This window comes from Vicugna pacos, chromosome 11 (assembly GCF_048564905.1).
Source record: "Vicugna pacos chromosome 11, VicPac4, whole genome shotgun sequence".
NCBI classification, from domain to species: Eukaryota; Metazoa; Chordata; class Mammalia; order Artiodactyla; family Camelidae; genus Vicugna; species Vicugna pacos.
Window position 1 is genome coordinate 90,863,878 of NC_132997.1, and position 144,179 is coordinate 91,008,056.

Sequence of the window (144,179 nt, forward strand, 5' to 3'; positions counted from 1 at the left end):
ATCAAGAAGGCATTTCAGAAAAACAGAAAAGGTTTTATCTGACCGTTCAAGGTAAAGATAATATACTAACAATGAGTAGGATGGTGGCTATTTTTCCTAAAGGAATTCATTATTAAGAGCATTTTGAAACTGGTTAGACATGTTTCCAGTTTTACAACAATGTGTTGCCAAAAACTGTCACCTATAAAAACTCTCATAAAGTGCACTCTTGGGAACTAAAACCCCAAAGTGAGTTTCGGGAGGTTTTGAACCTATTTGTTAACAATAAAAATAATCACACTTGAAATTACTGAGCAGGTACAAGTTAGTGTCAGTGAGAAAGATGGACGTTTATTGCAAAGATTTCAACACACTTTTTTTTTTAAGATGAGTAGATAGAACTTAAAACTGAGTATTGTTTTTCAGAAAACACAGTCATCCGATTCACAGATCTTACTAAAGTGGCCTTTTCAGCTACAACAGCCATTAAAACCCAGCATTACAATAAACTTACCTTAGAATCAGACATTTAAGTTGTGTTTATCATAAAGTGTTCAAACTAGGAGTTTCAAAAATAATGAAGCATTTTTAACCATGTGGCTCTCACTGTATTTTTTTAGAAAGAGCAAAAGGTTGGTTTTTGTTTTTACCACAATACACACAAAATACATTTTAAAATGTTTTCACCTCCTCTTTTTTCTTTTCTGTTTTTTTGTCTTACATGGATTAGTATAGTGTAGTGTATAGACATTAAGTTAAAGATATACACGTATATACAAATGCCCAGGGGTGGTGCCCTGTTGAGTGCAGTCAGGTGACTGGTCTACACAGAGTTCTGTTTCAGGCTACTGCTTACATCCTTCCAACGAACTTCTCCCACTTCAAGAAAATATTCACTGTATTCTAGTTTTCATAACTTCTTTTGTCATTTTGAGGCCATCTTGAATTTTTTTGGTGAATGGTATGACAGGAATCAATTGACTTTTCTCCAGTTATATCTGCACCTTTCATTGAATAATTCATCATGGTCAGAATCATTTCAGAAAGCCACCTTTAACGTACTCAAAATTCTTGAAAGCATTTGAGTCTATTTTAAACGATCTTCCATTAACTTGTCTATTTTTATACCAGTGTAAAAACTGCACATTTTTGAAGTGCTTTTTGGTACAAGTTCCTCTTCTTCCTCCTCCCACCCCCTTTCAATGAACACTTTTCCATTTTTGTCTGCTTATACCTCCATACGAACTTTTAACTTATATTTAAAATATTCTTTGGCATTTGGATTGACTTTATGCTGAATTTAGATACTAACTCAAGAACCAGTATGTTTACAGTGGTCAAAATATTCCCATTGTTAACTGCTTATAAGCCCCTTTATTCCCTTTCACCCCACCCCCAAGGAAATCACACTCTTGAATGTTAACAATTCTTTTCTTTACAGTTTTACTACTTATGAATCCCCAAACAATACAGTTTTTCCTGGTTGTGAACTTTATATAAATGTCCCCAGGCTGACCGCTTCTGACTTGCTTCTTTAACTCAACACGACTTCCGAGATGCATCCATGTTGATGTACAAAGCTCTGCACTGCACTTCGGGCTCTACAGAATTCCTCTGTGCAGGTGTACTTTGTTTATTCACTTTACTGTAGATGAGCAGCTGGCTCTCCTGCTCTCCTTTTTGGTTATTACAAATAATGCTGTTGTGACCATTCCTGTACATGCTCCCCGGGTGTAGACATCTACACAGGAGTTTCTCTAAGCGTAAATCCTGGGCTATAAGATACACCTGTGCAACTTCACTAGCCGACACTGTTTTCCGAAGTGGTAGCACTGACTTCCACACCAAGAGTAGCAGATGAGAGTTGTGGTGCCATCATCTCTCCAACTGTTGGTATCTTCTGACTTTTTAATTGTTGCTAATTTGGTGGCTAGGAAATGGTATTTCTTTATGATTTCAATGAGCATTTCCTGATGACTAATAATGTTGGACATTTTTTCGTGTGTATGGACCACTTCTGATTCTTCTCTGTGATATGCCTACTTAGACTTTTTGCCCATTTGTTTTTTTGTTACTGATTTGCATTCAGGTGCTTTTTTTTAGCAGTTTATGTATATATTGTGGTTATCTGTGTCTTGTTCCAGTTGGGGCTTATTGTTCACCCTAGGGCATGTTTGGTAAACAAAAAAGTATTTACTATTAATGCAGCCAATTTTTTTTTTATCTTTTCACTAATGGTTTGCCCTTTCCATCTTGTTGACAAAATCCTACCCTTCCCCAAAGTCATAAAAATATTCTTCTATATTGTCTTCTAAGCTTTGTAGTTTTAAATTTAATCTAGTAAATCTCCAATCCACTTGAGACTGATTTTTGTGCCTGGTGCAAGGTAGAAGTCCAATTTTTTTTCCCCCTTGGGAAGAATTACTGAAGCCCCACTTACTAAATAATCCGTCCTCCCCCACTAACAGATCTGCAATGATTACTTCCTGTACACGAGTGGGTCAGTTTCCAAGCTGATCTTTTTATTCTTGTCCATTCACCTGTTTATAACCTCTGTGCCAATTCTGCCTTGTTTTAATCATGTATTCACAGTAAGTTTTATACTCTGGTAGTGCTAGTTCCCCTCGCACCTGATTCTTTTTTAGGAATGTCTTCTATATATCCTTGACCCTTCGCTCTCCCATTTATATGTGAGGATCAGCTTGTCAAGCACCACAATGAAAGCCATTGGGACTTTTTTGTTGGAACTGCCTGACTCTTAGGAAATTTGGAAGGAAGAGTTTGAGACCTAGATGATCTATGTATATATCACAGTCTCTCCATTTATTTGGGTCAACAAATGTGCTTTTTAAAATTATCGTTTTTCTCATTAAAAGGCTTATATACCTTTAAGATTTTTAGGTACTTTATAATTTTTTTGTCCCTACTGTAAATTCTGTTTCTTAATTACATTTAAAAAACTTAAAAGCCATTACTGCTTGTGGCTACTGTGACATGTAATTGGTATTTGCATATTGATTTGGTTCCAGCAACTTTGATTAACTCATAATTCTAATTTGCCTTGTAGATTCTTTGGATTTTCATAGACAATGTCATCACACAACGTGAATCCATTAATAGATGAGTCACATTAATTGATTTCCTAATATTAACCAATTTGCATTCCTGAGATAAATCCAATTTGGCCATCATTTGTTATACTTTAAATACTTTAGACTTGGCTTACAAAAAATGCTTTAAAATGCTTTCCTTATTGATGAGTGCAAAGGGATATATATGTCTATCAGATCAGATTTATTAACTGTGCTATTTAAATCTTTTATGCCCTTAGTGATCATAATGGTTATGTCTTCTGGATGACCTGCTAATTAATGAAGAAAGTGCACTGAAAATGCTTATTATATTAGTAGCTTAACCTATTTCTCCTTGTAGTTGTGGCCTTTTCTTTCTAAATCTTAAGGTATATTACTGGTCACTTAGGTGTGTAATTTAAAAGTTCAGAATTGTTATATCCTTCTGGCCAATTAAGTTCAATGTCATGTGTAGAGGGGAAGGAAAAGGGCTTAGTGTTAAAATGGGGAAACTGAGGTTCAGGAAAAAAACCTACCCAAGAACATACAACTAGCTGAGACTTACTTACACTTGTGCTCTCAGATTCTATGTACAATATTCTTTCTCCGATGCCATGTTCTTTGAAATTCAAAATGCTTTAGAATTCTGGATTACTGAGGAATAAGACAATAGAGGAGATAAACACACATAAAGAACCGGCTCTAGTAGAACATTTTCACTCAACTTTTTTAAAAAGTTGCTAAGGGGGAGGATTTAAATAGCTCTCTACTTGACTGGAAAAAAAAGCTGAAGAAGAAAAAATCAGTGATTCAAATGCAGAGAAAAAGAAAAGCTGAAGTTATCAAATCCTACTGTGTGTGGTAATCAAAGAGCGGACATTACAATACAGCTCAGGTTACAAAGAAGAGGAGGATGAGAACTGGCACCCTCAGAACACCTGTAAAGAGAGAGCAAGAGAAACTAAAATTGTGAAGTTAAGACTTTAAAAATCTAGGGGATACTACTAATTGCATATCAAGGAAAACAAAAAGTAATTTTTAAAAAGCACAGTATAATCAATGCAAAAAAGCCCCCAAATCATAAAGTTTTGATTAAAGGTCCATAATGTACCAGAAAACCTACGTATGTTCACATGTCTATATGCTATACATGTAAATAGAGTATGTCGCCACAGGTATAAGGCACACAGTTTCTCACTGGTACAGAGGTCAAGATGGACACTGACCCTGCAGGCTAATTAACTGTGACAGGACATGGACAGAGTGTGGTCATCATTTAGGAGGCATTATGAACGTCCTGTAAGCAAAACCGTACGTTCTGTATTGTAACAAAGTACCAGTAAACCAGGTATCAACATAACAAGGCCAAGGACATCTGTACAAGATTTATTTCATTAACCACAATGTTCGAGTGATGGTATATACCCGATACAGAAGGAGTGATTCAAATCCATCAAGGGTTAAAGATCAGAGCCAAAGTCAGTGGCTTTGAATTCCCAGTCAATAAGAGTTTCATCCACCATTTTGTTTTTCTTGGAGTAACAAGAGTTGATGTACAAAACACCCTGTTTGAAGCTCCACCATTCTCTCTAACAAACAAGCACCACCAGGGACTAGACTTCATTGCTTCACTTCATCCTTGCTCTGGCCATGCTGGTGGGTGGCAGAAGCCTCTTGCCTGCATTTGATCTCCATTTATTCATAAGCATTCCTGTCTCCAGCCATAGCTCCCCCCAACAGCACATCTCAATAATTTCTCCTGAATTGCATGGCTGTCATATTGACAAACAGGACTAATGAGAGCAATTAAGTTGCCATCTGTTTAACAAAACATACCCTTCTAAGAGAACATCCACAGTCTTATTGCATTAGTACAGTCACAACATTGACATGTAAGAATCAATACAAAATATTTATTTTCTTCAAACCACAGAATTCACCCCAGAGCCACATTATAAATTTCCCAGAATTGTAAGCCATTAACATTCTTCTAAACAATGCAGTCCAACCAGAAATGAACATAATGTCCAATCAGCAGGGGTACAATATATACTCGGGTCCTGTAAGAATGTACCTCTGATTAGCATTTCCTTTAATTCTCCCACAGCCACTCCACCAACATAAGCAGAAAAAGTGTATGTACTTGTACCACTCGGCTCTGGAAAGAGTTTCAAAACAGGGTCTTGGCCAGTGGAGATGGGAAAGTGTCCATGACTTAGTTAATAACCAGTGGGGCCAGAAGAGGAATCATTTCCTTTGAAAAGAACAAGAGTCCTTTCTTATATCCTGGTGGCCAGAAACTGGGGCAAATGTCAACAGGGTAATGAAAGTAATAGTAAAGCCACTTCTCCATGGACTCCTATGTTTATTTTAACTTCTGATAAACATGAACTACATCTTACGCAATCTTATTGAAAACAGTCATCACAACCAAAAAGGTCCTTTTAAACCTCTCCTAGGTGTCAGCCAAGGGATTCATATTCTGATTTTAAATTTTAAAGTCCCCTTAAGAGGCTTAAACCTGGATTAAAGTACATAATACTCTGAAGCTCAATGAGACACCATTTTAAAAAAAAAATCCAAACAATGACTGGATAGTCAATGGAGGGGTTTTGCTTTTTAGTTGTAAATATTTCTAGTATCTCAGATTAGTGTATATTCATAGAACAATGTTTAGTTATCTAATAATAGCTGCTTATTAGACAATTGAATTTTAGCTCAAGGGCAATGCCACTTGCATAATAATCATGGAAATAACGAGCTGCAATGAAACAGAAAAAACATGGAAGAAAATAGAGCCAGTCTCAATGAGAAGACAACAAAATCTGAAGGGTTACCCTGGGAGATTAAACAGGCTCACTAAATACCATGACACAAGTGCTCCCGCTCACTTCTTAACTCCAGAAACCAATCGTGTTTGCTAGACCACCATTACCTTTGCTAGGACATGTGCACAGACCATCACTCTGAAGTTCTCCTTTTGTGCTGAAAAACTTTCAAATCCCTTGTTCGGTCAGTACAGAATATTGCGAGGTGATGCGTGTGCAAACTCTTCCTGAGGAATTCTTTGTGTGCAAATTTGCAACCTGACAGAAAGCATGGCATAGAGCAAGGGGAGTGACAGCCGTGGTGCTGGAAAGGGGCATGCAGAGTTAGCCACCGTGGGCATCCAGCCTTCCGCAGGCTCGCTCACACATCGGCTCTCACCCCCGACCCCAAAGCAAGGGACGGGGACCATCTCAAACGTGTAAAAGGGACAGGGAGAAAAAAATAGTAACTTTTCCACAAAATTTAATAATGCACAGCTCATGCATCCAGGTTTGTGTTTCTTCTCACAAACTCTACCTAAGAACTAGTAGGTTGAGTCACACCACCAGATTTTGCTCTCTGCCCTACAGAAAACAAAGCAGTCGAGTTAGGGGGCAGCCGTGACAACAGAGGACATGAGATGACACTGTTACTGAAGCTTAAGGCCAACCTTTGAAATAAGTACAGTCTCTCAAAACAATGATCATCTACTGATGTTACATGTCATCATTCCAAGGGGAGCAAGCTGGCTTTCTCTGGAGGGTCTAGTTTCGGGCCGCACATACGTACTAGTCAGTTTGGCCAAACCAACTGCATGTGTTGACTCATGAGACCACCAACCTGCTTTACAATTTTCTGTCTTCAGTGACTTGGGCCCCACCAAAAGCCAGTGTTTAACCGGCGTGGAGAAACTATATACTGTGCTGGCAAGAAGAATACAAGGACACACGAGAAGAAAATACTTTCAGGCAAACAGTGCTTAGTCAATACAAAATGGAGGCAAATCTGATTCCCTCTCATGTTGCAAACTAAGAATTCTGCTAAGACTCCCAATTAAATACGCAAAGCCAGTAACAATGTAAAGAAACAGATTCTTCATACTGCAGTATACCTCAAGGGGCCAAGATGAGTAACATCCAGGTCACCTGCATTGGAAAAATGTGTATATTCTTTCTACAGTGCCTTCCAATCACGGCCTTCCATCACCAAGCCCTCACCCACAGCAAGCTGCAGCCACTGTGCAAAAATGTATAGAGAAATTCAGTTCTGCAAACTTTACTCTGCCCACTTTTTGTTAATACATACATAATAATAAAAAGAAGACAATATAAAATATTTCTTCATTAACTTAATAATGCAAAAAGCATCCAAAGATTTTAATGCCAATTCACATCATAATACAATGGTTTTATAGGGAAAGTTTCGTTGTTGGCTGAAGAATACACCCTCCCAGAAACAGCATTTCGGTATATGATTAGGATACTGGAGAATTCATCCACATTAAAAGAACCATTCCAATTTCATTCCTTCCAGAAATATCATTAAAACCGCTCAAGAGCTCAGTTGCAAGTGTTATTTATAAGCCTGCAGCAAGCATTCCATCAAGTAAAATCTGAACTTCACAATAAAATGGAATTCTTCCTTGATACTAGAATGTTACTGGTGTAGCAAATCAAACTGTACAGGGCATACAGAGAGCCTGTATATATTCTTACAGTAATTCAGCGTTTATCGAGACAGTCCGAACTGCTCACAGTTGAATGAGCCCAATTTAAAGTCCTCCTCAAAATCCATCAACTCTGGTTGATAAGCACTTAAAAAAATAACTCTGACAACTTTTACTTCTCTGAAGAGTAAGTGGACAAATAGAGGACTTATTTTAGGTGACTGACTTGCTCCTAATACCACACTTCTAACTCTCCCACCCAGCCCGCTCCCCCAAAAAGGACAAAGTGAACTGGCAAAGGCACCTCTACGAAAAACCTGCCATCAGAGTGTGACGGTATCCCTGACAGATCTTCTTGTGTTGTCCCAAGTTCTCTGAAGAGGCAAATATTAGTCCAGCACAGCCAAACGCTCAGGCATATGTTCGATTCAGATTTAAGCAAAACTGAGGAGGAAAATGTTTTTCCCTTGCCACAGCTTTCTACTTCTCTTTGCCTTTCAAAAACAATTCAGAATAAGCTTCAGAGTCTTTTATACGGAACTAAATAGCACTGTGGGTGTACGGAGACAGAAAACACAGCTTTGCCACAGCCGGAAGGGAGCCTTCAAACAGAAGTGCTGCTGCTTCTCTATTATGCTCAAATGTGATGTTTGAAAAGACGCAGACTGCAGACTTTTTTTTTTAAGTACTTATCTCACCCATTTAAAATGAAATGGATCAGGAATCCCACATCGTTGATTATATTTGGATTTAATAACCGTACCTGCTTCCTAGAGCATCGCAGGAACCAGCTTTTACCGATGGGTGATTCTCCACAGTATTAAAACGGGAGTTTTAGTGCTAAGGTACTGTCCCCTAAACTAGCATAATGCCAACACTACAGCAGCTGGTGAGATCATGTTGTGATGGAGGAAATGGAAACGTTCTACAAGGTTGGTCCCTAACATGCCACGGTGAGGCCAGAGGAAATCTGGCCAATGTGCAACATGTTTCTATTTTCCCACTTATTCAGCATCCTGTTATCAAAGTCACACCTGACATCTTGGCGGGTTAGTCTGTGATTTGATAAACGTTTTCAGGAAGCATTTGTGAGTTTGACAACATGGTCACAGAGTTGCAAAGTGCACAAAGCTCAAGGCACAGAGTAGAAAACAGTTGTGAACTGATCGGGGGAAGAAGTTATATTGAAAGCAGGGTTAGCATTTTTAACAAGACTGTCTAATGCTAAATAAAGACCAACTCTTTTAAAGGGGTTTGTTTTGGTTATGGGTGAAAAATACTGTACTGTAATGATCTGCTTGATTTTAAAGCAAAAGATATCTTGATGTGTGAAACCAATATGCCAAAGTGCCAAGTCCACAAATGAACAAAACAAGTGCTTTATAAGAAAAAAGAAAGATTCTTCTGCTCTTGTATTTTTGGAGGAAGCTGCTGATTTTGGCTGCCGTATCGCACTTAGCAATGGTCACTCTTCATGACGCCTGTTGCTCACGGAATCTGTAGATAAACTCATTAGAAGATTGTCCCATTTCAAAAGTATCCCCAAGTCTAGCAGCAACTGTTTTTTTCGTTTTTGTTTTTCTTTGTTAGTTTTTTGTTTTTTAAAATTACAAACCAAAGTAAGAAGTCCAATATCCTCTTCCGAGAACAGCTTTGTGACAGAGCTCCTGAGTGTCTGCAGGACCCCCGCTGTGCTCTGCAGCTCCAGTGTGTCCTCTTTTCAGGAAGGAAGGTACCTCCAACACAGTCACTATCTGTACCCTCTGGAACTTGCACATGCTGATGAGCTGTCTGAAAAAAACATCAGAGGAGGAAAAAGCACAAATGGCAGACAGCATCTGACAACGGTAGGAACCTGTTTATTTAACACATACATCTCACCCCTGTCCTAATCCCGTAAAAGGAGGTTGCGGAAAAAAATACCTCAAAACCATGTGGTTTTGAATGAAGTAAAAGGGGACGAGATCGTCAGGAATTGAGTCTGGGTCCTTACCTCATTCTAGGAAAGCCTGACGAGCTGGCAGCCTCTTGACAACTGCCCGAGAACCACCAACACCAACTGGACCTGAGAGCTGCCATGGCTTTTGCACAACAGCCCAACCTTGACCACACACAGGGCCCGAGAGCCCACCATCAAGCACACCGTGGGTATCATTATAGCCAGTGGCTGCCTTACATCACAAAGCCATCAAAGACGGCAAGGAACATCATTACTTACTATAAGCCAACTCATCCCCAGCTCTCTTCCGGGACTGGTCACCTCTGGGGATAAGAAGAGAAGAGGGAGTCAACAGAGCTGACTGACATCTTCACACATCAAAGCAGGAGAAATACACTAGCATAACCGATAATGGAAATGGAGCAGACATTTTGGTGCTAACAATCTATTCTAAAACAGACATTAAACGGTAGCTGAGTCATTTATAATCTGAATATTCTTAGATAAAAGGTGCTATCTTTTAAATATAGAAAGCCATTAAATGAAGGAAGGATTATCTATAAAGATGGTTTATACTGGGTTCTAGAAATTGGTTCAGACTAAAATGTCTTTGAAGAGAAATCTGGCTCTACTATCAATGTCCCTGGTGACCTGCATATAATAGGGCAAATTTCAAATATGAAAATAGAATAATTCAAAATCTTCCCTTAAAAGCCCTATTATGTGACCAAAAACTGCTTAAAGCTTCTGAAAAATCTCAGAATCTTAATGTACATGAGTATCCTTCTTGCAGATAAAAGAACATGAACCTTTACATACATTAACCAGTTCATCTCCAAACACCAACAGAAGTTCTGGTTCCACTTTAGAGATAAGAAAATTGAGCTCTGATTAACTCCTATGCTACCTGTAAATCCTATATTTTGTCTCTCTAGTTTCTTAGGCAATAATCCAGACAAATGACTAAAATGCTTAAGCAATGAGTGATAATAACCAATTCACTAGCTTTTTCTTCCTCGGCCTCTGAGCAGCATTTCCACAGTTGACCTCGTCCTTCCTAGGAAACAGTCCTAGCTCTGCCCAACAATCTATCCTTGGCCACTTTTCCTTCTCCGTGTATATTCTCCTTAGTCTAGGCAAGCGGTCATTCCTGTCTTGTGACCTGAAATACAATGCATATGTCAGTGGCTTCCAGATTTGTCTTCAGCTCTGACTTCCTCACTACACCGGACTTACAGGTCCAGCTGCCTCATCGCCACTGCTGCTCGGATGACTTCCAGATACTGCAAACTTACAGCAGCCGGAATGCACTCCACCCCTACGCCTTCCTCGGTCTTCCTCAATAAATCGCACCACCATCCACCCAATTACTCAGGCCAAAATCCTAGCTTATCCTTGATTGCTCTCTTTGGCTCACTCTGGAGCATTCTGACCCAAAACATAATCCAAAATCAACCACTCCTCAACTCCACAGCTACAATCCCAATCCAAGCCACTACCATCTCTCCCCTACACAACGGCGAGAGTCTCATTATCAGTCCAGGCAAGAGTCAGGCAATCTTATGTACAAGCATAAATAAGATTATTTCACGCCTCTGAAAAGCCCTTCAGTGGCTTTCCATTACAGGTAAAAACTCAATTCAAATTCATTTTCCCAGCCCGGTGAGATACGGCTCCTCCTACCTCTCAACCCTCATCTTCCACCTCTGCTCACTGCGTCAGTCACTCTGGCTTGCTTTCTGTCCCTGGGACCTGTCAGCACTTCTGCACTTACTCTTTTCTCTGCCTGCAGCACTCTTCCCCCAGTAGCCATGCGGCTGTCTCCTAGGTCTAGCTGGAGGCGCTACATCACCAAGTGAGCTGAACAGCCCCTCCACCAGGCCCTGCTCACTCACTCTCTATCCCTGCTTCATGCTGTTTTTAGCCCTTATTATTATTTGAAATAATTTGTTTACATGTTTGTTATTTATCTCCCAACAGCAGAGCATAAGCGCCATAAAAACAGGAACTCTGCCCGCCTTGTTCCCCCAGTACCTAGAGCAGTGTCTAGCACATAGTAGAAAATGGTGAGTAATTCATTAACAGCCTCTACAGAGGGCTTCAAATCCTAGCCCAAGTAATTATTTCATGCTTTCGTGTCATCTTCCAGATTACCGAAGTTTCCCACTTTCTCTAGTTACGCCCAAGAACGTAAACCAGGACAGAACCCTCTTGCGCTGAGTGAGAAGTCTTAACGACCGGCAGAAAAAGAACACACCAAACCGTCTCTGAAGGGTTTTTCTCTGGGCTGAGCATTTAGAGAAAAACAGACGCAACAGTCGGTATGGACTAGCTTTAGGTGGCCTAGGGAGCTCTGAGCAGACCTGCTCTCCTGCCACTTTTTAAGCATCTCTATTGTTAACGCTGGATCTAGCCAAAGCCAGGGGAGAGTCTTACACTAGCCATCATCACGGCAGCATTCACCAGCTATTCTGTAACCAGTAAGTTAATGCTGATCAAGAAAGAAGACAGGACGGCTCTTGTATCTGGGACCTCTATAGACAGCCTTCATTCCTACCTCCTCCCAAATATTTTTTAATGGAATATGCAAAAATAGAAAAACACAGATGTGGAAACCACAAGAGGCACAAAGAATGTAAATGTGATGTGTGCGAGAGGCTGCCAAAGATATTATTCAGCGCCACAAGCCTGGAAAGCTATAAGCTACCCTCAAAGCCAGACCCCTGCTACTAGACAGAAAAGCCCCAAGCCCAGGGTGACCCTCTCAGCTGAAAAACCAACAATACCCCTAACAAGGTTCTATTTTGTTCCAGAAATCCAGGTAACAATCACTCAGCAAGAACATTTTTATGTGCCTTTAAAAGCTATCTGGTACATGCTTCGAAGAGGCCTGCAGGCTGGTTTGAATGCAGACGCTCCATCTGAGGGCCTGCACGTTAGAAGCTCCCCAATGAGCTTACCTTCCGTAATGTGATCGCTGACAGCGACAGACACCAACCTGCCCTGCCCCCACAATAACCAATACAATAATGCAGGTAACACGTAAACATGTTTCTCTTAGCTTGTATGTTACTTCTAGCTTTGAAATAAGTCCACACTATATTTCCATGCAACTAAAGACGTTTCACATAAACTTCAGCTCAAATGAGAATCTGTCCATTAACTTCAAAAGAGGATATATTTGACAGCATTAACATGTTATTTCAAAACACTTGAAAGACTTTCTCTGTGCCATCCACGTTACAGCTATGTGCTGCCTATCCAGGACCCCCTACATCACAAAAATGGAACACAGCCTTACATGAAAAAACAGCCTGCAAAGCTGAACGGGAATCACGTGACTGGCTAGACACAAACCATAAAATGACTGCTCACAACAGGAGAGCCAGTAACAGATTTTTCTGTTAGATAGCTAATACTGTATTTTTGCATCATGGGACACCACTTCTTCCAAAACAATCTAGCCAAATAATGGTGGAAGGCAGCACCAAGTCTGGCAGGGCAGCTACGGAAGGTCCACGCGCAAGAGCTAGCAACACAGGCAGCCCTTCCCTCAGCTGCCAGGTGCACAGTGTGCGCACGCCCGTCTGACCACTCGGAGGCAACTCAGCAGTGAGGTGGAGTGAGTCTGGACTGTCACCTAAAGCAGGGCCTACTCTGTGCAAAGCACCCATCAGAATAACTTATGAGGGAGACTTTAATCCTCCCAGTAAATGTATAATAATACACTGTTAATTCTAGAAATGGCCCAATTCAGTTCATAAAATAGAACATCTTAATTTTATCACCTTTTGGAATACTGATATTTAAATTTCACATGAAAGAATTCCATTAAGAGAAACAAAAATTCCAATTTACACAAAAACCCAAGGCATTTCCTTGAATAGGACCAGCCTGGCCTTAGCAGAACAGCCCCAGGTTGGTTCTTCATGTTCAAAGGCAATGTTACAGGAGACTATTCATGGAGTCAGTGCCTCATCTCAGCCCAAGCAAATTTTACATTAAGAGCTGCTACACACCAAGCAGTCCTGCTCCCTGTTCCCTTATTCCAGTTCCAAAACTGGGACTAGGAAAACGTCTCCAGATATGTTTAATCAGTTCCACACAGTTCTGGACGGTGAATTCAAGGTGCTCAGAGACCTCTACAAGAGCACCTTCCTACACTGCTTCACAGAAGTAAGTTTTCAGAAGGCTGTTTATTTGTTAAAGGCTCAAGAAGCTTAGCTCTAAAATTACAAGCAAACATTCAAATAAAACATGAGTAAAAACATAAAAGACTTCAAAATTAAGGTAAGCCTAGGAAAAAACTTTAATGTACACTTGGGTTTTTTTTTGCATTTATTTGAAAAGATTTGAGAAAAAACTTTTATAATTCAAAATACGTAAGCCATGAAGAAAAAACTTGATAATGTTAGTTACACAGAATAAAGAACTTATGCATGACTTCAAATAAAACAAAAAACCACCAGAAGCAAAGTCAAAAGACAAACTGAGAAAAATAACTGTCTTATCTTGAGTAAACAATCTCTTCACTACAGAAAGAGCTCCTAGAAACCAAGAAAAAAAGACTAAAAATCAAAAAATCAGCGAAACACAGAAAACAGGCAGTTTACAGCAAAAGACATACACAATATGAAAACATGCTCAGCCTCACTCATAAGAAGAGAAACGGAAATCAAACCAACTCTTGAGTATTTTTCACCTGCCAGACTGGCAAAATCTCAAAAGTGGAACAACACACTCCACAGACAAGGCCACATAGAACAGGCACTTTGACACGCTGCTAGTGGAGGTGCAGAATGGCACAATCCCCCGTGGAGGGCATTTTGTTGGTATTAAGCAATTTTACCACTGCATCTCCTCTTGACCCAGCTTTCTCACTTAACGGGAATTACTCTCCAAACACACTGACAACAGGTACAAAATTACGCATGCAGCTTTCTCTGTAATAGAAAAGACTGGAAATAATTCTAGTCGCCATCTACAGAGAACTGGTTAAGTAAATTATAGTGCATTTACACAATGAAATGTGTAAGAAAGGAATAAAAATAAGAACATACATTGTGTTTCCTGTCTCTGTATATAAAATAAGCACTGAAGGGAATCATAACAAACTAATAAAAACAGTTACCTAATGGCTGGGAGCAGATGAGGAGACAGGTGGGAGTAAAACTTCTCAGTGTATATACACTTTTTGTATCATTTTTTAAAACTATACGAATATACTACTCTTTGAAAATGAATAAGTGAAATTATTACAGCATTAAATGGCCTCATTCTGTGTATGAAAATAATACTGCTGTCAGAAATACTACAATTGATGTCAGGAGACACCTGACCACTGGGCATCAGGGAGAAAAATCAGCTGTCTACATCCAGCATGTCCCAGTGGCCTTTCCTCCCCCTAACTTGCCACAGGAAAGGCAGGGTTACCAGGCCTGTCTACACAGCTTCCTGAGCCTTTCCAGCGTGAGCTGCCAGTGAGGGGGGTAAATGACCAGTGGATTACTCAGTGCCCCTGTACCACAGGAATACAGATGCCACCAGGACAAAAAGGGAATTAATACCAATCCGTGGGCCAACAAAGAACAAACCTGTGCTGAAACCAGAAACTTAGAAACAGTGATCTTGGTCAAGACTAGGATCCTGAGATGGAGCTTGGCCCCAGAACCTATGAAAGACGGTGCCCATCCTCCCCCCCACCCAGACAGGTGGTCTATTCTCAGTGCACTCTGTGGTCACAACTACGCCTCAGTGAGGAACTCGGGTGTCTTCCTTTCCACAGGTTTCTTCAATGTGAGGGATTCAAATAAGAGATGATATGTAAAAGAGCTAAGGATTATGAAAATATAAAGTACCACTGCTGTACCCTTCAATGATTTGGTGACGTAACAAGGTGTTTTCCCACAGGGAACCAAAGAATTTTTACAAAATTTTAGTTGAAAATATGCACTTGAAAGATTTTCTCTGATAAAGCCATGATACTGAATTGGAAATTTTAGAAAAATTAACTAAGCGTATGTATCAAAACCAAGGGAGGCAAATTTTTGCAGACACATGTAAGTGATACTCTACTTTTTAAGAAGAAACAAAGTTTAGGGAAAAGTGAAAATATGAAAAACAGAATCTAAAGCCTCCTTACCAGTTTAGCCGTAAAACTAGTCATCTGCTAGTTTAATCATCAAAGTACATTATAACTGATCATAAAACTTTTACGAAGTTTTTCCAAATGTTTGGAACTAGTCGGAAGAGCTCTTGGAGGCGGCCCAGCCTACCTGCCACCCCCACCCATGAGAAATCCCTTCCCCAAACTCTACTCAAGTGAAGAGCAGCTTCCGTGAAGTCAGAACCCAACTCAACACATCCACGGACAGGGAACTGACCCCTCTCCCAGCAGCACCGCCCCAACACCTGGACAGTTGTCCCCCATCCTAAGAACACCGGCAGCCCTCCAGCGCCAAGCCATCCTGGCCCAAACAAACAGACACATTTTGTCACAAAAGGAAGAAAAAACTTGCCTCGTAAAACCGTTCTGTATAAGTTCTCTTTGAAGTTTCTGATCTTGAGCAGCATATTCAGAAAGTTCAGATTCCACCGCCCGAGGGAGAATGTTTGGAATAAATTTAGAAAATAGAGTTGGAGCCATCTGAACCCACTCTGTGAGGGAAGGAAAAGTTCCATTAAGGAAATCATGTAGAGAAATTAAACAGAAAAGAGAGTTTTCTTCTCAAAGAACAAGAATATGTACTAAACCAAACAAAATGGGGAAAATATCAGTGCAATCCCTTCTGATACAGAGGTTAAATTTCCTTTCTAAACAGAAGTTACAGAAAGTGAGTATTTTTACATTTTACTGTTTTAACAAAATTTAATGAAAACCCCTAGAGAATTTTTGAATGAACCTTATCAAAATTTCTAAATATATAAGAAAACATGAATAAAATAACCAAAGAATTCTAAGTGGAAGGGGACCTGGAAGGAAGGGGTTTGGCGGAAATACTTAGCCTGAAAAAGTATTAAATAAAACAATATAGTGGTCAAGAATACAATAGCACATGTAGTAATAAGCAGACATAAAAAAAGAAGTACCACAAAAATGGGGAGGGGACAAGAGAGAACATGACAAAGATGAATTAGTATCTTTATTGTAAAGCATTTTAACAAATCAGGAAGTCCAAATAAATGGGTGAAAGACAGGAATGAATTTAAGAAAACAAAAATAAACAGAATAATAGCTTTATTAATATTCAGAAAAACTCAAGCTAAAACAAACATACACTCTTGCCCAGTACTCACTCAATGGACACTAACAATATGAAAAATGCCCACCTGTATGCCCTTTTGGACTCTTTTAATCTAGCCCTTCCAAATTTTCCCTTCTGGAAAACATCTTGGCTGTATATATCAAAAACCATAAAATGTCAGTGCTCCATTTAATCTAGCAAATTCACTTTAAAAACTGTAATCTAAATAAGTAATTCTAAATCTGAAGAAAAAAACCAAAACACGCTTAATGCTATGCAATGCTGAGTCATTACTAAATTTTAAAAATGTCCAATGAGAGCATACCTAAGTTAGAGATGGCAAAAAAAAAAAAACTCAGAAAACAAGCACCACAAATACCGCCAAGGCCAATCCACTCGCCACCCCTTGTACTAATTCATGTCAAAATGTTCTCAACAGCGCAGTGTCTCTCCTTCAAGTTCAGCTCAAAGATGGCTTTAGTCTCAATTCAGTGCCCTGGGGAGCCACTAACCCATCAGTCAGAGCTGGCAAGGAGTCAAACCAGTCTGCCATTTTATGGAACTCCAGGCATTCAAAGTGAAAATGAAGAACAAAGAAAGTATGTGTATTAAATGAAAAAAGGCAGGGTAGGGTGATGGGAACTATTCCTAGACTGAGCTTTGAAAGACTGGATGGAAACACATCTAAAACGATACTATTTATCAGACTCTGCAAGGACTAGGGCCCAGGAATCCATAGTTTAAAAAACTTTAGGTGATTCAGATGCATTCATCATATAAAAATAAGCATTTAAGGACTACTGCAATGAAAGAAACATTTACATTTAAAATTCAACTTTTAAAATATTTTAACCTTAATCTGTCTGGTGAATAAAACTGCTTTAACAAACCAGGAACACAATGGGTACTGGGAAGACAAATAAATGTCAAAATTTGTTTAACAGTATCTCAGAAAATATCTAGGGTAGCAAAAGGTTAGTCTGTGATAAAATTCACCTTTTCAAAAGGACAACTGTCAAACACAGAATTCTCCTCACAAGTAGTAGGAATCCTATTACCAGAGCTAAAACCTGGATAAAATAGCACTTAGATAAACATGTATCTGTAAGGTTTTCTACCCTTAGTGACTACTTTTATTCTGTAATTTTGTTACTTATGATAAAGCCAAAGCTGATAAAGCTGCCTATTTGGGAAGCAAAATTTAGAAATTTGTCATACTGCACTTGGATGCCTGCCAAAATAAAAGAAAAAAATCATTCATAACCTAGCACTGAAAGAAAAATTCAGGAACCACTTTCATCACATTTAGTAAAATGAAAGTCAAAATTCTGAGAAACTAGAAATACATCAGTTTATTGGACACACGCAATATTTCTGCCACCTTATGTAAATAATTACAGGAATCGTATGTTAAAAAATTATGAAGACCAGAGTAAGAGTCCAAACTTAAGCAACATTAAATCTGAATACTCTAGAAGTCACTAATTGTTTAAAGTAGACTTTGAAAGGAGTTATTTCTGACATCAGTCTACCCCCAGTATCAGTTTTACTTGGTTTCCATTTTAACAAGCTAAATTCTGACATACATTATAATACTAAGTAAATAAACAATCAAGACATCAATTAATTAAAATAAAATAACCACTGGATCTAAGTGGATAGCAGTAACCACAGTTATAGTGGCATGCTTACTACATTACAGGTACTGTGTTAAGCTCTTTAGATCACATTTTATTTCATTCAATCCTCAAATGATAAAAGAACTTCACAAAAAAGGTAATTACTGTCAAAAAAGCATCCCTTATGCTTCTAGATTGAAGAACCATTTTCTACCCTGAACTTCTGTAGTCTCTCTCCTCGCCATTTTTTAATTGGCTAGACAACTGTATGGGAAGTGTGAGGTTCTGGCTTGCAAACAGGAAGATATATACAAAAGCATGTTGGGATTCCTTTAAATTCACAGTGTTTTATTCTAAGATAGAGACATTAAGATAATCTACAAACCACACCTTTGAATATAGTGATCTCTGAGTTTTGGCTCTGCTAGTCTCTCTCCTCAAAATATCCTTATGCAATGACTGTAACGTTACCAACACTTCCAGATTCCTTGTGTAACAGGCCTAACAACAGAGTTGTGAATGTGTATGTCTGGGCAGATCTGCAGGACAGGGCATAAGTGGAGGAGAAACTCATAACAAAAAAGAGATTAATGACAGACATGAGATTCAACTTTCATCTCAAGTGTCACCTACAAATTATTTCTTGTATTTCCCAAACCTGTTGGTTTTCACTAGTATAGAAAGGTTTCCAAGGGAGGTCGTGATATCTACTCAATTTTTTTGCTGTAACAAATCCAAACACCGTTAGGCTCAGAAAACACAAAGGAACACGGTCCTCTCGCACAGGCTGGAACTACTATAAGCAAGCAAGCCCAAGCCCTGCGGGCGTGACGGCCATTTACCTGGTCTGAGAGTGTACAGGCCTTTCACAATATTTGCCATGGTTGAAGGTGTGACCTGAAATGGTGTTGACTGGGCTTCTAAAAGTAAAGCTGAAATAGAGAGAAAATGATTTAGAAAAATGTACCACTTACTGATTGTCAAGGTTTCTCTTTCTATCACCCTTTTCCCCAAAAACTGAAGGGTAAACAAGGGCAAGAAAAGAACAGCCCAAGAGGACAAACCAAGGGTCTAGACACTACAGTTTTTGGTGTTTGTTTGTTTGTTTTTTAAATCCAGCGCAGTAGAGTTCAATCTAACAAGTAAATATGTGCAGGTCTGTTGAGACACTAGCAGAAATGGTTCGACTCACGGAGGTTCTTAAAAGTAGTAAAGCTTCCTAAAACCAACAGTCTTCACGGTTCCTGTGAGTTACAAGTGCTTCCCATTAAGTTTGTGATTCACAAGATTTACATTTGGGGGTTGAAATGTTCCCTAACTCTCGTAATCATTTCAACATTAGGGTTCCCGTTCCTTCAAATCACCATGTATGATGCTCTTGGAATTCTTCTGAAAGACATGTTACTAGTAATTTTAGGAACCACAATCAGAGTCAGACACTCACTTTCCCAAATGCTGCATGTGTACTTTTTTCTTACTGAAGGTGAAGGTAACAGATCACACTGGCTCATCCTTCCCAAGTTCAGGACTCTGGTAACTGCGTGACCCTGACTAATCATGACAACAGTTCGTTTTCTTTCAGGTTATCTACGACCATACAAAAATCTTATTAAAATATTTTTAAATGGATAGGAATAATTCCTTTAAATAACATTAACACATACAGATGAATTCCATCATTTAGTGACTACAACAGGTACTACTGACTCAAAACAGCTCGTTTTTCATTTATTTTCCAAAGACCTTAGTCTAAGTCAGGCTTGTAAAATTACATAAGCTGTTTTCTTCTGTCCACGCCTTTCTTGAAATGAAAACGCCATCTCACTTGGCCAAAAATGATTTTGTAGTTTCAAGCATACAATGTGAGTTACATGTGAATTTATGATGAAGGCCAGGGAGCACTGTTCAAGATTATCCTTCTGATTTTATCATCAGTAGTTAGTTATAATTTTGAATGACAGATAAATTTTAAGGATGACAAATGTTAGGCATTGCAGAAAATCATATTTTAAAATGCGGTGTTCAAAAACTGAAATTATGAACTGTAGGTTCTCTTCTACTCAAGGTTCTAATTTCAAATGTACCCCAAACCCAGGCTCTGTCTCTATGGATCCATCTTCCACCTTTCTGGCCTTGTTCCCACTAACTCTTCATGTTCTATCACATTCATCATGTGGTCAAATACACACATTTGCAAACGGCCTCTATATTTTAACTATAACCACCTGTGTCAAATTTGATAGCTATAAAGAAATGATAAATTCACAGACTAAATTATACATAAAATGTATATAAATTTAGGACGAGTTACTTGAAAATAATCACATTCAATAATAAAAGGTTATTAGAGTTGAGAAGGTGTAACATTTCACTAAACTCCTCTGCACTTAAAACTCCATAGGAAAACAATCTTTAGAAGATTTTCTAGTTGAAATCCCCTTTTAAGGAAAAAGAAATGGGAATTTGAGAGAGCAGTAGCTTGAGAGAGGAAAGAAGATATTTACTGAGTATTTAATAGGTGCTAGGTACTTTACATATGTTTAATTCTCATAAGTTTTATTTAATTTAGAATTTACTTTCTCACAAGCTAAACTATCATCTCCCTTTTTTTTTTTAAACACAAACAAGGAAACTGAGAATTCTATGCTACCATTTCAGTAACATTAACACTGCACTCCTTCTAGAATTACCTGTAACAAAGTTAGGGGTGAACCCCTTAATAATATCTCCCCCAATGTCAGAGAAAAAAGAAAAGAGCAGCAAGCATCATGCCAGATACGAAGGCACTGTCCAGTGACCAGGCTGCTTGCTCCTAGCTCCCTGGGTCACATTTTCAGTTCCTCGGTGTCTCTCTCTATATAACTGGACTTTAACACTTGCTGTATGATTCAGAAGATGTCAGCATCAGGGTTGAGATGCCAATGCTCTTTGATTAAAAAAAAAAAATCACTGCTAGTGTTATCTTACCCCTCTATAAGTTGAATTACTTACGCATTAGGCTGTATATGTGCTTTTCTGCAACATGTTCCGTAAACAGCTTTATAAGATCATCTTTTAAGTCTCTGTTAAGCTTGGTTTCGATGTAAAACTTATTCTGAAAAAGAAAACAAAGTATTTTTCAGCGTATCAATTAGAAGGAGATGATTAGTCTAATGAATTGAAGCACTAAAAAAATTGTTTTGGCAAACAATTCAAAAAGGCATCAATTAAAACATAAAAACTCAACATCAAAAAAACAAAAGCCCTGTCACTATTAGTTATAGTCTTCCTAGCAGGGGGTTAAGAGCACATGAAGAAAAATGCTATGAATCATTTACCTCAAAAGGAACATGGGAAGGTACCCAACACTAACTAGTCAGGAATTAATGCACCACACTGTGTGACAGGCACTTAATATGTCCTTTTAAAATACTGCATCATCATCTAAAGGCAACACCAGGAAACACTAGTGAAAGGTAACCCACTTATCAAAGATCTAGGCTGACAGCAGGCAGTGGACATACATTGGTTGGCTCTCTAACAAATATTCCACTTCAGTGATTAGTGGACATCACTCAGCTTATGACATTCCTTAGGGATGGATGGTCTTTGGTTCAAAGACAGACACATAACCCAAGGTAGCCCAATCAGACTGAGAGAAACCTAGGCTTTAGTGAAAAGTATCTGACGGTCATCTTACAATGAGGAAAACAACCAAAACAGAAGTGTAAAGCAAAGAGACAAAAAACAACCTGAGGTCTTCATAACACTGCTGAACCACAGATTCGGCCAACCTCAGGGACTGCCTTCTTTCTAGAGTTTTACTACAAGAGATAATTCTTTATTTCCTACAATCACTTTGAATCAGGTTTCCTGTTTCTTGCATCCAAAAGCACCCTAATTAGAACAACTGGCTAGTCAAAAAGAATTTGTTCATGTTTAAATGTTAACTCAACGCACAGGAGTGGAAAATGCAAAGAGGAATGTCAGCAAGTTGCTCAGAAATTCTCTCAATGCTTAACATTTTTTTCTTTCTAAAAAATTACAAAAATAACATGCACATAATTACAAAATACAGCCATGCAAAAGAGTATGCCACAAAAAGAAATCTTCCACAGCACACCTTCTCTCCCATTCCCAAAGGTCCCATTCTGCACTGCAAAAACTTTTATGTATTCTTTCTAAAATGTTTTTTGCATTTTTTGGATATGCCTTTTTTTTCCTAATAAAGAAGAAAACACTTGCTGATGAAGAAATATAACATACTGCTTTATATCTTGCTTTTTTTCACCTAACGTATCTTGAGAAGATTTCTCTCTAAAATAACACACAGACATGTCGTTATGATTATTATTTCTTGGTGGGGAGGCAATGGGTTTTTTATATATTTTATTATTTTTTTTTTTAATGGAAGTGGGGATTGAACCCAGGATCTCATGCATGCTAGGCATGAGCTCTACCACTGAGCTATAACCTCCCCTCTCAGACATGTCATTATTTTTTAACTGCGTATTTTTCTACTGTAAATATCCTCCATAAATTATTTAAATAGAAGTCCCCTGCTGATAAAACATATTTCTCCCAATTGTTCTGTTTTACTTTTTTCAGTAAAGTGTATCTTGTGGAGAATAAACCATTTTATAGATTGGCATTACACATATGGCCATCTCTGCTACAAAACGTGCCACCCATCCCCTGATCTAATCAACAGAGAGGAACGGGCATATTGGTTTCTAAGGGCTCCTGTTTAACAGGAACACTAACATTAAGATCCTATAACTTAGAAACTAATACAACACTGTAAATCAACCATGCTTCAAAAAAAATCCTGTAACTTTATATATTTAGGGGGTGAAGGAGGAACTAATCAACAAAGTCAACAGGCTGCAAGTTATACTCATGGCATAATTCTCCAAATGAAAGAGATCATCAGAATGAAAGCAAATTTTATTGTTCTATTTTTTTATGAAGACTTAAGTTGGCATTTACTATACATCATGTTTTTAGATATGTCTTAACTCTCTACTTTCTGAAGATAAGAAATCTTTCTTACATATCTTTATTTTCCAAGCACAGAATCTTCCATATGGCACAAAAAAATTAATGCTAATTGGGTAACAGCTGATTATTAATGCTTAATTATCTATTCAGCAATGATATTTATGAAATTTTAGAACAGTAAAAGGCTAAAATATTTCTTCTCTGTCAACACTATCAAACATTGATGAACTAGATTAATTTCCTTTTTTACATAATAAACAGTAAAAGAAAAATAGAACATGCTTAACTTTCTGCCTGTGACTGCACTTAGACCAAAAACTGGAGTATCTTGAAAGAGGAAACAGCTCTAGCTTACCATATATATGAAAAGAGGCACAATGCTCTGCAATGCTCCCATATATTGTCCAAGAGCTATATTAAATCTTTCAATATAGAGATCTGGCGGGCTGGCCTGTGAAAAAGAACATAAATGTGATTATTCTGGGAAATGTGGTATAAAGATCTTCCAGCACAATCTAAAATGCAAATAGAAGTTAATCAAAATCCATACTGAAATTCACAATAAAAAAGAGGAGGCTTATACCCTGAAATTTAGTTAAAGCTTCTATCTTTACTCCAAAATCTGCTATGCAAAGCTGAGGTTTGGTTTAGCTGTCATTAAAAATTGTGTAACCTTACCATATTAGTTAAAAGGCTTGCTCTGTTAACAAGTAAAAAGGTGAATTCACAATTAAATGATATGATTTTTAAAATTATCGTTAAACTATAGACATTTACTATGGGAACCAAACTATATCTGGACCTGGAATAGGGAAAAAATTCAAGGAAGTGGTAAGGCTTAATATACTATGAAAATGGTTGTTGATAACATTATTGGCTAGAAAGCAGAACTCAGATGGTCCAAATACATCTACAGCTCTGGACAGCAGTTAAAATATAATACATGCTTGGCATTTAACTCATTGTTACCAAATACCATGTCATAAAGCCATCAAAAGAGAACACTTCCAATTTTACTGCATGTTGTGGAGTGTGTGTGTGTCCCACACAAAAACTGGTATGTTGAAGCCCTAACCAGTGCAACTATATTTAGAGTAAGAACGTAATTAAGGCTAAATGAGGTCATGAGAGTAGAGCCCTGATCCTATAGAATTAGTGTCCTTATAAGAAAAGACACGAAGGGGCTTCACTGTCACCTACTCCCTCTCACCCCCCCTACACCCCCCAACCCATGTACACTCAGAGGCAAGGCCATGTGAGCACACAGCAAGAGGATGGATGGCTTTCTACAAGCCAGGAAGACAGCCCACCAGGAACCAAATCAGCTGGCACCTTAATCGTGGACATCCCAGCCTCCAGAATGGTGAGAAACAAATTTCTGTTCTTTAAACTACTCAGTCTGTGGCATTTTGTTATGGCAGCCCAAGCAGATTAAGACACTGTGTTTTACAAAAATAAATCAACGTACTATTTCATTTTATTCTCTAAAGCTAAATTAATTAGGTACCAGTTTAATACTGAAGAAGCATACAAATGGGCAAGCAATTTGCCTAAAATTAGTGTGTTAGGAGATGACAGATCCGGGTCTTCCAGTATAAATTCACTCCTGGGCCAGGGAGTTAGGGGAACGGGCATGGCACAAAACAGCATGCAAACAAAACTGATTCCACACAAAGGGATGACAGTCTCATTACCTGACAACCGTATCCTACACAGAAAGTCTGGCTTTCAAACAAGGATATAAAGAAATGCCATATGAAAGGCTCCTAAATATTCAATTTAAACACTGAAATTATAAAACCATTTCAGCTAAGCTGTTTTATAAATGTCCAAATACTCCAATAATACTTTTAAATAAGACAATTCACTTCTTTCTGTTCTATTTAGAAGCTTAGCATATGTGTAGTGAACTGTCCTTACTTCTAATTCATCTTCCATTGCTGAGTTCTTACAGGTCTGGTACACACTAGGTGCTTTTTTTTACGTTTACTTTCCTTAGTCCTCCTACTGACTGTAAATTGAATGTTACTTCCATTTTACATTGAGGCAACTGGGGCTCAGAAATATTTAGTCACTTGACCATAGTCCCAAAGCTAATAAGCCAAGAACTAAGACTCAAATCTTGCTCAAACTGAGTCCTTCCGTCTATTTACATTTCGTTTTTAGCACCCTCAAACCTTTATGGAAAAAAGTTCAAACTTCCAATTTAGGGCACACTCTCTGCTTTCTCATCCTGCTCCTTCTCACGCAGAGCCCAGCGTGGCGATCGCATGGAACTACCAGCAGTTCCACGACAGCGTCCGTGCACTGTTCAGGCCTCCCTGACTGCGCTCCTACCTCACGCCCTTTGTCACGACCCCCTAACCAGACTCACCCTGGCTAACTTCTGTCCACCCTCTGAGGGTTGTGTCACTTCCTCAAAGCTATCAAAGCCCTTCAGCAAGACACCACCGCACTTATTCACTTCTCCACTAGGTGGTCTCTTTCAGCCGCCGGAGGGCAAGATCTGTCTTATCTTCACATTTCTAGTGCAGACCACAGAACCTGGAACATGGTAGGTATAGATGAATGCAAAAAAAAAAGGAAAGAAAAAAAATTTTTTTTTTTTGCATTTAGGACAGTCTTGCTTAAATCCAAACTAGTTTAAATCTAAGTCTAATCTAGCCTTGTTTAAATCTAAACTGCTATTTTACCATTAACAAGGTTATATATTAGGCAATTTAGTTAGCCCTTTGAATTTCAATTTCCGTAACTATAAAAAATTAGAAAAATACTAATTGTCCTACGCCTAAGATGTGCTGAGAATCAAAGAAAATAATGTGTAAGAGCTTTGAAAAATGCCAACTGTTACACATGCATATGCAAGCAGGAAGAGTAAGTAAACTCCTTTCTGAATTAACTACCCATTTGTCTAATACTTCAGAAAAACCTATTAACATTATCAAAGGCACTCTTTGTTAACTAAAGAAGTTGGGGAAAATGGTTCCACGTTATGGGCAAACTTTTCACTATAACTAATGAACAGAATCACATGTAATATCGTTCTCTAAACTGCTTCAAAGAACTCTGCAAATGATATTTCAGTATTCAAAGAAATAAATTTTAGAAGTATTATATGAAAAAAGAAAATCTGAAGAGTTTTTGCATTAAAATAATTTTCCCTTTTCAAAAAACGACATTTTATCTATCCAAAAGTTAAAAGTACGAACACGGATCAAAAGCCACACTTAATAGCAGACAGAATAAATAAAACTGAATTCCTTATTCTTTTCAAGAATTCTCAAAACCTCAAAGGTTATGAGTATTAAAAAGCACTTTTTGTACTGAATCAAATGTCAGAACATTTACTTGGCTTTTCTACTTCCATATTTCATACAGCACTTATTCAAAACCTCTTAAATGACAGGACTATAAATTATAAGTCTTCTAAAATAAACCCAATCTCTCTACTAGGAACCTAGAAATAACTGCTAGTAAAAACTAATCAAATTGTTCCTCCTTAAAACTTAAGTTCAATATACTTTGGGCCCCACTAGGGAAATTGCTACCTACTTGATTTACATAATTTCACCATGAATGTATTTGGCTTGGAGATTAAATGAAATTTTTTACCCTCAAAATAAGCAAGCTTCATTTTCTTCTCAAATAAAATATGACAAAGCAAGTCACCAGAAAAATAACCATTACTCCAAACTTGCTCCAACTTTTCATAATAGACTTAAATTCCCTGAAATGTGTAATATAACTGGTAGGAATGTTTTAATTTCTTTTTCTTTTCTTTAATGAGTAATGACTACATTCATCTGGTTTAAAATTCAAATGAATTCAAATGGGTTTACAGTAAAGAGTTTACCTTTCATTCCTTCCTTGTTGAACAAACCAACACTTAATTCCTTTTTATACTTCCAGGAGAATTTTATGTATATACAAAAAAATAAGTATCCCATTTATATTCCTTTTCACATAAATGCTAGTTTAAAATGAAGCTGATCTACACTTTTCCTAACAATGTTATCTTGGAGACTTTTATTCTACTAGTTCTCAAGGGTCTCAGGAACCCTTTATACTCAAAAATAACTGAAAATCCCAAAAAGATTTTATTTATAACATAGGTTGTAGCTATTAATATTTACCACATTAGAAATTAAAGCTGGGTTTTAAAAATATGTATTAATTCAAAGTTGACAATAATAAACTCATTGCATCTTAGCTTTTTAATGTTAAAATACAATTAAATAATTTATATTATAAACTATACAGTTGTACTTTATATGTGAATAACTATATTTTCCAAAAAAAAACTGGTAAGAAGAGTGGTATTGTTTATACATTTTTGTAAGTCTCTTTAGAGTCTGGCTTAATCAAAGACAGCTGGATTCTCACATCTGCTTGTACTGAATGAGTTGTGACTCTGTATTCTGTTATAATAAAACCCACTGTTCTACCTTCTACTTTGAATGGGTCTTTTACACACGCAATTTATAGCATTTGGGTCCTTTATATGTACATTTTATAGCATGACAAACTAGTTTTTTGCAAAATACTGACTCACTGAGTTATGTAGATCTTTCAAGTGTTGACACATTTCACTATGCAACATCAAAAAAAACAACAATTGTTAACATCACCTCTTATCCTATCAGAAGTCTTCTTAAGTATTGGGAAGTTATCAAGGTCAATGTGGTAGATATATGTTTTCCAAAATTCTAATTTTTACTTCAAAGTTCAAATTTTATCATTGGAAGCAAACACTAATTGTTCTCCTTGGATTGACACACCTCCTTCATTTTTCAGAAAAACATCTATTAAATATTAGTTAGTCTAAATAACCAGTCTGTCAGACAGATATTCCTTCAAATAAAAAATTGTGTTTTATAGGGAAAAAGAAAAAGGCTAGTTTAGCTCAAAACTCATGTAACCACACAAGTGCTATTTCTCAAAACAACTACTCTTACTTTGGTATACAGCTTCCCTTTTCTTCACAAAGAATTTTTTTTAAGTATACTCAAAGGCACAATTTCATAAAATTAATACTTTTCACTGCTCCACCTAGAACATTCTCATGTGAAGCGCTTCTGTTTCCTGCTGGGAGTGTGTGGAAGTGGGATGCGTGCTAAGGCAGCAGCAGCTTCACCCACTGCGGCTTGTGCATCATCAGAACAAGTATCAACTGAGTGAAAGGAAAAATAGGACCTTAGTAGCATTAGAAAAACAGATCTGATTTTACAGACTCCTGAAAAGACTTCAGGGACCCTTAGAGGTCCTCAAACCACTTTTTAAGAAATCTATTCTTTAAAGTACAATGTTTGAATGTGCTGTTTATTTAATCAGTCCCCATATTGACAGCTTGCTGCTAATCTTTTGTTACCACACAATGTTGCAAAGAATAACTTCACATAGATGCTACTTTACAGACAGTAGTTTTAAAGAAAAATTAAGTTAAAAAAGGTAGAACTAAATGATAATCTTACGTATCATTATATAAAAACAAAGTAATTGTGGCACTTACAGTTTTATAGAACCAATCAGCTAAGTATCACTTTAAATATATATATATATATATATATATATATATATATTTACTTATTAAGTATTTTCCTTAGTTAACTTTAACTTTGAAAGCTAGATAAGGAAGCTTGGTCAGTCACTCTAATTAGATGTATAGTAATTTTAGAATAACATGATTTGTTTAAATAATTTTACTAGCCAATATACAAATATATTATGGCCTAGTCAGTACTGCCCAACAGAACTTTCTGTGATGACGGTAATGTCCTAACATTTATTCCTATATTACCAAGTATGACTCTGGCATTTTGAATACCATACAAATGGACCGGAATGCTCTCTTAATATTATTTTCTGAATCAAACTAGAAATTCCTTTTTTAAAAAAATCTGCCTCTATCTAACTTTAGTAAAAACAAATAATGCATAATGTGCTTTTGGTCTAACTAGCTTACTCCATGACTTTCCAGATCAATACCATATTGCCAACAGACAGATCTATCGAGGCTTCAGAAGCAACACTAATTACACCAGAGGCTGACAGAGATGCTACATAAAAACGGAATTTCTTCCCAAACAGACATATACATACACCTGACATTATATTCTCACCCATTCCTGCTGTGCAGATAATGTTCCCATAGTAAAATATCCAAAAAACGTTAAGTTATATAAAAGGTAAATGAATCTCAGGAGCTATTAAGAGCTATAGCCTACATTTTAATGCTCCTAATATAAACTGCAAGAACGATTTTCTAATTAAAAGCAACAATAAAGAAGTCAGAGTGAGTCTAACAGTAGAAGACATTTCTCTCTTAGGTTTCTTAACTCTCAGAAAGTTAACAGCTACTATTACTATTATATGGAAACTTCTTCCTTGCTGACCTCTAAAATGACTTTCCTCACTTTCCAAATCCTATTTGGACCTGAATAGTAAACTGAATTCAAGTTTGGCCTCTGTGATCCTACGTTCCTTTAGCTTATCCACATAACAAGATAAATCTAGGTTCTAATCTTAGCTTTTTAACTGACTGACTAGATAACAAAGAACAGTTACAAACGGTTCAAGGATTACTTAACAGAGAAAACAGCCAGAGAAATCAGATGGACTAAGATGACTTCTCAACTTCTCATCCCTTTTTAACACTGAGCAAAAAGTATCACTTATCCCTCATAAATAGACTCTGTACACTGTGATAATAAACAATTGCAATAACAATTTACTATTCAAGCGATTTGACTCTCATCATCACAAATTCCATTTTCTGAGCTCAGGATGCTGGTTTAACAGGAATAAACAGGTAATTCTAGTAATCTCGGCTGTAAAGCAAGCATATGTTTTCTATTTTTAGCAACTAGTAAGTACTGTCACTGGATCTCTCTCTGGGGCCTGGCATTATGTTAAGCCCTAAAAGGACACATGAAAAGAAAACACAGACACAGCCTCCAAAGGATGACAGTAAACTTATTAGAATAATGATCTGAATGGAAGCCTGTAGCCTGTGTTAAGTTTTGGTTTGGATTTAAAAAAAGATCTCCTAATAACGTATTGAGAAAAATGTTCTGTAGAATGCACAAGTGAAGAAAGAACTACTTACTGGTTGACCGTAACATTTACTTTACTTGAAATCTGAAATCTTCCTCACTCTAGCAAGGAGTGAACAGCATTATTCGGGGAGAATGAAAAGTTTTTTAAATACACTTCATAGTTCAACAGATACAGAAATTATTGCCTTTAAAAACAATATAAAATTTCATGTGACCACATTTTACAACTAGTTGAGTTATGCTGCCACCCACCGGACGAAACACAAATAGCAAAGCAATCCTTGCTCTGATTTTAAACACAAAAGAATCTGGTTCACTAGGTTGGCAGTTTGGCAATAAAGCTTTTTATAGGTAATCTGGGTTCTGTAAAGAAAGAATCAAAGTTAAGTAAATTTGACGGATTATGATTTAGTTTCTATTAATTTCCACTGTTAACTGGTTTGAGAGTCAAATTATATTTAACTAAATCAAGATATATTTAGCTTAAAAGACACCATTACTCTAATTTCACTTAAATGAATGGTTTAAATGTAATTAGTTAACTTCCTTTTAATTAAAATAGTTGACAAATACTCATTTAACTATTCTAAATTCTGCCCTATTTGAGAATAAAAATTGCTGCGTTTTCCTTCTCTGCCTCTGTCTTTGTGTTCTCTCTTTGGGACCCTGAACTCAGGTTAGTACTAGCAGTTCTACGCCTAACACTTTAATATTATTGTCCTGGTCTGGGAACCAAAAACCTCTATTTAAACACCATTTCTTAGGGGTAACGTTCAGTGTAGGTTCCAAACCTCTGACAAAGAAATTGTTGGAAGAGTCACACTCGTTAGCGGGTTCCTGACTATAAAGCTACTAGAGCAAAACATCACAATATTTTCATTCAGTCAAAGTGAAAATATACTCTCAACTCAATAAAGCTTATTAAACATATTCAATGAACTTATCAACATTACATGGGGAGAAAATGCCTCCTAAGTGCTGTAGTGAATTTTGGATTCCAATGTACACAAAAACCGTCAAAATGTATAAGTGTCATTTGAAACAGTAAAAGAGTAAAGGATGTTATGTCCATAAAGTTCAATAATCCAAATGGCAGTAGGGCAAAACAGAATATTCTAAATATTGTCAATTCAAATACTTATCGTATCAGTCAAAAAACAACTTCCTAAATCTCAGTGACTGAACATAACAAAGCCTGGATAAATAAAATGTGGTATAACCATACAATGGAATGTTTTTCAGCCATAAAAAGGAATGAACCTTGAAAATATGCTAAGTTAATTAAGCTGGATACAAAAGGCCACATGTTGCCTAATTCCATTTCTATGAAGTGTCCAGAACAGGCAAATTCACACAGACAGAAAGTCAATCAGTTGTTGCCAGTAGCTGAGAGGAGGGGAGATTAGGGAGCGACTGCTAACGAGAACCGGGCTCTTTCTGGAATGACTATAATGTTCTGAAGTTAGTGGTGATGGTTGCACACCATTGTGACTATACTAAAAACCACTGAGTTGTGCACTTTAAAAAGGTGAATATTAGGGTATGTGAAAAGTATCTCAATAAAAAAAACAGATTCTTAAAAGGTGTTTTTAAAAAAAGGAAAAAACATATCTAGTAAAGCTTTCTCTCTCACTCATGTTACACGCCCATCTTGAGGGTCTGCTCCATTTTATACTCACTCAGGGACCAGGTGAAGGGAGCCTCTACCATCTAGAACACTTGCAGAGGAAAGGAAACATGTAAAATTGTACAGCCAGTCTTAAAGGCTTCAGATCTTCGGGTACACATGTCACCGAACACACCACACTTTCTCTCACAACTCACAGCATGTGGCCAAGGCTAACTTCAGTGGGACATATCCGGAAGGAAGAAAACTGGAGACACTTGGTCAGTAGCATTATGAGCGGCATATGCATCTAATGAGGACCAAGTTCAAGACTACAGCAGACCGAGAGAAACCAGTGCTCTGCAGTCAGGACTCTCACCCTCAAGAAGGTCCCAGTGTTGCAAAAGTGACTTCCTGCTTGGTAACGAAATCCGTGCCAAAGTGCTAAAGTAAGGACTCCAGCAGGGACACAAATAAAGCGCTAGAGCAGCAAAAAAGAGAAAATGATTAATTAAGCCTACAAGCTGGGCAAACCCTAACAGACAAGCAGAATGCCCTCCTTTACAGAAAGGGAAGGGAAGAAAGAAATAGTGGCAAAAGAAATCAAGTTTAAAAAAAAAAAACACAAAGATGAAAAAACACACCCCCCCCATTTAAATTTTAAAAGCAAAATACTGTTACACCATCTTGCTAAGTTCAGGTGTAAAGAGCCTTGAAATCCTTGTTAAGGAGTATGGTCTTTGCTCTTTAGGTAAATGGAGAGTCACCGCGTTAAGAAAATGAATGACGTGCGAAAGTCTGAAAAATAAGCAAAATAGATTGAGGGAAGGTGCAGGGCCAAGATACAAACTAGAAATTGTTTTCTATTGTTTCTGTTGTGTTCTATTGTTGTACAAATGAGGACCTAAACCAGGAAAGTGGCAGGGGATAAATCTGAGTCATTTTACAAGGGAGAAAATTAGCAAGATGTGTGACTCATTTTGTATCTCTATCCTATGCGACACTCCAGTATATTACAATGATAATTACGCCTTTCCCCTGACAGTACAAAGAATAAACCCATCTTACTTATCGCTGTACCCTGCGCACCTAGCATGATGCCTGGCATACGGACACTAAATGTTAGTTGGACTAAACATTCTAAAACCACCACCATTCTCCTTTCCTCTCCCAAGTCCCGGCTATCAACTTCTCACATTTTCACTGAAACTAAAATGACCTCTATCTTCTTACCCTCTCTTCCAACTAGTTACTGTCTTATCTATCCTGTTTCTTTGATCTTTGCAATGTGGCCCAGACACCTCTTTCTTCCTTTGCATTAACCAACAGGTCCATAATTTCTTATCCAAGATTCCTGGAGCGAGATGTGTCATAATTCAGAGCTTTGCAGACTTAGAAGGTATTATGGAACATATACCATATATTATGTAAAATACCCAGTAGGGATTAGGACTATCAACACATTGATATTTCTGGGAGGAAATATATGAATATTCCTACTAAGTTCCTCACATGTGTTTGAACCAAGTTACTACCAAATGAGTTTGCACAAACATAGAGGGGAAAAATTCCACTTTCAAAGCTTTATTTTGTATTTTGGAATTACAGGTAAGGGACTGTGGGCCTGTAATTCACCTAGTGTACTGTGATTACACGTCATTCTTTCCTATTCCAATTCATCTTATATTCTCTCATCCCATCCATCTTCCTGAAATGCAACTCCCTGGCATTTAAAGGCTTCTACAATTTGGCTCCAATCTGCCTTTTTCATCCTTACTGCCTCCCAATCTTCCTCAAATACCATACATTCTAAGAGCATAGGACACTGCTTGTTTCCCAAACCTCTCTGAAGTACTGCTCTTAACTTATGTTCTCTCAGCTCCCCAAACATCACCCATTCTTCATGACATATTTTTAATGCCTCCATCCTCTTCATTCCTCCATCTGGCTGTGATCATTTCACCTTTTGTCTGACACAGCACTTTTCTTATTCTTTGTACCATAGTTCCCTGAATATTTCTCATTGTTCCAAAGATCCACGAGTACAGATTGTGACCTAATAATTTGGGTTTCATTTGTTATTCTTTTTTCTAATTTCTTGAGATAAATGCTAAAGCCATTCATGTGTTAATTTCTCAGTATGATTGTAGAGTTGTCTGTTTCTCTTTTTGGGTCTGTTAATTTTTGTGGCTATGTTACTGGGTACATACAAATTTAGAATAATCTTCCTAGCAACTGAATGTTTTGCCGTAATAAAAAGCTCTCTTTATATTCAATAACACCTCTTGCTCTGAATCTACTTTTTATGATATCAATGTAGCTATATCATTTTTCTTTTTGGTTACTGTTTGTATGGTGTCTTTTTCCATCATTTCCTTGCAATCTGTCTGTCTCCTTATATTTTAGATGTGTCTCCTGTTTGCAGCATTTAATACAGCTGCAAAATTTCATTCAGTCCAATAATTATTCAACTCTTTTAATGCAGCATTTTGTCTTTAACATTTCATATAATAACTGATACACCAAAGTTTAAACTTATTATCTATTTCTTTTCTATTGGTCCCATCTGTTCTCTGTACCTTTCTCTATCCTTTCTTGACTTTTTTATTTTCAAAATATTCTATTTTCTCTTATTATCTTATCACATTTTCTTTTACTATTCCTTTAGTGATCACCCTAAGATTACAGACTGCATCCTTGGCTTATCATAGTCTAAAATAAACTAGTACTTTTACCTCTTCCTCAACAATGCAAGGGCCTTAGAACATTTTAAATCCATTTACTCCCTTCTACCACCTTACATGCAACTGCCATGTGTTGTGATTATTTCTATTATACCCGTTTAAGACATAATTGTTATTATTTAACACTTGCATATTTATCTTCTCTGTTGTCCTTCATTCCTACCTGATTCTCCAAGTTTTCATCTAGAGACATTTTCTTCTATCTGAAGAACATTCCAGTATTTCTTTAAAGTGAGGGACCACTGGTGATGAATTCCCCCAATTCTTATTTTAAAAATGTATTTCATCATTTCTCTTGATTTCATGATCACCTCATCTCCCAATACAACTAGTTATTTCTGATTGAGTGTCAGACACTGTTTATGAAAAATCATGGAAACCATTTGATGCCTAGGATAATGCTATCTTTCTCCAGAGAGAATTTACTTTTGCTTCTGGTAAGCAACCGAGGAGCTAGCAAATCTAGGCCATCTTAATGCAATCAGGAACAGGTGCCAGCTTCAACAAGCTAGTCCATAACTTATTAGTGTTAACTACTCCTGGGAAGTGATCCTTTAGGTTTGTGGGACCTAAACTCTAATCTTTATCAATCTACCCCCATAAGCCCATTAAAGCTCTATTAAATTTCTCAGCCTATTAGCTTCTTCTTCCAGAATAAACAGGTGCCCCCTAGTAGAGAAATGGCTCAAATGCTATTCTCCTCTCTCTGGATTTCTTTCTTTTCCCAGATCTTGGTCCTATAATTCTTTACTTTTATATTAGCCCACTGGTCCATCTTTTTAAATTGTCCTCAGCAGGAGGGTTGGTCCAAAGTTATCTAGTCTTATCAATCATATGTCCATGGCTGTACCAAACAAGAGTACCTCACATACTTGCACAGGAAAATGCTAGCTATGTTAGGTTCCCAACTAGGAATGCCTGCAACCAATCAACCAGCTCGGTTTTTTTATACTGACCAAGAAATCAACTGTGATTGACTGAGAAAAACAACAGGAAGTCTTTAAGGTTTTAGAACAAGAAAGTATGCCCATCAAATTAGCATTTTTGGAAGATCATTAAGCCAAAAGAACAGACTACAGAAAGGCAGACCAGTTAGGAGACTACTGCACTAGTGCAGGCATGAGCCAGTAATGACACGGGAAAGGATGACAGTGATGGGAATGAAGCCATGAGATTATCGTATTCTACCAACCCTGACTATCACCTGGAAATGAGGTAAGGGAGAAAAAAGGAATCAAAGGTGAATATGAAATCTCAAGTCTGAGAGTAAAGCTGATTTGGCAGAAGAGGAACTTAGATTCAGACATACATATGAAGTATTCATAAGAAGAAATTCAAGTTGAAATGTCTAAGTAAGTATTTGGAAAACCTGGTTTGAGCCCTCATCAAAAGTATAGTCATTGCTAAAAGTTTCAACAGAATTTTCCAAAACTAACCAGAATATCATTTACTAAACTAATAAACCAATTTTCTCTCTATGGTCATCTATTTCCATTCACTGGTGTATCAAAAAGTCAGAACTGAAAAACTGACATTTTGAGGTTTTGGAGACATGGGAAAAGGAAAATAAAATAGAGATGTTCATTATCACATTTAAAGCAGAGGAGTTAAGCATAAGGGGGTAGAATGGTTTTAAAAAACTAAGGCAAAATGTATGTCACAGTTCAAATAATCTAGTAGTAAGAAAGCAGAGAAATACAGGCAGTAAAACCCAATAGTATGCAGAATACCAAGTGGGTTTAGCTACTTAAGTGGTTTTATAAACTTAACAATAAAAAAATGTTTTGAAGTGAACTGAAGTGGTTAAAAAGGTCATTTTTTCCAAAATAAAATATGGTGTTTTTTTTTTAAGGTGAAGCAAGTTAGATTATGTTATTTTATAAAAAAAAATATTTAGGTTCAACAAATTAAAATCATCTTTTAAAATCTCTAGAAACAGTATTCTCTAGCTTTTAAGTCAGTAACTGGGGAGTATGAAATACTGTATCATATACTCTTGAGTCCCTCCAACATGACATGGCTTTTGATAGAGATAATTAAGTCACTCTGACACAGTTTACAGTTTACATAGAGGCCAGTTGCTATTTTAAGATGCCCTTGAAAGATAGAGGCTGATGCCCTAAAGGTCCGACTCATTGATTTATCAACCCCAACACTAAATTTCTGATTATCTGCCAAATGCAACTCATCCCACCTTTTGTTTTAGCTCATAATATTTCATTACTAAAATCAGAGCTGCAAACAAAACACTCCAGCCAAATAAAACTTTCCTGCCTCATAGGGCCTGGCTTATACTCTTGTTCTGTCCCGAATGAAAACTGCCCCTTAAAGTCTCTGTAAAGCAGAGATTACACCAGGATTATGCCACATACTTGTAACACTGAATAAATAAATAAACTGAGTTAACTTAACAATGAATAAATTAGTAAAATGCCAAAGCATCTGAGGAACATAAAGGTTAGTGGTCATATAAGGCTAATTATGCTTCTCTTCCCACTGGAACAGGTCAAGTTTGATGCTGAGCGTTCATTCAGTAAGCATTTGCAGAGCTGGAACTGTGCTAGGCACTAAGGGTAAAAAGACAGCAAGACAGAGTCTCTGCCCTCAAAGGAGGACAGACCTGTGAGGCGGCCAGACAGGGACACGGGAACGGAAACAGTACACACGCTCTCTGCTCTAATAGAGCTGTTATTGCCAAGATGCTATGAATACACAGAAGAACTTCCAACGGTCTGTTCTGCTTTGTTTTAAGGGGAGTATAAGGATTCCAGGAAGACCTTACACAGGTGGACACATACGAGTTTAAGCCTGAGAAAAGAATGAAGCATTTGCCAAGCAGGAAGCAGAAGAAAAAATATCTTAGAACTTGGCTTAAAGGAACCAGATATTTCTGCAAAGCCATGTCATTTAATGTTGAGAAAATTTACAAGATGATATGAGCATGTTTAATCAAGAGGCACACAGCTGCCAAGTGGCAGAGGTGAGACCAGAGCCCAGGTCCCCACGTTTTTATCCACTTTACTCTGCTATTTAATAATGGGTTTGACTTTACAGTCTTGCAAAAGAGATGATTTTGAAGTAAGGTTTGTTTACAGTCCCATATTGCTGAACTCAAAGCAAGACTGTACTGAGTCTAAAAATAAACTAAATTCCCTGGTTTTACATCTAATGTTACTTTCACATTTATCAATATGGCTTTTCAAATACTAACATCAAAAGAGATTATCACCCTTGTCTATGTTTTAATTTTTGTAAGAATTATTCCTATATTAATACAAAACAAAAATTCTTTCATTTCCTAATACACTATACTAGTAATGGTGAGAGAAAACCAGCATTTTGATACATACAGAACTGGTGGGAGAGGGTCACTTGCTACAACTTTTGTGAATGCAGTATGGACACGGTAAACGACATGACAGGCAGATCTCGGAGATGTGGGTTCAGTTGCAGACCATCGCAGTAAAGTGAAATGACACAATAAAGCGAAAATATCAGTAAATCGAGACACACAAACTTTTTAGTTTAGTGAGATTGTATTTAAAAAGTTCAAGGAACTGAAATAAATTCAGTGTGCAGGAGCAGAGAGGTAAGATCAGGCTGCAGAAATAAGCAGTAGTCAGATAATGAAAGGTTTTCGAAATCGTATTAAGAAGCTTAGACTTTATTCTGATAGAAACATGATAATCAGAGCTGTGCTTTAGAAACAGTCACCCTGAATGAAATGCAAGAAGTCAGACGTGTTAAGCCTAGAGGCAGAGCACCAGTTAAGATGGGCGTTTCAGTAAAACATTTGAGATGTGGCCCAGACTGGGCAGTGGCAAGTGAACAGAAGTGGACAAGAGCCAAGAGAGAAACAGAAAGTAAACAGGACTTGGCAGTAAGCGGGATACAGGGAGTCAGGGAGAGAGTAAAGTCAAGAGTTAGTAGCAGACTATTCAAAGCTGTAACGCACAGATCTTAGGTTTCATCTATAATTTACATATGATGTCTAGCACTAAATACATCTGTTAAATGAATGAAGATTTTGTATTTAATGGCAAAAGATGAAGAAAACAATTTATACTAACAATAGGAAAAGATATATTTGGCTATGATAAACACAGCTCGGGCTATAATTAAAAAAAAAAGCTACAAGTGTAACAACGTTTGGAGTAAATAAGACTAAGGTGTCTCAGAGCGCACGGCAAGTGGGGAACAAAATTCAAGCCGTGGCCCAGCATCTGCTGCGAGAGACTCCGTATTTCAGAACGGCCGGGGCACTTCCTAACCGTGGTGCAGACCCGGCTGGTCTAGTGCTGAGGACCTGTCCACACATCTTGTAGCTTCCACACAGTGACTAAAACCACGATCTGGCCCTGGAACAAAGACAGTACCTGACCTTCAAGCACTGAAATTTTGCAGAAGTGAGGAGGGGCAGAATGGGATCAAGAGGCCAAGCGCTTCCTTTAACAAAATATCTTCCACAATTCGCCCCAGGCTTTACAGCTGGGATGATGTTTATCTTTAAAAGGTGTATCAACAAAATGCTGACCTCAGTTGTTTATATTAGCAAATGTTAGAAACTGGTAGGCAACTCACACTTAAAAGATAGTAATAAAAAAAAAGTTCCAGAAAAAAATTAAAATATACACATACATTTATATTATAAAAGTCTTCAAATAATGAAGTTAACAAAGTAAGATTTTCAATGAAGAAATGCTGACATGGTAACAAATGGAATCAGTTAAAGTCTGAAATACATTCAATCTAAACATTTCCACAGTTTATGTTAAAATTCCAGATTAACAATCTATTCCAAAGATAAAATGATCTGATCAATAGTCACCTAAAAATATTTATAAATTTATATTACAATCAAATTAACAAGCCTCCAAAGGAATAATATACAGGTTAATTCAAACCAGTCAGAAAATCCCAAAGCAGCAAAAATCAATACAATCAGTTAGTTCTTTACCTGCAGCTCCTTTGAAACTCTCTCTAAGTGATTAGTTATCTTTTTAATCAGATCACTATACATCTGTTCCGAGTGCTGCTGGCACACACATTTATACACACAACTGTGGGGGGGGGGGACAGAAAAACCAAGTTAACAATGAAGCACTTAATTCAACCTATGGTTAAAGCATACTTTCAACATACAGCCACCCATCAAATAATTAATTCAGGCCTAAAAAAATGACCAATCACAACTCAAATAAAAATATATCCCATCCCAGTCAGTGTTCAGACGGGAGAGACATTATCACCAGCTACAAATTATCTTTTTGGGTACTCTGTTAAATATTTTATTAGTACTAGACAATCCAGTATTGGGTGGTAATCTGAGAGTTTGACTATGATAACTACTTATAAACCAGCTTCTCTCTCATTTTAATGAGTGTCAAAATAAGGAAGAGAGAGTGATAATCAGCACAAAGTTTCTAACTCAGAATCGCTGTGCATCACTTGTACAGAACAACACAGTTGTCCTCCTCTTCTGACTGGACTGATTTCACATCCCACCCTAGTTCCTCATTAATTTGCTGCTTCCATTTACCAGGAGATGGGAAACAAAACAATCAAAGATAGTTAGAATTGCGTCATTAAAATCAACAGATTAAATTAGCGTCTCCCTGTGAGACTAAAAATACATACTGTTTTGCCTTTTTCACTGACCTCCATAATTTCTGCATTATGTATGGCAGGGATGGCGGGGCTGAGGTGCGATTAACACTATCCTGGTTTGAAAACCAATTTTGAAGCAAAAAGTGTAACTCAAACCTCCAATCCACAAGTGTGTAACATATAAATAACCTACAGAGCCCCATTTTAGGTATGATAGATCATACACACACTTACTGTCATCATTCATGTTGCTGTGAACCTCAATGTGCCCTCTCAAACCCAGGCAAATTAAACCTTGACTTACCTGTATATCTGTTCATAGGATATGGGGATATAGTCACCGGGACTCTGAGTTAAAAGCTGATCTATGGCACCATCCAATTTTGGCCAGTATGTGCTCTTATAATCTTCAATAGTTATAACATTCATTACTAAAAGTAAAAAGTAAAATTAATATTACTATATGCCACATGTAAAATAAACACAAATCACAGCAATTCTGCACTCTCAAATTCCTTTCACTTACTCTCTGATTTCACACTGGCATTCTATCACTCAAATACAACTCAAATTACCAACCCATTTCCAATTAAAAAAAAAAAAGCAACCTGGGCAGGGATTTTAAGCAGACATTAATTATGATTTAAAAAGGAATTACTATGAATCTATCCCTGTTTTAAAAATGAAGACAAAAAAATATGCAATTATCACTGATTTCCTTTCCTGGTTTCTGCAAGCTTCTGTTTATCAGTGGAGTGTTCTCAAACAGGCACTGACCCTCAAAAACACATTGCCAATGATGTGGCAAGATGACCTATTAATAAACCACAATAAAGTTTTGGGAAACCATGACCCCCAATCAAACCTTACAGACACCCCTGGGATAATCTACCTAAGGAAAGGACTTTGGAGATTCAAGGCCAAATGCTAGGGTCACAAAAGAGGGTGCTAGGAACTTGCAGAGATTTATGGCATCGCCAGTACCTCCGAGACATGACCAGAGCTGAAGGTGGCTCTCACTATCTCACACTTTAGATAAGCCCAAAAGAAAAGTTATCCATGAAGTGGAGCCTTACCTCATTCCTAATGGCTGGCTCTTTTTCCTTCACTATGGGTTTAATAAAGCATTTATAACAACTTGTCCTAACAACTTTGAAATGCAGGACCGATAGGTGCTTCCCAACAATAAAAAGAGCTACCCAGAACACCTAAGATGCCCTGTGTCTTATGAATCACAAAAAGAGCTAACAACTACTAGATCAGCCATTTTACTATTTATTTTACTTGAAACTGGGGAACAGAGGGTTGACTTTCCCAAGAGCACACGGCTAATTACTGGCAGAAAAACCAGGTGAAGTAACGACTTTACCTAGCATCCAATTTTAGTCATACAAGTTCAAGATGTTTCTCATACCTACGTGCCACCTCTATCATGTTTGTTCAGTATTTCCTTTAAATACACTCACTTTTTTGGCTTAAGTGTATTTATTTTAAAAGACATCTGGGGAGTGCACTATTGATTTACACAACATGAAATAATCCTAAATGCATTCTGCTAAGTGAAAGAATCAGACCAAAAAGGCTACATATGGTAAGATTGTCACTTATTTATAAAGGCAAAACTATAGAAAGGGAAACAGATCAGTGGTTGCCAGGGAGTGGAAGGTGGAAAGGACTGTCTACAAAGAGTCAACATAAGGGAATTTTTAGGACAATGACTCCACCGCTCCATGCATTTGTCAAAACCAGCAGAACTACATGCTATAAAAAGTACATTCACTGTATGAAAAAAAAAAAATGCCTACCAGGATGTAGTGGTCAAGATGGAATGCAAACTGTGACAAATGAATCTAATCTGCAAGTGAATCACATAACCTGCATTAAAGGGAATGGGGAAGGCAATGGGGAAGAAATGAATGTTTTTAACTCACATGAGGTTAAGAACAAAAAGAACTGCCCACGCATGTGCATATGCAGGCACACACAGAAAAGGCAAGGGGAGGCCAGATCCGGGAGGGCCTCATGGGCACTGGAGAGACTTTGGCTTTTACTGAGTAAGACGGGGACATCTGGAGGGTTCTGAGCAGACTAGTGACATAATCTGACTTAGATTTTCTATGGATCATTCCAGCTGCTGCACTAGGAGTAAACTAAGCTAGAAGGCTGCAAGATGACAAGGGGTTCGACCAGGTGGTGGCAGGGAGGGCAAGAGGAGGTCAGATTTCGAATGTATTTTAAGGTAGGGCCAACAAGATTCGCTGATGGTTTGGATGTAAGGTGTGAGAGAAGGGGCAAGGATGACTCCAAAGTTTTTAGCCTGGGATGAGGATGCTGTTGACTAAGATGAGGAAGATGTCGGAGAAGCTTATTAGCAGGTTTGGGAGTGTAGCTGAAACTACTGGAACCGTATCACTTACTCTGTCCACAAAGACCACTGTCAATACCTACCATTCTTTGACTCAGTGTTCTCTCTGGCTGCCAGAGCTGCTCTGCCTGAAGGAGGGGCAGGTTGGATGTTCTGGAGAATGAACACCCCCAGCAGCTGCTATCAAGAAATGACTAACAAGAACTCGGTGTAAACACCCCAGCATTTCCTCTGACTCTCAGTTGAGTGCTACACTGACTCCCAAAGTCCTCACTGGGATTACACTCCAGTTGCCACGGCAGTGACTTCTTCACCAGCTTCCTTACTGTTCCTGTCTCAGTCTCCACTCTCCTGCAGGAATCACCCCCTCTTGTGCTTAAAACTACTTGCATTAAAAAAAAAACTGATCAGAAACAGAAAAGCAGTTATTTACAATATAGAAATAAATAGTGTTATTAAATTCTACTAGGTTCTACTGCCTTTAAAGGTTCTGAGTGACGCTTGCTTTCCCTTTAATAAAAAAACAGAGATCGGCAGATGTTGAGAAGTGTTACCCACTAGCTCCAAAACTCTAACTTTCTGCTTTCAGAAATATTAAAAAAAAAATTACCGGAAATAACTGAAAAATAACTTTCTCACTAAGCGATTCTAGGTTACTGAATCTCCAATCAGCATTATCACCTAAACCACATCATACACCTGCTCTACACCAAAAGCTGGGACTTAACAGAAGGGAACTGACACACTCAGAAAGAAAACTTCGAGAACTGAAAGCCAAGAACGAACATGTCAATCCCATCGGCTCCTGGACCGCTGAGTTTAACGAACTACGTCCTATGCTGCTGAGGAGCATGCGTGCTTCTCAAGTGCAGGTTTCACACGTCTGCAAATCAAAGGTATGATGGAGGAAAACATGAAGTCTTGCAGAAGTCCCACTACAGAGCAGTGATTTCTGATGCCTCCCCAGGTGTCTTTCATGTGGCATTAAAAAAAAAAAGTTCTGCTTTTAAATATCTTTGAAAAGAAACTTTCAAGCCAAAATGAAAAAGGCATTAGTCACAGTAGAACATCTTAAATCTTACTTCCAGATCTAAAAAGACACTATTTCCACCTATATAGAAATCTATTTCCACATATATTTTGCTCAAAAAACAAATAAACAGGAAACCAATTCACTTACATGCGGCTATCGTGGAGTGAATGTTTGTGCCCCCCCAAGACTGATGGTGAAATCCCAACCCCCACTGCGATGTCATTAGAAAGTGGGGCTTTGGGGCAATGATTAGGTCATGGGGCGGAGCCCTCATGAATGGATTCAGTGTCTCCAGAGAGCTCCCTCACCACTTTGGCCATGAGAGGACCCAACAAGAAGATGGCATTTTATGAACCAGGCAACAGGCTCTCTCACCAGCCTCCGAATCTGCCAGCACCTTGATCGTGGACTTCCCAGCCTCCAGAACTGTGAGAAATAAATAAGCCATCCCATCTATGATATGATATTCTGTTACAGCAGCATGAACAGACTAAAATACTAGCAAACGTAACTTTCTTCTCAGGAGACCAACCAATCTTCACCCCAGCAGCAGAGGAAAGCAGAACACAGACAAGCATCTGCGGGGCTACAGGGGGTCTGAAGAATGAGCACTCGTTAGTATATTTGCACTTTGAGTCAGAGATTAGGAAGGCTTTTTGTAACAATCTGCAGTCAACACTTAAAATGACAATACAGGAATTGTGCTCTATGCTGGATTTTACACAACACTGTAAAATGACTGTAACTCAATAAAAAAAAGTTTAAAAAATGACAATACAGGAACCTTTAATAAAATATTTAATCCCTTGCTAATCTCAACCCAATCTCTGATTTAAAACAAACAAGACAGATTAGCTGTTTGGGTTTTTTTAACATTTGATACAAAGTGTGTGTGTGTGTGTGTGTGTGTGTGTTCTTGAATTTTAAAACTAGATCCTCCTGTTAGAGAAATGTAATCAGTTGCTTACAACTCTGCCCATAGAAGTTCAGACTGACCAAAAGAAATACAAAGCACTGAACCTAAACAAAAATGAAATTACCATTAAATAACTATATTTTATTTAGGCTAGATTTTCCAGCTTAAAAATAATGCACTATTTTATAAACCATTTTAAAAAGGCATTATAAACTCAAATGCCTTCAAGGCCCAGGCCAGTAACATAAATGATTAAAACAGGACTGGTATAAGAATTAAAAAGAGCAGCGAGCACTTTAGTGAACACATATGCCCTCTGGAGACATTCAAGTTCAAAAATTTTTTAAAACCTCATGTTAGCCTCAAAACATCATGCCATAAGGCTTAAACCTCATATTTTACAAGATAACAAGCTCAAGTAGCTTCAGTCCTATTGAGAAAGTACTTCAACTGACCTTTACTAAAACAAAGCGGAATAAAATCTAAAACACATTGACCAGCTAGTATCTAAGGTTCAGGAAATATTAATAGGTTGCTAATAAATGAGAAAGTGTCAGAGATCTGTGATTCATACCAGGCAGGAATCAGTATGTTCAACTCCCATACTTTTTATCCAAGTAACTAATCAAAACGACATATTATTTGTTTATTATCCATCTTCCTCAGAATAGACACAAGCTCCCCGAAGCAGGGATTCAGTGCTAGAGCCCCAACTCCAAACTAGCACATGGTAGGGGTTTTCAATAACGTATGTGAACTAAACTAATTTAATGGAAGTCAAAATGAATACTTACTATAAAAACCGTCCCGGGCGTAATACTAATTAGTTGTTCTGGAATTAAAGCTTGAAGTGTATTTGGTTTCACACAGGCTAAGGCAAACCAGGTAAACCCTACTAGATACTCCTTTTTACTTTTTTTCTTGTTACTTGTGTGTAAGGGGAGGATATATTCAGAAATTACAGCAGGTATTATCAATGCGTACTTGGTCTGCTGCAAAGAACAGTCATTACCTTCTATCAGGGGCTCTCAAATGTGATACTCAGAGCAGCATCAGCATCACCTGGAAACCTGTTAACTTGATGTAAATGAAAAAAGGCCGGGGAGGGCGGTGGGCAGAGAGGGCGACGGGGGCAGGGGGTGGGGGGCGGGCGGGGTGTGACAAAGGACACAGAAATCTGGGCCCTCCAGCTGACTCTTACACCTGCTAGTTTGAGAACCACTGCCTAATGATATTATTCAGCTCAGAACCGCCAAGGTCACAGGTGCTCCTCCGTTCTCAACTGCTAGCACATGATTGTTGGTTGTGAACAACTTGAACTGGCAAGTCAAATCAAGGTGTAAATGTAGCAAAGAAAAAAATGTAAAGAGCAGCTAGGAACTGTGTTCATGTCAAAACTCATTAAAGTTCTCTCTCCCATATCTCTTCTCCCCTGCAAAAAAGCCACCTGCATTTAGAATTGACTTCTTAAGAATATATTGGCAATTATGAAATAAAATGATTAAGCCAAAATTAATGGGCTAAATTATGTCTCAAACATAATGACTTTTTGATTAATTATAATTAACTACAATTAGATAATCTGACAGATGGACTGGCAGAAAAAAGCTCTGGGCTTTCTTTTTAACTCTGGCCAGTGTATGTGGTCTAAGGGGAAAATAGTAACTTCTTGCTGCCACAGTGTGCCCACCTACCAATAACGATCTAGCAAATGTGTGTGGTCCAAAACACTACCACCTGGTAGAATATTCTCTACCTCCAGCACAAGGGGATGTCTGAAATCTTTCAATTCATGAAGAGAGAAGAGCTGAAGGCCAAGAACCAGGCCTGCAGAACATGGGAGAAGCCTTTGGGAATAAAGGAAAAGATTAGTAAGAGGGGAAGAGGAGGATCAGAATCAGAACAAGGTAGTGCAGCCTAATAAATCAATAGTTTTACTCTTTATTTAAAAAAAATCCCAGTTACTTATTTCTCTCAAAAGGAAAATAACCTGATCCTGGCAAAGCAAACAGTACTACTTAGCTGCTCCTAAGAGAACTGCCCAGTTGGGGGAGAAGGGGGATAGTAAAAGACGTTACCAAATCCTTTAAATATCCTTTTCCTCATCAGGAAGAAAAAAATTAAACCTGCACCTCCTACTCCGGTTTATTTTGATTCGCCAATAAAAGAAGATAGCTAATGTTAAGTTCTAACGAAGCAAGTGTTTCTAAAGTAAGCTAACATCTTTTAAAAGTTACATGCCCTATGGGGAGTTTCTAAGTTTTAAGTTCTAAGTTGCATGTGTCCGGTGAGCTACTAAGGTTTAGAGTTTGTGGTTTGCATGATTCAGTTTAAACACTATGGACAATATAAAATGTCAACCGTGATCATTAAGAAGTCATTCTCTGTGATGTAGTTACATCCATGTAAACATTAAGCTGCATTCCTATAAACAAATAACTAGATAACATTTTGGTCCAGATAAGACTTATACAGTTTCACATAGTATGTTATAACCTGATTTGCCTTGCTTCAAATGATGTTTCTTTCCCCAAACCACTGTAAAACTTGTACAGGGAACACATTTGATTATTGTCTTACTTCTTAGAAATCCACACATTTCTCAATTTGAGGAAAAATAACTTAATATTAGAAACTTCCCTCATCACTACTATTTTAAAAAACAAAAAAGTAGCTGCAGTGGCTACCAGCAAGATCGAAATCCAGATCACTTTACAATAGTTACCGCACGTTATTCTACAATTACAACACCACACTTGAGTCTGTGACCCAGTTCCCAAAATGAACATGTTATGAAAGTACATATATGAAAAGGTCAAGTGCTATCAAAACATCCATTATGGCTCCAGCTCCAACTTACCCCAAACCTCACAATATTCAAACAGAAAGTATCTGATTGAGATTACATAGGCACAAAGTTTTTAAATTCTGATTTCCTGCAAGGTTTAAACAAGTCAACCTCTCCATGGCATTAAGACCAGGAAAGTAACTCTGAAGTAGTAGCACAAGGCAGTGTGGGCTGAGGTGGAAACACACCAACAGGTGATTTAATCTTGCCCTGCAGGATCCTGAGAAGTTCAGGACCTGAGGACAGGACATACGAGCCACAGTTAGAGGCAGAGAGTTGGTGGGTGGTGTGGGAAGGATGAAAACTGATTACAGGTCTGGAGACTAACCAGTAAAAAAGGGAAGAGAGGGGGTTATTCTGCACAGAAACTGAAAGATAAAAGCCTGGGACTCCAAGACACAGAGACAAGGTGGGTGGGTGGGTGTGTGAAGCACAGGGCTGGCGGATTTCAGTAAAAGTCAAAATAAGAAATGCTCGAACATCTAACCGTGCTCCTTCTCTTTAATTCTACAATGTCATGGGCCAGGGGAAATGTCTTTACTTCCTGTACCACCTACCCACCCCCACCATTCTCTCAGAATGGGAGATCCTTCCCTAGAGAAACTTTAACAGTTCCAGAGAAAAAACATTCACATACTATTTGGCAGTTCCCCAGGAAAACAGCAGCTCTGCATCCAATTAGCCTGAAGTGAAGCCCAATACTTGCACTTGGCAAGGTCCCTTGAAGACAGAACTACCAATCAGCCTTTTTCATTTTTAAATATGAATAGACAGTTAAGGATCACCAAGATTCGCAGTCTCAGACATGAGATCAAAATAAACAAAAATTGCAAAGATAAAAGCAAAGATAATTAAGAGAATAAAATAAAACTTTTTAGAAAACCTTTAATTACTATGCTTGGAGAAGATAAAAATTCAAAAGCCATGAAAAAAAGCAGTCCTAATTGCTCTTAAAATTAAAAATAAAGCCACTGTTAAAAATCCAAGGAAAAAAGAAGAAAACATCAAGAAAATCCCAGAAAATTAAGAGAAACAGACTATAACAAAAAACAGTTAACAGACTTAGAAGATCAAAGCAGGAAATTCAACATCTGACTACCAACGATTCCAGAGAAAAAGTATAGAAAAAACTGTAAAGGGAGAAAAAGTGACTCATTAATCTAAGAAAATATCCCAATAATTTCTTCAAGGGAAAAAAGGCCACATGAAAAATAAGAAGAATTAAAAATGGTACGTAAATTGTCCATTGTAATACTGCAAGCTTAAAGTCAATGAAGCAAGACTGTAAAATTTATTTAGATAAGAATTCTATACCCAAACTGTCAATCAAGTGTGAAACCAGCATTTTTGTATATTCAAGACCTGAAACTATTATCCATACACATTTTCTCAAAAGGCTGTTAGAAGATATGTTCTACACACACACACACACACAGAATACACCAATAAAAAGGAAGACATGAAATGATGTGGACAAGACAGTGGAGTACAAAAACCCTGAACTCACCCCTCCTCCCACGGATACACCAAAATTACAGCTACTTACAGTGCAACCATCTGTGAGAACGGCCTAAAAACTAGCAGAAAAGATATTCCACCACTAAAGACATAAAAAAGGAACCACAACAAGCTGAGTAGGAGAGATGGAGACACAGTATAGTCAGGACCCACACCCCCAGGTCAGGGACTCCACCAATGGGAGGAACATCACAATCACATAAGTTCTCCCCAAGGAGCAAGTCCCAAGCCCTCCCACCCAGGCCAGGCGGAGAGCAGTGGGAAGCCTACTCTACTCTCCAGCAGCCCCACAGCCACATGAGGCAAGGCCTCGCAGCCAACCAGGCAGGGGGCCAGCCTGCCTTGGTGCCCACCCACAGCAGCAGTCCTGCCAGACAGAAGGGTGCACACAGCCCACAAACGAGGCACCCCTACAGCATATTGTTCTGATGACCAGAAGGGAGCGTGCTGGTGGGCCCCATAGGATGTCTCCTACAAAGGTCACTTCTCCAAGACTGGGAAATGTAACCAATCTACCTAACACAGACAAATAAACACAGAGAATTGGGCAAAATGAGAAGACAGCAGAACATGTTCCAAACAAAGAAACAAGATAAAAAGCTCAGAAAAAGGACTAAATGAAGTATAGAGACAGGCAAGCTACTCAATGAAGAGTTCAAGGTAATGATCATAAAGATGCTCACCTAACCTGGGAGAAGTATGGATGAACACGGCGAGAACTGCAGTAAAGCTAGAAAATCCTGAGATGAAGAATACGATAACTACAGTTAAAGATACACTAGAAGATTAGACGATACAGAGTAGTACTTTGGAAGAGTAGTAGAAATCACCCAAGCTGAACAGGAAAAAGGAAAAAATAATTTTTTTAAACGATGATAGTTTAAGAGACCTCTGGTACAACAGCAAATGTACTAACTTAACAGGAGTCCCAGAAGAAAAGAGGGCAGAGAGCTTACTTAAAAAAATAATGGGAGAGGGTATACCTCAAGTGGTAAGGAGTGCGTGCTCAGCACGCACGAGGTCCTGGATTTAATCCCCAGTACCTCCTCTAAAAATAGATAAACCTAATTATCTCTCCCCCACCCCCAACAAAATAAAATTATCAAATAATACAACAATAAATTAATAACATTTAAAAAAATAATAATGGCTGAAAACTTCCTTAACCTGGGGAGGGAAACAGACATCTGAGTCCAGGAAGCACAGAGTCCCAAACAAAATTAGCATGGGTGCAAAAGGTCCACACTAAGACACATATTAAAATGGCAAAATTAAAGATGAAGAGAAAATTAAAAGCAGCAAGAGAAAAGCAACTACTTACATACAAGGGAACTCTCATAAGACTCTCAGATGACTTTATAGCAGAAACTTTGCAGCATGGAAAGGAATGGCTTGATTTTCAAAGTGATGAAAGAAAAAACCTACAACCAAAAATATTCTACACAAGGTTATTCAGATTTGAAAGAGAAATAAAGAGTTTTATAGACAAGCAAAAGCATAAGAGTTCAGCACCACTAAACCAGCTTTACAAGAAATGTCAAAGAGGCTTCTCAAACAAGAAAAGGCCACAACTCAAAGTATGAAAACTTTGAGAGGAACAGTCTCACTAGCAAAGGCAAACATACAGTAAAGGTAGTAGACCAACCACTTACAAAGCCAGGAGGAAGATTAAACGACAAAAGCCAGTAAGAAGGTTAAAAGAGTTTATAGTAAAAATCATCTATATCCACAGTAAGTAGTTAAGGGATATACAAAACAAAACAAAACAAAAAATGGAGACAATGACATTAAACATGATGTGGGCAGTAAAAGTGTAGGGTTATTAGAACACATTCAAACCTACAAGCTGATCAACTGAAAACAATGCCAGAGGGACGTAATATCCAGCATAAGATATATGGTCAATAATACTGTAACAACTTTGTATGGGGACAGTTTGTATACAGTGAATCTGATGAGGATGTTGAAAAGCTTTAAGAATAATTTTTTTTAAAACTATGCAAGTATAAACAAGGCAACTTCATACCAAAGTTCTCTGTGAAAGAAATGTAATCTGGGTACACTCCTGGCCCTTCAGTAAATGTTTACATAGTCATAATGTACATACAATTTATTACTGAACCAAAAATTGTGGTATTAAGAGAATTAAAGAGGTAAGGTGCATAGAGGTAGAAGAAAACTAAAACTTCATGTTAGTAACAAAGTCAACAGATAATACAAAAGTGATTAATTCATCAGTAACAATATTAACACATCAAAATGTGTGGATAAATACCAGAAGAAACAACCAAATGAATTAAAAATAATTGACTCTGCATCACAGGTCTAGGAATGGGAAGGAACAGGAGAGGGAACCACTGGTTTTCATTATCAGTGAATTAAAGATTCAACATATTTCATACAGTTTGAGTTTTTTAATTATAAACCTGTGTAAGAGAAAAGTTCTGTGTTATTTTAAGGCCAAAGAGTTTGGTGAATCTCAAATCCTCAGAAAGGGAAAAACAAATCTGGTGAAAATAAATTTTTGTTTCGGTACTTCCAATATTCTAAGGCACAGAAAATGAGAAAGCTCAGTTTGCCAACTGCCTACCAGACCTCTCTATCCAAATGTACCATAGATAACTTAAAAAAGAGACAGACAGGTGCATGTGTGCACACACACACACACACACCTACCACTCATATTCCCCCCATATCCATATTTTCCCTTGTTCACCCCCAAGTTTTATAGACTGAAGTCACAAATATTTCCAAAATCTGACACCTCTCTTCCAATGCTTTATTTGTTCAGGCTGTCACCTCTTGCCTAGACGACAATAATTACAATCCCCAACCAGTCTCTACGCCTCCATTCTCTCTTTTCTCATCTAAATTAACACACTAAGACAAATTTTACTGAGCTGGCTCCCTTAACATCCTTCAGTAGCTCCTGTTCCTGTAAAAGAAAATCCAACCTCTAGCAAGGCAAGCCCCTCACATCTAGGCCTTTCTACCTAGGTTTGGTTTGTGCCACTCCCTCCTCACACCTCATGTTCCAACAGTAATTTCAACTCGTGAGTCTCTGGCACAGGCCTCCCCCTCTGCAGAGGTGTCATCAGCCCAACCTTGACACCTCAAGCCTCCTGACAAACTAACTTTCATTCATTTTCAAAGATCATTTTTCTTCTACACTACCATGCATATATACATAACTTTACTATAGCATTTAATCATAATGTATCAACATCAGTCCATCAACTCCCACACTAAACTGTCTCATTCAACACCAGAGGCTAAAATATTACCTTAGCATACAGAAGGCAGTAAGTAAATATTTGTTGAATAAAACGCCATTCTAGTTGGCAAGCCTGCAAATATAAATTACATACCTATAACTCCACGTATAGAGGTTAACAGACAAATGACTACAAAAGTAAAAAAAAAAAAAAAAAAAAGGAAGGCCAGTTTGCCCTGCGAAGACATATTACAAAAGGACATCAACAATAATTTTTTATATAGCACTTAACAGATTACAATGTAATTATATATGGTCTACAGCTTACAGAGTTACAGTTTAAAGAAGTAAACAGCATTTTTCTTTAAGGATTTGGGCCTGGGCCTTACATAAGCATTACAATGGCTTTACCTTACAGTTTCATCAACGCCACTTTGTCCAATAAATGGCAAAAAAACGACAAGACAAGATCTCCAATGAGTTCCTAAAATTCGGACAACCACTATCAGAGTGATGCTCGCTGCAGCACAACTCCACTAAGCTGGAAGGCAGGAAGATACCAAATAACCAACACAGATGCTGCAAACAGTGCCTATTTTAAGACCTGAATACATTAACTGATCCACTGACAAAACAATCTGGAAACTGGCAGACAGGACCTGACCAAGTAAAGGGCAACTTTATTTAGAATTTACTAAAATCAGTTAACACTTTCACTGAATTGAAAATTTTAACACACTTTTGAATCATTAACTTAAAAATGGAATAATTTCACTCAGTTCAATTAAAAATACTGTGGAGCTTTTGTTCATCTGGAGAAGCTTTTGGTGCACTGGGTCATAATTCTGAGATCATGGCACAGTATCATGAGTTAATGCAAGATTCCCCCACCTCCCTCTTTCCATCTATCCATACACTGCCTTTTATCCTCACACTCCAGTCCCACCTGCTCCCATCACATGCAGACAAGGAACCGCTCTATTCTATTTAATATATCTGGAATATAAACAGATGTGACATGTGCCACATCTGAGCTACATCTGTGTGTTGCTGTCCACTCTCTTCTGCCTCTGCCAGGCATGACAGGACCCAGGAAAGAGCTGCTCTTCAGAACACGATGACCTGTGAAGAGCCATAGCCAACTGTCGGCCACTAATACAACGTGAGCAAGAAATAAGCCTTTGTTGTTCCATGAGCTCCTGAAATGTGGGGGGTTATTACGATAGGAAGCTGACTAATGTACAATGGAAAATTGAAATAAATAATCACACTTTCCAAATTACATTCCATCAATGAGATACATTTGAATGAGATTAGGAAGGCCAAGGACAGATTATTGCTGTTGGTGGTTCTGGCAAGTAAGGCAAGAGACGTGAGTTTGTGGCAGCCGAACTCCAAGTTCCAGTGTCTGGTCACCAACTTCAAGGATGAGGGAGGCAGCCGTGATGATGTAAGAATGGTGGTGGCGGCGTCAGGGGCAGCAGCCTGCCCTCTGGAATACAGCTTTAGTGCAGCAGCCTCACTGACCTCTATACCTCCAACCTTTCCAACAATTTACAAAGGACCTAACTTGTGCTGTTACATCTCCTGTTGCTTTAGACACCTAGAGTGTTTTCTTGCACTGAACTGTGACTGGTAAAGTCTTCGGTACCAGAGTAGTTACAGGAGACAGCTTCTTAAAACCTAGGAAGCTGGCTTTGGTTTTCCAATCTAGTTGGACTTAAAGGCAATGATTTCATTGCCACCATTAGATAACATGATACTAACAGTACCTAGCATGTAGCAGCAAAGAATTTCTTCAACATCACCTGTAAATACCTGGAATAAAGTTCTTCTTGAAGAAAACATGCAGACTGCTATGGAAGTTAAGACAGAAATGAGAAAGACAAGGGCTGTGGAGTGGTCTGATTCTGATGACAGGTCAAAGCTTTAAGAAATGATTAGCTCAATGAACAGAGGACCGAACAGCATCCATGGCTGCATAAAAGAACCGCTTACTTCTTATAGGCCCAGGGTTGATACAGCCAAGAATTAGAAACCAAATGATCCTGCAAGCTACAGAATTACCATATAAAAATAAGTCAAAGCCTAGACAGATGGCTTAAGTGAAAGTTAGGGCACTGATTACGAAACAGCAAGACCCTGAGATCTGAAATGGGGTCAGTTTGGTGGAGTTTGATCAATCTGAGAACCCTGATCTCACAAAACTCACTGAGCCTTCCCTGTCTAAGACGCACTCCCCCTCCCCAATATGAGGCTAATCTCTACTTGACTGAAGACCCTGTGTAATGTTACCTGGAATCTTGCAAGGAAATGCAGATTCTCTTCATGCCTAACCTTCAAGCAGCCCTCACTGCCTCTAAACCTCCAACTGAATCATATTTCCCAGGGGAACAGGCACCAGATGTGAACAAGCAGGAGCCAGTCTATAGTCCAAAAGAACTACAGGCACCCCTCGTTTTACTGCGGCAGTTTATAGTCCAAAAGAACTACAGGCACCCCTCGTTTTACTGCGCTTTGTTTTACTGCACTTTGCAGATATTGTGCTTTTAACAAATTGAAGTTTTGTGGCAACAAGTCAAGCAAGTCTTTCAGCACCATTTTTCCAACAGCATTTGCTCACTTTGCATCTGTCAAATTTTGGTAATTCCTGCAATATTTCAAACCCTCCACCAGCAAAAAGACTGACTTGCTAAAGGCTCGGATGATATTTAGCATTTTTTAACAATAAAGTATCTTTAAATTAAGGTACATTCATTGTTTTTTAGACACAATGCTACTGCACACTTAACAGACTACATTATAATGTAGACGTAACTTTTATACACACTGAAAAACCAAAAAATTCATGTGATTCGCTTTACTGTGGTGGTGCAGAAATGAACTGATGTCTCTGAGGTGTGCCTATGTGGACCTGTGGAAGACTTTAAGAATTTTAAAGACAAACATAACTTTAGATAAGACATAAGTTATCAAAAGAAATACACCTACTGAAGATTATTCTTTATTTATTTTACTATTTCAAGATGCTACATGTGGTTATAACAATTTGCTCAGTTAACTGACTGGAATCTGGACTCAGTGACAGCCTATGTTTAAAAAAATTGGAACTCTTGCTGATTAAGAACAGATTAATGAAAACAAATATATGTATGTATATGAATGACTGAAACACTGTGCTGTAAACGAGAAATTGACACATTGTAACTGTACTTCTATTTAAAAAAAAAGAGACAAACCATAAAAAAAGATTACACAGCAAACACAACATAGCAATAGAAACTAACTGAACTGAAGCAGAGGGATGGAGGGAGAAAAAGCTGAGAAAGATAATGAACAGAGCCTCAGTGACTTAGTGTACAATAACAAATGGCTAAACGTCTGCGTAATGGCAGGTATGGGGCAGTAATTCTGAAAAAATACATAATGAATGATAATGTTCCAAATTTGACAAACTCTAGAACCCCACAAATCCACGAAGCTCAAAGAACGCTGAGAAGAGTAAGCATAAAGAAAACCCTACTCTAAGGAACATCACAGTCAAATTAAATTTGATTGAGTGAAAGATACAGCGAAAATCTTAAAACCAGCCACAAAAAAAGGACACGTGATACAGGAGAGGAATAAATATAAGAATATTCAAACATTTATTTATAAGAATAATGGAGGGCAGAAGACACGGAATGACATCTTTAAAACGTTTAAAGGAAAAACAAAAATAAAACAAGACTGTCGATCTAGAATTCTATATCCAGCAAAAATATCTTTAGAAAATGAGGGTAAAATACTTTGCAGACAGAAAAATAAATTCAAGGCCAAATCTCTGGCAATTTTAGGCACGATAAGTATCTTCTCTAATTCTCTTATTTGTCTTTGGCTAAAAAAAAAAAAATCTTCAATTTTTATCTAATCTAAGTCATTACTTTTTCACCTAAGTTTTAGGAGCTTTAAGAAGTAAAGAGCTTCTTCAACATTGTCTTCCATTAATCTTATAACTTCTCCTTTCACATTTAGATCTTTAATTAGCCATAGTTCATCCTACCTGTGGTGGTGTTTGTTTTTTCTCCACACACTGAGCTACTCTTCCCAGCAACACGACCTTTTCTCTGGTGATTTACGATGCCACCTTTATCTTAAATTCCTGAACATATATAGACATTAAGTCTCTGCTCTCCAATTTGTTCCCCTCAGACTATTTTTATGTCCTTGCACTTACACTGGTTTTCATTACTATAGTCTTGAAACAGTATCTTAACTTCTGAGAAGCAACTCCCCACCAAAGCAAATCTTTAAGACTGATTTATCTATTCACAAACCTTATCCCACCTGCCATATACATTTTAGATCTCAGTTACTGAGTTTGTCAGACAAACCAACTGGAATTTTGATGGTAGTTTAATCAAATTTATAGATTAAAATGGAGACAACTGACATCCTTATGACAATAAGTAATCTTATATCCCATTTACTTCTAGCTCCTTATTAAAATTTTCTCCTTAAAGATCTTATGTATTCTCAGGTTAATTCCTAGAGACTATAGTTTTGTTGCTATTATTGTATACAATACTTACTGTTGATTACTTTTATTAGCTGGTTATTGCTTAGTGTAGCAAATGCCACTAATTTTTGTATCTTAAATCCAGTAACTCTGCTAAACTCTAACTAGTTCTAGTAGTTTCTCTCTTCTCATTGTTCTTCTAGGTAAGTGATCTTATCTGCAAATAATGAGTTTTATTACTTTCCCTTCTGTCCTTATACTTTTTATTTTTTCCCTCTGGAGTGTGAGTCATGTTAAAACAGTAACAGGGATAGAGAGCACCTTTATCATGTTCCTAATCTTAAAATAAATGTATCTAAGATATATCTGTTAGGTATTAACTATTTGCTGTAGATTTTTGGTAGTGACCATTATCTAGTTATCTTGTATTCCAAGCTTGCTAAGAGTTTTTATCAGGCGGGAGGGTATAGCTTAGTGGTAGAGCACATGCTTAACGTGTATGAGGTCCTGGTACCCAGTACCTCCACAAGCAAACAAACAAACAAATTTAACTGCACCCCCTTCCCCAGAAAAAAGAAAAGAGCTTTTATCATACACGGGTGCTGGATCTTATCAAATGATTTTATGATATCAAAATAATGATAATTTTTCTCCTTGAGTCTATTAATGAGACAAATTACATTAACAGATAAACAGATGATAAACCACATTTACATTCCTAAAAGAAGCTCTACAGATTATGATTCTTTTAACACACTGTTGGATTTGATGAGCTAGTATTTTGTGTAGGATATTTATATTTATGTTAATACTGAAACGTGTTATTTTCTCATACTGATCTTACCTAGTTTTGGAATCAAGATTTCAATAACTTCATAAAAAGAGCTTGGGACCTCTCTTTTTTCGTTCCCTATTTCCCAAAACAACTTGTAAAAAGGAACAATTATTTAAAAGTTCACTGCAACTCATAAGATTATCTCCATCCAGAGTTTTTGAAAGGGGAGGTTTTACTATTTCAGTTTGTTAAATATATATTAGTCAGCTTAAACTATTTCTTCTGATACCAACTTTCATAGTTTCTGGTTTCCCAAGAATTTATACATTTCCTCTGCGTTTTCAAATTTATAAATCTATAGCAATTCATAAAATTCTTTTTTAAACATATCACGTTTGTAGTTATTTCCCATTTATCACTTATTTTATTTGCATCTTTTTTTAATCAGAGGTCTGTTTAACATATTAATCTTCATAAAACAATCTTTTGGTTTGGCAAATCTTTCTTTTGTTCCTAATTTTACTGATTTCTGCTCTTATCTGTATGCTGTCTTTCTGAACTCTTCAAATGAACTTTGTTGAACCACTAAAGCAAGCTTCCTTCAGCATTTAGAGAAGTCACCCTGCCACTCCGTCTCATGTTTGGTTTCACTAAGTAGACTTCAAAACACACACAATATAAACATTATTCTCATGTATGCAAAATAAGGGAAAAAAAACCCACACAATTCTCACCAACCATACCCACATATGAATGTCTCTGACTAAAGCAGTATCTTGAAACAAGTAAGGTTATGTGCTTATTCCCCCCCAAAAAAAACTTTTGTAAAGCTAAGACTACATATCTGAACCAAGGGAAATATTTTCTCTTCACAGCTAATTGGACAATTACTGGCACAGCTTGATAAAATTAGTAACTAGAAATGAAATCTCCAGTTGCTTTACCAGATGCCATTCAAAAACTTGCAGTTATTAATAGGAGAGAAAAATCTGGCTGTGACGGTCAATTTTCACCACCACCAGCCCCCCAAAAACCCACTTAAAGCAAAAGCACTTTTTTCCCCTGTGGAAGCATACATCCTGGATGGGAACAGTTTCAGTTACAAAACAGATTTTGGTCTTAAATCTTTCTGCCTGCCATTGAATGCTTTAAGGCAGATCACTAACATGAAGTTCAACATTCAACAGAACCTTGGATTTGGACACATATGGAATGGCTTATTCTTACGAGTGTAGGCTTCGTAAAGTAATTTTACACATTATTAGCTTCAAAACGGAGGTCGCAGCTCCCACTGTACTGGTGTTACTCAGGAAGGTTAACATATCTCCCTGTCAGGATGCAGAAGGCGTACACTGGAGAAGGGAAAGAACCAAGTGTAGATATAGGTCAACTTCCTAATTCCTGACTTGTTTAACGCAGACTGGCTAAGGGAACAAGAACACAAGCTGCCAGATTTCTTTTTTTCTCTAACTGTAAAAAAAACACTGAAGGCCTCTCCCAAACGAAACTCAGGCAGCCTTATTTTCCCTTCACGTTGGAGGGTTAAACTTTAAGGGGGAACGGAGAAGAAAAGAGCTTCCAAGGGTTGAGAGATAGCCAGTTGTGATACGGATCGCGTTTGTAGGAGAACTTGGGGCTGTGTGCGCAACCAGGCTGCTCCTCTGGGCCAGGTAATACAAGAAGCCAGGGCCGCTCCGGCGCTGGCCGCAGACACCAAACGAGGCGGGGGAGGGAGGCGGGGAGGGAAGGGGAGACCCAGGCCTGAAACAAAGGAAGCGGGGCTGGCCGACAAGGGTGGATTCGGCGTCCGGGTTGGGAGGAGAAAAGCCAAGGCTGCTGGGGAAAGGCTGGACTCACAGAACTTGGAGGTGGAGGTGTTGATGTTGATGGTGGAGCTGGGGGTGGGGGCGGGGGCCGCCTTGGCCACGGCGGCGGCCGCGTCGCAGCTCTTCAACATCATGATCACACCATTGGCCTCCGGCGGTGGTGGCGGCCCCATCGGGAGCCCCTCCTTGGGGCCCTTCCTGTCCACGGAGACCGCAGGCATTGCCAGCAGCTGACCCCCCGGAGGCTCTCGGGCAGGGGCCGGGATCGAAGAGGGGGGCGGCGGAGGTGGCGGGGGCTGCCGGAAGCCGTCCACGGCGGCCTCCCAGTTGTTGTGGTTCTGGTCGTCCATCATCGCCTCGTAGCTGCCCCCCTCCTCCTCTTCCATGCTTTCCTCCATCCTGCAGGCCCCCAGCACCCGCCCGCCTCACAGGCACCTGCTGCCCGTCTCAACCCCGGGCAGGGGGGCACCGCAGCCTCCTCGAGCTCACATCGCCGAAGGCCGGAACGGGCGCGGCGGGGAGGGCAGCGAAGCGCCGGGTCTCTCACTCTTCGCAGGGCCGACTCTTAGAGACAGGCTGACGGCGGTGGGCGCTCCCGGGCTCGGGTCTGGGAGAGGCAGCCGTAAAGCCGCAGCGCCCCTCACGACATTTTACAGCAGCTTCCAACAGGCACTTGTAAAGGGCGGCTGGGGGAGCGGCCAGGAGGGCACGTGGTGCGGGGAACCAGCCGCGGGAAAGCTAAGCGAAAAGGGGCGGGAGCTGTGAGCCACCCCGACACAGTAGACTAGAGGTTCGCCCCGCCTCGGCTGGCCCCGGGCTGAGAGGGACTGGGCCGGCGTCCCGAGCAGCTTTCGTCGGCCCCGCCCCCAGCCCGGCCTCACGTGATAAGGGAGTTTGGCTGCGCACGCGCGCTCTCAGTTCGGTTACCAAGACGACGAGGAGCGGACGGGGCTACTGAAGATGCTCCTGAAGGCCAGCGCGCGGTCGATGTGACCCAAGCTCCCTGTCTCGCTGCGGTGTTTTTCTTGAGCTCGCCCAATTTACCCGGACTTAGCACCGCAGAGGGCCTCTCAGCCTCGGTCTTTGGCGACAGAGCTAGGGGGCCACTAGAGGCTCCGCGCCGCACATTATGAACGGGTGGGACCGTCCTGGGTGGCCCTTGAAGGGACTGCATGCTGGCCTCAGCCCACACAACCTAAACCGTCAGAATCGAGAATAACCACCGAAATATCATGGTAGCTAAAATAATACATGTGTTTGAGCTATTCAGGGATTTTTTTTTAAGTTCCTTGACTTCTCCATATACTGAGGCCAGAAATTTTACACTTAAAAATGCCATGCTCCTTGTGCTGTTTCACAAAGCTAACTACGAATTGGAGATTATGTATTAGAGTCTTGAAGGACAAAGAAGAAAGAGTATGTGACTATTATAATTTCTTTGGCCCTCTACATTCTCAAATTATAGTAACAGTAGTGTTTTCTATGAGAATGTATAATTGTTTATTGTGGAGCTCATTCTAGCAACTGGTGATAACAAAGTTGTCTAGAAAAACCATTTATTACATTTAAGCCAGAGATAATGAATCTTTATTTCCACAGATATGTAATTAGTGTGAAGTGAAGTAAAAAAAATCACTTAAGCCACTGGGAAATTGTCTCTGGTATACTTCAGTGTCCACATTTGCTTCAGCTTCTCTACACATTTTCTCAACGTAACTGTGCACTGAATGAACAGTTTTTACCGATCAGTTAATATGATACAATTTCAGACAGTGCTCCCTCATATTAATTAATGGCATGTAATTTTTTGAATCCGCACACGTTTTTAATTCTCTGGGCCTGGAACTATACTAATTATCTGGCCTTGGGGTATTTGGGGGATATGAATAAAAAGAAGAAAAGGTTTTCTCAAGTAAAAGACAATTGAGTGAAATGCTGAGGGGGGAAAAATGTAACCTTAGAATTCTATGCCTAGCAAGAAAAGGATGGAAGAGGAAAGACAAATTATGTTTTTCAGACAAACAACTGATAGTTTGTCATCAATAGATGTTCTAGGTGGTTGAGTGCTGTTATGTGTAACAAGATAAAGAGAGGTCTCCACATAGTAAAAGACTCAATACACAAGGAAGATCTGAGAGTCAAATGTGTGGCTAATAACATGTTCATGAACAATATGAAGCAAGAGTTGACAGAAGTACAAGAAGGAAGAGAAATCTATCATCAGAGTAGGTGATTTTCACATCTCTAATAGGTTGCAGTGGGTTGAATAGTAGCTCCCAAAAAAGATATGTCTATTCATGTCTTAATCCCTGGAACCTGTGAATGTTACTTTATTTGGAAACAGGGTCTTTGCAGATGTAATTAAGTTTAAGATCTTGAGATGAGATCTTCCTAGATTATCCAGGTAGGCCATAAAACCAGTGACAAATGTCCTCATTAGAGAAAGGAGGGAGATTCGAGACAGAAGAGACACAGAAGAGGAGGAAGCAATGTGACTCCAGAGACAGGTATTGGAGCAGTGCTGCCACACTCCCACCCCAAATGCCGACAGCCACACGAAGCTGGACGAAGCAAAGAATGGATTCTCCCCTAGACCCTCCAGAGAGTGGGCAACCCTGCCAGTGCCTTGATTTCAGACTTCTAGCGTCCAGAACTGTGAGAGAATACTTTCTGTTGTTTAAAACCACCATATTTGTGCTAATTTGTTACAGCAGGCACAGGAAACTAATACATAGATCAAAGAGACCAAAAAAATCTTTAAGGGGTTAGAGGATTTGAATAACGCAATTACCATGCTTGATTTAAATGAATACATATAGAACATCACACTCAACTGCAGGATATACAGTCCTTTCAATAATATGTGAAACATTACAAAAATCGAACATACTGGGTCATAAAGCAAGTCTCTTTACATGTCTAAGGATTGGTATCATAGCAACCACATTCTCTGATCACTGTGTAGTTAAATTAGAAATCAATAACCAACAGACAGCTAGTAAATCCCCATATTTCTAGTCTTCCAATCAACTCATGTGTCGGGAAAATCATAATGGAAATTAGGAAATATTTAGAACTAAAGGGATTGGTACTATCACAGTACTGTAACTTCTACCTGTAAGGCCCTATTCCAGAGGTTTTTACCCAGCATACTGGTGACCACTGAACCCTTCCCATGTATACTGCCAAAATGGTCAATATAAGACATTCATTTTAGCTGTAATTGGCTAAACACATCATTATGGAAAAAATCTAACAGTGATTGAGCCAAAGCAGTTGCTGACAGAGTACAACTTGCCATAAATAAGGTGTATCACCTACTGAAGGGAAACAAATGAACATATTGATAACTGGTTGATTTTATGGACACTATGAGATATTTTTATATTACCCTTAAAAGCTTAATATATTTTAATAGATATTAACTTAAAAATCTTTGGTGATTTGTTCCAGGATGTAGAGATGGGGGAAAATATTACTAGCAACCATTGACCCAACACTGGACAGTTATTAACAAAGGTTGAGAATTACTACAGCCTTCCATAGTCTCAGATATTAATCTGTTTGTTTGGCTTTTGGGTTTGTTTGTCTTCATTTCCCACTAGGCTATGAGTTTCATTAAAGCAGGATAATACACACACACACATTTGTAAAATACGTATGTAACTTTGTATATATAAAGAAAAGACATTCAAAACATTAATAGGAGTTATCTAGAGCTCATGAGTTATAGATGGTTTTAATCTTCTCTATTTCTGTCAGTCTTTTTTATATTCTCTACAGTGAGCATGTATTATTTTTATAATCAGAAAAATATTCCTAACCTTAAAGATTAAAAAATAAAAACAACATTAAAAAAGTAAACTGGGATTCTGTATATTAAATTTTATTTTGGCTTCCAGAAAGAGAAATCTCCAGTAAAAGTTGCTCAAAAATCAAGGCTATTCAAGACTTACTATATGACCCAGTAATCCCGCACCTGGGCATATATCCAGAAGGAACCCTACTTCAAAAAGACACCTGCACCCCAGTGTTCATAGCAGCACTATTTAGTGAAAAGTGAATACTTTTTTTAATCCCTAGGAGATTATAATGGTACCAGTGCGGCCTTTGACAAAGAAATGACTTGTGAACGCATGATGCAGTTGGAAGTCTAAAAGCAAAGCTATTGGAATGATCCTGATTAGACGGTAAGAGGATTAGAGACGTGTAAATAACTCAATCGTCAATAGCCACACACCGAGATTACTGTTAACAGTGAAGATGTGTAGCCACTCGGGGGAGTATTCTCTATTCGATCTTTCTTTCCAGGTTGGATTTTGTTCTTTCCTTTTATATGCCAGCATCTGAATCCTAAATTTCATTCTAGCAGGGGAACAGAGATAAGGATGCAGATTCTCTCTGTAAACCTGATGAATCTAGGAGCTGGAGGAAAGGACTCAAGGCTGAAGGAGGCTGTAGAAAAAAGCTTTTGCTCCCAGCACCCTGTTGCCCGTCTATGCCTTTCACTTAGTCATTCACAGATGTCTGTGTTCAGGCCCTGTGTTGGGGCTGCAAGAGTCAACAGACAAAAAGGGGTTTCTTCCCCTCATGGGTTGCCATTCCTCTGAGGTGCCAAGATTTAAACAACTAACCGCATGAACCAAAGCCTGACACCAAACATAATAAAGGAAAAGATTAGCGTGACGAGAGGGCATAACAAAGTTACTTTACTCTGGGTGATCAAGGAGAACTGTCCTGAAAAGGTATATTTCTGCCAAGATAAAAGGATGAGTAGAAGTGAGTCAACAAATTAGGGAGAGAGCTTTCCAGGCAGAAGGCATTTGACATCATCCAGGAACTTTGAAAGAAAGGTCATGAGACTCTAGTGGAGTGAAGAAGAGGGAAAGGGGCATGCCTACAGAGGAAAGGAAGGAAGTAGCCAGGTTCTGCTGTCTTTGTAAGTCTTGCTGAGGATTCTGTGTTTCTGTTCAAATGGAAAAGAGGTAAGGAAATGCTGCAAGACGGGACTTACAGTCCATATGGGCACTCAGCTTCCCTGAGGGGAGTGGCCTGTAGAGAAGAAAAAAGAGACAAATTAGGGAGTTATGACAATACTTCAGGCAAGAGATGATGATGGCTTGGATCAAGGGGGTGGTAGTGGGCACAGAAAGACGTGGTGGACTGCAAATTTATTTTGGCGTTTGAATGGATAGCACTTGATGGGCTAAACATGGAAGGTGAGGGAAAGGTTTCAAGGATGACACAGCTGCTCTGACATAGATCACATTCATCTAAAGCTGGGGTTTTATCAGATCATGCAATCAAAGGAGAGTTGGATTAGTGATGAAAATGATGAATCAGTTATGGACTGCAGGCTGAATAAGAATATAAAGACAGATGGGGCAGATAGCTAGAGAGAGAGGAGAGTTGTTGGTGGATGAGAGGTCTCCACGAGGTGGAAGATCTACTGTAAGGATGTCGGTCCCTGATCAAGAAACCAGCAGAAGAGGTGATAACCAGAAGGTAGAATGTTTGAATTAGCAATTCAGTATTGCTTCTCCACACCCCACATCCTCAAAACAAGAAGCAAAAGCTTCTGGATGCCATGAAGGTTTCTGGGTGGTGTCTACCACTAACATGAGACAGCGGCATAGAGTGCAGAGAGGATTTGAGCAGCAGAAGCACTTAACTGAAAGAGAGGATAAATTAATTAACTCCTGAAATCCTTTCCACTTGGCATTAATGCAATAGATACTTGCAAGACAAAGTATCATTTCCCAGTTGTGCCAAGTGTCCATTTTCGTGTTCTAATTCATGGTCTTAGAGCTACTCACTGTGTTAAAGCAATCTGATTTAGTTTAGACAAGATAGATGAGATGCACTTGAAAAGTAAAACAACAGATCCTCAAATATGAGTGAACTGTAGTCTTCAGTGCAAAATAAAATTACTTATTTTGTATTTGTATTTACACAGTCCACAGGTGTGTGGTATGAACTGTTGCTTACAAAAGAAAACCATAGAGTTGTTTGTGTATTTCACTTTTTAAAGCATCAATATTATAATTTTTAAAGTAAGTTTTAAAGAAAACAAAAGTGTTTGCACAACTATAAAGAGACCCATAAACAATTTCCCAAAACTAATTTCTGTGGAGACTATTTTTGGCCATTATAGGTCAAAATGTAATCTGAAGAAAGATTTTAAGAAATTAAATAACATGTGCAGTTGTCACTTACTCTATCTCAGCATTGAAGGATTTAAAAGGAAGATACTTTAATGTATGAATCTTGATTTTGCTCTTAGGAGCCAGTGAAACTCATGATATTCATGAAAGAAATTTTCACAATGAAATTAAAATATTTTGTACTATTTTCTGTGACAATAATCATATACAGCCTAACCCTATCAAAATGTTATATACTAAACATGATGTATTAAACCCATGATATATCATGATTCCATCTATGTGTTTCTTTAAAAATTTAATTGACAATTCCAGTTGCTCCTCAGCCAGTTTCTTCATTTTGAAATTAATGAAAAGCACCCTTAGAACCACAATGTCCCCAGAAGGTTGTCTAATTTGTCATTACTCTCAGTAGAACACAAATTATGTGAAAGTCTTGATTATAACAACATAATTAGTAATTTACTTCAGTGAAGGCAAGAAAATTAACTTTTATGGAATAAATATAATTTATGAATTATGTATAAGTTCATCTTATTACTTATCCAAAGAATAAGCTCATGGAAAGAGCACCCAGACATATACAAAAATAGTTAAATTCAGTCATCTTTGAAATTTTATCATAACTTTATACATTTTTTAAAAATCTTATCATATAAAGGTATTTATCAAGGAAGGGGGTTAGTACGTGTCCTGTAATGTGTGCTATTTAACATTTTGTTAGCTAAATGTATACATGTCAATATTTGGACACATAGATGAGCCTCTATGGGCACTCTTGCTGCAGATATTAGAACTGGCCTGGTGAAGAGGCTGGTGACGTGAGAGACTGGAGGACTGAAAGGGCAGCCACGCAGGTGTTGCTGATGTTTCCCTCATGAGAACGATGGCAGGAGGTGACGTGGAGATAAAAGGCACCTGGAAACAAAAGTGAGGGGTGGTCATGACCAGGAGGTGGTCACTGTGCGGAGCAGGGTAGAAAACTCCAGCGGTGTGAGCCTCAGTGGAGCTCACAAGGGGCAAGGGAAGGAAAGGAATGGAGCGAGGAGGATGCCAAGGCCACCTCCCCATGGGAGGAACACAGGATACAAGAAAGGTGTCCCTCTGAAAGGTCACAGGGAAGCTGGCTCAGGGGGTAGCTAAGTCTGGGTTAAGGCAAAGACGTGGAAGGAGTATTGGAAGAAAAAATACATAAAAGAACGTGCTGGTCATGGAGCAAGTGTTCTAGAAAGCAGAGCAAAAGGGATTATGAAGGTGGGGAAAGGGTGAAGGAGTGCTTCAGGGGAGAAGATTACAGAGGAGTTTAGAGATGAGAGTTGAGAAGTTTATTAAAAGTCACCGCCTGCACTTGAGTGATGAAATGGTGTTGAAAGTTTCAGTGCATCCCATCTGATGGAGTCCCAAGGGAAGGGAACACCTGGGCCTAGCATAGTTCAGCTGTGACCTAGAAGTAAGGTCCTTCCTGGGATTGAAATTCAGAACTGGCAGTCCGCCATCAGCCAGCACTGGCAGGTGCCACGGCCATAAATGTGGTTGGCAGCAGTGAGCACAAAACACCTGGCTCTTCATGGCTGGTCAATTCAAGCAATTCTCATTGGCATTCCAGGTGGATGGACCAAGATGCTTCATGATCTTGGGGCCAACACTCTCAATGGATTAGCCCTGGGCAGGGACCAGAGCCTTTTAAAGACCAAACTGATCATCCGGTAGGAGCTGACATCTATCTTGTCATGTTTAAGAAGGAGCAGATACAAATGGGCCTCAACTCCATCTGTTTCGCATACATTCAGCACTTTCAAACATTATACCTCAAATTGCCTCTCGTCTTCTAAACCCGACCATTTCCAGCTTTGGCGCAGTGGTGCCTCCTGTTAGCCAACTGGTCAGTTTGGGCAGCTCCCTTTCAGTATCTGGTCAACAGTATATGTTCGTGAAAATTGCATGTTTTTGCCTTATTGTTTTATAAAAATGAGTAGAAAATGGAAAACTGGATGAACTGATACCAGTGATTTTTAGAAAGCTGTAAAGTGAATCCTGTTTAAACACAGATGGAAACCAGTAGGAGAGCCACAGAGGCTCTAATCTCTACTGGCCATTCACTGGACTTCAGCCAGTTATTCACGCGTTTAATTGCAAAATAAAAGAACAAAATGAAGTTCAAATGGCAACAAGATATCAAGGAGTGTTAAAAAGGACAATTGTGATCAAGGATTTTATAATATTTTTAGCTTTCTGAGAATGGAACAGCCATTTATAACTACGTGGCTCCACTAATCAACCTCCTGCATGCAGTTGTCCTAACATCTTGAGAAACACGTTTTGTAGGGAAGCGGAGGCTGCCTGTGCTGTCAGCAGAGATTCAAAATGGAAACTTCTCTCCTGGAGCACAGTGTCTCCAAGGTGACATTTAAGCATCACTCAGAGGCTTGAAAGGAGAAACAGGTACAGCAGAACAGTAGAGTTTGGATCAGACAGATAATCCCACCTCAGAAGACTGCTGGGGGCATCTCCTAGGTGCTGAGGTCCAGTCCCACTCTCTCTGATACCTCATTCCCAAGGTAGGGCTCTCAATGTCCCTCGGAGACAACAGGGCCAGCTTGGCCACTCTCATAGCCACATGGACCTCTCTCTCATCTTCCAGTCAGTGTGGCTCCTCCACCATTTTCTAAACAGTCCTCTTGCTAACCGATCTTTTCCATCCTTTTCCCTTACATTACCAACACCACCTACAAGCAAAGCTAAAGCTCAGCCCTCAGGAACACAGAGATGGCAGGTACCTGATGGAAAGGCAAGAAGCAGTTATTTGCAGCTGGAGTCCTTTGAGCATCATATTGCAGATCCAGGCTGGGCTCAGACAGATCTGCCTCCGGTGTGGCCACGCTGGCTCCAGGCATGGACAGTTGGTACCCTAGCTACCAGCTACACCCCCTGTCCTCACGGCCTCTGCTAAGTTGCCAGCAGGCATCAGGCTTCGGGCAACCATGGGTTCCACAGAATGAATCTTTGACTTACCCAAGCCAATCATGGTGATTCCTTACAAACAGTGGTTGATTTAGGAAAAGCCTGGGCTGAGGTCCTGGCCAAGGAGTCATGATAAATCTTCTGGAGCCCAAGGGATGCAAGATACGCATGTCCTCTTCTAGGGGACATGGGAAAGCTTGGGGCTGCAGCAGGGGTCCCACAACCTTGGGCTGGAGGTCAGAAGCCAACACGTTGAAGTTAGTAGAGCAGGAAGATGGCATGAGCCTGGGTGTTTTGAAAGTAAATTAACTAACGCTGGAACTGCCTCACCTCCATGCTTCTTACCATGTGAGACTTTAAGTCACCTTGAGGTTCGAGCCTCGTTTGGTTGGGTCCTCTATTACATGCAGCTGGAAGCACCCTGATACAATAGCCCAGTAGCATCTGGTAGCCCTTGCCATCACTGGGGTACCACGTCCAAGTCTGCTTCTGAGTTGGGGGTAGGGGGGTACTGTGGGAACTCTAGTCCCATTACCACCGCCCCAGACCTGTGGCCAAAATGCAAGTGAATGAGTGAGAAGTGATATAATGAATTTTCCTTGAGGCCAGGAAAAGTGTCAAAGCACTTTACAATCAAACCTAATTGAAAACAGCAGCTCTTTCATCTAAATTCACAACATAATCAGCCTTCTGCTTACCTAATTATAATTAAATTAGATTGGTAGTGTATTTCATATATGCTAATTAAAAGCACCAAAAGAAAAAGCTGCATTTGGAAACTGCTGTGTCTCTTCATTCCCTGTGAGAGCCAAGTGTGAACGGGAGCCCCCTGGGCTGTAGATCTGGAGACCTGGGCTCTAGTCCTGCCTCTGCTCAAACTGGCTGTGTGACTTTAGGTGAGCCCCTTAGCCTCTCTGAGTCTTCTTGTCTGTAGGATTCCAATCAAAGGCCAAGTGTCACCATTAATTCATTTTACCTGTTCTTTTTTTTAATTTTTTTTATTGAAGTATAGTCAGTTTACAATGTTGTGTCAGTTTCTGGTGTACAGCCCAATGCTTCAGTCATACATGAATATACATAAATTTGTCTTCATATTCTTTTTCACTGTAAGCTACAAGATATCGACTATAGTTCCCTGTGCTGTATAAACTTGTTTACCTATGTTATATATACCAGTCACTATCTGCAAATCTTGAACTCCCAGTTTATCCCTTCCCACCCCCTTCCCCCCGGTAACCGTAAGTTTGTCTTCTTTGTCTGTGAGTCTGTTTCTGTTTTACAAATAAGTTCATTTGTCTTTTTTTTTTCAGATTCCACATGTGAGTGATATCATATTCATTTTACCTGTTCTTAAACGTCATAACTAAAATCATACACAATGCACTTTTGTGTGTATCTGGTAAGAAGCCTACTACAATTTTTAGGGTGTTTTATTGCCAAAGAAATGACAAGCCCAAACTAGCAAAGATTTTGACTGTTCAAGCATTAAACAACCCTCGGGGCACCAAGATTGCACAGGAATTGCGGGAAGTTGGCTTGTGCAAGCTGTACAGCCTCTAAGTAGGGCAAACGCCCCAAGATTCACTTTAGATGTGGGCCAGGAGATAACAATCAAGGAGAATTCTCCCAGAGGGCGGACTCAGCCATCAAGAACAATGGACCAGGGAGCTCCTCCCAGAACTCAGAATGGATGCAGTGAAGAACTTCTCCAGCCCTGGGCCCCTCTCCTCGGTGCCTGCCCAGCAGTGGGGCACAATTATCAGGGGCCAGGCACTGCTCTGGCTGCCAGTCTTCCCCTTGCCCCTTTCCAAATACAAGTTTGTATTGTAGTCATGCTATTTCTGCTCTACCTCTGTGGGGGTGGGGGTGGGGGGTTCAAATAACTTGTCCTTTTAGTTTTTATGTCCCTAAAGCAACAGAAGCCACGTCCAAACTCGAGAGGACTGCCCATCCTCATCTCTGAACTGGGTACAATGCCCTGAGAGTTCTTTGGATCGTTTCCTTTAGGGACGAGATGAGTATGTTCTGGGAGGAGGAAGAACGGTGCATACCGAGGTTTAGCTGGTCACCAAAGATTTGTGACCCCCTTCTGAAGTGTGCAGTTGTCACTGGGGAGCCCCAGCTGCCTGGCCAGGGATGACGTTTTTCAGCCCCCTTGCATTCTTTTTTTCAATCGGGGCAAAATTCCCATAACATACAATTAACCGTTTTAAAGTGTATCATTCAGTGGTATTTAGTACATTCACAATGTTGTACAGCCACCTGCATATCAAGTTCCAAAACATTTTCATCCCCCCAAAAGAAAACTCTGCGCCTACGCCGTCTCTGTAGACCTACCTATTCTGGATACTTCTTACAAAAGGAATCATTTAATGCGTGTCCTCCTGTGTCTGGTTCCCTTCACTTAGAACAATGTCTTCCAGGTCCATCCGTGTTGTAACCCGAATCACTGCTTCATTCCTTTATATGACTGAATAGTATCCTATTGTGTGGATTTACCGCAAGTTGTTTATCCAGTCATCTGTTGATGGGCATTTGGGCTGTATTCCACCTTTTGGCTACTGCGAATAATGCTGCTACAAACATCCGTGTACAAGCATTTGTTTTGAGAATCCCTTTTCAGTTCTTTGGGGTAAACACCTTGGAGTGGAATTGCTGGGTCGTATGGTAACTCTACGTTAAACTTTTTAAGGAACAACCATACTTTTTTTTCACAGCATCAGCCCCCTTGCATTTTGGTGGCATCACGTGACTGACCACTCATTCTTGCCAATGGCAAGTGTGTGGAAGGGATCTCTGTCACATCTGGGCAGAAGTCTCTGCCCACACAGTGGACTCCAGACTTGCACAGGAGGGAAGAGACACAGTATGGAGGGATCTGGGTCCCTGGATGAAGGCTGCCTGGTCAGGAACAACCCACACACCATGGTGTAAATAAGAAATAACATCAATTCTGTTAAGCCCACTAAGGTTTCAGGGTTTATCTGTCCCAGCTGCTGGCATTGTCTTAATGAATACATCACTCAGGTTCCATCTCTTAATTTCCATCTTCCTGGTAGAGTCCAATCTGTATGATCCACCCCCAGCATCTCAGCTGGCCTGTATCAGAAACCAGATTCATTGCTTCTGTTCTAGACAGGAAGATGCTGATCGCAGGGATCAGAACCCACTCAAACTAGGAAGAGTTTACTGTAAGGCTACTGAGATGTCATGGACTTTAGAGACAGGAAAAAAGTACATCCAAGCCTCGAGCCAACAGTCAGAGGCATAGCAAGTGTGGAGGGCAGAGGGAACACGGGTGCCTGAGTGCCAGTCAGTGAGGGCATCACAAAGATGTAGGTAGAGAACTTTTTCTATTTCAGTTTCACACTGAGCTACTATTTTTAGATATGTTGACCATGAAACCTCTAGTTTTGCTATGTGCTTGATATTTGTTTCCAGGTGAAGGCTAGCCCCTAGGCCCCATTTATCTCCCTCTGTCCTGGGATGAAGGTCCAGATTGCCATTAGAAGCCGAGGCAAGTACAATCTCCACTTCCTCATCCAGGGTCCATGTGGTCTCTGTCCTTTGCTTCCCTTTTGGGGACTGTGCCAGGCCCTGCCCTGAGGACAACCGTTTCCTGCTCAGTTTCGTCTCCCAGGCCTGGCTCCCTGCTGGAGACGGTCCAACCCTTATTCCTGAAAATCCAGACAACACTGGCTTCTTTGTTGCCTCTGAAATCTTAAGTGGTGTACAGTCCACTCCCATCTGTCACCTGGAATTATTACCTCGTGTGGCTGGTTCACGTTCTGGTAAATGTTTATCTCATCTCTGCAGGGAGAAGACAGGGCAGAGTTTCACGCCCAGGTCAAAATCTGGCATCCCCACACGTTATTTTGTGATCTCAGGCAAATGATTTAATATCTCAGAGCCTCAATTTTTTAATCTACAAAATGGGTAGAATAATAGTACCTACCCCAGAGTTCTTGCAAATATTATGTATTTTTTTAAAAGATAATGCAAGGAAAATGCTTAGTAGGGTTCCTGATACACAGTGAGAGCTCTCCATTGTTATGGTTCTGTCTCCCTCCTCAGCCTTGCAGGTGTTTGAGGAGTAGCAATTGTGATCGTAGAATCAGTCTGGTTCTCAGACCTTTAGATGAACAGGATCAGATAAGGAGCTTTGGGAAAGATTCCTGGCTCCTCCCCCATGCAACTGGATCAGAATCCCAGGGTTGTGCTGAGATTCTGATAATCAGCCTAGGGGAGTCCCCACCAGGCTGGCCATGCCACCTCCTGCAGGAAATAGGCAGAAAATGCCAATTTCAGGGTAAAGTAGTCATCCCCCTGCAGTCACAAGAGTTCCTCCCTCTCTCATTCAAGCCCTCGCTCAAAATCCATCTCCTTCCTGGTCCTTCACAGCCCCTTTCACTCCCCGACCTTGAGTGTGTGTTTACTGTTCATCTTCTGTCTCCCCCACCTTTGATGCACCTGGCAGTGCCTAGCGCACGTGAGGAAGAAGAGAACAAACCAGTCTCTGCTGAATCTCCCTGTCCCATCCTTTAACGAGATCTTGGGCAGATTTCAGTTTCCAGGTCCCCTTTCTTATTAAAACTCAGCCCAGTCTGGTTTAGAACTCTGATGCCTTACCTGATTCCATGATTCCCCCTTCCCCATCACGATTGGGCCGGGAGCTCTGAGGACCTGAGAGGGGATAGGCAGTCTGCTTTTCACCTCCTCCCCCCCATGCCTAGGAGTGAAGGGGAGCTTGGTGTGACTTTGAGATAACCCTCCCCTTCCTCGGGCTCATCAGGGGTTGGAGGCTGGGAGTCAGCAATTTGTGGGAAAAGAGGGAGGGCTCCTGGTGGAGCTGGTGCTGTACAGTCCTCTCTGGGTTGGTAGGTGCGGCTTGCCTGGCTAACCCTGGGCCTTGTCAGGGGGCAGGCATGGGTTCCCCCGGACTCGAGGTGGCCTCTGCGTGCCAGCCAGTTCCCTAAGTGAGCGATCTAGTTCCACTCCACCACGCTCCTAAGCTGCCCCCAACCCCCGGCAGTTACACCCACCGTCTCTTGCTGCTGGAGTCCTTCTGCCTGGAGGCAGCCACCTCCCACTGTGTCCCCTTGAAGGCCTGAGAAACTCACACACGTGGGTGCTCAGAACACACGTGGGTGGACAGGTGCTGGCCCTCGCCCTGCCATTTCTCTCAGCCCTCTTCTGCCCTGCGCAGTGAAGCTCACCTGGAGACCAGCACGTCCCGGGACTGAGCACTGCCTGATGTGGATGGAGTGGCGTGCTCCCCGCCCTGCAGGCACCCCCAGTCCCGACAAGGGATTCTTCTGCAACTTTTCCCTGGTACGGGGCTTAGTGGCACAGTGAGGGTAGAAAAACAAAGGATTAGCCCCGCCCTCCCACAAACACACCCTCACAAGTGTGCAGCCTTGGGCCCAGCGCCATAAGGCAAGTCCCACTCTACAGTCTGTCCAATAACCAAACACTTCTTGATCTGATCAAAGCTTGCAGGTTTGGAGGCTCTGCCAAGGGCAATGAGCTCATGAACCTTGTAGAAGACACACTCATAACAGAGCCATAGGACTAAAATTATTGGTTCCTCCCTCCCCTCCTTCCTTCTCCAATGCTCCAATGACTGAAGGAATGTAAACTGCCTTCTAGGAAGAGGCCCTTAAAGAAAGCAGCAGGATCTTCCCTGCTTCCTGATGGCTAGAAGGTAGACATGATGGATGATGGCTGGAGCTGCAGCAACTCTCTTGGGCTATAAAGTAGACTCCACATGATACAGGTGTCAGAGCAAGAGTAGAAGGAGTCTGTTCCTGACAATCATGAAACTGCCTTTCTAACCCTGGGCTATTTGGGTTTCTTTACATGAGAGAGAAATATACCTTAATATGTTCAACCAATCTTTTCAAACTTTCTTTCTCTCACAGCCAAACCTCATGCTGATAGTCTGGCTCTATGCTTGAGGTCTGCTCTTTACTGGAAAAATTGTTTCCTTAATATAACCAGGATTGAAAGATACATGGAAAGGAAATGATTTTTGCATTATGATCTGATATTCTTTAAACATGTTTGTGTACTACTTAAGTTATCTCTCCTGCCATAGGTGGCACCTGCCTCATGCTTTAGAAAAAACTCACAGGTACACTCTATTAGATAGACAATAGATAAACTCAAGGACCTACTATAATATAGCACAGGGAACTAAGTATCTTGTAATAACCTTTAATCAAAAAAATCTGAAAAACAGTAGATATATGTGTATAACTGGATCCCTTTGTGGTACACCTGAAACTAACACAACATTGTAAACCAACTATATTTCAATTTTTTTAACTATTTAAAATTTTTTAAATAAATAAACTTAAAAAAAAAAAACCTCATAGGTTCCAAAGTCAATCAAACACAGATTAGAAATTGGTTTCTCAGATTCCCCAGCTGTGTAACCTTAAACAGTTTCCCTAACATTTCTGAGCTTTAGTTTCCTGTTTTATTCAGTAAGAATAATAATGTCTGTCTCCAAGAGTTTACCCAACACATTTTTATTGAATATCCACTATCTGCAGGACATTATGCTGGAGCTACCATGGAGAATAAGGCAAAGCCTCCGCCTTCATGGGGATTGAGGTCCAGTGAAGGTGAGATGGCAAAGAAAGGAAATTAATAAGCAAACAGAACAGTCACAGTAAGCGTTTACTGTCACGGAAAATATGTGTGGGAGCCCTGGGAACTGGGAAACCATCCCCTCTCGGGACTAAAGGAAAAACCTCATGTCCCGCTCTGAGCACACATGCCAGTTACTATCATGATCCTCACCTGGAAGCTTCCAAACCTCCTTCCCTCACAGGGGAGCCTGCCATTAACAAAGCTTGAGACCACCCCCACCTCCACCCCCACCCCATGCAGCCAGTGCACAGCTCCTACTAGGTAACCCCATCTGTGCCTTTTCTGTCCATCCGAGGAGGGAGGGAGGGATTGGGGATGGACAGACAGAGGGCCTCACACAGACTGCCAGTGGGGAAGGCTACTGGCCGCAGACCCTGCCTGGCACAGACCCACCACTGAGCTCGCTTTGTCCCTTTGCCTAATGGGCACCACCTGGGTCCCAGGGCAGGCAATTGGCATCAATAAGTTGTCCTTGAGTCCAAGCTGGAGTGGCAGCCTGGCTCCCCTCCCAGGTAGTGGCACTGGAAGCCGCCCACTCCTGGGCTGAGTGTCTTTCACGCCTAACAGCCTCCACTGGTGACCTCTTTTCGAGTAGGCAGGACCCACCAGGCCCGCAGCTGTCATCATCATGAGCAACCTGGTTCTCAGAGCTAAGGGATCCGACTCCATCCACCACAGGGCACCTGAAGGGGCCAAATGTGTGCACCGAGGACGGTGGAAGCAGCAGAATGACTCTGAAAATTCCCTTCCTGGCTTTCTTCCTTAGAATTTCGTTCAGAAGAGAAAGACAGGCAGTCCAGAATCGGAGGTTTTGAATAGAACCTAAGCAGGCACTGTGAAGGTGGACCAGGGAGAGCGGCTTGGTTTTTCCATCATGAAATGGGCACGGTAACCACAGTGCCTACCCCATACTGGGGGGCAGGAGTAAGTGAAAGAATCCACGTAAACACATTCATGAAATGTCCCGTGTGTTCACTGTGACCCATCTCCTTCACTCCACAAATGTTTTTGAGCATGTAACACGGGTGAGGCTCTGTTCTAGGCTCTGGAAGTGCGAAGACAAATAACAAAGCTAGGAGGACCATTGAACGCCATCTCCCCTGGTGACCACCCATTTTTAGACTGCAGCGCAACTAAACTAGGCGAAAGGCGGCGTGACCTACCCACCCCACTGTATCACTCCGCTTTTGCGTGTGACAAACCACTCCAAAACTCAGTGACTTCCAGCCATAAACGCTTCTCCTGTCTCATGACTGTGGGTTATCTGGGCAGTTCTTCTGGTCCGAGCCAGCCTGGCCAGGGCTGGGTGGGCCAGGTCAGCTCCACGCACAGCTCCTGCGCCTTAGCCGGGGTGTCTACAGCGACTGTCCCATGGTCTCTCAGCTCCCAGAGGCTCTTGGTGGGCTTACTCTCAAGGGGTCAGAAGACCCGACAGTAAAAGAAAAGGAAGCTGCAACTCATAAGCCCTTTCCAAGCCTGACACATTAGCTATCGTTCCATTGGCCAAAGTAAGTCACAAAACTAAGGTCAGAGTCTATGGGAGGGGACCTCCCAAGGGCATGGAATGAGGGAAGCATGAATAAACAGGGGCTGTCATTGCCACAGTCAACCACGCTGAGCCATTTTCACTTTCAGAGGAAAAGAATTTGATAATAAAGCATCAGAGAAGGGATATATGGTGTGAAATAAAATTCGTATTTTATGGCAAGACAAGAAAAATGTAAACATAAAAAATTCTCTGCCCTTTGATTCCTTACACACCACTGTGCACTGTGGGTAGAAAGCCATCTTTCAAGTAACTTTTTTTTAAATTTTATTTTATTGAGTTATAGCCAGTTTACAATGTTGTGTGAATTTCCAGTGTAGTGCACAATTTTTCCAGTTATACATGAACATACACATATTCGTCGTCACATTCTTTTTTTTTTTTTTATTGATTCATAATCATTTTACAGTGTTGTGTCAAATTCCAGTGTTCAGTACAATTTTTCAGTCATACATGGACATATACACACTCATTGTCACATTTTTTTCTCTGTGATTTATCATAACATTTTGTGTATATTTCCCTGTGCTATACAGTGTAATCTTGTTTATCTGTTCTACAATTTTGAAATCCCAGTCTATCCCTTCCCACCCTCTACCCCGCCCCGCCCCCCCCCCCCCCCGGTAACCACAAGTCTGTATTCTCTGTCCATGAGTCCATTTCTGTCCTGTATTTATGCTTTGTTTTTGTTTGTTTGTTTGTTTTTGTTTTTTAGAGAAAGAAAAATACCATATGAGATCGCTCATATGTGGAATCTAAAAAACATCGTCACATTCTTTTTCTCCGTAAGCTATCACAAGATCTTGTATATATTTCCCTGTGCTATGCAGTATAAACTTGTTTATCTATTCTACATATGCCTGTCAGTATCTACAAATTTCGAACTCCCAGTCTGTCCCTTCCTTCCCCCGTCCCCCCTGGCAACCACAAGTTCATGTTCTATGCCTATGAGTCTGTTTCTGTTTTATATTTAAGTTCATTTGTCTTCTTTTTTTCAAGTAACTTTCTTGATAATACTAATTTTGGGGGACAAGGGGACTGACTTCTTCTTAGATCTCATTTCTACCTCGTTATGTGCTAATACAGAGTTCACACTAGCCATCTCAGCTAATCTTTTGTTTTTCCCCAGGCCTTGAGCTATTAGGATCGTCTTAAATCTTCAGTCTCTCTACAATAATGTATTAAACAATTTCCCCATTTTGCTGGGATTAGTTTAGCTAAAACTAGATTGTGTCATTTGTAAATCCACTTACCCAATAACACCTGAAACTCCCCTGGCGGGTCCCTCACTTGGCTCCTCATAGTGGAGCCCCTGAAGGCCTACCTGTGCCATGGGCGACATCAGACCCTCTGACCGCTCCACTGGAGGAAGCTACTGGTGCTGATCTCAACCTGCAAAGATCAGGAAAGTATAACTGTTTTCTTACTTGCGGGGGGAGGCTCAAAGTTCCACTTTTCCACACACCCAGTGGACTGTGTTGAGCGCCCCCCTGGAGACCCCTAACTGGCTCTGTCAAAGGCAAACATGAGATTTGACACACGATATTAAAATTTAAAACAATGCCGTATGCCCAAACTTGGTGGCCTGAAATAAGAGGAATTTATTCTCTTACAATCTGGAGGCTTGAAATCTGAAACCAAGGTGTGGGCAGAGCCCTGCTCCCTCTGGAGGCTCCGGGAGAGAATCCTTTCTTGACGCCTCCAGCTTCTCGTGTTGTCAGCACTGGCTGGCTTGTGTCACACTGTGATGTCTTCACATTGCCTTTTTCTCTGGGTATCTGTCCTCTCCTCTGTGTGTCTTTACCAGGACATTTGGCATTGGATCCAGGCCTACCCAGACAATTCAGGATGATCTCATCTTGAAACCCTTAACTAATTACATCTGCAAAGTCCCCATTTCCAAATAAGGTCACATCTGCAGGTTTTGAGGGTCATCATTCAACCCAAAGCACACATCCTGCCCACAGTTTTAATGGGCAAAGTGGGGCCCAGTGTGAACCAGCTTCTGTCTTTTCCTCCTTTGTGCCTGTGCAGAGCTCCTCTGAACACAATGCTTCTTTACAGAACACGTCCCCCTGCAAAGAAGCACTTCCTCGTTGTCATGCGTAATTCACTCCTGTTTTCTGGTGTGAAGCAAATGCCCGTGCCTTGGAAAAGCAAAAGCAATTTCTTGCCCTTAAGGACCATTAAGGCTCCTTCCTCCTGTCTTTCCACCACCATTTCTACGTATTTCTCCTCCTCGAGGACTCTCCAAAACATTCTCTCCAGAACTACCAGCCTGGTTTCTGATTTCCAAGGAAGGAGCCAGCCATCAGGGTTTTATAGTGGGCATGACAGGGCAGAGCCTGGCCAGCCCCAGGGCAGAGCTCTTGCCAACAGGAAAGGGAAGAGTGGCCCGGGGAGACTTCCTCTTGGCCTCAGAGTCAAACCACTTTCAAGTTTTAACTAGGTGTTTGCCCTGTGATCAGGGTTGCTGTATGTAGCAAATAAACACAGGATGCCCAGGTGAATTTGTACTTTGGATAGACAATGAGTAGTTTTTTGGTACAAGTATGTTTCATGCAATATTTTTAAATCTACTTAAAATGCAATATTTGGGACACACTTATTTTTTTTAATTGTTTATCTGAAATTTAAATTTACCTGAGCATCCTGCATCTTATCTGTCAGCCCGACCTGTGACCTTCCCTCCCTCCCTCTCCACCTTTCTTCCTTCCAAAAAGCCTACTCTGCAAAGTCCTATTTTCAGCATAAATAAAACATAATGCTTTCCTTCAAGTATTCATAGCATAAAGAAGGAGGCAAACGGGTAACAGATGCCTTTTGCACAATGCGGTCCATCCCCATCCTAATAAATTTTATACAAATTATTTGCAGGACACAGAAGAAGAAACAATTAATTCTGTATAAGGAAAAGCAGGATGAGGTGGGAGAAAAGCTTGAGAAAATACGCAGCGGTTGGGGTTCCTGGGCTGACCTCCAGGGACAGGTGCAAAGCAATGGACGGTGTGGTCTGAGGAAGACACACTCTGCTCCGGGAGCCTGGGGGGCCCGCGGGGGCTGGGTTGGTGAGGAGGAGGCTGTGTGTGTCTGGGTGGGGAGGGGACTTCTGGCATCACTGATGTCAGAGGTGAGGGCCAGAAATGCTATTTGGAGAGTGAAGGGCTCTTTACGCCAGGCTGAGGAGTTGGGGCTTTCTCTGAACATCCAAATGGACAGTGCCCAGATCATAGATGACAGGAGAACTCTGACCACAACCTCTGCAGCAATGGGCCCGGGAAGCCAAATCACAGCCTCTGCAGCCATCTGGCCAAAGAGGTCAGGACTCGGTCAACCCCTCCCAGCTTCCCAATCCTTTGCCCCTGCTTCCAATTCAGAACGAATTACTCAGTTCCTCATTACCCACCTCTAGCTTCCCCAGGCCACCAACCCCCAGTCAGGGCACACCTGAAGTCTTTCTTCTACACTGTAGAACTGTCCTCTCCCCCACCCGCCTTTGAGTTTCTGCTCTAAGTAAATAGCTTATTTATTCTCATTTAAGCGGTCTCTTCATTTATTTCCGCAATACAGACCATGGGTGTTGCTTTGTAAAAGGAGGAGAGAGGGCCGTGGGAGCAGTTAGCTCTGTGGAAGCTGATACCCTGATATACAGTGTTAATACAACCGCAGATAGCAGTGTTATTCAGAACTAGAAAAATCTGCTTTTTGAGACCCTTTGCAATCTATACACACACACAATTTTTTAATATTTATATTCACCTGAACATCCCCGAATTCTTTAATATTCTAAAGAAAGTCTTTGTATCTCCAAAGTGCAGTTTAAAAACAAGAGTATTGTTAAAGTTGTCGTTAATTTTCTTTTTGACAACACCTTGTTTCCCCTTGTGGTAAATTGCATCAATTTACCACACTTTCCTGCATCCAGGCTCCCAGCCCTTTGACTCTGCAGCACCTCCCACCAAGTGGGTGGAGCCCCATGATGTTAAGTCCGGTCATGTGACCTGCTTTGGCCAATGGGATGTTAGCAGATATGATGCAGGCAGAGGCTTGAAACAGACTTACTTCCCCCGGCTTGGGCCCCTGCACCTCGGCCAACTCCAGGAGAAGCATGTGCTGGAGATAGTCTGCTGGTCACAGGAAGAGGATGAGAGTCAGGTGGAGCTGTGCCACCTGCAGCCAAACACAGTATAGTTCAGACAACCACCAGCTGACCCACAGACCAATATGCTAATTATGTTTTGATGCCTCTAAAATCTTATGGTTCTTTGCTAGGGAGCCCTTTTGTACCCATAGTTGACTGTCCCACCCCTCGATTTCCAGAATCTGAAGAAATTTTTCATTACCATGAATATGTGACTATTAATAGCAAATCCTAATGGCTGGCTAGCCAAATCTATGCCCCCTGCCATTCTCTCCCACTAGTAGAGCCTTGATTTTCTTTTCAGGAATTCACTCTCTACGCAGCCCAGACAAGTGCACTCAGAGAAGGTGTCTTTTTCACTCTCAAGGGGCAAATCTCAATTAATTGACGCCAATTGTGATTTGCTAGCGATTGGTTTAGGGGAGAGCATATAACACAGTTATAGCCAATGAAACGTGAGAAGGTTGGTAGGGGCTCTCTGGAAAGTCTTCTCTCCCCTTTCTAAGAAACTCATGGAGATGATGCTTACTTTTCTTATGTCACTTGACTCTTGGAACTGCTGCCATCATCGGGGGACCATGAAGGGAACTGATGACAGAACAAACCAACATTTTGAAGAGGACAGATTGGGAAGAGCATGAATCCCAGATGTCACTGAGAACCATCCCAGAGCAAGCCTTGGCACTGCCCTAACTCGGGGCTACTGGTTATATGCCCTTATTTAGGCTTCATTTCCTTACAGTGTCTGTTCCTTGCAGCTCATTTCTTCCTGATTGAGATGCTTCCTCAGAAAAAGAAAACTCAAGTTAAAGAGAGAGATTGACTGATTTTCTTTTCTTATGTTTTTATCAAGTGATTCATCACTGGGGCAAGGCCTCTAACGAAACCTGTAACAATGGGCTTAAAAAAATGTTTGTTCCGATAGATGCCTCCGAAATTTCACTTTGAGGGGTTTTGCCAGTGCTACTGCTGTAAAATGACTTCTGATTCACCATGTGACTCTGTGCTGCTTTACCCAGTGACGTGAGGACCCCTCGAGGACACCTTCAGAACCTTGAGCTGACAGGTAAACGCGGGAAGAATTTCCCCAAGCATAAGTTTCCTTGGTGATGGTCCCTCCTGCCAAAGAGAGACTCCCAGGGTCTATCATCCTTACGTGGCCAGGGTGACACTGATCCCCTTTTAAGGAATTGCAGCTAAATTATAAAAAGCAAATTTAATCCACAAGCGTGATCTTTCTCCAGCGCAGTGAGCACGTGATACATTTGCTCAGTATGATAGATTCCACTTGAGTGGACAGCACCTTCAGAAAACCCATTAAAATGTCATTAGATTTCATCTAAACTTGCTGATGATTTGGGTAACTTGACTGTCTCCCCCTCTTCCCACGCTGTGCTCAGCAGAAACCAGCTCATGCCAAATTATCATTCATTTGGTTAAAAACAAAACTTCAGGCCACCTCTGGACTTGCCAAACTTTCTCCTGCCCTTGGGCCACTGCCCTCACTCTTTTTGTTCCCTGGAATGTCTCTCTCACTCACTGCCTGGCCACCTCCTCATCTGGCAATGCAAAATTTGAATGTCAGTTTCTCTCTGAAGCTTTGCCTGGGCCCCTGGGGCATCACTGCATGAGGGGTGGTTAAAGTCAGGCCCACCTGATTTGGGATTCACCTCTGTCCCCAGTTAGCTAGGTGATCTCAGTCAGGGAGCCCATCTTCCCTACCCATAAAATATGCACCCTGATCGCCCCTGCCTCCGGTCTGTGCCGAGAATGAGCCGAGTTCACGTGAGAGGCCCTGGCACAGAGTAAAGGCTCAATATGTTTTGGCTGTTGTTGCTGGATACCTTCCTACAGAAACATAAAGCTTTATAGCCAGAGGGGGCTTCAGAATAGCTCCTCTCAATCTTTGATGTACAACAAATCACCTGGGGATCTTGTCAAACACAGACTCTGATTCAGGAATTTGGTGGTGGTGCCTGAGATTTCTGCAAGTTTCTTACAAGTTCCGTGGTGTTGCCGATGCTGCTGACCCAGGACCACACTTTGACCCACACGGCTGCACGAGTCGTGAGCTCCTGTGACTTTATGGAAGAGAACAGTGAGGCCTGAGAGGGTGTGTTTCTGTTGAGAAAGGTAACACGGAACATTCCTCCTGGTGGAGTTTGATGAGAGACACTTTTCAGAGCAACCCTTATGTGAAACAAACACGGGAAGTTTACCTGTGCATTGCAAATTGGTTTCCCCGCCCCAAGAGCCAGCCGTCCATTTCCTGAAGAGGGAAGCTTTATTCTTGACCCCAAGATGGGAGGAAGAGGGACTGAGACGGACAATGTCAAGAATAAAGGCATTAAGCCAAGCTGAGCAGTGTTCTCTTGGAGAAGAGGAACCATATCACCTCAGGACCTGTGGCATAAAATGTCACTTATAAGGAGCCACCATGGGGGTGGTGACTATAGCTCAGGGGTAGGCACATGCTTAGCATGCACAAGGTCCTGGGTTCAATTCCCAGTACCTCCATAAAAAAAAAAAAAAAAGACTTGAAAAAAAGACAGTGAAAAATAAGGAAATAAAAATTTAAAAAAAAGGACCCACCATGGGTTTTTACTCTTCTCATCATATCCTTAAAAAAATAATCAAAGTTTTTAGGAAATCAGGAGAGTGTAGGAACAGTCATTGCTTTTCCAACATGAGACAATTACTAAGTGTCCAATGTTAGAGAAATAAGCAGCTCTCTCGTCTTTCAGAGGTATCTGGGCTGATGCAGCTCCACTGAGTGGCAGACAGAGCTGGGTCCTCCTGCTTTCCTAAGTATATCCCAGGGTCATTCCTTAATTGAGAGGACATGTCCATTGCATCTTACCGTTTGGTCCACTGCTCAGGGACCTGTCACATTTACTACCACTGTGGGTTCTACTTCTTTTTTCTCAGACCTGACCTTTTCTCTCCTTTGGATCTTCCTGAAGCTCAGTCCATGCTCCCCAGTGTGGCTGGAAAGGACCCACAGAAAGGGCTGGAATCTATCAGCCCCTGAATACAATCCTTTTGAGAAGGTATGACTCAGTCCTAAGTAAGAGCTAATACTTAACAATCTTCCATCATCTACAAGCCCTGTTGGCGTCAGCAAAGGTTTTTCCATCAGCTGCTGGAAAGAAGAAGAAATGGCAGCACAACAGCCAAGAGTCGCTTATGTCCAAAAGCTAGAGTCCAGAGGTGCAAGTACCAGAAGAAGACATATCAGTTCTTCTGCATTAGAACACTAATAATTCCAGCAATTCTTTTCATTTTTCTATCAAAGCACAACCAGCAAACTCCCACAGGTCTCTGTGCTGTTTGCTGGAAGTAAAGAGACAAGACAGATGGCTCTGGTCTTCAGAGAGTCAACAATCCAGTAGAAGGAAGAAGAAATGACAGAAGCAGCTAGAAAATGAGATGAAGAGGGGCTCCTGAGGGAAAGGGGCAGGGGGACTGCTGAAGGAAGGGAAGGTCAACCCTGGTCTTAGAAGTAGAGCTCCGCCCTTCAGGCAATTTTCATAGTTTGTTTCATGGCCCAGCTTTCTCACATTTCCTAGGGATATCTCGCATATGGGACAAGTTGTCTAACTTAGAGTAAATGAACAGGCAATATCGTATATTGGCAGTCCTCTGCTTTTCTAAGTATGAAAATGTGTATGAAAGTAACTGTATAGAAGTGGAACAAAAGACGTACACATTATAAGTAGTTGTTTCATCCCAAATGGCACTGTACAGTTGAGCAGGTTGTGTACTGCTCAAGGGGGTAAGTGAGAACTGAAATCCAGCTACGTGCCCTGGTGCAGAGTTGTATTTATCCAGAAAAAAAAAAAGGAACCCCTTTTTCTGACTTGTATAAGACACCACATTGGCTAATAGTGGCCCTGATTCTGAGAGGTTAAAAAAATTTTCCTATTTGAATCAAATATTTATAGAATTCTCTCTCACGAGGTTCTTTTCCTTTACCACTGAGTCTGTGGTAAACCACATTCTTCATGGAGGATGTGTCCTTGCACCAGAATAAGACACAAAATGTATTAGGACACCTGGTTGTCTGTGGACTCAGGTCACATGAAAGCAAACTCTTCACTAGAGATTGCCAGCTCAGTCCAGCAGCTTATCTACTGAACACCCACTATGTGCTGATTCTCTGCCAGGCCTGGGAAAAGAGCAGACACAAATGCAGTTTTGTCCCTGCTCCCCCAGGAATGATAAACATCAATAATTCTCACAAGGGCAGACCAGGGGGAAGCACTAAGAAAAGTGGGAGTAACTTGGTCCTGGAGGAAGAGAGAGATTCTCTATGGCCAGAGGGACTGGGAAAGCTTCTTGGAGGAGCTGGGAATTGATCTGGGGAACTGAACAGTCCAGAGGGGCCATTCCAGACAAGGCCAACAGCCTGAGCAAAGACTGGGAAGTGAAAGAAAACTGGGCTTGTGAAGGGAGAGAGGCAAGGCGGGGACCCAGGGTGCTATGGTGGAGGGGGGTGGGTGGAGGGAGAGGTGGGCGGGAGAGAGAGCCAAGAGGTCAGAGCTGTCAGTGGAGACAGGAGCTAGGCCTGAGAGTGCTGAGTGCCAAGCACTGAGATTTGTACTTAATTCTATGGACATTGAAAGGTTTGAGTCAGGGGTAAAGGGGTCAGAGCTGTGTTTAAGACTCATGTTGATGACTGTCTGGTTTGTAAAAGTCAGCGTCACCGCCCAGAAACATCAAAGTGCCAATGGAGTGGGTGCTGGTATGAATGGCAGGGAGGAGCTTGGTGAGCAAGGTCTGTGGTGCTGGCTTTGCAGAGGAGGCTGCAGAGCAGCGGGACTGGGCTCTGGGGAACGCGGCCTGCTGAGATCTTTTTTCTAAGAATCAGCTCCCTGCTCACCTGGAGCTGGGATGAGGATTTCTCCTTCTCTGGCCTTGAACATCTGCACGTGCCTAGTGGTAGCTGTTCCAGAATATATGGCTCACCCGCCCACCCCAGAATCAGCCCTGCTGGTCATCCGGTGACAGGTAACATGGAACAGGCAGTCCAGGACCTCAGGCAGAGATGTTACCAGGCACACAAATGAACTTCACTTACTTAAAAAACAAAACAAAAAACCAGATTTCCTGTTTGCAACTCTAAAGAGGAAGTTTCTGTAACTTCTCGAATCTTTCAGGCCCCAATGCTGGCTTTTCTCTCCCTTAGGAACCTGCAGCCTCAGCCCTGGCAAAAACGGTCCCTTTGTGAGTTGGGATCAATCACACCCAACTTTAATGGCTGATTCCAGCCAACCTTCTCCTCTCCCTGTTTCCAACCCTGAGAGGATGGCAAAGACTAATTAGAGAGAAGCTGTCTGCAAGAAAGCAACCACATTATGAGTCTCCAGAGAGCATAGCCCCTGCCTAATCCAGCCACTTATCCCATAAATACTTATTGGATGTGCCAGGCATTCTTCCAGGTAACAGAGCAGAGAGGTTCTGGGCACAGGCTCTGGGACATGACTGCCTGGTTCCTGTCTCAGCTCTACCACTTACAAGCTGTGTGACTTGGACAAGTTAATTAACTTCTCTGAGCCTTAGGGATAAGGGTTTTAAGGCTTAAATGATATCTATAAGTTTCTGAGAACATATATCCACACAAAGCTTGCACACAGATGTTCGTAACAGCCAAAAAGTAGAAACAACTCAAATGTCCATCTGATGAGTGGATAAATAAAATGTGGTACATCCATACAATAGAAGATTATACAGCAATAGAAAAGAATGAAGTACGGAGAAATACTACAATAAGGATGAGCCTTGAGGACACTATGTTAAGTGCTAAGTGCTAAGTAAAAGAAGCCAGTCACGAAGGAGCACATATTATACGATTCCATTTAGATGAAATGTCTAGAACGGGGAAATCTAGGCAGAAAGTAGATTAATAGTTGCCTGAGCAGGGGGAGGGGAAAATGAGAAGTGACTGCTAGTGGGTACAGGGTTTCTTTTTCGGGTAATGAAAATGTTCTAAAATTGATTGTGGTAATGGTTGCACAATTGTGTGAATATACTAAAAGCCATTGACTTGTATATTTTAAATTGATGAGTTGTATAGTATGTGAGTTATAGCTCACTAAAGCTCTTTGTTTTTTTTTTAATGGAGGTACTGGGGACCAAACCAAGGACCTCACACATGTGCCTACCACTGAGCTATACCCACCCCCTGCTAAAGCTGTTTAGAGCAGTGCCTGTCACATATTAAGCACTAAATAAGTGTCAGCTAGCATTATTTGATGCTCGAAAAATAGGAATGAAAAAGATGAGCAGATTCGCTGCTTCCTGAAGCTTGTATTTACAGAATTCACTTCTGCATCCGATGCACCGCCAAGCCCAGCGCTGGCACAGGGCCAATGTTCACAAGTGTCCGTTAGACAGTGTGCATCCATAAGTCCCGCCATATTCCTCTAGGTGAAGGTATGGCTCGTGATGTCTGGCCAGGCCTGACTGCCTGTCCATTCTTGTCCCTTAACATCCTCTCATGGTCGATATGGTCAACTCACTAGTTTTCCTTCTGGATCTTCTCAACTTCTGACCTGGCTTTGTCTCACACTCTTAGAAGTCTTTGACCTCCTCACTTCCCACCCCACCCTTGGACTTGACAATGCATCTGTTTCTTTGGTTTGGACCTTCAGCTCTCAGGGACAGGCTCTGGACCCCCACCCAGGGGGTGGGATGGTACCAGTGAAATGGGGCCATCTCGTTCTCAGGGCATGGCCAAGGTTCCAAGCACACCAGTTCTCAGATCATTGAATTCACCAGAGGGACTCCAAGTGCACAGGCAAAAGAAGATTTCATCTCCCAGGAGCCACACCCGGGTTCACAGAGTCGGGTGACCGCAAAGCTGCACTCCCGGGGAGCCGCAGGGGAGCAGGAGAGGCAGGCTCTGTTCTTCCAGGACAGCAAGGCACTACCTCCGGGCCCATCCAACCCCGGCTTTCACATAGGGTGACCGACTCGTCCCAGCCCACCAGGGACTTCGTCAGTTTTAAAACTCAAAAGTCCCACCTCCCAGGAACCTTCTTGGTCCCAGGCACATTGAAGTGGTTGGTCTCTTTAGTTCCACAATTCCGTGGGAGGGGACTTCTCCAAGCACAGTCTCCCCTGGCAGTCAATGGCCCCTCCTTCTCTTCCTCCAACTCCTCCTCTTCTTCCACCTCCTCCTCCTCTTCTTTCTCCACCTCCACCTCTTCCTCCTCCTCCTCTTCCTCCCCTGGTAACAGCCAGGGTGGAAATTATAATTAGAGAACCAAGCTAAAGACAGAGGCAGAGCCAGCATACAGGTCACCAGAGACTGGGAGGCAGGGAGTGGCGGAGCAGAGGAGCTGCAGGACAGCTCACGGTGCCCCTGCACTACCAGTCTGTGGTCCCGAGGGAGGAGGCTTCCAGGAACGAGGTGAAGAGGAAAAGGCAAGGAGGCCAGAATAGCAAATGCATTCCAGGAGAGGGCTGGGCTGGGCTGGGCTTGGCTGGGGCATCCATCCTCCCAGAGCCCCAGCCAGCTCCAGCCTGTCTGCAGTGGCCACCTTTGCCCTTGTCACCCTGAGTCTGTGCCTCCACACTGCACACCTGCCTGGATGACAGCAGCCATCCATCTTCCTGTGAAGGCGGCAGTGGTCATCAGGTGGAATGAAGCTGGTGGAGCAGAGATAGGCATTCACAGGTGTGGGCAGAGGCTGGCGTGGCTGAATCCCAGCACTGTGGATTTAGGACTAATGAATACCACACACGGGAGCCAGACAGCAAAGAGCCCCTGAGGAGTGGCCTTCCTCGTCTCTCCCTGGGGCTTTTCCGGTGGCTATTCTCTCAGTCTAAGAGAGCCAGGCCACAGTGTGTAAATTCATAACCAGCCAGAACTAGCACTCAGGAAGTAATCAGGGTGTATATAGCATCCCCCACCCCCACATCACACCAAGGAGGGGCTTTTTAAAAAACAAGTAGTCATTGACACTTTAGTATAAAGTCCTGCAATCAAGTTATCAGGTTCTTCCCTCCTAAGCCCTAGGTGACACCATCCTTAAGTGTTCTTGGAGAACAGATTGTGGGGGGCTGGAGGGCTCCAGATGGTGGGTTGGGGAGGGGGAGCTCTGTGCAGTCAGGATCCTGTGGTAGGAGAGATGGGGTGCTGAGAGGTACCATTTTTACCTCTTCTCAGCTGATTTTTCCTCCCTGCTCCCCAGTGCCCATGCCCACCTGCAGACCGGGCACTACCTAGGTCTGAGACCACCCTGATGGGCAGCAAGTGGCAATGCCAGCCCCTGGGGCTGGGATGAATTTCTACTGCCCATGGGCCTAAGGCCATATAGCCAGGTCACTCTGGGAGCCAGAAGCCTGCATGGGGACCCACGGGTTGGCCCAGCATGTAGGACAAGGTTCTGGCCTCACTTTCCCTGCCCAGCACTCTGTTGCCCCACAGACCTCAAGCCCAGCTCTGAGTCCCCTGTCTGCTAAGTGGGGGACCTAACACTCTGCTTGAGTTTTTCCAGCCCCTTTCCTAGAGGTTGGAGCTCACTTCCCAGACTGCCCAGAGCTTGTCATTGGGCCCTGGACACCTGGCCTTACCGGGACCACACCTGCCCCATTCCCCTCGGTCCTCAGCTCTTCTCCCTTCCCGTGAGCCTGGCAACCACGTGGCTGTGGCCCCAGTCGGTCTCACACTTGAGCTTGTCTCCTTTCTTTCCCTTCTTCCATATTCATTCAGTGGACTGGAAGGGGTGGCCCAGTAGCTGAACAAGTGGCCATCACTCTACTGAGGACAGAGAGGAGCCAAAAGGGAGCAGAGGCAAGAAGTGTCCCTCAGGGAGGCAGGTGCTGCTGCTCAGAGGAACCAGAGCAAGAAGAAGGTATGAAGGGCAGCTGGGAAGAGGCCCAAAGCAAATACAAACACAAATATGACACCAAAAAAGTACTGCATGTGGGTTAAATGCCCAAGCTCTGAATCAGGCTTCCCAGGTTCAAATAACCTGTGTGATCTTGGGTAAGTTACTTAATTTCTCTGAGTCTCAACTGAATTTCCTCATCTGAAAAATAGGGATAATAAAACCTTAAAGTGTTGTGATAAGAGTCAAGTGACAGGCATATGGACCATGCATGGCATATAGTAGATATGCTAGAAATAGGGGCCATCGTTTTATTGGAAAATACATACTGTTTTGGTTATAGGGACACTGCCTCCAGGAAGCCCTCTAGGCTTTCTTTCAGGTTCCTGGAGTACTTTTCGGGGAAAGAGTGTATGGGGGTAGGGGAAAGAATAAGAATAAAAAAACAGAAACAAGCATGCATTTTGCCCCTCCCTGAGGCCAGACCTTGTGCTAAACTCTTAATATACTATACCTCATTCCACCCAGCAGACCAAAAAAGGGAGACATTCTGGTTGACCCAACAAAACAACCCAACCTCAGTCCGTGACCAGTGAGTTGCTCCTGAGTGTTTGATGTGGGAGAGAAACAAAGCCCAGAAAAAACTAGCTCAGGGTAGGCCCTCAGTGACAGCAAGGACAGCCTCGTCAGCACAGAGAGCAATGCTCTTTTGTAAGGCCGGGGTGGGGGAGGGGCGGGGGGCACTGGGAGCATCTGAACATCACACTTCCTTTCCCCCAGGACAGCGGGTGAAGAGAAGGCTTTTTCCAGGTACAAAGAGGAGCGTGGGCACATGTCTATCAAAGGCGAGGTCACACACTGAGCACAGAATTCAGGTTAGAGACTTGGCATCTTCAAAGCGTAGCCCATTCACTGGGCTGGGGCACAGGGTAACCAGTGGGGCAGGAGTTCTGGAATGATATGCTTGGCTCGCCATAAATGGCTGTTTGCCATGGCAACAGGGGCTGTGGAGACTCTGAGCCTGCTCAGATGGGAATCGGCTCTCCAGGGAGAGTTCAGACCTCTTTCTCCTCATTGTGCGGGAGCAGGCTGCTCACAGAGTGGACCCGGAGGACAGAGAAGTCCAAAGTGCCCTAGTTCCCTTTCGTAGTGGCCGCCCACATCTCCCTGTTTTCTTTCGCCAAGAGATTTGGATCAAGGGACAACAGACATGAAGGGGAAAGAGAACGCAGCATAGACTTTGGTCAGACCAGCCTGAGAATTCACTTTCCCCACCCCACTCCCACCAGCAGAAGTCAGGAAGGCCAGGAAACACTGCTGATTCCCTCACTGAGCCATGCATCGCTTCAACCCAGGACTTTCTGGCTGGAGTCTCTCCCTCCCCGTCTAACGCCGGGCTGGGCTCCTGCAGCAGCTTAGGCTTCTCTATCTCTATGTGGTGTCTTCATGGGGTCTCTCCAGCATGGCGGCTTCAGAGTCACTAAAATCTCTGACCTGGAGGCTCAGGGCTCCACTGGTGCATGTCTCAAGAGAGAGAACCAGGCAGAAGCTGGCTTACCTTCTGTGACCTAGCCACACAAGTCACTCTGCCACACTTGACTGGTGGAGGCAGTTACCAGTGTCTGCCCAGGTTTGGGGGAGAACAGTTGCCCCTCTGGCCCCCACCTCCCCTCCACCTGTGCAGGCCCTGGCGGGTGATGCTTCAAGGGGCCCCGGAGGAAAGCCTTCCCCAGAACCATTTCCGTGGAAATGACCTCAACCCAGGACAAAGAGGGGCTGGAGCTCACACAAGCCAGATTTATGCCCCCACTGCCTTAAAGCTATAAGATTCTTTGGGTTTTTAATTCCTGCCATTCACTCCCCATCCACTGAGATAAGATAAGCAGAAAAAAAGAAACATTCAAAAGCCCCAGCTTGTCCCCTGTGCCCAGAAGGGATGGCTGGTGCCCATTCAAAGCGTTACCTCACCAGACAGACCTGGGCTGCAGACTCATTTCTTGGCTTCAAAACTGGGGAGGTGCAGAGAGAGGGATTGGCTGGAAACCGGCCAGGAAAACGGGTCAGCAACCAGCAGAGCAATGCCATCAACCACCCACCATGGGCCCAAGGGGCTCAAGTCTTTTCTAGAGTGGATACAACCCAGGTGTCACCTGGGCTCTCTCTGCCCCTTAAAATCCAGAAAACGTTGCCTCAAACCCCCTCCCCCATCCCAGCCCAGGGCCCCCACGAAGCATTACACCCCTGTGGTCACTCCAGCCCTAATCCCTGCCTCTCCTGAATCCCTGTTTTCTGCTCTACATTCCGTGGCTAGTTCTCTGTGCCCACACGGCCCCCGCCCAGCCGCAGGGCACAGACCCACCCAAGCCTTGAGACTGGTGATTTGGGAACGTGAAAGGCAGATGGATCCACAAAACAAGTTTAAAATTAAATCTTGGACGTGCTTGCTCTCAGAAGGAACCCCAGCCATTTCACCAGCCTGGGCGCCAGCACCTTCCGGGCTCTTCAGGCTTCTCTCGTTGCAGGCTCCCCTGCAACTCCATCCCCTCCCTTTATTGTGCAGACAACCCCAGATTTCTCCAGCTCCAAGCAGCGCAGAAGCCCTTTGTGTGTCGACCACAGCACGTTCTCATGACAGCATATCATCACCTGTGGTCTCCGTCGTCCTCCCATCCCATGTGACATATATGCCCCTCCTCTTGCTCACGCAGATGACAGGCATCCTAGTGTCGGCCTGAGGTTTTTTTAAGATGATCTTTTTTCTATCATACGGAGCTGGCTCTGCCTTCACCCAGCACTGTTCTCTCATCTGGCCTCACCCACCTGGTCCTCCAACCAAAAGAGACTGAGGGTGGGTCTGGAGGGAGAAGACACTGGCCCAAGTGGGGACTGGACTTGTTTGTGAACTAGCACGATGCTTGAAGCCATCAGAAGATGAAGTGAGGTCAGTCACAGCCCTGACAAGTTAGGTCAAACGGTTTCACCTGAACAGCCCAGACTGTCGTATGGTGGGTGCGGGATGAGCTGCAGCATTTCCAGATGTGTGGCGTCCCCACTCCTTCACTCCAGGACAGAGAGAGGGCTGGGCGTGCTGGGACATCTGCAAGTAAGAGGCCACAGAGCAGCTCCCTCCTGGAACACACTGGCCCAGGCCTGTGGACTGCACACATCTACCAACACCTTGTCTTTGCTAGTCCTTTGCAATGTGTAAGTGCCCAGCTGGCAGGCCCCTGAGTCCAGTGACAAGGAGAGGAAAGGAGAGGCGGCTGGCAAGGGATCAGGAATAAAAGCGAGTTGGCCCAAGCAAAGGCAGGCCACACCTGGAGCCCTCCCCACGGCCATAGTCAGGGTGCCTTCTGTTTGGCTGGCCTCCCCACACTGCTCCGTGCCCAGACCTTCCCGGGAGCTTTTCACCCTCCGTTAGCCACCATCTGGCGGTGTCGTTGAGAGCCTGGAGGGTGGCCAGAAGCTGGCACAGCTAAGCACAGAGATTTGCTGGCCTGTGTGCTGGGCCTGGCCGCGGGGACCTGAGCTGTCTCCTTATTCGATGACAGGGGAGGGTTTCAGCCGCACCAAGAGTGGCCTCTCAGGGCCGACAGATGGGCAGCCCCGGGAGGAAGCCACATGGCAGGGCCGTGTTGTTGTTAAATGCAGCTCATTAGGTTTTATCAGCAAGATGCTGCTCCGTTGGCAGGAACACACCTGCCCCAGCAAGAGCAGCCGTCAGAAGCATCAAGGTCCCTGGGAAGACTTTGGTGGAAAGGCTAGCCATGGGCTCGCTCTTGGAGTCTGGTGCCCTCCCACACCCACCCCTCTGTGCTTGGGGGGAAGTGGAGGGCATATGGCTGCACTGCGCCTGAGGCCAAGGAAGCCCAGCATCCCGCACCCTCAGGGCCAAGATGGAGCCAAGGCCAGGTCTCTCCACCGGCAGCCAGCAGCCCCCAAGGTTGCAGTCTAAAGGTAGAACACCCCAGGGGCCAGCAGACTTTGTAAAAACTTTGTAGATAGCCCATGAGGCAAAACTGAGTATATCGCGTAGGTGTCTGTATAAATATTTAAAATTTAACCACTTAAAAATGTGAAAACCATTCTGATTCCACAGGTCGTACAAAACCAGGCAGTGGGCCAGACTTGCCAACTCCTGGACTGCAGTTTCCCCCGCAAAGTGTCCAGCAGGAGAGGCCGTGTACAGCCTTCCGCCAAGGGAGAGCCACAGAGGTCTGGGGGTTAGCGGAGCTCACCCAGCCCCTGTGCACAGCTGCCTTTGCTGGGGACAGACCATACATGTGTCAGTCTCTCCCCAGCCCCGGGCTGCCACCTGCATCACGCTGAGGCCTCTCTCCCCACTCAGGCCCCCCAGGCCACAGTGTGGCCATCCCAACATCTCCTGGTCCTTACTGGCAATGCTGCCTCACTCAGGGATGCTGAGGGGCCCAGCTGTGCTCAGGCTCCCCATGGTCCCAATGACCCCTCCCCTGTGTCATGCTCAGAACTGGTCTTCCTGATTCCCTCTCCCTGAGGTGACTTCTCTCCCAGCAAACTCCTTAGTCCATCTGGCAAACACACACAAGCCCAGGCGCATCTGAATCCTCTTAGCCACAGGCTAGGACCTTCGTCTTCTAGTTTATATTGCCAACACTACCCCATCTGACTGGGAAGAACTAGCAGAAAGAGGCATCGGGGTGATGCCATGAAGCCTGGGTTAGACACCTGGCCGCAGGATCTGGGAGCCAGCTACTCAGCTCACTCTGCAACACCTTCCCATTTGCGAAATGCAGTAATCGCTGTGCTCGGCTCAGGTGCCCATAAATCAGATGCTGTACATGGGGGGGTCCAGCATAGGACATCTATGGTCTGGAACATGTGTAGTCTTTAGTAGCTGCTTATTGGATCCACATATAAAATTGAAGTCCAGAAAGAAGATGAGCTGTGGAGATGGTGGTGGAGAAACAGCTATGGGAGAGCAGAAGGCAGCTGATCTGGAGCTGATGAGGAGGGAGCACAGAAGTGGGGTGTGGGGGTGTGGAGGGATCATCTGACCATCAGTCACCAGGTGAGACTTCAAGACTTGGCTTTTCCTGTCTCTTTAGAAAATGGTGTTGGGAAAGCTGGAAGGCCACATGTAAATCAATGAAATTAGAACACTCCCTCACACCATACACAAAAATAAACTCAAAGTGGCTTAAAGACTTAATGTAAGACAAGACGCTATGAACCTCCTAGAAGAAAACATAGGCAAAACATTTTCTGATATAAATCTTAGCAACGTTCTTCTAGGGTAGTCTACCCAGGCAACAGAAATAAAAGCAAAAATAAACAAATGGGACCTAATTAAACTTGTAAGCTTTTGCACAGCAAAAGAAACCATAAGCAAAACAAAAAGACAACCTATGAAATGGGAAAAAATATTTGCAAATGATGCAACTGACAAGGGCTTAGTTTCCAGAATATATAAACAGCTGATACAATTTAATAACAAAAACACAAACAACCCAATCCAAAAATGGGCAGAAGGCCTAAACAAGCAATTCTCCAATGAATACATACAAATCGCCCAGAGGCACATGGAAAAATGCTCAGTATCACTAATTACCAGAGAAATGCAAAGCAAAACTACACTGCTGGTGGGAATGCGATTTGGTGCAGCTATCATGGAAAATGGTATGGAGATTCCTCAAAAAACTGAAAGTAGACTTACCATATGATCCAGCAATCCCATTCCTGGGCATACATCCAAAGGGAAGTCTAATTCAAAAAGATACATGTACCCCAATGTTCATAGCAGCACTATTTACAATAGCCAAGACATGGAAACAACCTAAGTATCCATTGACAGATGACTGGATAAAGAAGTTGTGATATATTTATACAATGGAATACTACTCAGCCATAAAAAGAATAAAATAATGCTATTTGCAGCAACATGGTTGGACCTTAGAGATTGTCATTCTAAATTAAGACCAGGAAGAGAAAGAAAAATACCATATGATATCACCCATATGTGGAATCTTAAAAAAAAATACAAATGAACTTATTTGCAAAACAGAAACAGACTCACAGACGTAGAAAACAAATTTAAGGTTACCAGCAGGGAAACAAGGCAGGAAGGGATAAATTGGGAGTTGAGATTTGCAGATACTAAATACTGTATATAAAATAGATGAACAAGTTTATACTGTATAGCACAGTATATATATCAAGATATATTCAATCTTATAGTAACCTATAATGAAAAAGAATATGAAAAGGAATATATATGTATATATATGGCTGAAACATTATGCTGTACACCAGAAATTGACACAACATTGTAAACTGACCATACTTCAATAAAAAAGAAAAAAAAAAGACTGAGAACTATATTCAGTGTCCTTACAACCACATCCATCCCTGGGTGAAGATAGACACCTTCCCTTAGCTGCACCTGGCCAAGGGCGTTACCACCAACCCAGCTTCAGTTGGGATGGTTTTGGCTGCAAGTAACACCTGAGTAAACCAGGCTTAAACAGTATGTAATGAGAAACCTGGAGGTAGGCAGTTCCAGGGTGGGTTCATAGCTCTGTAATATCTGGACTCCATCCTCTGAGAGTCTAGACAGCTGCTGCAGGCATCACTTTCTCAAACAACTGCATACCAAGACCCAAAGTTGTAGGGTTGTGGTTTCTTATCCAAATCAGGTCCCCAGGAGACTTCCCTCAAGTCCCATTGGCCGGAACTGAGTCACATGTCCAACCACAAAGGTATCACTGGCAAAGAGATGAGAGATGGGCTCCAGGCTGACCCCCCACTGAGTACACCACATGCTGTGCTGGAGCACAGTCGGGATTCTGCTGGAAGGAAGATGGTGGGAGTGGACATTCAGCTGGAAACCAACCAAGCCGCCAGGGCTTATCGGGATTTTTGGGTTTTAGCTTCTGCATTATTTTTAACTAGAGATATTATACTGTCAAAACAAGTGAGTCACTATGCCCTTCTGACTGGAGCCTGGTGGCTTATTAATACTTCCATCCAAATTCCCAGGGAGACACAGATGCCTGCATGGGATGAAGCAAGGAAATGTGAGGCTGCCCTTGGAAGGTTTTCATGTCATCACACCAGGAGCTGGGAGGCTAGGTTTATGGAGAGGGGCTGGACTGGGAACCCATGTGTAGGGATTTGGTAATTAATGTCTTTTATTCATTCACTATGTGACAGGCACTCCATTAAGACTTGAGGGAAACAGTCCATAAAATATTAAGGGGATAAAACTAATTGAATTGTCCCAATACTCCATGGGTGGCCCCAACAGGGAGGAGAGGTTTCTATTGGCCCATCCTGGTCACTTAAATGGTTCAAGAACATCAGGCCAGGGGACAGGTTACCAGCATTCTGATTCTAGATGAGCCATTAGCTTGACCCCACTTGTAAAATCACCACTTGGTATCAAAGGTTAAGATCCTGGCAGCTCTGATCCTCACTGACTACAGCCTTGAACCACAAACAACAAGCAGGACCAAGAGGTCTGAAACCAGCAGACCTCTAGACTGATGGAGACGATGGAGTGGTGATGGTGATGATGGAGGTGGTGGTGGTGGTACCAGCACGCAGAGCACCTGTTGTGTACCATTACTGTCCTTATGTATTACCTCATTGAATTCCCTCAGAAACTCTATGGAAGTGTTACTTTTATTAACCTCATGTAACATATGAGGAAACTGACCCTTAGTGAGGCTCATGCCTATGTTCAACTATTACGGATAGAACTGTGTCCCCCCAAGATGTAAATGTTGCAGCCCTACCCCAATGTGACTGTATTTGGAGACAGGGGTAAAGGAGGTTAAATGGGTAGAGCCCTAATCTGGTAGGACTGATGTCCTAAGACGAGAAGAGACAGGAGGGATTCGCACAGAGAAAAGACCACGTGAGGACACAGCAAGAAAGCAGCGTCTGCAAGCCACGGAGAAGGGTCTCAGAAAAAACAAATCCTGCTAACACTTGATCTTGGACATCCAGCCTCCAGAGTTGTGCGAGAATATATTTCTGTGGTTTAAGCCACTCGGTCTGCGGTATTTTGTAATGGCATCCCGAGCTGACTAACACTTCACCCAACCGCAGAGCCATCAGTGGGACAGGCTCCCTGACTTCAGAGCCCCGTTCTTAAGGACCTCGCTATCTGCAATTCGACTCTGATAGGGGAGGTGTGTAGTGATCTCCTTATGATTGGGTCTGTAAGTACAAAGTATACAGATTGCCAAAGCTCACCCTCTTCCCTCTTTATTCTACATAACAAAAGACACTAGCCAAGAACTAGCCAAGACCCATGTTTGGAATGGAAACAGTCCCGGGGAAACACGGGCCAGTGGCCAGTGGGTAGCTAGAACCATCTGGGTAACGTGTTGACCTGGGTCATGCCTAAAATGACTGTAGGCACCAAAGAAATTTCTGTCAGAATTTAAATGGTGTCACCATCTGCTTCCAGGGGACAGTCTTGGATGCTGCCCAAATCAAGCAGACCTGGATTTGAATCCTGCCTTCCCCAGGTGTGGGACCTTGGGCAAGTTACTTCACCCTCCGAGTCTCAGTTTCCCCATCCGTCACATGGAGATAATTGTTCTGACTCTGCAGCAGTGCTGTGACCATATAGAAGTTAACACGCAGGAATCTGCTTCACAGATGGTCTTGATTCAGTAACACCTAACCCGAGGGACCACCTGAAATCCCCTTAGCTTCATCAAAGCAAAACCCGCAGTTACAATGCAAAACCTGCCCCCTGGCAGGCAGCCGCCCATCCTTTCTGGAAGGAGCTGGGGATAAATTACAGATCACAGCCTTTTGGATCAGCTGCTGTTCTGGTTGTCACCCCACTGCAGGCAGGGGTCTGGGCAAGTCCCCTCAGAGTGCTATTCGTCGGGGGCTCTCCTGCTCCCAGCTTTCCTTCCTCCAAGCATTTGCTATGCTCCTGGGGCTGGGGGTGAGGAGATGTCCCAGAAGGACTCCCAGAAAGCTGCCTGCCCATTGGAGGGCCACAGCCCGAGCTCCACACACCCCAGACCTCCTCCATCCCCACTCCCTCCTCCATCCCCCAGGAAAGGCTTCATCTCCGGAGACCCAGAAGAGGAGCTAAATGCCCTGAGGGAGATCTGTGTTTAAGATTGGGAGGCTGCAAGAGGCCAAGTTGAAAGCAGCCTGTTTTCATCAGCAGGGTCTGCCCAACTGAGGGGACCTCAAGATTCCTGGCTTCCTTCCTGTGGCCGCCCGCCCTCCCCACCACCTCTCACACACACTTCACTCACATTCCCAAGCCACACCGGCACCAGGCTTTCTCTCCCACCCCTCGGCTCCTCTCCAAGGAACCCCCAGCCAGGGCAGGCCAAGCAAGCGAGATGATGTCCAGGTCCAAGGATTTCTCTTCCTAGGAAATCAGGGCTTCTGCTTTAAGAGCAGAGGCCCCTGGAGCCAACCAGCCAGGACTCCAACCAAGTTCTGTCTTTCCAGCCTCGTGACTTTGGACACGTTTCTCCCTCTCTAAACTCAGTTATCCTTGTCAGTACAAATGGAGATATCAGTAGCACCCGTTTCACCAGGTTGTGAGGATTAAATAATGCATGAAACATGAATAGCACAGGGCCTGGCAGGCAGCAGGCTCAAGACAGAGGCTAGTGAGCTCTGATGCAGATCTAGAGTGAAACAGGCGAGGTAGCAAGGGCACAGAATGCAGGGGCCTGAGCAGGGGGTGGTCCTTAAAGTTCGTGGCCTGGCACCTGGCTTACCTCACTGATACTGTGCTGGTGAAGCTGAAATATAGAAAGCCCAGAATCAGCCAACACGCAAATAGATGCAAATCAATCTTCACAAAGGGTAGGAAAATACAGGGTCCCGCCTGCAGAGGGCGCAGTTCCTGGTTTGGCTTCACTTCCTCAACTCGCCTCTCTTCTCTGGGCCTGTTGACTCATCTGAAACCCTGAGGCTCCCTCGCGGGTCCTTCCCCACCATCGCCATCCCAGAGCTGTGTCGGGACCAAATGAGATAAGGGAGGGAAAGGGCTTTTTAAACCGCCTGGACCAGACCACTCAGAATCAGATGCTCATGATCGGGATGTGTAGGAGGAAGTCCTGCGGCTTTCGCCACTCTCCCCACCCCAGCTCACCCCTCAGCTCCCCTCCCAACAAGCTGGAAGTCTCTCCAGCTGAAGTCTCCATTAAACATATCCAATTGCCACTTGACTCTCTCATTTCGTTTGTTTCATGTCTTCATATCCGAGGAAATGAAAGCAAAAGTATCCAAAACATGAGCTGGTAACAAAGCGCCCTGTAGCAGGACCCACTCATCTCACCTCCATTTCAATTTTGTAAATAAAAAACACAAATCATGGACCACCACCTTCAATAAATTAAATTGTAAGGAAAATTAGGAAACAGCTCAGATTTTAATCAATATTTGCCTTCTTTTGCCTGTCTCTACTCAGGAGTGTTAATTATCTTGCTACACACTAGCAAGTTAATTATGAACTAATGAAGTTAAAGGAGGTCATTTGTTAAGGAAAACTGATTACATATTGTTAGCTCTGGGGGAATTCTGTGGAAAAACACTGTCATGAAAGCAGCTTTAAAAATGAGATCCGAGCCTTGATTTGTGAGGTTGCCCAGCTGGAAGGACGAATCACAAAGGGACCTGCTGCAGGACTTTGGACCACCGGCTGCCATCACCATCACTCCTCTACTGTACCTGAGTCTTTCAAAGATCTGCCCACATGTGGGAGCCCACCAACCTGTAACCTACTCTCCGTGGAAAGATATTAACACTAGAAGAGGTTTCTTTCCTTGTGGTGTATGTGTGTGAGCAAGAGAGAGCTGGGAGAAATGTAGGTGATGGTGAAGAGAGAAATGGGGGAATGGAGATGTGGGGTGTGCATCACGTGCAAACATGGGGTAGGCTCTGGCTGGTGGCCCTTCAGCGGCAGTGTCTTCTCAGCGGACAACTCCAGGGCAGCTGAATAGAAACTGCCCGACTCGCTGGGGAACACAATAAGAGCCCTTAGTCTCTCTGCCCTGCATGTGGGTGTCTAGATGCTGCTGACTTGGAAGCAGCAGAAAAGCTGTGCAGGCGGGCAGAATGCTCGGGCTTGGTCAGGGGTTGGTTATCCAAGTCAGGGCGGACAAGCCTAACAGGGCTGAACGACCGACTTCCAGTGTCCTCCCATCCGTGATCCAGGCCTGCAGTGCAGGGAGAAGCAACAGAGTGAGCTCACTGCTGGGAAAGTTCATTTGAGGCCTTGACTGCCGTGCTAAGTGAGGCAGAAATTGCTAGTTGCCTGCCAATATTCATTCTCCTATTCTTCCTTAGAAACAAAACTCTTGTTTAATTCAGCGTTATAATGTGCCCAGTTAGAAAACTACATTTCCCAGCCTCCCTGCACCTGAGTGACTAAGTTCCGGTCTAGGAAATAGGAGCAGAGGTTACTGGGTATGGTATTTGAGGAGAACAGAAAGCTGGGATGCGCATTTTTGCTCATCCCTCTTCCTCTTTTTCCTGCCAGGAATATCGTCATGATGGCTGGTGCTCCAACAGTGATTTTTGGGGCAGAGGCAAACTTGAGGATGAAAGCCACTCACTAACAATGGTGGAGCAGAAAGACGGAAACAGCCCATGTCTCTGATCACTGTGGAGTCCCACATCAGTCCCAGTCGCCATCCTCTGGACTTCTAAGGGAGAGGGACAACAAAATACCTGAGATGATGTGTTTGAGCTACGGTTTTATTGGGGGGTGTGAGGAGGCTGTCTCTTTGCTCAGAGTTGAATACTATTTCTAACTCATGCAGTGAGGAGTGTGACCATCTCAGCACTGGCAGTGGGCAGCCCCAAAGATTTGATTCACTCAGTGTTTGTCAGACTGAAAAAAGAAACAACTATTTATAAGAGGGAAGCCCCTGGCTGGGGAGATGGAAACCTTCAGTCATGTGGCCCCATTCACTAAGGATTAGAGGTAATTAAACCCAGGCTGGGTCAAACCACACTTCTGTGTGGTTCACAAAAAGTGTTAACTAAGCCATATTCCAGAACAGCACTGTTCGCTAGCAATAAACACATGCCACTCATATAATTTTAAATCTTCTAGTACCCAAGGAAACAGGTGAAATTAATTTTAGTGATATATTTGATTTGATTCAATATATCCAAAGATTATCACTGCAACCTGTTCTCAACGGTAAAGAATTATTGAGATCTTTTACACTATCTTTTTCCTACTGGGCCTTTAGAATCGGTACGGGTTTTGCACTTACAGCACACCTCAGTTCAGACTGGCCACATTTCAAGTGCTCAACAGTAACATGGGGTGAGTGGCTCCCTTGGGGTGAGTGGCTCCCTTATGGAAAAGCATGGTTCTAGAAGGTTAGTGGGAAAGCTTCACATTCTTAAAACTACAAAGCACTTGTGGACATATTCATGCAATTATGAAGACCAGGCAGGGCTGAGATTGCCTTTTGTCCTACATCCTCAACACCACTTGATCATCCATCATCAATTTTTGAAAAATCATCCGAGTTTTCAGCAAGTGTCTTTGTTTTAGTTTGTCTTTCCCCAACCACGAGGGAAATGGCCAAGTACATCTCTGTAGGTTGACTGCCGTCACAGATGCCCTCTGTGAATTTTCTTAGCCAGATCTTTGGCCCATTGTCTAAACTGGGCACTTTGACTTTTTCTCATTCAATGTTTTGAACATTAATTCTTTTTTTTTATTTCAATTTTTAAAAATTGTTTATTGAAGTGTAGTTGATTCACAATGTTAGTTTCAGGTGTACAGCAAAGTGATTCAGTTATACATATACATTTTTTTTTCCTTTCAGATTCTTTTCCATTACATGTTATTAAAAGAAATTGAATCTAGTTTTATATGCTATACTGTATGCTATACTGTAGGTCCTTGTTTATCTATTTCATATATAGTAATGTGTGTCTGTTAGTCCCCAACCCCTAATTTATCCCTCCCTGCCTTTTCCCTGTTGGTCACCACAGTTTGTTTTCTATGTCCGTGGGTCTTTGAACATTAGTTCTTTGTGAGACATGAAGAAAAATTTCCTGTGGTCTGTGACTGGGCTTCCCTCTACTCACTGTATCTGTGTGTCAATCCAAAGCCTTTTTTTGTTTTGCTTTGTTTTTATGTGGTCAAGTATGTCAGTCTTTTCCTTGGTAGCATCTGGGTTTTGTGACTTGGTGAGGAAGGCTTTCTGTGCCCAAGATGACAAAAATATTCTCCTATATTTTCTGCAAATATTCTATTCTAGTTTTTGTTTGTTTGGCTCTTTGCTCCATCTGGAATTTATTTTTGCCCAGCACTGTTCCCAGCACAGCTTACAAAATGCTGGCCCTGGTGCTTGTTCAGGGAGGCAGGACCTCTCTGGGAATGGCCTGTTGAGCAAGAAATGCTTCTGGGTGAGACACGTAGAAGCAGGGCTGGAAAAGGGCCACACTTGTTGGGGAGGTCAGAGCCAGGGCACAGGGGCAGGCGGGCAGCTCGGGCCTTGAGCCCACAGGGCCACTCACCCCACGGCCACAAGCGGGGACTCCCAGGCAGACTTTCTAACCTCTCAGAACCTCAGTTTCCTCTCTATAAAATGAGGATCTCCATGCCTTGTAGCACAGTTGTGCGGATTCGATAGCCCCTCTGTGGACCCGTTTCCTCCTTTCTCAAGAGAAAAAGAATGCCCCTCTTCACAGGGCTCTGGTGAGGATGAAGTTAGCTCACACCTGGTGGCTCACACGAGCAGAGAACATCTCTCATGGGTTGATGAGTTGACCAGGCTCAGCCGGGCGGTTCCCATTTGGTGTCTCACATCCTTATAGTCAGATATCGACCAGAGCTGCGGCCATCTGAAGCATGGTGAGCATGTCCGAGATGGCTCACTCATGAGGCTGACAGTGAATAAGACTTCTGGCGGGGTGAGGGCTACTTCAGACAGGTGGTCAGGGAGGGCTTCTCTGAGGAGGTGACATTTAAGCTGAAGCCTGAATATTGAGGAGACAGACATGCAAATGCCTGTGGGAAGCCTGTCTCCAGCTGAGGGGATAGCAAGTAGGAAGGCTATGATTCCAGAAGGACTTCTGCTGGAAGATCTCAGTCCCAGTGGCAGGCAAACCCAACTGGCCAGTGGAGGAGGCAGCTGGTGCTCTCTGCCTTGGGAGTGAGTTCTGCAGAAGAAAAAGAAAAGACGATGCAGAGATGGATGGGCAGGAACCCTGCTAGCATGAGGCTTGGGAAAATGAGACTGGGGCCAGGATCCTCCTTCATCTGGAAAACTGCCTCACATGTTTAGTCCAGGCCTTCTAACTGAATTAGGCTATTTCCTTACTCCTCAAGTTTTATTACTGCCACCAGCGACACGTCAGTGACGGCTTACCCCAGCAGAAACAGCACGACCAGAAACAGACAGGATCACAAGGCACCTTTTATGAAGCGAGCCCAGCAGGCGCCCCAGACACCCGTCACTCTGTTCCCTTCTCTCTGACATGAACAGCTGCACTAATGTGAGTTTATCCATCAGATAAAAATAATTTGCTAAATATCGCAGTGGAGTTATTTCTAAGTGACTTCAGTCACTGTCATAAGATGCAGGGCTGGCTTAACAAAAGCAGGGATTTGAAGCAAAACTCCAGATAAATGAAGCATGAATTCACAGTTCAGTTAGGCACCATGGTAGCCTGAATGACTTAGCTATCTGAGTCCCCCAGTTCAAATGCTAATCTCATCTGGAAACACCCTTGCAGACACACCCAGAAATGTTTTTAGCCAAATATCTGGGCACCCCATGACCCAGTCAAGATGACACATAAAATGAATCATCACACCTGGTCCACACACATTCACTCACTTTACTGAAGCTCTTTCGGGTGGTTTTTTATTGCCATCCTGTTGTCTAGATGAAGAATTTGAGGCTCAAAGCTTCTAAACTTGCCGTGAGCCATGCAGCTATTACGCAGCGCGTGCCGGATCCGAAGCCAGGGCTCCCTGACTTCACAGCTTTGCTGGTTTGTTTTTCCCTGGCACCTGGCTGCCATAGGGTTCCTAAGTATTGTGCAGGCATGGATACTGGTTAGAGGAGGCTGGGAACCCCATGCCTAGAGAGGAGTTGCAATGTCTCTGGCTGGGAGAAAAATTCTACTCGTGCCTGGAGCTCCTTCTTTATAGAACGAGCATGCTTGCCTGGGAAGGAGAGGCTGGTCTAGAACTCTGTTAAGCCTCTGCCAACTTTTGGACCTTAGGGTGCCACCCCCCCTCCTGGGGGCATTTTATGTGAATTACCAGGTAAGGGCCACAGAGAAAATAAAGAAGAAATAAACAGCCTATTAACAGCCCTGCTTTCTCATCTGCTGCCGTTTTGATCCTGTAGGACCACAAGCTCCGTCCTGTCCTGAGAAGGAATCCAGAGGCTTTTTCAGAAATGTTCTTAAAATGCAGAGACAGAGCCTCAGAGGTAAGGGCCAAGGGGGAAGGTAGGGTGTGGGGTGGCGGGGGGCCGGCAATGCTGCAGTGGCCCCCAGGCAGCCTGGGCCAGGGCTGCAGAGAAGGCACCATGGCAGCTGCTTCCCACTACCATCCACTTCCTCTCTGCTCCCTTTCCCCAGAGGCCTTCCTGGCTTCTTCTCCCAGAGCTCAGCCCACTGGCCTCCAGCCAGGCCGGCACCTGGCAGGTGGATGAAGGCAGGGTGAGTCACAGCGTCCTGGAAAACCATGGTTGAGACGAACTCCCAGAGGGCAGAGGCCATGTCCAACCAGCTTCTCTGGGAGCCTTGTCCAGTGTGCGCCAGGCCAAGCACATGAACTGCCATCAGAAGAGAAGTGGAGACATACAGGCTCACCCTGGGTTTGGGACCCAATTTCTGGCTGTGTCTCCTCCCAGTTGGGCCCAATTCTGTGCTCCCAGGGAGCCAGGACTGGGCTCAGGAGATCAAGGAACTGTTGTCTGACGTGTCTCAAACTGTAATGCGCTCAAAAAGTCACCCGGGACCTTGCTAACATGCAGGTTCTGATTTGGTAGAGCTGGGAGGAGCCAAGTTTCTGTATTTCTAACAAGTTCCTGGGAATGCAGATGATGCTGGCTCCCAGCCCATACTCTGAGAATCGGGAGGATCCAAGCTCATCTACTGCACTCCCAGGGCATGCTTTGGTTCAAAGAGGACATATCCCAGCAGGGCTGGCAGATGTGGAAGGGGAGCAGCATCAAGTAACGAAAATATGAGTTTGGGGGTCACTTCATCTGTCTGAGCCTCAGTCTTCTCAGCTGTGAAATGAAAATAACTACTTCATTGGAGTTTCTGAGGAATCAAACATCCTAACGTTGATAAAGTCTTCATTACTACTTTTGGCCATTCAGAATATCAGAGATCAACACATCTGCTCATAACAGTGCATTCAGCCAAGATGGAGTAAGGATTTTCCATACCAGTGGACGTCAGGTAATGATGGACAGTGATCCTGAAACACGAAGTAAGACAAGACCTATGGCTTCCCTAGCTTGCTGCCTTCAGAAAGTTTCCAGAGGTGGTGCAGAAAAGGGAAACCCAAGAGAAGCCCAGTGGACTCTCTGAGTTGCAGAGATGGAGATGAGAGCTGGGGGAGAACCATGCAGCTAGAAGCTTAAGGACAGGGCCCTGGAGAGGAGAGAGCTGTACAGAGAGAACTGCAGAGACCTGCAGAGGGTTGCCTTTGAGCATCTGCTGAGACCGATTAGCTCCTGCAAGTAGGAAACTATCCACTCTCGTGGAAAGACCTTCCAAAAGGAGGGTTAAGAACAGTGCCCATTCCCACCAGCCAGGCTGGAAAGCTTCATGGACATTGAGTATTCAGAAACGTCTTGCCTCAGCAGTGGAGAATAATTAACCCCAGACAGCACTGCTCTGGTCCTGCCTACCAAATATTAAACGCAAGACTCGAAAGAGTCAAACTGTAATCTAACTGCATCCTAGAAAAAAAACTCAAGAACTTGGAAATATCAAGCACCCAACTAGGTAAAAATCACAGTATCTGACATCCAACCAAAGATTGCTTAGACATGCAGTAAAGTGGAAAAACACGATTATAGTGAGGGGAAAAAAACGATCAGTTGAAATCAACTCAGAATTGGTTGTTGGAGTTAGCACACAAAGACATTAAAACAATTATTATAACATATTCCATAGGTTGAAAAGTTATATCCCAATATGGAGAATATTTTTAAAAGACCAAAATCAAACTTCTAAAGATAAATACTACAATGTCTCAGATAAAAAACAATACTGTATGGGATTAGTGGAAGATTAGACATTGAAAAAGAAAGGATATGTGAACTTGAAGACAGCCATAGAAATTATCTAAAATGAAATGGAGTGGGGAGAAAAAAATATTTTGAAAAATTAAAAGAGCACCATTGAGCTCTGGAACAACTTCCACCAGCCTAATATACATGCAGTTGGAGTCCCAGAAGGCAGTGGGAGTGTGAACAGAAAATACTGGTTCTGATTCAGTAGGTCTAGGGCAGGACCCAAGAACTTGCATGGCCAACAAGTTCCCAGGTGATGTGAATGTTTTTGGTCCAAAGACTACACTTTAAGCGCTACCGCTCCAAGGCAGGAGTCAGCAAACTATGTCCTCTGGGCCACATCTACCTGCTTTTATTGGAAGGCAGTCATGCTTGTTTATTTACATATTCTCTATGACTGCTTTCATGCTCCAAAAGCAGAGTTGAGTAGTTGCAACAAAGGCCATGCAGCCTATCAAGCCTAAATATTTACTACCTGGTCCTGAACAAAAAAGGTCTGCTGACCCCCTGCTTTAGGGAGTAAGTAGGGCTTGGTGTGTTTGGAGCCAGAGCATCAGCACCAGCAGCTGGTGTCTGCCACTCAGAGCAGAATCTGACCAAAGCAGGCCCCATCTGGGGCAGAAGAGCCCAGAACCCCAACAGCTACTGAGGGTCATGTTCCTAGATGACATCCGAGTAATCCTAACATGAAGTAGAATTTGGTGGAAATGAGGTCAGGGCATTGGACTCCATTTTCACTGGGGCCTGCCAACCACTCTGCTGTTTCCTTGCAGGAACCATCTTCCCAGAAAGATGGGGAAAAGCATGTCCCCTTTGCAAGGAATGCTGGGAGCTATTACTGTTGATAAGAACAAACCAGGAGCACAGATGGAATGAGGCTGAGACAGGGAGCACCCCAAGAACAAGGGTCTCCAGAGCCCCTATCCACTGTACATCCATCCAACCATCCAGTCATCTAACCACTTATTCTAATTATCCATTCATTCCATTTATCTTTCCAACCATCATCCAATCATAATCCATCCACCACCTTCCCCCTTCAGCCTTCATCCATCTATCCATCTTATAATCCATTTAACCATCCATTCATTTATTTGTTCAAAGAATATTTATTGAGCAGCTATTATATCCTGGGCATTGTGCTAGTTGCTGGGAATGCAGCTGGGAACAAGGAAAATGTGGCTCCTTCCCTCATGAAGTTTACAGCCTGGTAGGGGAGATAGGCAACATGTAATTACACACACATACAAATCAGAATTACATTTATGTTCGTTGCTGTGAAGAAGTTCAGGTAAAACCAGTCCAATCATGGAGACTGAGGGAAGCTTCCTTGAGGAAATGATGTTGGAATTGGGGCCTGGAAAGGAGCGGAGTTGGCCAGGCTAAGCAGGAAGAAGAGCATTCCAAGAATCAGACTCCAAAACACGAAGGAGATGAGCAGCAAGGAGGGACAAGAGCTAAGACTAGAGGGGAGCGGGGACCGGGGCCAGCCCTGAAGGCCAGGTAAAGAGATTGGTCTGTGTCCTAGAGTACTGAGGTAGCCATTTAAAAACTTAAGTATAGGTACATGATTATTCTAGCATTTTAAGGCAGTGGGTGTGTTGGTTATGTAGATGGTATGGAGGGTGCACTTGATGAGAGTCAGACTGGAAATAGGTGAACAAGTTGAGAAGCTGCCTCCAGATGAGAGGTAATGGTGGCTCAGACTTGGGATGGAGGGGCAGATGCAGAAAAGTGGACAAATTCTAAATACAGGCTTAGACTGGGCTCCATGTCAACTCAGAGAGGGCCCGGAAGAAGAGGGGTCCTGGTGATATCGAGTAGGACCCTGCAGGCTCCCTCCACCCCTGCCTCTTGTTTATAGCCCCATGTTACCAAGGCTGTTGCCCCCAGGATTATACCCCTGCCCCCCGACCCCCAAATAGAAACCAGTTACTCTTATCTAAGTGTCAGGAGGCAGCCACAAAGAGGAGAAACAAGAACTGGTTAGAACCAACTAGGCCCAAGATGGTGGAGGATTTGACTTCAAGCGGACCTTGAGCCTTATTATATGCTCATCGTAATACATTAGCATGCCAAATGACACCCACCAGCGCCATGACAGTTGCCAATCACCATGACAACACCTGGAAAAGCCCCTATAAAGACAAGAAAAAAGGCAGTTGGATCCAGCACACCCAGAAGGAGGACATGATGGCAGAAGCTTCTAATAAAAGTCCACATGGCCCGACCCAGAGCTGGAGCTGTTTTGAGTGGCCATCTTTGCCGATGGCTCCCAGCTTAAGTGCTTCACTTCCCTTTTCCCAGCTTGAGTACTTTCTTGCCTTTTCCCTCCCCTTGAGCAATAAAGCAGTTTTTCACTTTGTCCTTCTGCCTCTGCTGCAAATTCTTTCACAACCGCAGCAAGGACCCACACTTTAGCGTCACTGTCCCGTAGCACTGGGCGTGGGGTTGGGGGTCCTGGCTAGGAGGAAAGGAGCCTTGACAGGATGCCAAGAGCCCACACTCCTAATTTACCACCATTCCAGGACCTTCCCTCACACTTAGCCAATTGCCTTGTGCCAGGTAGCAAAAGCTCAGTTCCTGGGTCAGGCCAACTGGGTGACCAGGCATCCAGTTTGCCTAGAACTGAGGGGTTTCCCAGGACACAGGACTTTCAGTGTTGGTCACCCTACACCCAATATCCATGGCAGGAGACCTATGGGAGAAGTCAACAGCCTTGGGAGGTAGTGTGGAAAGCGTAAGAGACAATGTCCAGAGTATGGCTGAATGCATAGGCCCCTGGTTCTGGCCCAACTGGAACACAATTATTGAGCATCCAAGAGCCCCATCTCCACCGGTACAGTGTTCTCCATTTGCAGAGTGCTTTTATGACTATCGCTTCTCTGGGCCCCACAAGAGTCTCATGGGATGAGAAGGATCAGCCATGTATTATAGATGAGGAAATTGAGGCCTTGGGTCGGGGAAGGGGAGGCACTGTTAAATCATTTGCCTAAGTGTCCCCAGCTAGGGAGGAGCCAGGAGTGGCCTTAGCCTAGGGCTTTCGTGGGGGGACAAAAGTGTGCCCTCCGAGCCTGGCCTTAGAAAGCTTCCAGCTAAAGGGGCAGAGAATGTTACCCAAAAACTGGGCTTACCTCTTGGTGAGTGTCCAGCCAAAAGTCATAACCAAGTGTTGAATGGGAGAAGGAAGGATTTATTACTTGCCGCAAGTAAGGAGAACCCCAGGGATCTTTCCCAAAGCAGTATCTCCCCCAGCAGCAAAATCAGGGAAGTTTTAAGCTAAGGGTACAGGCATATTCATAAAAGGACTTGGGTGCTTTAGTTGACTGAAGTCATGTTGGTCTGAAAAGGTCAACATCACCCCTTAGGTTCCAGTTGATCTGGTGGTTGAGCACTTCCAGCCAATCTTTACCACTGAAACAGAACTGGGAGTCTTTACAACTGATACATTATCTTTATACAGTTACTTCTCTTGCCTGATAGCAGTCATTTGTTCCTGCATTATTTTGTTCCCTTGAGATCAGTAATTACTGAGACCTCTTCAAGGGCAAGCATCATGGCCAGGCTTAGATCACAAAATGGCTTAGGCTAAAAATGGCTTCTCTTATGTCAAGCTAAGCCTGGTTCTCTTTCTCAGGGACCCCCCACACTTATCTGCTTATAAAAATGGTGCCCACAAGCCACGATGCCACAGGACAGCCTGAGCTCAGTGTGCAGACAAAAGAAGAAACTCATGGTGGGGCCATGATAGCTCAGGAAGAAAGGGTGCAGGCAGAGGATTCACTGAAGATGGACCCAGCAGGAATGATCCAACCCCTGTGTCTCAGGGTGCATGGGCTGGATCACAGCTTCCCCATCCCAGGGCAGCTGGGTGACAATATAGACTCTCAATCCCACCCCAGAGCTGCTGCATCAGTGTTTCCGAGGAATGGTGGCCCAGGGGTCCCTGTTTTTAAAGCTCAGCCAGTGGTTCAGATGATGACCCATGTACGTGAACATTCTCCAGTCAGTTTCTGTGACTCTTCCCAGCCATGCGAATATCCTGAAATACACATGAGGATTCCATCAGCAGATTCTTAGCAGGCAGCCACCTCATGAGACCATAACGTTGAAACACCAGTTTCACAGATTAGGAAACTGGCCCACACGGAGACCAGCTAGTTCATGGCTCGTTTCACTTGGCCTTAATTCCACCCAGAACCCAAATTGTCTCAAGCTTGTGCTTCACACCTATGCATCTCAAACTACCCCACAGACTGGCCAACTTTTCCTGTAAAGGGCCAGATAGTATCTAGGGCACTGTGATCCACAGTCTCTGTTGCAGCAGCTTAACTCCACCACAACAGCACAAAAGCAGCCTTAGATATGATGTAAATGAGCAAGCGTGGCTGTGTTCTGATAAAACTTTATCGACAGACACTGGAATTGGAATTTAAATATGTTTTACATCATAAAATATTTTCCTTCTTTGTTTTTTTTTCCAATGGTGAAATAAAATTCATATTCTATGGAAAGACAAGAAAAAATATAAACAAAGTTTTTCTCCACCTATTCAGGCCTCCTCCCTCCCCTTTAGTGGGTATGGTGCATCTGTATTAAGCAGACCGCCTTAAGAGGTAACATTCTTTCTTAGTCTTGTGAGGGTCACGATGACCCTTTACTCCCCAGAAGATAACCTTCCTTCTTGATTTTGTAAGGGGTCATGACGACCCACTACTGCTTTGTACACGCAGATCTGTGTAAACTGTCAATACGTCATATGATGTATAACCCTTTGTCTCAAAAACTATACAACCGTGCTTTGACCTCTCATGGGCAGAATAGTCCTGTGGGCTTTCTGAAAGACAATTTCCCAGGTTATAATCCTCAGCTTGGCTTGAATAAAATTTCCATTTCTTTCTTACTAAGTCTACTGATTAATTTTTCATCGACACCAACCGTTTAAAAACATAAAAACAACTCTTAGCTCACAAGCCATACAAAAACAGGCGTCAGATCAGATTTGGCCCACTGGCCATGGTTTGCCAGCCCCCGCACTAATCCATCCACATGTCAGGCAAGCAACCCTCTGGAGCAATGAGCTGAGGTGTGTGGGTCCTGTGGGCAGTTCTGGTTTGGACTCATCACTTCGCTCCCCAGGCTCCGCTTCCTTTGTCCCTGGGCTTGCCCAGCCTGACCTCTGATTCTCAGATTTGCACTCATCCCTTGGATCCAGAGCAGAGTCAGCACCATCCACTCTGCCACCTTGCCTTAACATGTCTGGCTGAGGGCCCCACTGCCCATTGCACTTCCCAGAGATCAGGCACATTAATTGCATATCATTTGTAAATTCAAAGTAGGAGTGCACATTCATTTTAAGGGAAAATTACATCCTCCCAGCTGGTTTGCAACCCACAGCCTAAGAGGGGGCAGCATCCCCAGCCCTGGGTAAGCCTGTTGTCAGAATCAAACAGTGTAGAAGTCACATTGGTTCCGTGCTTTTCACAAACAGCCCCTGAAGTTCTCTTGTGACCCTAAACTCTTTTTCAGTGGATTATTTTAGCTACCAGCCAGTTCTATGATCTCTATCCCCTGGGGTCAAGTTCAAAGAGAATTCCAAAGTGATTAAGTAAACATATGCAAGCAGTGGATTTATGTACTACTGTGCTATTCTTTGTGATGTTGGCGTTGGGGGCAGGGAATTATAACAGCTCCTGGGTGCTCAGCCTATTTCCTAAGAAATTAACTCATCAGTCCCCACTGTGGATGAAAGCACTTCTTGGGACATCTGAAATTCAAAGTGAAATGCATTCAAGGCTGTATCATTCGAAGAGGAGGCGGGGGGGGGGGGGGGGTGCAGGGGAAGGATCAGGAGGAGGTGATGATTAACAAGAAAGGACCGGTGAGGAGTGAGCTGATGAATCTCTGCTGTTTGTGGGAGTGGTTCATGGAGAGGAGTAGAAGTGAGTCAGGTACTTCTGTCCATCACAGCTGAGAGATTGAACTGTAAATGGCACCTGGAGCAGTGGGTCGAAACTGCCCCAGGCAGGGAGTTAATGGAAACGTGGAGAGCTTTTCTCTTTTAACAACTACTTGAGCAATTATCTCAGCACACCCACTGCACACACGGACCACGCAGGCTGCTGGGTTACCCAGGCAGTTAGAGCCAAAATAAATTCCCTCTCAGCCTTGGCCACCAGATGCTCTGGCCTTAATGTGCCACCAGCAACAAATGATGTTTGGGACCCAAACCCCTCCCCAGCCACCCCCTTCTGCACCCCAGGGTACAGAGGCCCTTTAGGAAAACAATTCGCCAGTGGATTCATATCACAGCCCTATCCCTGTTAATCCTCACAATCACCCTGCAAGGAGGCAAGGAGGCTCTATCATCACCCCACCTGGTATATGTGACAATCCCATTTTACAGGAGAGAAAATTGGGGCTCAGAGAGGTTATCAAAGCAGAGCAAGGGCTGGAAATCAAGTCAGCTCACTGAATCCTGAGTTCACTATGTCACAGCGCTAGGACCCTCGGTATCCTGAAATACTCTATGCCTCATCCCTCACATCAAACCCAACAACCTCTTGGGTCAAGACTCACTGAGAACAGCTCATACAACTCAATAATAACAAAACAAATAACCCAATATAAAAGTGGGCAGAAGACCTAAACAAAAATTTCTCCAGTGAAGACACATAAATGGCCAACAGGCACATGAAAAAATTCTCAATATTGCTAATTACCAGAGAAATGCAAATCAAAACTACAGTGAGTATCACCTCACACCAGTCAGAATGGCCATTATTAAAAAGTCCACAAACAATAAATGCTGGAAAGGGTGCAGAGAAAAGGGAACCCTCCATTACACTGTTGATAGGAGTGTAGTTTGGTGCAGCCACTATAGAAAACAATATGGAGATTCCTTTAAAAAATGAAAATAAACTTACCCTGTGATCCAGCAATCCCACTCCTGGGCATATAGCCAGAGGAAACTTAATTCAGAAAGAGACATGCACCCCAATATTCATAGCAGCACTATTTACAATAGCCAAGATATGGAAGCAACCTAAATGTCCATCAACAGATGACTGGATAAAGAAAATGTGGTATGTATACATATAGAAAGGCATACTACTCAGTCATATAAAAGAGTAAAATAATGTCATTTGCAGCAACATGGATGAACCTAGAGATCATCATACTAAGTGAAGTAAGTCAGAAACAGAAAGAAATACACCATGTAATATCACTAACATGTGGAATCTAAAGAGGAAAAAAATGACACAAATGAACTTATTTACAAAACAGGATCAGACTCACAGACATAGAAAACAAACTTACGGTTAGTGGAGGGAAAGGGAGTGGGGAGGGATAAATTGGGAGATCAGGATTTGCAGATACTTACTTCTATATACAAAATAGCTAAACAACAAGGTCCTACTGTACAGCACAGGGAACTATATTCGATACCTTGTAATGGCCTATAATGAAAAAGAATACAAAAAGGAATATATACATGTATAAATGAATCACTGTGCTGTACACCAGAAATGAATACAACATTGTAAGTCAACTATACTTCAATTAAAAAAAAACATAAACAAGACTCATTGAGGATGGGGAAGTGGCTGGCCCTGGCCCTGAACAAGAAAAAAAAAAGAAATGGGGCCGTGTTGGGGGGTGGACATATAAAAGTAAGTGGAGTCCCACTCAGATCTGAGTGCGAATAGATGGGGGAAACCCATATGGGGTTCTGCTAGACCTACTTTTGCATGATGGTCAGGTTGCACCTTGAGAAAACCCATTCCATGGGAAAGGGGGCCTGGGGGAAGCCACTGGCCCAGTCAACAGGTTTGCTGGGCGAGGAGAGAGACTCTGATTTCAGTGTGGGATTTGTTGTTTGCGCTGGTTGATCCCTCAGCTGGCCCCATGGATTCATGATGGAACTTTTAAGAGAACAAAGCTGATAAGAGAAGGGCAGTCTGGCGTGTGCTCACGAAGACTGAGGTTCTGAGGCCACGCAGCCTACACCTGGGCCTGCCGCCCCCTCCTAATACCCGTGTGACCTGTGTGGGTTACATGACTCCCCTGTGTGTACGTGGCGTAAAGAATATAAATGATTTTGTGACATTCTAATTCTATCATTCTTGTATCCTTGGCATGGGAGAAAGGAGATGCGTGTGTGAGACAGAAAAAATCTGGTAAAAATCCTGAAGTTGAATTTGAATAGGAAATATTAGTAAATATTCATAACGTATTTTGTCTTTAACAAAAGAACTAGTTCAGAGATTTATTCACTGAAAAATCCTAGAAACCACCACCAATCCAAGAGAAATAAGCATTTCTCTTGAAATACCATTTCCTACTGAAAGAACCTACTGAAAGAACAAATGGTTGGTTCCAGGACTGGCACAGGAAATGTACAAGATGAGACTATGCAGGACACTATCAAAGACTCTTAGGGTCATGACAGAGGACTCAAGTGCCAGTGGGGAAGACACTCCCCCTGGCCCAAGTTGAGGAAATCTGAGCATCCATAAGGGTAATAATGGCCGTGGATCAAAACACACCAAATATACTTAAATCCATGAGGTCATTAATGGTGCTAAAACAAACTGACTGGCTACCATTGAAGGATGCTAAAGAACCCATTCATTATTATGAAAACCGATAAAATTAAAGCAAAGGAGTCAAGAATTTAACCTATCTTTCCAAAAAGGACTGAGTCACTGAGGAACCAGAGTTGACAGAGGGGTGTTTCTCAAAATAGAAGTAGCCAAGCTAATAAATAAAGAACAATGACAGAGTCAGAATGTCACCATTTTGCAACAATCCCTAATGAACCGACGGACCTAAGCATTGCTCCTCGATGGCTGCTAATATTACAGAGAGATAGAGACGGAGATGGATACAGACAGAGACAGAGATACAGAGAGAACCAGACTTTAACATCACCTTCTGGTAGAAGAACACAACATCACCTATGAAGTAGTGCTGACCCAATACAATGAGCTTGAATCTGATCAAGCTTCTAGAGTCAATGACCAGTGTATAGGAAATACAGCAGAGGAGCAGGTTAAAGGACACCAAGGGGCTGCAGTCAGCAAAGCCCAGACTGGGGAAGCCCCGTAGCTCAAACAGCCTGGTTTCTTGTCTGATTAAATTACAAGAGGGAAAAAAGTGATTGAGGGGCAAACTGTAGAATAAAAGAATGAAAAATTTTAGAGACAAATGAGCCAATCACATGTGTGAACTTTCTGTGGATCCTGATTCAAAGTAACAAACTGTTTTAAAGTCGGACATCTAGGAGACAACTAGAAATTTGAATGCTGACGTGATATTTGATGATGTTAAGAAACCATTACTAATTTCTTTTAGGGGTGATAATTGGATTTTTTTTTTTTTTACAAATAGAGTCCTTATCTCAGATGCATCCTGTAATATTTACAGTGACTCTGAAGTTGAACTCTGAATAGTGTTGGGCACTGGAAGACCTCAGGGGCTGGGCTCCGGTGGCGATGATGAAGTTGATCCTGAGGCACCCAGGAGAGGCCAGGTAGAAGGTGGTGGGTGGATGCCGAGCAGAACCTTGGGTAGCCCACGGCGCCACCTGGTGGGAGAGTGCTTGATCCTTAACATGTTTCAGTTACTTGAACGGAAACTGCCTAAATTGCTTGGGTGGTGTTACAATAAGGGAGCTAGAAATCCTGTGTGTACAGCTGGGGTAGAATCAGCTTAATTGGGATCATTACTTGTAACACGACTCTTCCATATGCACAGGCTGGTAAAGTCTGCAGAAATTCAGGTGGCAGATTATTTACAGAAAGGTAACAATTTCTTACAAACCTGGAAGGACTTATTCTAGATACTCAAATTTCTTGACAGTTTCCCACAAGAAGAGAGACCCCAATGGCTTCTTCTACACAAGGGCATTAAAACCCTAGTGTATTTGAGTTTAAATGCACAGACCTTTCCTTTACCTTAGGAAAATGTTTCTAAATCAGTAGTGCTCAAACTCTTGAAGGCATCAGACTCATGTGTTAAAAATACAGGTTTGGGGTCATCCACCACCCTAGACTTTTATAGGTGGGTCTAAGAGAACCAGGGCCCTTAAAAAACACTCTTAGACCTCTGGGAAAGATGAAGAAGGAGAAGGAGAAAGGAGGAGAAAGGAAGAGAAGGAGGAGGAGGAGGAGACCTCTCTCTCCTCTTCCCATTGTTTCCAACTAAGGACATTCAAGGCCACTGTGCCTCTGTCCTGTAAGGCAGATGCTCGCTCTGTGTCTTGATGGTGCTAGAGCCTCACAGAGTGGGCCCAGAAGACAGGCCCGTGGCCAAGGCCAGCTGATGGTCATGACCCTTCCCCACTGTCCTGACCAGCTGATTATAGGATTTCCAAACTATCCAGCTGCTCTGTCTTCCTGTGGATCCAAGAAGAGGGAGGGACTGCCTGGCAGAAAGAAGACTTGGGGATGGAGATGCTTGATCTTTGAGGATGGAGCAGGAGGGAATTTTTGCACTGAGGGGGCAGCTGGCATCTCTTTACCATGTGACTCTGGGGAGAAGGCACCACCCTTACATAACTAGGTGGGGGTGTAGCCTAGAGCATCCCCAGGCTGGCCAGAAACCTGTGACTTTGGCAACCTGGCTGGAGATGACAGCCTAGGTCAGTCAGATCTCTCTATCTGGAATCTGGAACTGGAGCATGAGGGACTGAAGTGTGAAGCCATGAGAGATGAGCAGAGAGGACACGGGGGACACCTGCATTCACACCAGCCCTTGGAGTGGTGAGCAGACAGAAGTGGGGCGGGGAGAGCAGCAAGGATGTAAAAGCCGAGGAGGGCAGTCAGAGAAAAGTAGAAAGAGTGGGTGGCAGACAGGCTGTCTTCCATCCGTCCGTCCGTCCGTCCGTCCTTCCTTCCTTCCTTCCTTCCCAGTGGCTCCTGGAGCTGTACTTGAATTCCTGTTCTGATTCCAAGTCCTGGTGGTATCTCTACAGCAGCCACTGGCCCTTCACCTGAGCTCGTCTGATAAGGTCTGTTCTTTGCACTGAGAAGAACCTGACAACACCCAGCAGGCATCTGTAGACCCAAGTTGGGTAGACCAGCTCCTCCGGACTCACGGCTTTAAGGATGGGTTCTTTGATCTACGAAGAAAACAGCAGCTCTCAAATGGCCTTTTCTGGAGCCCAGCTGAGAGAGCACCAGGCTGAGCACCTGGCTGAGCACCTGAGGTTCTGTATGTAAGACTCCAGGCCCATTTTAGGCAGTGGCCTCAGAAGCCCTTCCACCGGCCTGGCAATGAAAAGTTCCCATTCAGTGTAGGTTTCCACAGCACTGACCAGTGACTGTCTCGGTGTCTTTCTTTACTTTCCTTTGTCTTCCGACTTATTTGATATGATTTAGCCTCTGAAATCCCCTCAAGTTAGCCCAGTTTACACAGAATTACAATTGGTGTGGAATAATAAAGGTAGACCAGATACCTTATCTGTAATGACCTTGAATTTATCAGTACTCTTCAAAGTAAGGAGAAGACATTTCACATCTCACTTTTAATGAGGGAAAAAAAACTGTTGCTGGAAATATTTACCTTTCATCTACTGTGCTGAGAGATGGGGGAGATTTGTCAGCTTTGATCTCCACTTGTTTAATTACCGGGAAATGAAGTGTGTGTGAGCCAGCGGGATCATGAAGTCTCACTCTTGCTGCAAAAGATGGCAGCAGGGGACCCAGCAGCCTGGCCTTTCATTTTCCCAGATCAAAGCTGAGCCGGCACCGGGATAGAAGAAGCACCCCCATGAGACATGCCTGAAGAAGAACCAGGTGACGGGGACTTGACCAAAGGGGTCACTGGACCAGTGTCTCCCATAGGATCTGCCCACCCTAAGGGAAAGGCAGGGGTGTAGCCCAGGGCCCTGCCCAACTGGCCTGAGCCAAGTGTCTGCCCACACACTACATGCCAAGCCCCAACTTGAGGCAAGCCCAGCATCCCTGTGCACCCACAGCCTTAGTTCGGACCACTATCAACCTGTGCTACAACTGATTCCACCTGTGCTATAACTTCAGGTTGGTCCTCTTCTGAGCCTCACCTGCGCAACCCAGCTGAGGGAACACCATCCCAAGGATAAGAGCAGGAGACCGAAAACAAGACAAAAGCTGGCCTTCTCCAAGGACAGACTGCCCCTGACATGGAAGCTGGGTTTGGCCTCTGGGAACGCAGGGGCTGTGGGTAACCATGGGAATGGAGGTGGGTAACACCTGAGGGAAGGCACTGTCTGTTGTGATTGCTGGCATGCAACCGTCCTTATCACAGGGGAGCTCCATGCTGCTCATCTCTAAAATGAGGGTGTTGAGTTAAATCTTTTTAAAGAGCCTTCCCTCTTTAACATCATTATCTTTATTATTCTACTTATTGAGCCTCTTCTGTAATCAGGACTGTTCTAGCTACTGAAAAAGGCAGATGGGATAGTGATGATGGTGGTGGTGATGATGGCAGCTGCTAATACACGTTGAGCACTCACTACAAGTAGGTGCTGTACAAAGATTAAGTTATTTAATCTTTACAAATACACTATGGGGGTCAGTTAGCATTATTATCCCATTTGACAGATGCGGAAACTGAGGCCAGAGAGGTTAAGTAACTTACGCAAGTTCACACAGCTGTTGAGTGACAGAGCATGATGTCAAGAAATTAAATTTCCACTACATTCCAAACAAGAAAAACAAAACAAATCCACATGAAACAACATAAGAGAAAATATGATGTAGGGTTAAATTGTGCAGAGCAAATGTTAAGCCCTAAAGCAGGGGTGAGAAAACTCTGGGATGTGGAGCAAACGGCCCACTGCCTGTTTTTGTAAATAAAGTTTTATTGAAACACAGCCACACCCACTTGGTACCTATTGTCTACAGCAGCTTTCATGCCACTGTGGCAGAGCCCAGTAGCTGCAACAGAGACTGTGTGGTCCACAAGTCTAAAATATTCACCATCTGACACTTTAAAGTTTGCCAAACCCCTCTTTTATGATGACCAACCAGCTGGGTTTGCCTAGCATTGAGGGAGTTCCTAAGATGCAGCACGTCATGTTTTAAAACCAGTAAAATCTTGGGCAAACTGGAACAAGTTGGTCACTCTACCTGCCCTAGAGCAGCTCGGAGGAAGGCGAGGCCCCTGGAAGTTACAGAGGTGACAGAAGTGGGTGACTGAAAAATGTGCAGGATTTGTATATATGGTGGGTGGAACATGCATAGGGCGAAAGAGGAAGAACATTTGAGGTAGGAAAGACCAGCAGAAGCCTGGAAGACCAGCACGAGATGTTCACGGGACAGTGAGGAGAGAGCTGGGTCCCTTGAGCAGAGAGTGCCTGTTGGGAAGAAGACGTAGGGTCCATTAACAGAAAACTCCACAGAGTATGACACACGCATGGCCAGTGGTGGTGTAAACTGGTCCTGTCTGCTGGACAGTTTGTAAATATTGTATCAAAATGTTAAATGTGCAAGTGCTTGGACCGCCTATGGGGGAGAGGTTAAATCAACCACCCCAAATCTACACCCAACCCTGTATCCAAGCCTTTTGAAACACGATTTTGTGGCTCTTCCCATCTTTACCCCCTAGGTTGAGTTCACCCAGGTGACTTGCTTAGGCCAATGGGATAGTAGCAGACTTGATGCAAGGGACAGCAAAAAAGCCCTTGCTTGTTTCTGCGTTTCCTCTTGTTCTTCTCCTTTGGCCCTGAGAATATGTCTGGGCCATGGAGCAATGCCGAGCCACCCCAGCTGTCCCAGCTGAGGCCAGCTAAGGTCATCCAACCTGCAGCTGCCCACAGACATGTGAGTGAGCCCAGGACAGCCCAAGACAGCCCAGTGGAGTGCCACCTAAATTTCCAACCCACAGAGCTTTTTAGCCAAATAAATGCTTATTGTTTTAAGCTACTAAGTTTGAGGTTATTCATCACACAGCATTATTATATAAATACATAACTGACACTGCCTAATCCCTTTCTAGGAACTTATCCTAAGGAGCTAATACAACAAAGATGGAAAGATATTATGAATAAGGATGTCCCTTACAGCGTTATTTACAATCATTTAGGAAAAAAAAACTTTTTTGGGAAATGATCTAAATGTTCAATAATGGTGGATTAGTTTTTAAAAATTTAATCCATACAATGGAATGTCATTAGCCATTAGAAAAGGCAATGTATGAATGTTTGTCAGTATTTACTGACATGGAAAAATGTCTACTTCATGTTAAATTAAAAAACAGATGGAAAAACAGAACTTAAGGTACAATCTATTGTTTTTGTTGAATTTCAGAGAGAGGAAGGGAGGGACAGAGAGATACATGCACTAAAATATTAAGTGATTATCTTGACTTAGTTAGATTTTTTACTTCTTTGTCCTACTCTGTATTGTATGAATTTGTAAAATGATAATGTATTATCTTTACAGACAGAAAAAAAAATAAAAATGTCTCAAAGAAAACCCTTCTCTCTATACATATAAAAGCATGGCCTTTCAGTCCGTTGAAAACCCCTGCCCTCTCCCCCAGCTCCCTTGCTACCAACTCTGGAATAAAATGACTGCCCTTGAAGTTGCCCTTCTTGCTGGCCCAGGAGACTAGAATCCAAGTTGGGGGTTGAGGGGGGAACACCAAGCCCCAGGAAGGCCTTCTGTGGAGATGCCGGGGAAAAGTTTTCCCTTCCCGGCCGTCTGCAAACGGAGCAAGGAAATTGCCCGTGAAACCAACTTCAACCACACTTTTTAAAAAAATCCTTCCATCGAAGTCATAATATTTTTGGAATGAGATTTATTTTACAATATTTTAATAACTGCAGTGTTGCGGCTAGAAGTCCTTTGTAGCTGGTCTCAGGGGCCTTCCTGGGACGCTGCACTTAATGAGGTTTATAATTCAATATAACTACATCTGCATCTTTAATTATGCCTAACATTTAATCTTCATCACTCCACTTGAATTGGAAGAGCTAAAATTAGGTCTGCTGTAGTTTAATCTGATAATAAACATCCATGACATTTAGAGCAAAAATGTACTCATTTCATTAGAGTGGCCGACACATTTACCATTTGCCTGAACTGAACAAATATTCTCAACAGTCCTTCCAACTGTAACAGAGAACATTGTTTTAAATTATCCCCTGTAGACTCCTGGAACTTTAGAGCTGACAAGGACCTTGGAGGTTAAGTAGTCTAACAGCACTAGTTTTCAAGGGAGGGCACTGAGGCCCAGAGAGAGTAAGTCATTTATCCAATGTCACACAGCAAGTTAGCAGATAGAGCGTATTGCAGGAAACAAGACCCAGGATTCTTGAATCCCTGCCTGTCCAGTGGCCTATTGGGCATTCCTCTATTGGCACCCTGGCATATCTAGCTAAAGTAGGAGATCATTTTTTGTTGGCCAAGCATCCCTCTGGGCAACCACCATCTCCCTATTTATTATGGAATCCAGATAAGATGTCATTCGAGTACCTATATTGAGCATCATGCCCCAATCCCAAACTCAGAGCAATAACAAATAAAATATAAAAAGAGAAAATTAAAAAGACACACTCTTACAAAAAGTGAATTTCTCCAAAGACCAAATCTCAAGAAAATAAAACATCAAATGAACAGAAGTTTGGAGCTATTTGGCTACAGGTCTGGGAGGAAGCAGATGTGGTCAGCAATTTAGTTCCTTAGGATGCTGAAAAACAAAGATGCCTCACTTAAGTCAAGGATGAGACCCAGGCTCTTTGATTTAAGCTGGGACAGTGGCTGAAAAAATAGGGAATAATGGAGTTAGACAATCACAATTGGGCAAGAATCAAAGTAATAATTAATAATAATAATTCAGGCAAGAATCATTAACAGATGCTAAAACTTGTGGGTAAAAATTTGAGGATAAGCAAGATATTTACATAGTCTCAAAGACTTCCCCACAAAATGTTAATTACTTACCAAGGGGGAAATACTAACTGTGAAAGTGGGAGGAGCTAGCGGACACCACCCAAATCAAGTGATCAAAGTTCACATCAGTAGCAGAGGCACAAAGAAGAACTCAGCATCACTTCTTGGCCTCTTTCCACTTCTCCGGGTTTCTTATTCTGTTCTTAACTCATTCTCATCTGTAAACCCATTGCTCTCTGCTTCTATGCTGTCTTGAACCATCATCTCTTAGGAGGCAGGGACTGGTCTGCTTAATTTATTTGTAAGGAGCTGGTCAAGAAACATATTTCTGATCTCTCACATGTGCACTTTAAAACGGCTTTTATGCCCAATTCCTCATTGACACTCAGTCTAAAAATTAAGTAAAACATATTTTTCTCCCATTTAAAAGTAAATGCAAAAACAGGCTCAGAGAGGTTAAGACATTTACCCAAAGTCACACAGCAAGTGAGCCCACGTCTCCTAGTTCCAGAAATAAGATGCTGCAGAAGACATGGTGCTGACTCCCCGACATGCATCCCCGCACCCGCTGTGTGTCTATGGTTCAGTTTCAGGGACTGACCCTGCCTCCCAGTGGGCCCTGCTTAGTCAATGGGAATCATGACATCCCATCTCCCTTCTTCAGCAGTTGGAGCAAGAGCCCAGGCCTAAGTGATCAGTATGTGCCATTCCCCTGCACCTGGGGAAGGTTCTAGCCAAAGAGACTCGATAAGTCTGCTGGGGGCTTCATTTCCTCTGCTTCCTTACTTTTAAGAGCAAGACTAGGAGGCTTCTCTCTCTTCCTAAAATAAATGAGGAAGAAAGTAGCCCTGCTTGCTGCTGGCAGCCAACCTACTGAGAAGGGAACCAGCCCTAGAACGAAACTGACACCGTGGATGCCAGAAGAGAGCCGTAGAAAGGACGAAGCATCCATGATGACCTTATGAAGTACTGTGGGAGCCCATGATTGGGTTAACAAATTGTAACAATCCCAGCCACTTATCTCCTTAAAGAAGATGTGCTTAGTAACTGCTTCGAGGTTTTAGCAATGACCCAGGCCCCCAGCTATACACACTGGGCGTGCCTGCTGTCAGTCTTCTATCCCCAAAACAGCCTTGGGCTGGAATGGTAAAAAGCTGCAGACTCAGAGGTGAGAAGGCTGGTTAGCCAATGACGGGTAAGACCCCCTGAGGGGGCAACCTGAGACAGGCACAGCCACCTGAGTCCAGGAAATTCTTGTCAAGCAGCTGATTCTCATACGTTCAGCCCTGATAAGCTGAAAGGCTCAACACGATTATGATTCACCAAAAAGGGTCTTCTGACCTTGAGCCAAACACCAACAATAAACAAAGCCTTTGTACTCATTGTGATCCCACCCTGTCCTTCCCTAAATTCCTGCTTCAACTGTAATCAATAAGTATGGGAGATTTGAGAGGCTCTTGGAGTTGGCTTCCGACTCCCTCTCTGCTCTCTTGACTTTTACCCAGAGTCTTGAGTAATTCATTCCATCTCGGTGGGACTTCTGCTGGCCAGAACGCACAACTGGTGACGAATCCACAAAGTACAATGTCAGATAACCCTGAAGCCACATTAAGTTGGCTGATCTGTTCATTGCAATCAAAAGCACCCCACTGGATGCAGCCGTCCTCTCCCCTGAGGCAGCCCCACAGCGGGGAGCCCAGCAGCCCAAGTGTCCCATTGCCCTCCGAGGTAATAATGACACCTGCCTCACCAGCCCCCACGCTCCCCCGCGTCCTCAAATGGCTGTTTATTGACCATATTGCATTACATCTCTCGAGCTTCTTTGAACTTCCCAGGGAAGGCAGTTCTAGAGTGCTGTGAGTCATCCTTCCAAGAAGCAGCCCCAGTGCTAAGGCAGGATGAACACTCGTCTGTTCCCAGTTCCCACCTCCCCTCTCGCCTCCCCCACAAAGGGCAGCTTTCCTCTGGAATCCATGCACATGCAATTTATTTCTAACTGCACCAGCAGGTCCCAATCCTGTTGCTTGCTGCTTCTAGTTATTCGCTTGGAACCAGAGCTGCTGGAAAGTCAAAATTAGCCTCATTCTACCAGCATGAGAAAGAAATACATAAGAAGTCCTTTGGCTTCACAAGAGGCAAAGATCTGGGATTTTTCTTCTCTTCCTGTGAACACCAGGCCTCAGGGTTACATGGGTCTGTGATTACACAGCCATTTGGAAATTTTGTGAGTTGGAAGCAGCCCTGTCATCAACTTCCTACAAAGAAGAGGCAGTAGGAGAACTCTTCCAGAGGAGGGACATAGGGCAGCCATCTGGTTGGAAGTCATCGCATTTACATAAGTTGTCTCTTCCCTTAAGGTGACGAGGAGCAGTCTGCAAGGGAGTGGGTGTTAATGACCATGGCCATGCTTGACATCATGTATTAATAATGTTTTTCATTTGACACAACATTGTAAAATGACTATAACTCAATAAAAAAAGTTTAAAAAAAATAATGTTTTTCATTTTTTATTTTCTGTATTTTATAATGCTTTGATATCTTTGGGGCCTTGCTGATCCTGGACAGACTGCCCCTCCCAGGGCCAGCTAATCCCTGAAGACAGCGATCTTGCCTTCAGTACGCCATTCCTACGCAAACCAGCCAATCCAAAGCCTGTACCTCCACCACCTCCTTTATCTAACTCTCGCACCCCACGCCAATATTCCCCTTGCCCTAAATCACCCGCAGGCTAAGTGTCAGACATCTAGAGATCACCCTTATAGCCCAGAGCCTGCTGACGTTATACAAACTATCCAATCCTAAACTTGGTCAAACTTGCCTACCTGCCCACCAGTTCCTTCCCTCTGAAACCACAGTAAAGGCTCTGGCCATGCTCTGCCCTCGCTCCTTCACTCCTGACCCACCCAGCTGCCTCCCCATGTGGTCCTGCAGGGTGTGGTGTGCCCCCTTCCTATGGGAACTGTGAGTAACAAACTCTTCTTCCAAGGCAGTTGTCTCCCTGTCTGTCCTCTTACCACATCTGATTAAAACAGATCTGATAGCAAGAGGGAAACAGCGCGATCGTACGTCACGTCTACCACATGCCACCTAGCGGGTATTAGCTCCATTTGACCTGTGAGGAGAGTGAAGCTCAGATGGCTGAGTAACTTGCTCATGTTGGTTCAGAGGGAATATTGATCATGAGCTAAGTAGGCTGTGGTAGACTTCTTTTTATAGAGGTATACAAAATTTTAATGATATTGATATTTGGCGGCAGGGTTGAGTCCTATTCATCAAAATTAAAATGTTTTATTTTAGGAGGAAAATCTATTAGGCTTCGTTAGCGGAAATGAAATATGTTAAGTCAGTCCATGCAGAGGGGAAATTGACAGATAACTCTGAGGAACAAGCCAGCATTACTGTATCAAATCTCCTGGGTTTTTTGTTTACATTCTTACAACCTTGAGAGGAGGTGAGCCAAGTCGGAGGGCAGCCAGCGGAGCAGAGGGTCCAGCTGAGCCTAAACTCGGCAGCCCCTCTGCAGGGTATCCCAGTGACAAAACATGCCGCTCCCAGCATGTTAGTGATACAGCGAGGAAAGCCACGTGCAGAGAGTAAACAGTCATTTGTTGATTGTCAACTCCTAGCTACACAGAGAAGAGTCGAGTTCCTAGTAGAAGCCTAGGTGGGAAGTCCTGCTGTTAAACAACCTGGTCCAGAGGAGAAAATGGGCAGTGAGAGCAAGTCTCAATCAAGGCAGATACTGCCTCCATCCGAAACAGGGGTTGTAGGTGGATGCTTGGCTGAGACCCTTCCGGATTAGACATTCTGTGACTCTGAGGCTGTTGAACCACCCCTCCCCAGGGGACACTCAGTAACCAAATCATCTCCAGCCCTAAGGTTCCCTTCAAATTATTTTCTGGAACCTAAATAACACTGGGACTCTTCCGGGCCCATCTCAGCACAGAGCTGCATGCAAAGAACCCCAGACTAAACTCCTTTCAGCTTTGGAAAGAAATCTAAGTCCACTACAGAAGGACTCCTCAGGAAATGTCAAAAGGGAAGCCACACTACACAGCACATACCTAAAAATAACGTACATTCTCTCCCCACAAAATAATATACATTCTCTCCCCGCAAACCTTCCCAGCCCGCCTCCTGGCCCCTCTCGCACCACAGCCGCCCCAGCCTTCGCGCTTGTTACCTTTTCTTCCTGTCCCCTCCCCGACGCGCCTGCTCCCGGCTTCCATCATTCTCCTCTTCCCCACCCACGCTGAGTAGCCCCACAAAATCCCAGAAGCTGGTTCTATTCTCTGCAAACAAGTTTGGCTGCGTGAATCAGAAAAGGAAAAGTACCTGTGGCTGAAACACTGTAAGTTCTTCCTTCCCCATATCAGCATTCTGGAAGTCAACAGTCCAAGGTTTGTACAGCAATTCCTTTAAACCTCCCACTCTGCTCTGTGCCCAGCTGGGAGTGCTCTCTGCTGCCAGGGCCAAGACGGCTGCCGCAGTACCAGGCATCACGTGTGTTTCCAGACCAGAAAGAAGAAAAGGGATGAGAAGGGCCCATACTCCCCCTTTAAGGATGTTTTCCAGAGTTTTGCTGCTGTTTCAGATGGAGAAGGATGTTTAAGTCTTTTGATACTGTGGTAATAACAACAAAAAATAAAAACCTGGACAAAAATTAAAATCATCCTTCTCTCTGGGTCTAGCAAAGAGCAAAGGGCAGAAGGAAGCCTTGATGAACTGAATTCCAAAAAGGAATGAGCCTTTCACAGGTGAACAGAGGGCCTCCGCAGCTTCCCTACCCAAAAAGGGATGGGGAACTGGTCCAGGACGTGAGGCATGCCCTGAGGGGAGAGACTTTCCATGAATGAGGAGGAACGCGCCTAGCCTTAGGTGACTGTGCACAGTCAGGGTCAATCAGAGAAACAGAACTACTACTGTCAGAGAAGCAGGGATAGTCTCACGAGTCTGACCTTACACAGTATGGGGAGCTGGTGGAACAGCCCCCACCGGCTGTTGCCTCTGTAACTAGTATGAAGCCTAAAATCACTGAAGGTCAGCCAGACAGGAAAACCGAACGTGAATGAAGGAAAGGACAAATTGGAATCACAAGGATGAACTGGGACATATGAGGACAAACTGGAAGCCACAACTGTCGCTCACACTCCAAGCTAAATGCTCTGGGTGATGTGTAGGAAAAGTTAACAGCCTTCGCCTGGGAGGTGCAGTTGACCTACGACTCGGAGAAGACGAGGGGATCCCATGGGAGCTAGAGAGCCAGCCATCTAGGCAAGTGTTCCTGGTGCTCTCACAAACCTGCAGAATGTCCAACAATACACCTGCAGCTTCACTTCTATCTCGCAAGCCTTGCGCAAACTGTCTCTTGCGGCCTCAACTAACCTAGAAATAAGAGAAGGAAATTCTTAGAAAAGTAATTCTAGTTCAAACTAAGTACAGAGCTGCGACAGACAGCGTGGGCCGGCAGGTGAGGTGGAACTCGAAAGAACCCCAAATGCAAAAACAAATTACTCAGCCCAACAATGCTACAGGTAAGCAGCGACTAATCACTTAGTCTCACTCAGCATTGTAATGATCATGATGATTGGATCTGGGGACTCTGGGGAGCTGACTGCACAGTGAACCAAAAATACCTGAAACTGCAAACCCACCTCCCAATTTGAATACTGACCAGGTGGAAAAGGTAGAAGACAGGTGGACTTATAGTAAGTAAACTCTCGCTCTAATTAAGGATGCAGCCCAACCAGACTCAAGGAAGAATCAGACTGATTCAGCCACTCACCCTATCTGCGAGGCAGTGGGTTTGTGTGCTCTGGAAAACAAAGCAAAAATATTACACTTCAGTCTCCAAACAGAAAAATTATGAAACATGCAAAGCAGCAGGAACATGTAACCAAAAGTCAGGAAAACCAGTCAACAGAAACAGATCCACAGACAAACACTAGTTATTGGATTAACAGACAAGAAATGTAAATCAACTGTCACAGATAGGTTAAACAAGCTAAAGGAAGAGATTAATATAGTGGCTGAATATATGGGTTATTTCAAGATAAAAAGAAAAAAAATTAAAATTGAAGAAAGAACCAAACAGAAACTCAAGAACTGAAAAATAATTATACTACATTGTAAAAAATTGTAACAATACATTGTAGGATTTATAGTGTCTGTAAAAGTAAAATATGACAGCAGTAGTACATAATGTGGGAGAGGAGTAAAGGTTCTTTTTTATACATGAATTCAAGGTAGTTTATGACAAATTAAGAATATATATTTAATCCCTAGAGAAACCATTGCAAAAGTACAGAGACAGCTGAAAATCCAATAGAAGACGTAAGATAAAATATGAAATAAGTACCTGCTTCATCCAAAAGAAAACAGGGGAAAAGGAACTATAAATAGATGAAACAAAAAGAAAACAAATAATGGAAAGATAAACTTAGGCACAAACTGTATCAATAATTACATCACATGTAAATGGATTAAACGCTCCTATTTAAAAGTAGATTGTCAGACTAGATACAAAAGCAAGATCAAACTATATGGGGCCTATAAGAGACATACTTTTAACTACGAAGATTAAATATAAAAGGATGGAGAAAAATATACCATGCAAAAACTAATCGTAAGAAGTTGGGGTGGCTATATATGATTAGGCCAAGTAGATTCTGTGATTTAAAAAAAATTAATAAAGTGATAAAGAATTCATAATAATAAAAGGGTCAATTCATTTAAAAGACAAAACAATCTTCAATGTATATATACTTGGTAACATAATTTCAAAATGCATATGGCAAAAATTGGCAGAAAAGGGAGAAATAGACAAATCTATAACCATAAAAGTATATTTTAGCATTACTTTCTCAGGAATTCATAGAAGAAATAGACAAAAGTGCCAGCAGGGATATAGAAAATCTGAATAACACTATCAACCAACTTGGCCTAATTGACATTTATAAAATACATTAAACCATGATTCAAGTCTCAAAAAATTTTAATGATTAAAATAGTTCAGAGTATGGTTCTCTGATCAAATGTAGTTAAATCAGAAGTCAATAATGTAAAACTCTAGAAAATCCCTAAATATCTAGAAATTAAGCAACACTCTTCTGAGCAATCCGTGGATTATGAAGAAATCACAAGAGAAACTAGAAAATATTTCCAGCTGAAAGATAATGGCATGAGTAGTTCAGTGGTGGAATTCTTGCCTGACAATTGAATGATAATGAAAACACAACTTATCAAAATTTACAGGATGCAGCTGAAGAAGTGCTTAAAGGGACATCTATACCCTTAAATGCTTATATTAGAGAGGAAAGATTTAAATAAATAATCTATGCCTCCACTATAAGAAGCTACATATTAGAGTAAAAATACAAAATTAGTAGAAGAAAGAAAATAATAAAAAGTAGAAATCAATAAACTAGAAAACATATGAACAAAAGTAGATTTAGCAATGTCATAGGACACAAAGACAATATATAAAAATCAGTTGAATTTCTATATACTTGCAGAAATAATTTCTAAAGGAAAATTTTAAAAGACTAAAACCTACAATAGCATTTTTTAAAATAATAAGGATAAACTTAACAAAAGACATACAAAACTTCTACTTTGAAAATTACAAACATTGATGAGAGAAATTAAAGAAGACCTAAAAAAAATGGAATGATATACTATGTTCATGGATTTTAAAAACTTGATATTGTTAGGATGTCAATTCTTCCCAAATTCAAACCAATCCCAATAAAAATCCCATTTTTGTAGAAATTGTAAGACTGGCTATAAAATTTGTATAGAAATAAATGCAAAGGACCTAAACTAACCAAAGAAATTCTGGGGAAAAAAAATTTGGAAAACTCACATTACTTGTTCCAGAACTTACTATAAAGTAACAGCAATCAAGTTAGTGTGGGATTTGCATAAAGATAAAAATATAAATGGAACAGAATAGAAATTCCAGAACTAGACCCAAATATACACTGACAACTTATTTTTTACAAGACACTAAGCAGTTCCATGGTGGGGCGGGGTGGGGGGATCTTTTCAACAAGTTATGCTGGTACAACTAGACACCAACATGAGGGAAAAAAATGAACCTCAACCCCTACCTCATCCCATATGCAAAAGTCAATGTGAGGTGGGTCACAGATCCTAACATAAAAATTAACTTTATAAAACTTCCAAAAGAAATCATTTGAGAATAGCTCCACAAATTTGAGGTAGAGAAAGTTATTAAAGAGCACACAAAAAGTGTAAACCATTTCATCAAAATTAAAAACTTCTGCTCTTTTGAAAAACACTGTCAAGAAAGCTACAGACTGAAGAAAATGCATGCAAAATATACATCTGATAAAGGACTTGTATCCAGAATATATAAATAACTCTTACAAGTCAAAAATAATAAGAAAACCCAATAAAAGGAGAGGGGCAAAGATTTGAACAAATATTTGCAAAATAAGATATATGGATGACAAACACATGAAAATATGTTCAACATTATTAGTCACAAGAAAATGCAAATTAAAGCTTCAGTTAGATTCCACTACACACCCAGTAAAATGCCTAAAATTAAAATGGTTGACAATACCAAGTGTTGACAAGAACATGGAGCAACAGAACTTTCAGACATTGATGGTGGGAATGTAAAATGGTATAATCACTTTGAAAAACAGTATGGTAGGTTCTTATAAAGTTAAGCATACAACCTAATAATTTAAGTCCTAGGTTTCTATACAAGAGAAATGAAAATACATATCCCCATAAAGTCTTATACATAAATGTTCACAGAACCTTTACCAAAGTAGCCCCAAACTGGGAACCAACCCACTAGCTGATGCATTATTCATCAATTAGTGAATGTATAAACAAACGGCAGTGTGTCCATACAATGAAATGTCGCCCAGCTATAAAAAGAAAAATACATTAATACATGCAATTAAATGGATAAAACTCAAAAAAATGCTGAGCAAAAAGGTCAGAAAAGAGTACATACTGTATGACTCCATTAATCTGAAATTTTACAAAAGGCAAAACTAATCTATGACAACAAAAGCACATCAGTGGCTGCTCAGGGCTGGGAGTGGGAAGAGGGAATGAAGACTGACTGCAAAGAGGCATTTAGAGAACTTGGTGAGATGATGGAAATATTCTATATCTTGCTTGTAATGGTGGTTATACAGGTATAAGCATCTGTGAAAACCCTTTGAACTCTGCACAGAAATGGATGCATCTTATTGCATATAAATTAAGCCTCAATAAATTGGTTTAAGAAAAAAACAAGCAGCCCAATTTTTAAATGGGCAAAAAACTTAAACAGGCATCTCACAAAATACATATGAAGAGACAATAAGCAAGTAAAAATGTGTTCAACACATTTTAGTCAACAGGGAAATGCAAATGAAAACTACAATAAGATACCCAAATTACAGCATTAGAATGGCTAAAATGACAAAGACTGATAATACCAAACGCTGGTGAGAATATGAAGGGACTGGAACTCTCACACATTGCTGGTGAAAGTGTAAAACAGTAGCTTTGTTTCTACTGTACAGCACAGGGAACTATATTCAGTATCTTACAGTAACTACAATGAAAAAGAATATGAAAATGAATATATGTATGTATATGTATGACTGAGACATGCTATATATCAGAAATTGACACAATGCTGTTAACAGACTATACTTCAATAAAACAATGCAAATTAAAAAAAAATAAAGAACAGCAACTTTGGAAAACTCTTCAGCAATTTCTTATAAAGCTAAGCATACCCCTACCCACTGATCCAGCAATCCTATTCCTTAAAACAAATGAAAATGGGTCCACAAAAGGACTTTACAAGCACGTTCACAGCAGCCTTATTCTTATAGTCCAAACCCAGAAACCTCCCAAATGTCCATCAATAGGAGAATGGATAAGCAAACTGTGATACATTGTACAAGAGAACACTACTCAGCAATAAAAAGAAATGGGCAACTGATACAACGAACAACATGGATGAATCTCCCAGACATTGTGCTGAATGAAAGTAGCAGGTACAAGGGTACATACAGTACAAGTGAAGTTCAAGCACAGATAAAACTAACCTATGTGCTAGAAATCAGAGCAATGGTTAGCCGAGGGTGGGAGTTGCCCAGATTGGGGCATGGAGAGAGGAAGAATTAATTGGATGTCAGGAACTTTCATCGATACTGGAAATGTTCTTTATCTTGACTGAAGTGCATGTCTACATTTGCCAAATTTCATTGAACAGTACAACTAAGAGCTGTGTGGAAATTATACTTCCTTTTTTTTTTTAATAATGAAAGAAAAAGAAAAAAAGGAAGTCAAACACACCACTTCTGCTTGGACCGTGATGAGCAGAATTTAGTCACAGGGCAACATTTAGCTATAAGGAAGACCAGGAAGTGCAATCTTTATTGCAAGTAGTTTTGTGCTCAATTAAAATTGGGGTGGGGGGTAGGGGGTACTTTTACAGAGCAGAGACTTGATTTAGAAGGACAATGAATGGTCTCTGCCATTGACCAATAAAGCAAATAAATGATTATTTTTTGAGGGGGGTGGGGCTCAAGGAAGGTTTCAAATACTTACAATAATTAAATAATTCTACTAATTTTTGCTATCACGCTACTTTCTGTGCTTTTTCAGTGTTTCCTTTCCCTTACTGTAATCAAGCAAGGCCACTCTTTCTGCAGTGATCATAACCTTGAGAACCTGCCAAGGGCACACTGGTGACAGATGAAAGGGGGACAAAGGAAGGAGGGTAGCAGGGCTGGGAAGGAAAATGAAACAGCCTTGAAAGTGTGAATGAAAACCTGCCCGGCAGACGGGATGTGTGACACCTGCTGCCTCCCCGTTAGAGGAAACCACCTCCTCTGGGTTTAAAGCTTGGCTTGGCTTCCTTTGGGGGCCACACAGGATTTTGTTGGTTTTAGCCTATTATGAAAGACACAGCAACAGCAGCATCCGTGGTCCCTGGAAGTTTTCAGTCCCTCCTGGGCAGCACTGGCGAGGTCTGCCGCAAACACAGGAGAACTTCCTCTCCAGGGATAGTCCAACATTGACGCTGCTAATGGGCTAGGATGTTCCTACTGAGAATCTCATTCCATAGGCAGGAGCTGGAGAAGAACACGACTTTCTTCCCCATGGGAACCATGCTTGGCTGATTTCCCTGCCACATGGAAGGAATCCTATACCAGTGCTTTCTCAGTTAGACAACAAACATTCATCGCGCTCCTGCTTTGCCTGGCTCTAGGCTCAAAGCTGGGAATACACACAAAGCACAGAACTGTAGCCTAGGCTGGGATTCAATCTCCTGTTGCCAGCCCATCCTCTGGAGCGAGCCCCTTTGACACTGATGTCATCCAGAACCACACCTGAGATTCCTAGGACTCTGCACTAATTCTCCAGCCACCTCCCTACCCCATTCCCCTACACTGGCCCATCCTACCAGGGTTTCAGCCTGCTCCTGCTTGAACCACACACAACCTCATTCCCAGTACAGAGGGTTGAGAGATGAGCAGGGTCTGCTTGATGAAACTGGTTCATGGGCTGCCTCCAAGATCTGGCTACAAGGAGAATGGACTGTTGACTGCACAGTAATTATCTTTGCAGACAACCCTCTCCTCCCCATCTTTTCAACATAATGAATTGCGTGGAGAGCTCAGCTGTCATGAAAGCTTTTGAATTCTAGCCCCACCGTCTTCTAGGACATCCTTGGAGGTTATCTCAGCAAGGCAGGTGGAAGAGGAAAGAGAAAAGCTTAACCCTAGAAGAATAATTATGATGTATTATTAGCAACTGATGGCAATCTAATGCAGGATTTTCAATAGAGACACCGCTGGCTGTAATTTTTCTCTGTCATATGCACACACACACAAAGACTACATTTAATGACTCTTAAATTCAGAGCAGTTTCTCAAACTAAATTTAGTTCCTTAGAAGCAGTGTCAATACAGGGCACTTTGATAAAATAGAGACACAGTTTGAATGCTGGAGACACTTTTCAGGGTAGATGGAAATGTTATGATTAGCTAGTTTATATGATAAGACCACTAGTCAGCATTAGTGTTGAGTTTATATGGCCGTGCTAAATGTATTATGTGCAGAAATCAGAGTGGCGCTCAAGATGGCAGAAGCGCATTTGCCGTAGGATCTAATCACAGTGAGTACCTTGCATACAGGAAGGCCAATTAGTTTCCCTCCTCAGCCTCTAGCACAACACTGGGCGCAAGCAGAGGTTTGATAAATGACTGCTGGCTGGACAGATAAACAGGCAGATGGATGGATGGATGGATGGATGGATTGATGGATGATGGACTGAGTGACAAAGATGTAACTTTAGGAGTTTATTTTAATGTGTTGGGAAACCAGCCTTGTTACTAAAAGGCTAAAAGCCTGGGGATATAAATTCAAAACACAGTGATGTGATTGCCTGGAGCATGTTTGACTTAGTTAAAAAAGTATCCATATCTGTGTCTGTAAATCAGTCTTTTGTGCCAGTCAGATTGGGAATACACAAAAAATAGAAACTTCTATAGGTGTTTAAAGGTCTTTACTTGAGCTCCCCCTAAGAAGACCCTGGGGCAAGGGTTGAGGTGCAGGTGGTTTATTGGGGAGGTGATCCCGAAAGGTGCGACTAAGGAAGTGAGGAAAGTGTGACAGCACAGGGAGGAAACTCGATCATGGGGACAATGATGTGTGGGTTACTGCTTGGGCAACTGGGGCTCAGCCTCACTGAAGACCCTCTGAGAAATCCTGTGGACCGTGTCCTGGAATTTTCCCACCAGGGCAGAAAGTTGGACACTTACCAAATCCCATCTCCCAGGGGCTGAAAGTAGCCCCAGGACACTCACACCCTGACCTCCTGCTTTGTCCTTGACTTTAGCAGCGTGAATTCCATGTGCTGGAAAGAGCCTTCAATCAGAGAACAAATCTGACACAAGCACTTCAGGAGGGAAGCTGGGAACCGGCTACTACAGCTGCAGGTGAGCCCAGGTGGTCTGCGGTAGGGAGGTGGGGGGCGGGCATCAACAGCGTCCCCTGCAGCATTTTGACAGGAAGGGACCAATACCAGAAATGAAATACAACATTTCCTGGAAGGACTAAAGGAGCCTTTCAAGGCTGGCTTCCAGGAGTGACTCCCAGACAAACAGCACTGACCCACCAGGGGACCTTTGCCCTCTGAGGCCACCACTGCTACTTCTGTTGCCACCAAAACTCTCTCCACAGCTGGTAGGCTATAGGATAGGCTTTGCAACGTGGCTGCAGAAATCCTCACACTTCCATGATCTTGTTTGTCACCAGAAAACAGCCTCAGGGGACAGGAAGAGGGTTTTTGCCACAGTCCCCCTGTCCCAATCTTGTATGCCTGTGTCTAATCGATAGGACATGATTTACATCCAGATGCCGGCTGTCCAGGAGTCTGGAGAATGTTATGTTCAGCTTTCCAACCTCCTGAACTGGAATGAGACATTAACAAGTTTGGGAAGCCAATGTGCCGTGTCTACCATGCTCCCTAGCCACCTACCCTCAGCCTGTGTTTCCATCACCATCCAGAGCCCCTCTCAGAGGGGGAGCACGCCTGTGGCCCCTGCTCTGCCTACTCACAGAAGCTGGTACAATGAGGTAGGAGGACACAAGGCTGCCGCTCTGCACTGCAGCCACACGAGCTTTCTCTCAGTTTCTCAAAAGTGCCTAGTTCTCTTCAGCCACAGGGCCTTTGCACACACTATTTCCCCACTAGAATGGTCTCCACACCTCTCCCACCACACTTTTCTTGTAGTTACTTTATCCTTTGAATTGTGGCACAAAAAACACCTCCTCCAGGAAGCCTTCCCTGATTCCCCAAACGATTTCAACTTCCCCAATTAGAGGCTCACTTAGACTATAGCACTTGCAGATTAGTAGCTGAGGTTGGGCTTCCCTGGCCAGCCATGCCCTGTGACAGTGTGCCTGTGAATCTCTTTTGCACCCGGGCTTATAGGTTTGGACTGAATCAGGTCAGGCTGACCCTCAGACTCTGTCACCCACAGCTACAGTCCTTGTTCTCAAAGACGCACTAAAGCTGACAATGATCTTCACTGTGCTTCCTTCATCTACACTTTTAGGCTCCCTGGCATCACAATTTTTGTTTCTCTCAAACAAAGTAGAATAAAATTCAGTCCTGGCTCTGACACTAGTCCCATCACCTGAAGCAAGTTACCTCCCCTTGTGGAGCCTCAGTTTGCTCATTTTTAAACAGGGATCATAAATATCAACCTTGAAGAGTTGCTAGAAGAACTAAGCAGAATAATGCACATGAGAGAGCAAGTCACTGCCTAGCATCCAAGTGTGAGCATAGCCATCGTCTTTAACCTTTGGGGGCACTTCAGGGTAATTAGGTAGCATGTAAGGCAGGTCTTCAGGGCTTTGGTTTATCTTTGTTTTGTTTGTATGGGGCTTTTTTGTTATTGTTGTTTTGGTTGAAGATGTCATTTCCCACTCTTCCTCAGGAGGATGGGGCTGAGTTTCGAGGCCCTGAACAGAAGAGAGAATCCTTAGAGGATCCTAGGAGTCTTTACAGACTGTTTTCTGCACAGGTGGCTCTAACAGGCAAGAGAAAGCTGAGTGAGTGAGGAGCTGTTCTCAGGGATGGCAGAGAACACTGATTCACCTTTCTGGAAAGCAGTGTAGAAATGTTTATCAAAAACCAAAGGAACATCTCGGCCCTTTGGCCCAATAATTCTTCTCATGGGCTATGCGCTCAGGGAGGGATTAAATGAAAACAAGAAGTTTTCTTTGTGAAGATGCTCATTGCAGGAGCCCAGGATTGGAAACCCCCTCAAATGAGCAGGAGCAAGGGTTCAGTTCAGTAAAGCAGCACATGGATTTTTGCAGCCATTAAAGGAATCACTGTGAAGTCTCTGCAGAAACAGGAGAAAATATTTCTGACAACGTGAAGAGGAAAAGCCATGTTGGCCATGGGCTCAGCCTGACATCACAACATGCAAAAATGAAAAGCACTGCCTTCAGAAGGGGGAAAATTAAGAGGATTTTTTTTAATGTACTTTAGTGTTCATCTTAACACTCTGCTGTTTTTATAGGTTTAAAATGACCAGCCTACTGGACACCTTCTAGCAGATGAGGGGAAGCAAAGAAAAACCCATCCTAACTAACAGAAATGAAGGGGTCCTTCGTCACTAGAACCCTGTTGATAGGCTGAAGTCTATGCCTCAGATAAGACTTTGGGGACAGACAAGGGAAATACTATCGAAGATACTAACCAGTTAGCAGGGATAATCAGACCTCTGCAGCCTAGAATGAGGCGGAACATTTAACATCATTTAAAGGGCCATAAACCTTGATGAAACAAACAGGCTAGATCTTCGCATTCTGATGTACCCCAGGTGCAGGGGGCCCGCTTTGGGCACCACGGAGAGAAGGCAGCAGCAGCCAGAAATGTGTCATCCAAACATTTCAGGGACAAGGCCCAGAAAGCTACCTACAGTGTGTACAGTTGACTTACTGTGTTTGATTCAAGTATTTCTCCCCCAGTCCTTGAACAAGAAGCTAACTCAGGGCTGTTCATACTATGAAAACATCCAAAGACAATCATTGCCTGTGGTATTCAGAACCATAGAAACATTCTCAAAGTTAGGACTTGGGAACTCATGGGTGGTCAGCACTGGGGAGCTTCAGTTAACCAGAATGCCCAGCCTCACACCCGAGACTTTTAAGGTAAGGCGGTAAACACAGTGAAATCTAAATGAAGAAGAAAAGGAAGGAAGGAAAGAAAAGAAAAGAAGAAAGGAAGATGGAGGGAGGGAGGGAGGAAGGAATCTAAGTGCATTCATGTCCAGTCGAGATCAGAACATATTTATCCCATTCTCCTGATGCTTCTGTCCCTAAATCTGCAGTTAAAAAGTCAGTATTTAGAATGATGCTTCTTCGGCCTTGCCGTCTCCTCAGTATCACAGCCTCATAGCTAAACAGAAGATGGCCAGCCTGACCGCTGTCTCAGGAGTAGGCAGGAGAAAGCTGAGTGAGTGAGGAGCTGTTCTCAGGAATGTCCAGGAGCAGGAAGTTGGCCCCCGACACCTGGAAGGACTGTGAGGCCAAGTGTGGAATCCTCAGTTCTGAAGCAACGAGGGTACGAGGTGGAGACGGGTCATGAGAAATAAAGCCAGGACATCATCTCCTGGAACACAGGGCATGATGGCAAGAGGTAGCAGGGCAGATGGTGGGGCCCACAGGGGCCCTGGTGCAAAGGCACAGGGTATGGGGACAGCAGGCATGGGATATAGCAGGCACAGAGCTGAGAAGGTCCATCACAATATGGCATCTGGGAGTCTGGACCATGTTCACCAGACTTGATTTCAAATATGCCCCATTGTCAGGCCATGGGCCCCTATGTTGTCTGGAAAAGATAGTCATTATCTTAGTTGGCACTCCCCCAGGGGCAGACTCTGTGATGAGGATGTGTAGCGTGTTTGGGAGTAAAGGACAGGTGAGTAGTAGAGCAGGGATGTGAGGCAGAGAAGGGAAGGCATCCCTAACCCTAACCCTAACTCTAACCCTAACCCACAAGTGGTGCTTTATCAAGCCAGCGAGCACTGGAGGTGGCTGAGGCTTAGTCCCCGTGGGGAAACTCTGGGAGCCACTGTAGACAGAAACCCAGAGTTAAAAGGATGAGGGAGCTGGGGTATTTTATACGCACCAGTCACTGGCTGAGGGCCACAGGGTAGGAGACATGAATTTCCCAGCATGTCCAGCAAGAGCAGAGTGGGCAAGCAAATTGATTTCAATGCCAAAAAAATGCCTTCAGGTGCTGACGGTTGGAAGTCAGGTCTTCTTGTTCTAATGCGGTAAGGATGACAGGATATGGGGGGGTCATGGTGTCACCAAAATCAAAGGTTGTGTGATTCAGTGATGCCACTGGTAAGTAGCCCTTCCAAGAGTTCATCCAGCTCCACCAGCGGTCTCCCCCAGTAATCGGGGACTCATTACCTACCTCCCCAGGCAACCCAACATTTCTATTCTCAGAGAGCTCTCAGGGGCAGGAATTTTGTCCCCCAGGAAACTGATATAAGTTCCCACCCACAGGTCTTAGCATTGCCCTCCAAGCCATGCAGAACCACAGGAAGCCCTCTTCCCCCAGGAATTCAATCCTGTTCACGATGGTGTTCTTAACTCAGAATAAGACAGCAAAGCAAGTAAATGCACTTTAGGAAGAATCTCACCAAGGACTATTCAGATCAAAGAAAGATTTTAGTTCATTAATACCGAAGTTCAAGTAATCAGACAAGTCTGCTCCCAGCCCTTCTGGTGAATGAAACTTCCACTGTATAGGGCAATAAATAGTCAGTATCAGGTGGGCCAAGCCTGTGTGCATTTATCATAAAATACGCAGCTTAAATTCAGTATCAAGATGAAAGTCAAACGAAGGCTCCCCAAGAGACAGAGAGCGCTGCTTTCACAAGCCTGGAGAGGAGAATATTGCCTTTCAGCAAATAGTATTTCTAATTTGATCCTGCAAAGATTCCTGCACAGAGGAAAGCAATGACATGTCAGGAGAATATGGTGTGTGTACATTTCTGTATCTATTTTTTTTTATCATGGCCACATTCTTCAGGATCTCAGTCATCAGTTACTGGCGACAGGCAGTCAATTGTTTATCTTTCAAGAATATTACCACTTACTTCCTTTTATATGTCTTCCCTGTATTATTGTGGGAACAGAATCATCTATTTTCTCCTCCTTTCCAAGCCCTTCCATCATTTACTGCCCAGCACGTGGTGTAATGTCCTGGAATGATGGGCTTTGTGAGGCTGGAAGAGAAAAGACTTGGGGCTCCCCCTCCCTCACCAAGGGATGCACAAAAGGTCACCCAAACTGGCATTTAATTGAGCCTTATGTCAGAGCCCAGCTAGCCAAAATTCACCTCTGTGTGAGAACAGGTGTTCCTGGGAGCCGCCCAGAGAAAATGAAACAGCTTGAAGCAAAAACATCCTCCCCACCCCTTGTTCAGAAAAATAGAAGCCAGTTTCTGCTGTGAAAACCATTTTTTGCTTAAAACACCAGCCTGAAATAATTGCATCCTTGTTGGGGATTGACAGTTGAGTTTTTTCATGAATTTTGCTCTCTTTTGACAGTAGCAAATAAGTAGGTAGAGAAATGCGCTCTCTTGGGGCTTTTAACAAAAAAAAAAATCACAGGAGGAAAATTGCATCAAAGAGCACAGCAATATTTCCATATTTTGCTGCACTTACAGGGAGAAAATGGTCATTAAAGGTAACAGGGTTGTTACAAAAACAGTGGTTCTATTTCCAGGTCTCTCACTTGCCAAAAGCCTCAGTCCGCAGTCACTGAAAGTGGGGAAAAGCCAAACCTGAATTTCTAGAACGGGCACGGCAAACAATCGGATTTATTCTTAATGGGGCCCTGCTGCATTTTTACATTATGCAGCATGTAATTAGCTATTAAATGACTTAGGAATAAACAACTCAGATTTGTTGGGCCCAATGCCTGATGAATGATTTCATGCTGTTCTTTTAAATCAGTGCTGTGCTGACTGTACTTTGGGGGTGGATTTGAGGGGGTTTTGAGGGGGGCGATGGATTAAAGATCTCCCACTTTTGGAACCTGAAATGACAATGTGATATTAACTTAATTACGAACCTTTTAACCAACCCGCAGTCTCCAAGACAGTTCTGGCCAGCACACCAAGACTCTCAGGTCTTCTGCTCACCAAAACAAACCAAAAAACCCACAGAAGACTCCCTTTCTCTGTAAGTCAGGAGATGGGGCTGGAGGGCTGAGGGGCTGGGGGTTGCCCTGAATTAATCCATCAACTGGCATGAATTTATGGAATCCCTACCACACATCCAGAATGGCTGGTGCTGGGCTGTCAAGGTAATTGGTTGAAATCTTTATCTGCATTTTGTTATTGCTGCACTTCTCTCACACCCACCCCCAAGAAGGTAGCCCGGGCCCAATACCCCCTTGGCTCAAAGGCAGCTCGTGTACCCGGGGCCTGCAATCAAGGTTGCTTGCAGAAAAATCTCCAGGTGCCTGTGAGAGCATTGGCTTATTGAGTGGCTGATGCTAGGTGATCCAGGAGGTGAGGAGAGAGCTGATTCTCTGAAGAGGAGCAAACAGGAGCAGCAGGAGATCGGGGGAGGGGAGGCTGCCTAAGATAGGGGTCTGCAGACCCTGGATGCAGACCCCAGGCAGCCCAGAGGACCTCTGGGGGAAATGACTGTGAGGACTGTCCAAGGACTGGTGGGGCTGGCTGGGGCCTCAGGGCCCACAGGGCCAAGTGTGGGCAGCAGTAAGGGCTGCAGGAGCCCCTGCTCAGCACAAGACCCCAGGGACCTGCACACACCCTGGACCAGAGGAAGGAGCCCCAATCGGGTCAGAAGTCCTCACCAGCCCAGCAGGATGAGGGGCTTCGAGTCAAAGTAACAAGGTTTCAAAGAGGCATCAGGACACTTCTTATACAACAAAGCTTGTCGGGGCAACAGTCAAGTCTACCGCAGTTATTGGCCCTGATTGACGTCCTTGGAGCCTTTGCCTGATCCGGACGTGCTGCTGCCACCCATACCAGCGGTCAAGGCTGGAATATGATGACCATGACTGGGGTGACTCCAGCATGGCCTAGAAGGACAGCCGGCAACCTACCAAGGGCTAAACCAGGACCATTCGTGGGTCCCTAGTCCCACCACCCCCACCTCCCCTCTTCCCATGACGGTAGGAACTCCTAGGTTTGGGTGTCTACTCTGACCCCTACTCTGAGAAGAGCCTGGTTCCCCTGCTCCCTCCAAGGCAGGCCCCACCCTGAACCCACCCAGGGCCTTTGACCAGGACCCTGGCTTCATTGCTCACAGCCACCGCCAGAGATCCTGCCCTCAACACAGATCCACTCATTCATTCACTCAGAAAGTGTTGTCAAGCACTTATCACTGTGCTGGGTAGACAGACTTCAACAGGGAATGAAACAGACACAGTCCCTGCCCTCCCAGGTCCCTGAGGCTGCTCCACCTGACTCCACATCACCACTTGCCACCCAGGTCCCATCTCCCAGGGCTTCAACAGCCAGGGAGCTTGAGTCCTGACAGGCAGCCTCAATGGTCAGGTGAGCCCCACAGCATCTCCTTGCCCCTGCCCTGCCCAGCCCACCCCACACTGCCTGTGGGTCCCACAGTACCTTGCAACACAGAACCCAGCTGTGTCAGGGAACAAGCTTGGCTGCCACCTTGAAACGGGGAGGGAATGACAGTCAACACAGTAAGAGCAACATATAAGTTAATATCTCAATAAATCATTGTAGCACAAAACAGTTACACAAAAACACAGTGCAGCATAGGGCACACTCAAGACAAGAGAGCGCCCTCTAGACTGGGAGTAAGGGATTAAGCTGAATGGGAGTGGGTAGGCGCAGAGATGGAGACGATCATGGTTTTCATCTTCTGAGATCGGCACTTGGAATTATGGCATATACTATTCAGGAAGACAGGAGAAAGCTCTGGCATTGCTGATGGGAGAGAATGAGGCACGATCTTTTCAAAAACAATTTGTCAAAACATTTCAAGGGCTATAAAAACCTTCTCACCTTTGATCCAGTAATTTTACCTCTGGGAATATATCTGCAAGGATCGAATTCAAAAACACAAGAAGGAAAACAATAGGTTATAAGAAGTGACCTGAACACTCTGTATCTGTGTTTTCTCACTTAATCTTCACAATCCTACGAGATGGATACTATTTTTATGCCCATTTTACATATGGTAAAACTGAGACACTATGAGTTTGACAACTTTTTATACAGCACTAGAGCCAGGACCCAAACTAGAGACAGTTAATTACTACTCTACAAGGCCTCCCAAACGTTAAGGAAACTCTATGCAGCATTATCTATATTAACGGAACAGAAGAAACACATTTTAGTCCAGTAATACGTGATGGTGAACTGTGCAGGGGCCAGCCGATAGACTCCTACGCAGGCGTGGACTCGATTATAATGAAGACTAGGTAGCAACACGGGGAGTGTGGAAGACAGCAAGGAGGAAGGGATGTCTGGGCTGAATCCAGAGGAATCAGTGAAAATAATCCGCTTTGGTTAGAGAAATACTCAGCTCCCAGCAGAGGAATGCAGACAGAGGAAGGAACCTGACATGTCCAAAGAACCAGGAGGCCCTGGAATGGCCGAGCCACGGAGACCAGAGGGGAACAGTCAGAGATGCGGCCGAAGCAGAGAGCAGAGGCCAGTGGCCCATGAGGAGACAGCCGTGTCTCTGAGCAAGAGCCGGTGGGAGGGAGCCCAGAGCCACGTGGGCAGCAGAATCGATAGGGCTTGGTGGTGAATCACATGTGCAGGGAAGTGACAGAAGACTCTCGGTACCTCAGCAAACTGTGCTGCTCACAGAGACA

General features: G+C 42.7%; 1 protein-coding gene and 2 long non-coding RNA genes across 4 annotated transcripts; 2 read left to right on the forward strand and 1 right to left on the reverse strand.

The window, feature by feature from the left end:
- Window positions 1–4,420: 4,420 nt before the first annotated feature.
- CACUL1 (CDK2 associated cullin domain 1) lies at window positions 4,421–60,103 on the reverse strand. The gene is made up of 9 exons (XM_006200167.4): window positions 59,343–60,103; window positions 40,623–40,749; window positions 39,669–39,771; window positions 23,662–23,757; window positions 21,318–21,420; window positions 19,169–19,258; window positions 15,982–16,120; window positions 9,743–9,786; window positions 4,421–9,315 (listed from the first exon to the last, which is right to left on the reverse strand). The coding sequence occupies exons 1-9, from the start codon at window positions 59,707–59,709 to the stop codon at window positions 9,275–9,277; spliced, it is 1,110 nt and encodes a 369-aa protein (XP_006200229.1). The 5' UTR covers window positions 59,710–60,103; the 3' UTR covers window positions 4,421–9,274.
- Window positions 60,104–60,192: 89 nt separating this feature from the next.
- LOC140699448 (uncharacterized) lies at window positions 60,193–70,265 on the forward strand. Of its 2 annotated transcripts, none has more exons than XR_012077628.1 (3): window positions 60,193–60,546; window positions 63,214–63,501; window positions 69,747–70,265. It is a non-coding gene; the product is annotated as an uncharacterized lncRNA (long non-coding RNA). The 2 variants fall into 2 exon arrangements; XR_012077629.1 differs by having other exon boundaries at window positions 63,395–63,501.
- A 34,318-nt stretch (window positions 70,266–104,583) lies between these two features.
- On the forward strand, window positions 104,584–105,306 carry LOC140699857 (uncharacterized). Its single transcript, XR_012078113.1, has 3 exons — window positions 104,584–104,617; window positions 104,980–105,063; window positions 105,215–105,306. It is a non-coding gene; the product is annotated as an uncharacterized lncRNA (long non-coding RNA).
- The last annotated feature ends 38,873 nt before the right edge of the window (window positions 105,307–144,179 follow it).

Bases quoted from the DNA above. Each gene is read 5' to 3' on its own strand.
- CACUL1 (XM_006200167.4), bottom strand. From the start codon at position 59,709: ATGGAGGAAAGCATGGAAGAGGAGGAGGGGGGCAGCTACGAGGCGATG. The intron at 19,259-21,317 runs GTAAGTAATTCA...TCTCTATTTCAG, and splicing joins GCACATATACAGCCTAATGC to CTTTACTTTTAGAAGCCCAG. The intron at 16,121-19,168 runs GTAAATGGCCGT...CTTCCCTCACAG, and splicing joins CCTGTACACTCTCAGACCAG to AGTGGGTTCAGATGGCTCCA.